This window comes from Electrophorus electricus, chromosome 3 (genome assembly GCF_013358815.1).
Source record: "Electrophorus electricus isolate fEleEle1 chromosome 3, fEleEle1.pri, whole genome shotgun sequence".
Classification (NCBI taxonomy): domain Eukaryota; kingdom Metazoa; phylum Chordata; class Actinopteri; order Gymnotiformes; family Gymnotidae; genus Electrophorus; species Electrophorus electricus.
The window spans coordinates 20430781-20574559 of record NC_049537.1 but is presented as its reverse complement, the minus strand read 5'-3'; the positions used below and the strand labels follow the sequence as shown (position 1 = coordinate 20574559).

The 143779-nt window shown below is 41.0% G+C and overlaps 8 protein-coding genes and 1 long non-coding RNA gene across 16 annotated transcripts in view; 2 read left to right on the top strand and 7 right to left on the bottom strand.

Annotated features, from left to right (window-relative positions):
- The window catches only part of slc35f1 (solute carrier family 35 member F1), a 53465-nt gene extending 34400 nt beyond the window's left edge, over nucleotides 1–19065 (bottom strand). Inside the window, exon 1 of the mRNA XM_027001639.2 lies at nucleotides 18652–19065. Coding sequence (XP_026857440.1) covers nucleotides 18652–18761 — 110 coding nt within the window. The 5' untranslated portion in view covers nucleotides 18762–19065. The remainder of the gene's footprint in view (nucleotides 1–18651) is intronic.
- Nucleotides 19066–25727: 6662 nt separating this feature from the next.
- Nucleotides 25728–32877, bottom strand: nus1 (NUS1 dehydrodolichyl diphosphate synthase subunit). Its single transcript, XM_027001697.2, has 5 exons — nucleotides 32352–32877; nucleotides 31163–31291; nucleotides 30609–30761; nucleotides 28372–28471; nucleotides 25728–27672 (listed from the first exon to the last, which is right to left on the bottom strand). Exons 1-5 carry the CDS (start codon nucleotides 32716–32718, stop codon nucleotides 27582–27584), a joined length of 840 nt encoding a protein of 279 aa, XP_026857498.2. The 5' UTR covers nucleotides 32719–32877; the 3' UTR covers nucleotides 25728–27581.
- Nucleotides 32878–33779: 902 nt separating this feature from the next.
- Nucleotides 33780–36002, bottom strand: LOC113572283 (nephrocan-like). Its single transcript, XM_027001701.2, has 3 exons — nucleotides 35800–36002; nucleotides 34642–35543; nucleotides 33780–34342 (listed from the first exon to the last, which is right to left on the bottom strand). Exons 1-3 carry the CDS (start codon nucleotides 35995–35997, stop codon nucleotides 33937–33939), a joined length of 1506 nt encoding a protein of 501 aa, XP_026857502.2. The 5' UTR covers nucleotides 35998–36002; the 3' UTR covers nucleotides 33780–33936.
- A 1280-nt stretch (nucleotides 36003–37282) lies between these two features.
- gopc (golgi-associated PDZ and coiled-coil motif containing) lies at nucleotides 37283–46894 on the top strand. Of its 3 annotated transcripts, none has more exons than XM_027001668.2 (9): nucleotides 37283–37831; nucleotides 40440–40604; nucleotides 41065–41088; nucleotides 41661–41836; nucleotides 41957–42122; nucleotides 43439–43534; nucleotides 43700–43864; nucleotides 44418–44592; nucleotides 44964–46894. In XM_027001668.2, the coding sequence occupies exons 1-9, from the start codon at nucleotides 37559–37561 to the stop codon at nucleotides 45080–45082; spliced, it is 1359 nt and encodes a 452-aa protein (XP_026857469.2). In that variant the 5' UTR covers nucleotides 37283–37558; the 3' UTR covers nucleotides 45083–46894. The 3 variants fall into 3 exon arrangements, with proteins under 3 accessions (XP_026857469.2, XP_026857468.2, XP_035380174.1); XM_027001667.2 differs by having other exon boundaries at nucleotides 44961–46894; XM_035524281.1 differs by lacking the exon at nucleotides 41065–41088 and having other exon boundaries at nucleotides 44961–46894.
- On the bottom strand, nucleotides 43972–68175 carry dcbld1 (discoidin, CUB and LCCL domain containing 1). Of its 4 annotated transcripts, none has more exons than XR_003410090.2 (16): nucleotides 67975–68175; nucleotides 65365–65571; nucleotides 62986–63150; nucleotides 62233–62284; nucleotides 61865–61940; nucleotides 58569–58702; nucleotides 56409–56449; nucleotides 54869–55060; nucleotides 52473–52588; nucleotides 52237–52393; nucleotides 52017–52121; nucleotides 51790–51874; nucleotides 51326–51375; nucleotides 50517–50636; nucleotides 47944–49948; nucleotides 43972–44044 (listed from the first exon to the last, which is right to left on the bottom strand). XR_003410090.2 is itself a non-coding variant. In XM_027001665.2 (15 exons), exons 1-15 carry the CDS (start codon nucleotides 68051–68053, stop codon nucleotides 49386–49388), a joined length of 2142 nt encoding a protein of 713 aa, XP_026857466.2. In that variant the 5' UTR covers nucleotides 68054–68175; the 3' UTR covers nucleotides 47681–49385. The 4 variants fall into 4 exon arrangements, 2 of the variants coding, with proteins under 2 accessions (XP_026857466.2, XP_026857467.2); XR_003410091.2 differs by lacking the exon at nucleotides 43972–44044 and having other exon boundaries at nucleotides 47681–48102; nucleotides 48741–49948; XM_027001665.2 differs by lacking the exon at nucleotides 43972–44044 and having other exon boundaries at nucleotides 47681–49948.
- A 9198-nt stretch (nucleotides 68176–77373) lies between these two features.
- LOC113572243 lies at nucleotides 77374–78835 on the bottom strand. The gene is made up of 3 exons (XR_003410089.1): nucleotides 78825–78835; nucleotides 78409–78492; nucleotides 77374–77422 (listed from the first exon to the last, which is right to left on the bottom strand). It is a non-coding gene; the product is annotated as an uncharacterized LOC113572243 (long non-coding RNA).
- A 3601-nt stretch (nucleotides 78836–82436) lies between these two features.
- vgll2a (vestigial-like family member 2a) lies at nucleotides 82437–87088 on the bottom strand. 3 transcript variants are annotated; one of them, XM_035523970.1, is made up of 4 exons: nucleotides 86838–87088; nucleotides 85555–85843; nucleotides 84615–85103; nucleotides 82437–84153 (listed from the first exon to the last, which is right to left on the bottom strand). In XM_035523970.1, the coding sequence occupies exons 1-4, from the start codon at nucleotides 86916–86918 to the stop codon at nucleotides 84110–84112; spliced, it is 903 nt and encodes a 300-aa protein (XP_035379863.1). In that variant the 5' UTR covers nucleotides 86919–87088; the 3' UTR covers nucleotides 82437–84109. The 3 variants fall into 3 exon arrangements, with proteins under 3 accessions (XP_035379863.1, XP_035379865.1, XP_035379864.1); XM_035523972.1 differs by having other exon boundaries at nucleotides 82437–84056; XM_035523971.1 differs by having other exon boundaries at nucleotides 82437–84012.
- Nucleotides 87089–114733: 27645 nt separating this feature from the next.
- Nucleotides 114734–121914, bottom strand: rfx6 (regulatory factor X, 6). Its single transcript, XM_027001676.2, has 19 exons — nucleotides 121722–121914; nucleotides 121318–121471; nucleotides 121024–121147; nucleotides 120841–120902; nucleotides 120637–120714; nucleotides 120462–120489; nucleotides 120139–120246; nucleotides 119967–120044; nucleotides 119764–119877; nucleotides 119635–119684; nucleotides 119315–119474; nucleotides 119069–119207; nucleotides 118867–118976; nucleotides 118661–118778; nucleotides 117685–117807; nucleotides 117385–117591; nucleotides 116725–117237; nucleotides 116258–116467; nucleotides 114734–114918 (listed from the first exon to the last, which is right to left on the bottom strand). The coding sequence occupies exons 1-19, from the start codon at nucleotides 121912–121914 to the stop codon at nucleotides 114734–114736; spliced, it is 2754 nt and encodes a 917-aa protein (XP_026857477.2).
- Nucleotides 121915–123524: 1610 nt separating this feature from the next.
- On the top strand, nucleotides 123525–132151 carry tdrd15 (tudor domain containing 15). The gene is made up of 5 exons (XM_035524615.1): nucleotides 123525–123603; nucleotides 124585–129114; nucleotides 129184–130208; nucleotides 130474–130499; nucleotides 131615–132151. The coding sequence occupies exons 1-4, from the start codon at nucleotides 123581–123583 to the stop codon at nucleotides 130485–130487; spliced, it is 5592 nt and encodes a 1863-aa protein (XP_035380508.1). The 5' UTR covers nucleotides 123525–123580; the 3' UTR covers nucleotides 130488–130499; nucleotides 131615–132151.
- Nucleotides 132152–143779: the final 11628 nt, after the last annotated feature.

The following is a 143779-nucleotide window of genomic DNA, read 5'->3' as shown; positions in this document are numbered from 1 at the left end:
ATTTAGCTGACATATACAACGACATGCAATGAAATAGGATTTGATACTGATTACATGGTGAAGGCAGGTTGCTAGAGTATTGCAGAAGTACAGATTGGTTAGATAACTAAATCTTAATATATTTGATCTACAAACCTGAATTCCGAAACTGTTGGGAAAAGTATGTGAAATGCAAATGAAGACAGAAAGCAGGGAGTGGGGTTATCCTCTTTGACCTGTATTTAAATGAAAGCAGTACAAAACAATATTTTAAATGTTCTGCTCTATTCACTTAACTGCTTTTGTAAATATGTGCTCATTCTAAAATGGCCTGCAACACATTCCAAAATACAGGGGTAATTAGTGTTCACACTGCAAAAGCATCATAATCCAGTATACTGAAAAGAGCTCGCATGCTATCAAACGGGCAGGAAATAGTAGTGCTCTAGATGACACGTGTCATTCTGTTTCAGGCCCATCATATGGGAAAGAAGAGTTGGCCAAAAATGACTACCCCTCCCCCCAATAGCAAATGCTCTTACATCAGCTATGTCTACATGCTACAAATACAAAAAAAACAGGTCCTCATATTTACATATTTTTTACATAAGTATCAGTTCAGTTCAAACAAGCTAGTCTGGTTAGTTCATATTTGAAGGGTGCCAGCTAACATTGGCAAGGTTAGCCAACAGCTTAGCTGTCATATGAGCGCACGATGTCCTTTAAATGGATTTCAAGGGTATGGAATTTAAGCACATAGTTCATAGTGGCATTCCTAAATCGCTTATACTTCAGAGATCAGTGAGGATTATATTTTCTGATAGACAGAGCATAGAACATGACTTCAGGGACAGCAGAAGTCCATTATGAGCGAGAATGGATTTAGGCTCACCACTTTGTCCCCCAAAAAAAAGCATTAGTAAATAATCCAGCAGTATAAGAACATTGTTCCTCAAGGAGCAATTGCAGAGGTGTTAGGTAATTAACTGTGCATAATATCTTCAGAACATTCAGGGAATCTGGAGAGACCTCCATAAAGGTCAAGGCTGAAAAACCTCAGTGACTGCCTGTGACCTCTGTAATGGAACTGTGTTAGAAACCAGCATGTTTCTGTGTTTGATGTCTCCACCAGGGCTTCCAAGTACTTTTGCAAATTACTTATTGTTGCCTCCACAAATGCGAGCTAAAACTGCACTAGCACACGCTATAAATCAAAATGTCCTGAGATGCTGCCCACTTCTCTAGGCTTGAGCTCACCTGAAATTAATTCATTCCCAGTGGAAATGTCTACTGTGGCCTGGGTGAACTTTTCAGATTGTTCTTGAAAATACTGGACATCCATGATCTCTGGGCAAAAGACGAAAAGGACCGTTCACATTGTTACCAGCATGAGGTTCAGCGTGTCATGGCATGGTACAATGCCCTGGGTGTGGGTAGCTTTCTCAGCTGTGAGGCCAACATTACTTCACAAAGATAGATTACATGCAAATTTGGAGCAACACCAGCCGGGCACCCATGCCTATTCCAACATGACATGGCCAAGCCGCATTCTGGACATTTTACCACGGCAGGCTGTCACAGATTGTGGGTGCAGGACTGGCTCACCCACACTCCAGATCTGTCTCCTATTTTAAAAAGGGTGACACAATATGAAGATCAAAATATGACAATGAAGTCCTGTGTAATGGTGCAGCTGAAGACTTGCATAACAAAAGAATGGCAAGAATGTTGCTTTCTAAACTGGATCAACTGATATCTTCAGTCCCCAAACAAATCAGAGTTGTTAAAAAGGAAGTGATGCCACATAATGGTAAACATGCCCCTGTGCCAATCTAACTTTTCTGGAACATTCTGCAGGTTTGAAATTGGAAATGGGCAGCTATTTACAGAAAAACAAAAGTTTAATAAAGTAAAACGTTAAGTTTTTGCTGGGAGATTTGTATGAAGGAACATTTGCATTTCCAATGTCCAAAAATCCATTCATGGAACTAAGATGAATTTATGAAATATTAAGGAGAGAGGAACGCATACTTTCAAATGTCTTCTGTCCATGGCTCAGACTGGAGAACAAATTATGCTGCCTCTGAAATGTGACTGGAATTCATTTCAGTGTTTTGTGTGGTCATCATTAACCTTTTAAACCAGCCGATGAGTCAGATCTCTGTCTCTGAGTAAGAGCCCTGCTGCTTCTTCCTGCTAAGAAACATACATGCAGGACCAGCATATACTGAAGCGTCGCCCCTCACCTCATATGACACGTTAATTTTCCAGCATTTCAGTGATCGTAAATTAACGAGTTAATCTGACATTATCAGCAATTTGCAGGTTTTTGGAAGAGATGTTAATTGTCAACACATTTTTAATCAGTGCAATTTAGGTTTCAACTCAATTTCAAGTAACAACATTAATGAGACTTGAATGCACAGATTTGTCATACAAACTGTGAAGAACACTTTTGAGTTGCACGCATGAGGATGATGGTATGTTCCGCTGTTGCCCCACGCAAATTGTGCTTGTACAGTGGGAGTCGTATAGCCCTGTTTGGAAAACAAAAGCTTTGAAGGTAATTTTTCCATTATTACTCTTTGCAGCTCATTGTTATGAAGTGGATTATATGCATGCTAAATCCATTATGCTTTCTTATGAATTTCTGAAATGCAATAAAACCTTTGCTGACTGACATAAAATGCATTAATTGGTTTTGTTATTTTCTAAGATATTAGCCTTGTCAGTTAATGGTTAATCACAAATTAATGAGGGTCAGTTAACAGTCAAGAAATCTGTCATAATTCGGCTCCCCATGTCTCTCTTCTCGGTTAGAATGAGAGAGGAGAAGAGCAGGGTTCTAAAAACAAAATCACTATTCCGAAAGAAACAACTGGGACAAACACATCAAGGTCAGTTCTTCAAAGGATGTGTTCCTGCATTAATCCACACTGACGGTCCTTTCCTTGAGAGAGTGAAGTGAAAGTACATGGAGCTTAATTACAGAGCTGCAGAGGCCTCCTGGGATAACAACTGAATGTGGTGTGTGGGTGTGTGTGTGTGTGTGTGTGTGTGTGTGTGTGTGTGTGTGTGATGGGGCAGGGATGGGGGTGGTTGTAACACTGGGAGAAAAGACAATGTTTACAAGGATTGATTTTTTCATTCACTCCCATCCCTAGGTGCCCCCTTACCAGGTCTAGGTGCTTCATGCTGAGCCTGACAGCCCAAAAGCAAACATCATTTTCTCCCAAATTACTCCTGTCCAGATCAGTACAGATCAGTGGGGTGACCTACGTGGACTCCTCTGATGGAGTGAATATGAGTGGCATCTCAGGCTAATTTCGTTCCTTTTCAAAGCAGGTTCCAAACATGACGCCTCCTCCCTGAAGGTTTGGAGGAGGTTTCTGAGAGTTAGAAGGTGGGAGAGACAGAGAGAGGGAGGACAAGCCATGTAGGCTAGGACGGAGAAGGAACTCTATATTCAAAATCATATTGACGTTATTTGTGGGAAATCAAGGGGGGGGGGGGGTATCACAAATTCAGTAATGAACTGAAGTAATCTATATGCAACCCACAGCAAAGGTGGAAGGAGACAGTCCCTGCGTGAGGGGAGGTACTATAGGCCTGCTCCACCTGTCTCCATTGACCATCTCCCATGGAGCTGTGAGATGCCAACTGCCCTTGTTGGCCAGGCTTAGCAGCATGTGCCCACACACACACACACACATAACCAGGGATCCTATGGGGCTAAATAGACAACAGTTTATGAGAAGTGGGTCACCTCCCACCAGAGCTTGTCGGCTTACCCCATTCCCAATTGCACAGATAAATGTTTCTCAGAATAAAAGGCACGCTCGCTGGGCTTGCATAATAGATGAGGATCTTCCGTAAAGCAGGGATTATGTTTGGGAGGCTGGCTGTGATGGTGGACTGCACGGGGTGTGGTCCAGGCAGAGCTGCTGCACTAGGTCCCACTGTGCCATCTGTGTTCCCTGTCACCAGCACCACCTGGGCCAGAGGTGATGCTGCTCCAATGCATAATCCCCCATATAAACGCCCTCTAATGGGGTTCGTCAGGCCTGCGCACTCACCTGAGAGCACACACACACAGAGCTGATAGATTAATTATATACTCGTAGATTAAAAATCCCACTCCACTGTTTTTTTCTCATTGGCTACATTCCACTGTTGACTGCTCATTATGCACCATCCAGGCACATTGTTCATATATTCTCTCTCTGTCTCTCTCTCTCTCTCTCTCTCTCTCTGGCATATGCACACATTGCACAATGCTCTAGCAGTTTCAAGAAACCATTATTCACTATTATTCACTCAGTATAACAGCGCATAATACAAACAAATTCGAAGAAACCCTAACATGCAGTACATGGACTACATGTTACAGAGGACTTCGCTCCTTCAGCACGAGATGTGAAAGTGGTCCATTCTCCGTGTGGGGTCCCCAAAACCCTGGCCCAACCGCAGCCCCGCCATACGCTTCCCACAGAGCGTGCTTCATTTGGCTAATTCACTAAAGGATTACGAGAACACAAGGTGAATTTTCTCTGGCGGAGAAAAGAGTCTTTAATCAGCACTTTGTGCAGTCCTGCTGTTTAAAACACCAGGGCAAGGGAGCCCACTGACTGCCTCTGAAATGCGTAGAAGGGCATTTTATGGTTGACTTGGGCAATGTGGTCAACTAATCAGAGCACCATTAGAAATACTACAAAGAAAATTCCACTTCACACTGCAAGATCAGCAGGAGCGACTGTCTCTTCTCCACAGTTACACAATACACCTACAATTCTTTACTACAACTGACATCAAATTATTGTGCTTTTTTTCTGAACTAGACAGCTGCTCCAACTAATTATAAACTTGCATTACAAACTCAGACACATATGAAGACAAACTGAAGATAGGGCCTTTTAATTATATGCTAGTAAGCAACTTATTTTTAACTCCACTGACACATAGTAATTACCCTTACGAGGGCTTTAGAGGTTAAGGTCTTAATTGCTCTTTAAAATTCAGTGGGGATGGAGCCATATACAGCTCCATTTGATCAGGGCCATGAAGTGGTGGGATGTCGTGCTGCAGGTAGAAGTCTTTTCACAGCGGGGGTGGATGTCATTTCTCTTAGGAGAGCCCTGAAGTCCATTCTTCCACGTCCAACCCTGGTAGTTACCCGAGAGAACAACAACGCAGCTTATGTTCCGTATGCACGCCGGCGAACTGTTGCACTATTGTGGAGTGCGGCTGCGTAGCCAGTGAATTACTCACTCCACTCTAGACGGAGCAGAACATAAAGTGCCAAATTCATTCACTATTCGCATATGCAGTAACAGCACACATGGAAGCTTTCTCCCTGAAAATGCAACGTGTCACTCTCGGATAGATAGTGTCTTAGGAGTATGACTGCCTCTAAGTCTATTTTCACGATCCACCACACTGGAGATCTCAGTCAAATGCCTATCAGGCTCGAGATAAATCGAGCATTCGCTATTACCTTTAATCAGCCAGTGTTCCCATTTACTGCTGCAACGAGTCAGGCAGCGGCACAGAATCTTGAGGAGAAAGTTCATTCTCAATAACTTTGTCAACGTGACGGCTAAGGACCGGGTCTCTGAAAAGGAGCGGGTGCTTTTGCGAAGTGCAAGGGACACGTGACCGTCCACACGACACCTCACGCCAGGAGACAACAGCCCTGCTTCAAGACTTCACTGCACATGCGAGAGCATGACTTGCGCTTTTGCAGCAGGGAAAACAAGAACAAGCTAATTACCCCCTACCTGCTGTTCCATCCATCCACCAAAAAGTAGCAAACAATATTTTTGAAAGTGATTGTTTATTTTTTTGCTATAGTGCAGCTCACATGAAATTACTCATCAAACTGCTTTGGAGCCCTCAAATTGACCATCTTATGCTCCATAGATTGGGTCCCCCACATGGAGGTGACTATGTTTAAAATAGATTCAGTACAGAATCTCTGAAATCTCCCAGCCTCTAGATGTCAACATAATGGCTGTTTTGTAATGCGGAGAAGAATAATTGGAAAAATGACTCCTTGGTGAGTCTTTAAAGACTCAGCAGTCTATAAATTCACTGAATTCAAGTCTATATGTGTAACACACAACCAAGAGTCCTGGTTGATAAGGTGTCATATCCTTGAATAACATCCAGGCTTTCTGTTCTTATTGTTTAAATGATTCTTTCCAGTCACTTCAATGCAGGTTACATTAATACCCTTTAAATATACAACTGATTACTCACATTTACACTGCAATCTGTGGGGAAGGACATTGTGGATGTATTTTTTGTACTGCATTTATATTTTGCATTACATTTAAATTCACAGCAGTTGCTCACATACTCTCATCCACAGTGACTAACAGGGGTGCTCAGAAAACTCTTGTGAGTTTAAGACTGGTCTGGAGTACAGGGATGCCAACGAGCCAGAGCTCAGGAGTCAATAATAGATATGTAAACATATCTTTGATATAGAACATATCTTCTGATATATTCAATGTGATATTTGTTATTGTCAAATTGTGAAAAGGAGAAAAGACAGATATGACATTTCTGTGAAATATTGTCATCCTAAATGTCTGTCCTAATTTTTTTTCCAAGTTGTTGTTTTGACAGACTGCCTAGCAGGGCAGCCTAGAAGAGGCTTTTTGTTTGTTTTTTAATGATAACTACTACGGCATCAATGCAGCTCGGTGGCAATTTTCACGTATGACCACACTGTGTGTTTGCTATCCATTTTTTTATTCCTCTATTTTAGGAGAGAAAGAAAGCCATCTATTCAAAATGCCTTCAGAGGGAGGCAATTCTCATATCACTGTCACAACGTGATTTAGAATATTTTGTTTTCTTCAGCAGGTTAAACGCAAAGTTACTTGAAATTCTCCAGTTTTGCGAAATCAAAGAATGGGCTTGATGAATCACTGGGGAAATGTAATGCTTGTTTAATCGTTGTAATCTCCTACACCGACTCCTCTACTTCTCCAACCTCCGTTGGACAATTGCTCTCACTCATTAGTATTATTTTCACTATCATATTTTTTCTCATATCCAGTTGTCTGTGTCATATTTGCACAGTAGTGATGTTCCAGTCTGCACACTTGTATATTGCATCTGCATTTCAGCACATCTTATTTTATCTTATCTATCCTATCTTATCTTATGCTTCTTCATTTTGGTTCAGGCATTTCACTATTTAGGACTACATTTATTCTGATGATGATTCAGATAATACCAGACACCATCATCATATACTACTAGGCACCATTGTATCCTGTTCCATTGCCCCCAGCAGCACAGTCTCCGCACCCACTCCAATGCACTCCTTCAGTCAACACGGCCTGGATGTGCCTCTGATGCATGTGGAACATTTACCTGAATCAGCAGGGTGTCGGAGGCTCAGATCCCGGAGCAGCACCCAGGTGCGAGACGGCAGCATTTGGCCCCGTTTGGGTTAATGGCACGAAGGAACCACACTCTGACCTTGCTACCTTCTCATGAGCCAGTCAAGTGCATAGAGGACAGCAGGGCAGAAGAGACTCCTCTATGTATGAAACATTTAACTCACTTATCGTATTACTTTGTCAAATCAGTGTCACTGGTCTTTGTAATCAGGTGAACAAGAGACAGTGTAATTATTATATCAATTATGCATTCAGTAGCTATGAAACACTTCATTAAACATTCAGTAAGCATTGTGACGTGAAACATTTATCAGATCACAATCAGCCCCCAACAGAACACTCTGTGAGAGGTTATGACATAACTTCTAGTGAAAAAAACCATGTAATTTTAAGTTAATAAGAAACCTACATAAATACATATTCATTGAAAAGTTGATGATGGTCCATCCAAATAAAGTGGTGTGTTGACAGGTACATTGCTACTTTTGGCAGGATCAAGCCTGTTAACTAAAGTTTCATTGTATTTGCGTAGCTTTTTACTGCAAGTGTTGTCACAAAGCTTTGCATAAATCTCAGCCTAGACTCCAAAGCAAGCCAAAGATGACAAGGTGAAACTGGTATGGAAAAACTCTTGAAGCTGCCAGAAGGTAGATAAGCCAAACTCAAAAGGGGACCCATCCTTTGGCTGATACCACACAGTGGATTATTAAGTCCATACATGAATTACATTCTAAAGGCAGTTGGCTCACAGGTTTACAGAGGACATATACACTGTACATAGTGTTATACTGTATCATAGAAGTCCCCACCCAGACACACCAGTTAGTTCATTCTCCTAGAGTGCCACCCTCCTCTTACAAAAATAGTCGCAGACCTCAAAGTATAAAAGCAATGTGTCCAACAGACAGGTCTACATCTTCAGAGGCTAGAGTACCTGAGGTATAACACATGTTGAGGTGTGATTGCTTTGAACCCATATGATCTTCTGGGCTTGCTAAAAATGACTTGCTCCCTACAGTCAAGATGACTGATAGCCTATATTATATTTCTCTCATTTGAGTTTTTCATCCCCAGAAATCAGGAATGTTTTTTCAGTGGTTTCTAGACATAATCCAATGCCTCTTTTTCATGAATAATTCATCCACTAACAAAAGGGTAATGAAGAGTTACTCGAGCATATTCCTTCCATGAATAATTCAAATCAACAAAACTTCACTTCTAAAAGCACAAGGTAGACTGATTGTCTAGTTATCGAAACTGAAATCTTGGCTAATTATTGCAGCCATGCTATGTGCACCAGAGTTGGGGAAACTGAAGAAGAGGTTTGTTTTGCATGAGAACATTTATAATGTGTCATAATGTTGGTGCAATAACAAGCAGGATGATGGCTGCTGAGGTTATTGACAGGCAAACACAGCCTATTCCACTCTTTTATTCCAGTCCATTCCCTGCTCACTCTTCTGACAAACACACCCATCAGCAAGGGTCACACACACACACACACACACACACACACACACACACACACACACACACACACACACACACACACACACACACACATGCAGATGGAGAAAGAAAATGCAACAGTATGGGCCTGATCATCTGTGATACCTGTACAACAGTAACGACAGAGGCGCAAAGACAACAGTAGCATAAGTCAATACATCGGTCCAGAAGTGAACAGGCAGAACCCCACAAGACAAGCCTGCATCCCTCGAGAGTATTCTGTTCTCTGTACCCTCTGGAATCTCTACCGGATTTAAGTAAACGAGCAAAGACGCTTCGGGCTGGACTGTCTTTTATTAAAAAAAAATGATTTAAATGCAAATAAAAAGTAGAAACATAGCACCCAGGGGAGCTGAGCTTATAAAGAAAGTGCGGCTACAAAGGTGCTGTCTCAGTATTTCTGTTTTAACAATCACTGTTGTATAACCCCTGACTGTCTACTTGTGCAGTAAATGCAGCTTCCAGTTGAATCAACTCCCCAACTCTGCTTACCCACAGAATGCCTGCAGCCTCAGCCAAATGGCTGGAGAAGCTGCATTATTTATCAAAAGGACGTTCAAAACACAAGCCCTGCAAGAGGCTCCAAGAGATCCAACGACAGTGGCATATATGGGAATTAAATGCCTGTAGGTCAGCCAGGACTCTGCCGATAATCATTTCTCATGAATACTGGGCTAGCCTGTGAAATGAACTCTTCTTACAACTCCTAGACACTAGAGAGCATGAGGTTACAAAGATGAAAAATAAAGAACTTTTTTTCTAGCCAAGCCAAGCATTTTTGCTCTGGGGTCAAACAAACACAAAACTTGAAGCATGCTTAAAAAATACCCATCCTCATTTATACATGGAGCAAGAAACATAATACAGAAATGCTAGAAATGCAAAAAAAACAAAAAAAGCAAACAAACAAACAATTTTTTGTTTTAATATATATATTTTCTTTCTCTTTAAGCAAAATAATCTGTCCCTGTTTATTGCAAGCGATGTGGCAGATGCTCACACAAGCTGTTCCACTGAGCAAGAAAGGCAACTCTCCCACAGTCTGCTCAGTCAGACAAACAGATCTGGAAACGTCTCGCACGCGCGGCATGCGTCTCGACGGGTCCGCACCCAACGAACACCTCTGTCCCGCCCTTGCTCGGCCTAGCGGAAGCTGCCCGGCTCGGCGTGAGGGCACGGAAAGGCAGCCAATTGGAGGCAACCTCCGAGAACCACAGAGCCTGTCAGACCCGGGGGTTATGAGCACTGCTGACCAAGAGATGCCGACTGGCAGGACGGCTGCAGTGGGAGAGCCCTTCATCCTTCAACCTGCCTGAGAACATGCATATTTAATAAACACACTGGCAGCCCCTTTCAGCTTCTGTAATACATCACTGCTCAGGCAAGGCAGCCCTATGGCTTCTAGCTGTTTTCTGTAAATCTCTGTAGAGCATAGCAAGGCAATGCTAGAAAAAGACACTCAAACCTTGAATGGTGTGCAATTTGTTTGTTTTCATACAGTATATTTCAAAGGTTGCACATGCGTCAAGCCTTATTCCCATGAAATAAATGTCCAAGAAGCACTGTTACAATACTTTATAATTTATTGTTTCAGAATCTCTGTCAACAGCTAAACAGGGGCTTGTGGTGAGGCAATTAATCTCTAGCTTTATAGTAATAGAAAAAACACAGTCAGTCTGTATGTACAAAGTGAAAAGGTCTGTTGAAATTTTGGGAGACAATCTTACTAATGATGTTAATTTCACACCCAGAAATAACGGCATAACAACTGACCATGTCACACAAAATCGTGTCCATGCTATCAGTCCTCTTTTGTCTATCATCCATGGTCATTTAAGAGTATTTATTTATTTACTTTACTGGCTATATTAATTAACTGTTAGCAAGATTACCTAGATGTTGTTAGCAAGGTTACAAAAAAGCTACATGGTACTGCGATGTGAGCACAAGAATATTAATTAAACCTTGTGTACCTAAACTCAATTTTACCTAACCCCAGGACTTAAAATCGTAATGGCTTTTTTCAATTAAATTCTTTCGGAAAGTGGAAAGTTGGCTGGTGATACATATGCACTGGCATTTAACTTGTACTGACCCCTGCAACCTCAGCCTCTCTACTGTTCTTCAGCCTGTAACGCACAGAACAAGTGTGTGTTATGTGTGATTTCATCCCCTCTCTCACAAAATCCCTTTGTTCTTCTGTTCCGGCACTCATGACCCCATGGGGAGAGGACTGGAATTTTGGAGAATCACTGCCTCACAAATACAGCCATTCATTAACTGTGTGCAGAGTATATCCGTAAGTCCTTCCTAAGCCTGAGCCATTGGCTTGTATTATGCTTACTCCGTCTTTAGTCCATTCCTTCCCTCTTTCTCGCCTTATCTCATTTCTGTCTCTTTATTTGGCTATTTCCTGCTCTCTCTTCTCCCTTTTTGCACTTGATTGCGTTTTCTGCCTTGTATCTAGTGGAGCCATTCCCACCATGGCCCCTCGCACATGCCAATGCCATGCCTTAATGGACTGTTTCCTGCTTGATACCTGGGAGCAGGTGAGAGGCCTTGACCCTGCTTTCACAGGCCTTACTAAATACAGTCCGAGCTTCATTAGCCGCTTCTGGAGGCGTGCAGGGGCATTCCGTCAGGGGCACGGACGTGAGAGTAAATCGGCTGAGAATAACTGTGCGGTTTAAGCCTACTCCACCAGGCTAATTAGATCCCGGCAGTCAAAGATCCTGCCCACACTTCCTCATTCAGCGGTTCATGCCATGCGCGTGGCCCAGCCGAGCTCAGCTTGCTCGTCTGCTGGGGAAGCGGCTAGCATCATCTCGAGGGCTCGTTGTGCATGTCAAAATGTCCCGGCTCAGCGCATCCTGGGAAATGCGCTCAGGATCAGCCATGTCATTAGTAAGGTTTAAATAGCTGTTTAAATACCAGTTAGCCTACACTTGATCCCATGGCACAATGAAGTTCAGTCCAAGCAGCGAAGGATTAGTGCCATTCGGTTGGCTCTGTGATGTAGAGTGTGGGCTGTGTGTGGCAAGGATGTACAGGATGACATATGGGCTATACCAAGGAGCAGCTCTTAACAAGTCTGTCTCGGATCACTTCCTAATACAGCAATCTGTCACTGTATGAAAAGTACAAATGCTCTGTTACTAAAGGGACTGAGGGAGAGGTCTACTGTCTGTGTGTTCTGAATAACCCTTGGAAAGCTTCAAACAGCCCCTCTCACATCAATGCCTTGATTATGTGTGGCTGCTCCTTGCCTTACATCAGTGTTTGGCAGTCATGGAGACACTGCTAGGGGAAACTAGTGGTGGAATATTGGCATGGTGCCATCCCCACACAAGGACCTTTACCACTCTCGCTGACATTATACTCCAGTCTCGGTATTCCCCTGAAGACAGGGTTTGCCATACTGAGACTTGCTCAGAACATACCCATATCTGCAACTCACAAATTTTAAGATTAACATTAAGATTACTTCAGCATGTTAGCTCAGTTTTGATTTTGTAGATGCCCTGAATCACATTGATCCTGGGCTACTTGGCAAGCTCTGCAGTTATGTGTGGCATATATTGGCTAATTGGGCTGAAATCACATCGACATCCTCCTTTCTTGAGAAGCTGGAGGGTGAGGACAGAGTGGTGGGGTTAGCATGGGGAAGTGCTCGTGCTGTGGGTGGCGCACCCCTGAATGTCGCGTGGTGCTACTCCTGGTAAAGCTAGCGCTCTTAATTAACCAGCGAGCTGAGAGGAACTGCTCCCTTTCCATTTCCTTCTATCCTCGCTCTCGAATCTCTCGTAGCTGCGCTTTTTTGTTAACACGTTCAGCTGATAGCAGAGATGAAAAACATAAAACATCTCTTGATACACGATTCTTTTTCGTATTTTTCACAGTGCGTAGAAACTGTCTTGCTCTGACATCCCCTTCCACAGAATGCACAATCAAAGCCCAATATTTACCTGTTTTTTTCCCCCTTGTATTTTTATGACAAACATGAAAGCTCCACAAGGAACAGCCGGAGCTCAAGACAGACATAGCAACGGAATATCCATTAAATTGTGTCTGGAAAGGGAAGCTCGGGCATCACTACGACTAAAACAACTATTCCCACTGTCACTTTCAGTGCTTGAAATTGCCAGTCCGTTCGATACCGCGTGCCACAGACGCACATCCTGTAAGGCAAGCAGACACATGCCGAGTGCGATGGACCTGTGTGGCAGGTCAAGAGGCCCTAGCAGGCCCGGCAGACTTGCATTGCGAGTTGACTTACTTACACTCCTTTTTTTTTTAATGCTCAAGTCGCGATGATAAAAGCGAGCTGTCAGCGGGGAATCGGACAAGCCAGAGCGCTGGTGGAACTAATGCTGTTCTTTCGTTCAAAGCTCGAGATAATGCAGGGGTGACAGTCAGGGACTTCTGGAACATACATCAAAATGTCCCTTCTTTCTGGGTTTTGTGGTGCTTCCTCTAATGTGTCCCTGGCATATATGCAGAGACAAATTGAATCCAGGGTGTCCTTCATTCTTCGGAAGACTGACATATTGACGCATCACTCTTCACTTCGATTAATCATTTTGCGCTTGAAGGAATTCCACATCAAGTGAACGATGATATTTGACTTTGCAGAAGTGCATAAGTGTGATAATTAATGGAAGGGAGCAGACATTCTGAAGGGGTGTGTATGTATTATTGGCTAGTTTGGTTGAAAGACAGCTTCCTCGCACACACTGTACAGCATAATCACCGCAAATAAATGGCAGGAAAGAGCTTTGCCCCTCCTCATTCGAAAGGCCCAGGGGCATGAACAGCTCACCCACACAGCGAACATGGCCAGGTCTCCTCCCGCCTCAAACATCTTAGCAAGTTGCCCAAACGGACCCTAAAGTCATTTTTACAGTCTGTCTTATACAGTGCTGGACTCAACAGCTGCTGCAGTGTCATCCTTTGACCCAGAGACTCAGTGCACACTCATGTTATTCTGACCTGAATAATCTCAGAAAGGTCTTGATAATTACCTGATAATTACCCGGCTATAAAGGAAAACCCCACGGCTGCGCACAGGGCGGGTGTGGAAGCACCACTGTCTCAAGCAACTGGGAATCAGGACAGAAAATATTTTTGTCCATTGAAGGAAAAGAAATGGTGTCCCGCTGAAATGCTGCTGGTTAAGGTACTTGCATGAGACTGCTCAGGAATCTTCCGTGAAGTTTGTCAAGGCAAATGCACATTAAACTGTAAACAAAACCGCGAGGCTCATTAAGGGCTGGGGAATTTCACAATGGAGACCGAGAACCAACTTAATTGTAGCTTGGCCCCTGCTGAGACAAGCTGCGCAAACCCTTCTGACCTGACTGAATTTTTAATCGCAGCGATTAAACAGCCAGTTGCATCACAGAGGAACGTTCTAGACTATTCATTCTTGAGCAGAAACACGTCTCAGAATGGTTTAATTACTACTGTGCCTGGGTCTTCTTCTAGTTCTTGATAATGTCAACCAATCAGTCCACCCAATTAATAAAACTTGACTTTTGCTTTCAAAACACTTCTCGAGTTTTCTTGACTTTTAACTTGCTTTCTATAAAATCTAACACCTTAGTGGACTTCAATAAATGAGTCTGCACAATTTGAAATTAGACTCCTGCAGTGTCCAGAGACTCCAGAGGTCCAAAGCTGGAAATGATAACATGATTTTGCAGCATCACATTGTGCTTTGTCAAGAAAAAAAAAAAAAAAAAAAAAAGTTCCAGTCTCTGCAGCTCTTTGTCCTAAGGGAACAGATGCAATGTTCCACTACATATCCCCAAACACCTCAGCTGTTCCCAGCACAGACATGTGTCTGCATCCGGAGGCCTTAGGACTTCCCAACAGGACGTACGAGAGGCACAGATGCCTCCATACAACTCCCTCAGCTCGTCTTTCCCTCAATGAACCAAAGGCATTCCGTGTATTATCTGCCAGGTTGCCAGGCAAACAAGCTGCTTTCTTTGGGCAATAAAATTACTTTGAACCGGTGGCAACAACAATCTTTTTGTTGTGAGCAGCTGTGAGTCTGCTCATATACAGCTGGAAAGCACTACTCATTGTACATGTTGGATATTATTATTACACTTTATTTTCTTGAGAAGCTTATGATCAACATGTAGCTCTGTTATAAACCTAAGGTAATCGGCATTTACTTCTAAAACTTGATCTGTTACATTTATGCACTGTACGTAAGTATGATTTTGCATAAAGGAGAATGCGTTAAAATTACCCTAAGCACACTTTAACAGAGCACATTTTACAAAGCATACTTAAACAGTAGAAATAGCACACATTACAGGCCAAGGCGTCTTTTCTCCAAAGAGAGAGCATGGATTGTCCTTCTCATTTATCTACTTAGTGAAAAAAAATGCATTCCCTGACTGGCGTTTTATTGATCACTTCCTGCACCGCTGCAATTACAGAGATCGTTCTGTTTCATCACTGCACAACAGAGCAGCCATACATCTTATTATGAGCAGAACAGAAAACTCAGCCGAGTCTATAATGGAAACAAAAGAGCTCTGCTGAATGGTACGGCACCACTGTACCTTACCGTATGCCATAATCCCCTTGTTGCCATCAAACCCAACTTTACCCAGGAGGCAGCCGTGAAAATAATGGATTTAGAGGACAAGACCTTCTCCCTTCAGCTCTTTACTATCCATGCAGTGGGTTACTACAGACTGTTACACCTCACATTTGGGCTCATATTTTATAAACCTGCCATTCTGTGTCAAAACGTCTGAGGAGATGAGCTTCTGACACCACCTGTCACAGATTTTGAAGCTTTAGAGAACCTATGGCTGTCAAAGGAACTGTCTAACCTTTTTTCTGAAAATACTGAAATATCTTCATGGAAACAAATAACAGTGCTTTTGTCATGAATGGTTGGACATGACTGAGAAAATTTGTCCAAGGTTTTGCCAAATACTTCAGTAATAGGAAAATTACTGTATATTGTATGTTTGTAAATTATAGTCCAAAGTCACCATTATTTTTTATTCCTTTGGATTTTTAACATTGCATATATAAAGTTAAGAGCAAACCTATTCATGCTATCAAAAAGTTATAAATACGGCCTTGAAACCTTATAGTTTAGTTTTAATTAGTAACAAAAATGTATGAGAAGTGACTTAGTGTTAGTAAAATAATAAAAGAGCGACACAAGTTAAGTTGAAAACATAAAACTAGAGAAATGGCAGCTTCTAACCTGGGGAGGATCAGCAGTATAAAGCAATCCCCTCTTTATTAGCCAAGAGATTTCCTTTTTTCCCTTTAAACAAGCATTCTGTCAACGTCCTTCACAGTATATTATAGAAGCTAATTCCCTCTTCAGTCCTTTGGGTTTAGTGGAGCTAAATAAATGTCACCTGGCTATTGATGGTCTTCTCCACAGCAGGAGCTGAGGGGGTCCGCTAGCCGCTCCACTGACTGGCCCCTAGCGAGTCACATTACAGCCCTTCTGAGAGACATTTCAGAATCACGTCTGTCATCTGCACAGCGAGCTCAGCCTGGGCCAGGGCTGAGGCGTGAACTGAGGTTCTCCTGCCACCACGGTTCTTCTGCCACCTGCCACGATTAGCAAGGGCACCGGACATCATGTGCCTAGCGCCAACATTATCACTGATATCCCAAGGTCATGCTAATAAATCTAGGCATTTTCTGAGTCACTGTGACTTCTGTTAAACACAGGCCCAGTCCTCAATGTTGACAATGAACTTTTTCAGCAATGCACCATAGTTGGATGTGTTACAATATTTGGATGTGCAGCAATAATTCACAGAAAATATCTATTACAAGCAATGTCAGTTTGTAATTATAATTTCATTGCCAAAATAAATAAAAATAGAATCAATACTGAATTGAATTTGGATCCTGTGATTCAAAATAAAATTGAATCAGATCATTGCCAGGCTGTAGCCATACTGATGCCAATAATGCATTCAGTACAGCAGTCCTCTAAGGAAACACAACTCCTGCGAAGAATCCAACAAAATCTACACTCTGAGGAAGTCTACACATATGAATTAAGCCTAGTCTCTGGAAGGTCATCATTGTTTCCGCACTGTTTAAGTCTAGGTTTACACTTAATCTGGCTCTGGGAATCCAGTCCTATATCTATTTCATTCTGTAATGAACATTCCTCACTTAAATATAAAGAAACTCAGGGCTGCCTGTCTATATTACGGCAAGCAGAGCAGACACTGGTCAACAAAGCAAGTGTACGTGAAAACAACAGTCTCGTTCACACAGCAGTGGCTGCCAGGATAAACGATCCCACTCAACTATGTGTGAGCCCTCAGGGACGGCAAGCCTCCCGTTCCCTTCAAGTGTGGATTCCTCTCTGGACTGAGTGATACAATGGGCCCAGGAGGGGGCAGTGGGCAGCCCAATCCAGACGCCCAGATCCCACCCCACGGGCCATTGTTTAGGAGATAAAGGCGAGAGCTGGGCTGAAAAGGACCAGCAGATGGCAAAGACAGGGAGCGTGAGCGGACCGACTCAGGACCACCAGCTGTCACCTTCTATACACACACACACAAAACACGTAGCTGGAATTAGACACCTCAAGACTACCACCAAATCTAACACCGCCTCACTCTCTTATAAACACGCAAACACACACACACACACACACACACACACACACACACACACACACATACAAAACACTTATCTGAGTAAGGTAGTTACTTCACCCCCTGCTGATATATTGTAATGGGCTGAATGCTGTGCAGATATGCTGATATGTTATGTAATTTACCCCTGAACCCAGACTCCATGCTGAAACCTAGACTCCATGCCCAAATATGTACAAAGCCAAGCTACTGATAGTTCTCAACTTAGGATGCCTTTCAGTGCTCGGGTAATGGCTTAATAGGACCTAGTCATTTTTGTTTGATTTGAGCACACAACAGGTCCGAGCGGGGGTGGGGGGGTGGCGGGGGGCGGTTGAATAGGTTTCTCTGAGAGATCCTCCTGGTGCCAGTGTGTAGCTCATGAGTGATGAGGATGCACACCGCAAGACAAAAGAGGAGTGCTGTGCAGCGCTCTGCAAAGCCTTTCTGCCCCTGAGATGTTAGAGTAGAGCTACGGCTTTTCACAAAAATCAAATCGGTGACACTGGAAACAAAGTAAGGAATCCTGAGACGCACTCACTGGCTGTATGTTACTAAGTTGCCTATTTATGAGCTATTGTTTGAATGCAGATTTTTTGCAAAATAACATTAAAGGCGATTAACCATAATACTTACGGATCCTGATCACTTGTTCTGAAAACCGAGAGAGGTATATTACGAAGCAACCTTGTTTGACAGTTCATTTCTCAGGGTTGTGGTGGCATAGTGGACGTGATGCATTTGAATTTGTAGATTCTGAGAAAACGTCTAGAAACGAAACATTTTATCTCCTATAAAAAGGCTAATTTGGCCGTTCACGGGGCCGCTTAACACAAAAAAGTATTTTAATGACATGTCCGATTAAAGGTTCGGCTGAACTCAAAATATGAGGTCAGAAATGACTTCAGACTGAATAAACCCAAACACTCCTGTATGCTACCATTTCAGTTGACCGATGACGTTTTGATAAACGTGCACAGCATTACAAAGTTCTGGTCAATGACAGAACAAAAACGACTGGCAAAACCGCACAATGTCCCGCATTCTAAAATCAGCCCTGGTTTTATATATCTTCCCAAAGTCGTATTGAAGTCTCTTACCTATTAAAGACTTTCCTCATCCGCTGAAACAGTGTCGGGGATGTTGTGACAGTCTCTGATGGAATGGTTTCAATAGTCGTAACAACATGATTCTGGTGTTCGGGAATCATCGCTAGGCTGAAAATCGGAAACAATCAGAAACCAGAGGGCATTCTGCTCCGCGGGAGCACGTAAGGCTTGGGTTCAACCGCGGGAGACAAAAGCAGATTCTCCGGGCTTGCAGCCGACAACCTTAGCCTTCCATAATTCAGACAGAATTAGCAGGTATATCTCCAGCGTAAGGGAGCGAGGAAGACGCGCTATAGGCTTATGCGCGATGCACCTGCTTCTCAGTATGGTATTTGCAAAGGTTCCCCGGTATCTCAGTGTGCATTTTCTGAATGCCAACGCTGGACTGTCTCGACTTGATGGAAGGCGTTGGGATTTCGATTACAACACACGATACAACCACTAGGGGGTGTGGGTATTTCTTGTAGGAAGACCAACTGAATGTGTGTAAGTCGACAGTGTTGCAGATCCATGCACAAATCCACTTGGGCACAGTGGAGATTTTAATAGACAAACATTTTTTTTTATTGTCTAATGCTAAAAACGATGATAAAAGAACACAGCTTTAACCATATTATATAGTTATATGTAAAGGACGATTAGTCAACATTAGCGTTTGAAGCAAACGTCATAATATCAAATCTATAATATATAATATTTTATCGTATTTCGCATAAAGCAAGATATTGCGACAAGTATTTTTGCTTGAACATTTGCTGTTTAGTCTATTAACAGTAAAATGTCGCACTCACTGCTGGGTTTCATCGCAATAGTAAATTACAGCGTCAGAATCATATTTTTAAAGAAATTGCTAGAAGCGGCTAATCTTAGTTGGGCTGTTAGATCTCTGGTATGTGTCAACGATCTTGTTTTTTGCGTAGGTTACTTCTACAAAATAAAAACCTGCGCTCTGGCGCTCAAGAATAAAGTTAGTTTTTTGGGGTTGATTGTTTTTGGGTTGTTGTTTTTTTTATTAACATAAGTAGGCTTGAAAGAGCAAGTTTCTCCCTTTTTATCTAGCTAACACAAGGTGTCATTACTTAGATTTTAGATGCCAATGGTCCACCTGAAGCTTCTTCCTTTTTCTTTAAACTTATTTTCTGTTGCTTGCCTCGTTTGTACTTTTTGCTTGTTTTTGAGTAGTTCCCCTAACACTAGCAAAACTTAATTACTGTGTGATCTTCCCGGGTATAGAGCGAGCTGTGGTGCTGAACAGAATTATATGAATTTAATTTTAGCTGGCCACCTCACCCCCTTTTATGACCCATTGATATAAAAGACTTTATACAGTGTCTAAATTTTAATTTTGGAAGACAGGGAGTCCACATCTTAATTTCACGTTAAGATCTATAACAGGATCAGCCCCTAAATTTAATCCCCGATTAATTCCTATCTTGTAATATCCCTATAGTAGGCTACTTACTGCTGAGATTCATTATATTTATTAAACTAAAGACTTGAAAGTAGTTTCTGTCTAGATTTAAGTTGAGGATCAGCCTTGCCCTTTGGAATTGATGTGGGACAAAAAAGATATTGCCCAGATCTTATCCTTAACCTCTATGAGATGAACCAAAGAACTGTTCGCAGTCAAGTAAAGAGCACTAACCATCACTCACAATGATCTTTAAATTGTCTCAACAAGTCCTCTCTTCAGAAGCTCTGCAATCATGTCTCAACAGGATTCCAAATCTGTCCATTTTACATCTCTGTGATTTTTAGTTTCACCAGAAGAAAATGACTGACTATTCCTTGGACTGCATGTCCCTTCTCACAAATTCCAATTGTCCAAGCAATACTGCCACCTGTAAATAGAGGTTTCAGACTTGTTCTCACTAGTTGCAGAACTCTGTTCTAAAACATCCAAGGTCTCTGAAAAGGACTGTGTCGAAATCCATAACACCAGAGCTTTTGTGTTACAAAAATGGCAGTATTCAAGTAGAAGAGTAAATTGAATGCCATCAACAACAAGGGCTCTAGAAGCTTAAAAAGCACCAAGTATTGGAGTAACATAAATCAGCATGTAATGACCAATAGCAAAATGATTTTTTTTCCTCTTTATTTTTCTTGTCATGAAACACTGACCAACACTTTGAGCTTATCCTGCACCTGTCAGTCAAATTGCTCAAGAGTTGTGAGTTCAAAGATATCAGGCTTTTCTGGGAAATATATTTAATGAACTGTGTTTTCTGGGAAGGAATGTTGTCTAAAGGTGTTGCATGAAGGAGCTGCATGAAGGAGCTGTCATATTAATACACCCTTTTCAGTCTGGTGATTGTAAACATTGGCACCTTACCACTGGTTATAAGCCCATTACAACTGCCCAGACACGTACCATTGGCCATAGCTTGGGGTCTAGTATGAATTACAGTAACCTTGGTGAATTGTGAAACTAATTCACTAAACCTGTGGTATCATTTCTCATTAGCAGGATTTTTTTTTAGTCATGATGTACTGGCTTGATCAGTGAAGTTGCATTAGCTTTTTTTTTTTTTTTTTTTGCAAGCGTTTTTCTTACATATGGTTATTGCATACAATGCATTCAGCAAAGTACATTCCAAGAAAGTACAGCAGTACAACAAAGGTGCACTGGTCAGGACATTTTGTTCATTGAAAAGACACCTGCCTCACAATGATGTTAATCCCGTGAGTTGTGGCCACATTTTCATTTTGATAGATTGATATTGGACAGGTGGGGGTGTCTATGGCTGTCAGTGCTGGGGGAGGTATGCAATCACTTAGTCAGGTGATAGCTATTCACGCCCTATGTGACAATTTGTCCACCACCTAAGTGCAATTATTTGCAACCTTACTTGTATCAGCATTAAAGATCTATAAACTGGGCTTTAGTTGAATTAATGCAAGCAATTCATTATTGTGCACAGATATGATATGATTAGACAATTGGAGGTTGGCACTTTGGTCAAAGCAGTTTTCATGGTCTGAGGCAGGAAAGGAGAAGACGGAGTGCAGCTGTTCAGGTTAAGGGATGCTGATAAGCTGAGGTGGACCCTAAATGCTGCCAAAGAGAAAAATGACTTTGCTTTTCACTCAGAGATCTGGAATCCACTCAGAAATGAAGAAAAACAAAGCCATAAGTTCAAAGAAATTTCAATTTTCTGTATGCTGCCATTTTTAACTTTTATGAATTTACTTTTAAGAGGCAAGTCCCTGGTCAAAGTTCTTATGGGCACCACACTGAGTTTAATATAATAAATTAGCATGAGTCTAAACCCGAATCCTTAACCAGGCCTTTTCTGCTCCTCATAAATTGCACCAATGTGCAAAAAAAACCAAAAAACAACCCAACAACAACAACAACAACAACAAAACCCACCATGAAGACATTGGTGGGGGCTAGCTACTAGACGGGACATAAAACAGGACATAGTGGGTATAACATCTGTTCTGTTACAGGATATAGTAGGTAGAATGTCTGTTCTATTACAGGTCATAGTGGGTGGAGCGTCTGTTCTGTTACAGGACAAAGTAGGTATAATGTATGTTCTATTGCCAAGATCACATCTTCTCACTACCCTGAAAATTCCCAATATGTAATTTTTGACATGGATCAATAACAATATTTAACTGTCAAGTTTTCCTGTTCCTTCCCTTCTTTTTCATAAAGGTCCAAAGTGGGTCCAAGTTTTGTTTTTATCAGTTAACGAATATAATTCAACTACGCACGAAATAATCGCATTCATCCAAGATTAATCATTACAATACGTTACTGATTTATTTTGAGCAAAATCTTGGAGTCACGCCTGGCCTTCGGGGATAAGACTGGGCACTGGTGCTGAGACAGTAGCCACCGCGACTAGTTTGGCTGCGGCAAGGGGCCGCGCATCTAGCTAAATTTAGCTAAATTTAGCAGCTCGTTAGCGTAGCAGCCGACAGACTTTGTTACCGCTGTGGGAAGAGTCGCTAAATCGATCGCCAGCACTCTCGACACATTCCATTTAATGAGGCTGACGATTGGCACTGCGTCTCAGATTGTGTTATTCTCTGTCTTTAGGGCGTCTCAGTTCATTATTGGGTCCAGATTGCTCAGTATGCGTTACCATATTGGAATAGTTCGTGTAGGACTTCGCGTTAAGACTCGTTCCACAACATCGCATTCTGTTTTTATTTATATCTCGGAGCCTCAAGCAGGAATATCTTAAAGTTATTGCTCCAGGACTCTCTCTGAACTGTACACGTTGTAAATTTTAGGAGGGCTGCTTTGGTTTTTCTAAACCCTTCGTTGTTTCAGTAGCGGAATCTGGCCTGTAATTTGCAGCCCCTGACAGGGGCTTTAACTGCAGGTCATGCGTAGGTTACAAAGGTTGTTTCCACACTCAGGCCTCAGCCCCTCGCTGCCTCTCTGTTGTCATGGAAACGTACGTGTGGATAACAGCGTTTTGACTCCTGCTGGGTTCATTACGTCTGCCTGAGCTGGAGGGGGGGGGGGGGGGGGGGGGTGAGGCAGCAGCTACCCGCATATCCCCGAGGTGAGGCACACACACTCACTGTTCTTCTGTACCAGTGTGAAGGGGCTGAGCATTATGTTGACCATGTCCTTGTGTTCCAAAATGGTCTGATATCTCTTGTCTTTGGACATCGATGCATAGCGGTTAGATCTCAATTTTAAATTTAGCAAGCACATTGAGCATGTAGGCCCGCTGCTTCTAGTATATTCTCATCTGGTTTCCGTGCTTGAGTTGCCACCTCGGATATGGCAAAGGAAACAACTGAGGATAGACAGCCATCTTAGTGGGTGTGTGATAACCATGCTGCTAACTAAAATGCTACTATTAATCACCAAAACTCATTTTTAGCTTTGTACCATGGTACAACAGGAAAAAGGATCATCTTCCAAGCTGAGAGGACCCCGTTAAAGGAGGACAATTACTTAGCTGGCTTTGTCTGCCAAGACAAAGACCCCCTGATAACCAAACAAACCTCATAGTACTTACACTATAAATAGCTCTCAAGATAATAAAACAGAGCATACTGGGAGGATTAGAAAAGCAAGTGCTTATGGTTATTTATGTCTACACTAATGGGATCCTGGCTGGACTGTTTGCTATAACAACTCAATAATTCAGGCTTGGGCCAATCAGCTGGGAAAACGTGTATGCTGTAAATTGCTCTGTATATTCTGTCCTGTAATTGTGCTTTATTTACACAAAGCAATAACAGCACAGTTCAATTAGCTCTTTCAGTCAATTGATCTGTTACTATACAAGGGGCTTTGTGTGATGTATTATGTATCTAGTTGGCGGAGGGGGGTTTCTGGTGCTAACTTCCTGTCAATGGACTTCACTATGAGAGGAGCCCTCTATGCTGGCCGTTTATGGCATCGGCAGGAGCCTGAGGAAAAACGGTTTGTGTTTTCCACTTAACTTGCCAGTTTCAGACAGCTGAAATGTTTCACAAAGATGTCTTCTTTTTTTTCACTTCTTCTTAGGCTGCCCTGCCAGTAGACCCCAAAACTCAAAGAGAAGATGAGGGGTTTATCCTGTTCCACAACTGTTCACCATTATCAGTTCAAACATGTCCTCAGGTTCAAACAGCTAGCAAATGGGATGCTGTAATTTAGGATGCTGTGCTTCACAGTCAGGCTATTTCTTTCGCTTCTTTTTCCATACTGTGTGTTGTTCTCCCATGGTTTTCGTCTGACTAATATAGCTCTACAAAGTCAGTCATCACCAATTTTGATTTGATATACTGTGCCATGGTGACGGTATTTGCTTTAATGTAACCTATATAGACAATAATCATTTACTATCCTGCAAAAAAAACAAACAAGGTATACATATCATGCATGCACACACAGGCATTCAAATTACAGGGTTCTGAGAGATAAAGACAGTAATCGGAACACCTGGTTATGGCGTCACTGTGGATTTACAAGAATTCGGCTTTTCTGAGCATGGTCATCTAGTTCATGGCCCTGAACAGAAGGGAAACAATTCAAACATGGCTACTCAAATTGCTTTTTTTTCCTGACACCATCCAGAGCCCTTGACTCAGATCCAGGGAGAGTTGAGAGCTTTTTCACTGGAACACACATATGGAGAAGCAGGTCTCACATTTGTCTACCACACACACACGAAAAGTGAAAACACCACATTTAACAATTTGAGCTGGTCAACAAGGCCAAGATTTATTCTCCATCTAGACTAAAAAGGACTTTCAGTGATTATTCAGCTATGTTTAATCTGTCACCAAGAAGCCTGACTTTTGTGTTTGCATTGCCCTCATCTTCCTGAAGCAGGAGGGAGACAAGCAGGTGAAAGATAAGAATGAAATAAAAGACTACAATAAATTGTTCTGAAGCTTTGTAATGTCAGATGTTTTGATCAGATTACAGAGCCCCTGACTTTTAAAATCATCAAATTTAGAATCAGTTCTTCAATTACATGGAATAAATTAAACAGTTAATACAGTGTAACTACTACATTGAAAACCCTTTAAAGTGCATAATTAAATCTGCCAGGGAACACCAAAAGAAAAGAAAGAGAAGTGTAGTAACAAAACCTAAAACCACATTGTCTAACATTTCCTTCAATGAGGCACTGAATGCTGCAGAGTGCTCACTACAAAGTGACAGCTCCTTTGAGCCACTGTGATCTGTATTCAAGTTCAGCCAGCCAACATGGAAGGGCTGACAGAAAAATAAACACGCCATTTTCTCTCTACAGAGACACAAAATGCACAGAGCCAACGCATTTTCCAAAGCTGGGAAAGAACCCTCTCTCGCAACCATTCTCTACCAAAAAACACAAGACTTTGTTCTGAACAGGAAGAAAGGTTGGGAGTAAAGAAATGTTTAAAGCATGACAAACTACACGTTAAATATGAGAGAAGAAATATTCACCTAACCAGTCTTAAATTAGAGAGGTATGGTGAACTAAATATTTGACATTATTAATTATGTATTGTGTTCTTTAGGAGCATTCAATTAGCATGGTTCATTTCGAGGCACACTTAAAATTACACCATGTTCTCAGCATCAGTTTAGCAATAAATGTGAGAGAAACCAAAAGAACACTGACAAAAAGGGTGCCACTTTTATTAGAATCCTAACAAGCTTCAAGTGAAACCCAACTTTGGGTATATTAGGGTATATTAAGTACTTTTTTACTGCAAAAACCTTCAAAACACAGGCTAATGTAAACAAGTATAAGCACCAAATCAGTATAAAGCTTGTTGCAACTTTTGCTGTACCTCCTGTGTTGAGCAACATGAACATTAGACAAGTCACAATTATGTAGGACTAGATATAGAGACATACTCTCATGACTATACAAAAAAATAAGAAAATGAGCTTTCTACCAAAACACTCACATTTTAATTATGTATACACTTCTGTTGTCATTTCTTGTCTTTTCTGACAGGCACGGTTGATACAGGAGACACTAATTTCATATACGCAGAATAGAATGACTCTTGTACTTTGGCAAATACCTTATTTTCATTAATAATGGTGGCATATAAAGAAAATATCTGAACAATTCTGATAGTCTGTCACTTGACAATAAAAAAAATAAAAAGAAGGCAAAGAGACGACCTAATTGGAAGGGTTGTATTGGTGATTGGTTTTAATCGTCAGGAGACGGGTGAGGAATGAGTTTTAACAACTGGCTATTTAATTGTAGCAGAAGTGAGGTCAGACTTGGCTTGTTTGGGGTTTCAGTAACATTTATTGGGCATTCACACTGGACACTGTTATATCAACTCTCCTATATGGTAAGTCACTACTAACAAACTGTCATTAAGACTAGTGACAAATAAAACCAGCTGGCTTCTGTGGTTAGCAGTATGGTGTAAAAGTCGATGTAGTGCTTCCGTGAGAAATCTGGTATGAATCAGATTATTGACATCTGTTGACTTTCCAGGTTTGACCAAACATTTTTCAGCAAGTCTTAATTATGCTACTGGATGGAACAATAAAGATCACAAAATGTGGCATACAAAAAAAAAAAAAAAAAGAATTGATGAAAAAATGATCAACACAAAATTTTGCTGACAAACCAGGCTATCAAACTGTAAATCAACATGACATTTTGTACAATCATTAGTGGCTTGCACGCACGGACACACACTCACGCACGCGCACACGCACACGCACACAACGTTTCAATGAAAGCTCACTTTTACATTTAAAACATTTCACATGCAGAATTATACACATGTGGGCTCTTTCTCACACACACACATACTGTTCCGAAAGCAGTTGCTAGACTTGAAGCCCAGTTCATTGAGAATGTAGCAGATTACTTGGAAGCATCCTTACCGATCAGGCACAGAGTCTGGAGAGCTGCTGACTGTGTCCCCATCATAACATTCAGTGCACATGGCTGGCTTAGTCAGTGTCTCACACCGCAGTGTTTCAACACACAGCCCGCTTCAGGCCTACAGCAGAGGACAGCAAGAGCCAGGAGATTTACACCATATTGCTAACCGTGTCCCTGGCGGTCGGGGGGCTTCTCTCTGAGACGGACTGGCAGACGTGCTTGCTTGCATGGGGCAGTGGTGGATATCCTTCAGGTGAGAGAATGTTCTGCTCCATGCACAGTTACCTTGGCAGGGTAAATACAGCACATTGCACCCAGCAGCAGGTGAGATAAACTCTCGCGCTCTCTCTCGCTCACATGCACCCATACACATTCTCACTCACTCACGCTTGCAAACACACACACACAAACGCACAACCATCTGTTGCTCATGAGTGTGAGTGTGTGTGTGTGTGTGTGAGGTCAGGATGTCACATCCACACGCTGATGCTCAGCTGTTTCCACTGTAAACACGGACAGAGGGTCAAACCACTCCTCCCCTCCCATTCTTCCTCTCTCCTTCACCAGCTTGCTCATTTAGCTCCGCCCAGCGGGTCGTGCTGCTCACTTGCCCAGCCGCTGCTCACAGGCTGCGTAGTGCCGCAGGGCACTGAGGAAGTCCTCGTACGAGACGTCTTTGTGAGAAGGCAAAGAGCTGGAGGAGACAAGGACAGACCCAGCATTAAGACACTGGAAGCCATTAGCCAGGATGCCTGGACTGTTAACAGTGAGCAGGCTGCGAGAATGCTGTTCCAGGGCAGAGCGAAAGGACCGTGAGCAAGCCTTTCCTCCTGCTTCCTGTCCACCAGTCAAGCTTAGTACGGCTGAGTGGATCCTGGACAGAGGTGATGTAGCGCCATCAAGTGGTGAGATGGGGAAAGGGCCCAGAAGAATGCACTTTAGCAATGATGCACTGTGCCATCTGTGTGTGTAAGAAATAATTTCTCCAGACTCACCAATAGGATAAGAAAAAAGATGGTGAATTGGCGATTTTACACTTTTGAAAAGTTCTCATTTTTAGACACTTAGTTTTGGGCCCAGATCTATATTGTTGCAGGTTTATGAATTCTAGATAATTCTGCACTGCTACACAAAAGCAAGAATTGATTACTGATTATTTCAGGAAACATCAACCATAGTTCCAGGACGTGCACCAGTACATCATATCATTGTATGAGAAAGCACCAACTCCTATCGACTGAATGACAGACTTGGCTCAGTTCAGCCAAGTGACTACTGCTCAAAGGCTAGTTGGCTCATGGTTTATCGTGATAATCAGAGACATAGGAATAAGCACGTCTACCAGTGTGTCCAGAACATACACAGGCATGCATAGACACAGCACGACACTCACATGAACTCTGTAAGTCTGATGTGCCATGGCAGGAAGCCCAATGTGCTGTCCACTGGGCCGAACTTCATCACCAGGTCTGGGTCTGGTATGTCTTTCGATTCTGTAAACACGAATAAAACAAACGGATACAGTAAGGGGAAGGGTGAAAGACAGAGAGACTTACCGATGGGCACCACAAGTTCTCACAGACCCAGGAAACCCAAATCTGTTTTCCTTCTAACTGGGTTAATTTCACTCTTCTGGACAGACAATGTGCATAAACACACCGTGCCCCACAAAAACCGTTCCAAAGTTCAGTACATGACTAATACATTTAATCAAATCCTGTGCCATTCTGATGTAAAATGGATGAACCTTATGTCATGTAAAGTTTATGTAAGCTTTTCTCTCAGTAGCCAGAAAGCCGATACCAGTCCCACACTTTCTATTCCTTTTTCACAAGGTAAATCTAACCATCAAAGCAGAGGCGTTAAATCTAAACAAGAAGGTGTTAGATCAGGACACACTGACACTACAAGAAATCTGGGAGGTAATCAGTGCTTGGCTATGGTATTTTGTAGTAAAGTCTTGTAGTAAATGTTGCCATTCTGTCCATGATGCTAGCCGAGTGTGTCTAAGCCCACAGTTTTAAATAAAAACCCAATCTCCCGTGAGCGCGGTTTATCTGCTACCTGAAATTACTTGCATTGGTATCCTCATCAGTAGGTTTGCTCATGTACGCTTGACTAGTAACACAGCAGGCTGTGCCTCTATGACAGCAGGCTGTCAATCAAACATGCTCCATTGGATATCAGGACTACTCCCAGAGTGTTCTCAGCTAGGGTGGACGATTCAGTGTTTATCAACAGTATTATCATATTTCTGTTCTGGATTTGTTTATTTTTGTGGGTATTTTTTTTTATTTACTCCATGACAACACTAATTTAGTATCACACAAATATTTTCAATATTTTTTATATGAGCTCTGGGTCTTTAAGATGCTTACAGAGTCTCTTTTAACATGCTGGCTGGACAGCTGCAGAGTCATAGCACAGCTGCAATGGGACTTCGTACAAGGGACTGTCTCATAACTCACTCCCCTTTCTTTCTCCCTTACACACACACACACACACACACACACACACACACACACACACACACACACACACACACACACACACACACACACACACACACACACACACACACACACACACGAGGAAAAACAGCTACAGTCCTGTTTAGGATTCCTATTACAGAAGCCCACATTTGCCTGACAAGTTTCCAGATTGGTTCATATTTCAGAGAGATACAGTGTGATAAGCAAAAAGCAAAATGTGCTCATCACTTACAGAATATTACTAAACTCACTCCTAGCTCTATGTATATCTGTAAAAAGGGCATCTGTTTAAAAACTGCCCTCTTAATTCAATTACTTTTACATGAACTTAATACTACTGTATTAAAACATAAAAACACACACCACTTTAATTTAATAATAATTTAAGAGTCAGCAGGGTTTGAACTTCTTTTTTTCTCTCATTTTAATTGCATTTTGAACTGTATGTTTCACCATAGTCAATACTGGAAAACCATACCTGTTCTACTTAGTGACATGTGATTAAAAACTTATCAAAAAAGAAGACCTCAACACACTAAGACAAACTCAGTGCAAACCCAGAGCTGTACGATCAGGCAATACCGTCTGAAACCATGCAGAGGGTGTTATAGTGCAAGGGTACTAAAGCGCACTTTGCCCACGAACCAACAGGTCAGTCATACATTCAATCATACACTTGCACTCCAGATCACCAAGACTCTTCATCAGTTCCTGTGTTCACCTACAGGTCCAGCATCATGTTATCTACACCAGGTGGGCAGATGGAAACACTACAACTTTTCCACAATAAAATTAACCCATGACAATTTAACTTACTGAAGTTACGTCTATAGTGGCACTGTTGAACACTATACGAACACTAGACCTCAAAGCACACTAAAGGCTTGTTAAGACCAGGTTTGAACTAAGATACACGACACATTTGGCCTTGACTACTACTTCACTACTCATGCTAGTCACAAAGTGAACCGAGGCAGGTCCCATTCGGTGTTTGAGGCATGTCTGATTCACCCACTCTGAAGTGCAGTGTGAGGCACGCGCTCACCATCCCCATTGACAACCCAAATCCCCTAATAGTGAGGAAGGTTATGCGGTTCCCCATACTGCTGACTGGCAGGCAGGCAGGCAGGCTACTCACCCCGCAGCAAGGAGTCCAGCAGTGGGACGCTGATGTCTGTGGATGTCCTCTCCTTCTGTTCCACAGACTTGCACAGCTGCTGAGCTGCACGCACGATACTCAACTTCCCATCATCTGGAGACAACACCTTCACCACTGTCTGACATGACAACACTGCACACCCAGGTGCACACACAGAAACAGGCATGCCCATACATACACACACTTTATAAGGAAATCACTAAGTAACAAAACTCCTATATTTAAGACTAGAGAATTCCCTTTAGGTACTCTAGTTTTTTTCCATCCTAAAGAGTAAACAAGCAATACAGTATCTCGACTACAGACAGGACAATCATCCACAATTCTTGTTTCGTCTCACACTGACTCATGTTTAAGCCCAGCATAGACCAGTTTTGAAACAACATACAAGTACAGTTTTTGTTTAAAAGAAAACACTTCAGCCATATTACACAAGTGAAAAGATCCACAACAAGCCATCCAAGTAAGCCTTTTCTGGCGTAACCTGTTCGTGCACAAGCACCTTCTTCTGAGGGACTGGGTACAGGACTCACCTGGTTCCTGCTGCTCTGAGGAGTGGCTGATTAGCTCCAGCGACGTCCTGCGCTTCTCCGGGTCCAGGAGCTCCCGCTGCTGCTTCATAATCTCCTCCATCAGCCTGGAATTGTTCCTCCTGAAGACCCCTGTAGAAACAACCAGCCGGAAGCTAAGGCAGGAGGTAAAGCCTTCCAGCAGCAGAAGGGACGAGGTACAAATGTTGATGACACAAATAGCTCGGCTAGGAAGCTTTCAGTTTTAGCATCTGAGCATCTGGTGACATCAGTAACTGAGACATCGGCAAGATCGCACAACTGACAATTTTAGATGTTCCACATGGCAATGGCTCTCATGTGGAATACAATGAGGAAGCTGCCACAGACACTTAAAATGAATATTAACTTATGAGTCACACACATGAAGAATATTACAACAGTCCTTTTCATGATATTCCTTAGGAGGGACATAGTCCAGAAGAGGACTGACACACTCAGACCGTGACATCAATATGTGCTTTCTGAGTTGCGTAATCTTGGTTAAAGGTAATTCAATAAGCAATCCTATCCACACAGTCCCACTCACACATATCAGAAGACAGGAACTGTCACATTTTATATTACAGATGTTGCCACTTATGCCAAGCCAATAATTTCCTTTTAGTAAAAAAAAAATGCACATAGTATATAATTAACACACATTATCACATAGTATATAACTTACTTTATATGTCTTTCACCTGATTAAGACCACCAACAGTGAATGAAGCAGTGACAGACTCTCTCCAGGGATATTTTAGCACAACACAGCACAGCAATATAGCCTTTAAAGTGAGGCAGTATTCAAGATTCTTGTCTATGCAATATGAAACTTTTTTCGTGTCTGTATTTTTATTTGTTTTTTGGATGGGTAGTTTCCAGAAACAGTTTCTAAGCAATGTGGCTAATTCAACTGATAGAAAAGATAGTGGCTCAACCCACAGGCACAGGTGTAATGCGGTTGCTTAGGAACAGTGTTTACTGCTAGCTTCCATTTATAAGAAAACATATGAATGTTGCAAGTCTGCCGATGACAAATCATTTAATACCTTCTGGGAAACACATTCAAGTCTTGTGGTACCTCACGTGACCGCCTAAGTTAGCTAGCCAGTCTTTCGGTTGCTGAGCTTATTCTTAAATATATATCCAGGCAAATTAAAAGAGGTCTTACCTGCATTATCGTATACACTGACATATGAAATGCCTACTGCCATACACCAGACGACGAGATTCGCTATGTCTGTGTACTGGTGATCATCTTCGACTATTAGCAAGCCAACATGAAGAGGCAGCTTCTCTAAAGCCTTTCCGTCGGTTCCCAAACGAACGCGGCGACTAACACGTTTGGCAGTTTGCGTTCCGATCTTTTTATGGCTTGGAAATCCGAGCGCTAAGGAAACCAATAGTGCTGCTGTAGCTCGCTTCCAAAGCCTGCCGCTCCATTTCCAAACGTGGACTCGCAACCAAGTGATAATCGTTCGCTGGAGCTGCAAAAGGGCATGCAAAACTCGCCATACAAACTCGTACACCAACGCCATGATAGAAGTGTTTAAAACTGCGTTTCCTGCTTCGGAATCAGTCAGGGATTCAAACAACTTCGCATGCTAAACAGTATTTAATTTAGCGAACATTACATTAGACAGTAACAAGCCATTTTGCTTACTGCCAACACCTCAAGCTGCCGGCTGCCATTTTCATCAACCTTTACACTTTGAACTGAAGTGTTGCATGGAACTCGGTGATTGGACAGTTGAATCTAGTCATTCTAGCTCTTGATTGTAAAGGAAGGCAAGATGGTTTACCGTGTTCTGACTTCCTGTTTCAGGTTATTTGCAAATAACCACTTTTTCAATCGGGTTTACTGTAAAGATTGCATTTAATTGAACATACATTTAGTTATTCATTGCGTAATATTGACAGAAAAACTATTGGACATATGTTAATTGAATGACCTTCATGTATATCTTTTTGGCACGAGGTTAAAAATTAAGTACAAATAGCAATTACTTTAAACAAAGAGTAAGATTTTGGAAAGGTCACCCAAATAAAATAAAATGAAGTGTAATAAATGAAATATAAGCAAGCAAACAAACAAATTAATCCCTGAAGTATTTTTTCCAATTTAGAGAAATGTTTAGGATAGATTACATTTTGAATTTGTATAATACGATTTTAAAAGACGTTTTAATGACAAAAGGTGTTCATTTAGCTTTCTTTTCAAACTTATCATTTTAAAATGTATAGTATACCAAAGGCCTCTGAATGAGAATAGGAAAAATTAGTGTAATTAGTGTGTAGCATAAAAAAAAATAAAATAAAATAAAATAAGTTAATGCCAGTAATATATATATATATATATATATATATATATATATATATATATATATATATATATATATATATATATATATATATATATATATATGATCATTAATGCAGAATTACAATTGAGGAATTTTGTTTTTTTCAGAGTTAAACGAAATAATGATCTTCTATTTCAGAACTTTTCAGATTCAAAATTTTGATAAAATAAAGCAAGGTGTTCTTTGTGACACACAATAATTGAAAAGAAGAAATCTATTTGAGGTAGTTACAGTCCTAAGAAAGAAAGCTTTGTAACACACTATTAGCAGCAACCATCCATGATATCTGGTGGCACACAGAAAACTTTATATACGTATTAACAGTGAGATAAACTGCAAACTGCAACTCACAACCAGAGGAATTTGACTAATGATGCTGCATTTCTTTTCATATTAGAAATCATCATCATAGTATTCCTCATTTTCTGTATGTTCCATTTGGCTCAACAGTAACGAATCCCTAGTCTGATCCTCACATTTTTCCTGTGCATTTACATATGCTTGCCAAATGTCCACGGATTTATAGACATGCTCAGTGCAAAATTCTAAGCTAATATCTATATCCCTAGCTAGCAAGGCCCTCTTGATGGTGAGGAGCTCACAGCTGCAGTTCCATGGGTTTCCCTCCAGGTAAAGTGTCTGGAGGTTGGGAAGCAGAATATTCATGGAGGGCAGTGATGAGAGTCGGTTGTTACGTAGATTCAGAACTTGGAGCCTCTTGAGAGACGTCAGTTCATGTTCCTGTATTATGGTGATGTGGTTGCCTTTCAAATCCAAGCGAACTAGTGTTTCAGGGAGCCTAGGATGCCAACACAGAAGAATGGTCAGTGTCTAAAGAAGTACAATATGAGTAAGGTGTGTTAGATTTGGAATTCTCCATGAAGAAAGAATCCTGGAAATCTATATAAATCTATATAAAATGACCAGTGATTATTACATCTTATCAATTTTAATGTAGCTTTCACATATGAACTTCTAAATGATGACTTTATCTGCATTTTAAAATGTAAAATTTGAATAGTTTAATCAAAAAATGCTTATTCATACATTTTTTTCAGAGAACATTAGTGTTACCAAAATCTACATGCAAAACTGTACCCATATGGAATGGTAGGGAGGAGATTCTGCTCTAGAGCCAGGTTGGTTAGATGAAGACAGTTTCTCAGAGCGTTGGTTTCAAAGTGCCGGATGGTGTTGTTCTCCAGAAAGAGATGTCTGAGTTGTCTCATTCCCGAGAGATGTTGATAGGTCACTTCCTGTATATGATTCTGCCCACAGTCCAGCTTCTCTAATTTAGGTGAAAGCCTACTAGGTATGACCTGCAGCTGGTTACCTGCCAACTCTAAGGTAGTCAAGCTGGGCAGACGAAGACCACCATCCACAGATACAACTCGGTTGTAGCAGACAGACAAGGTGGTGAGATTACAAAGTTGGGCCATGTCACGACTCTTCAGTGTCCTAATCTGGTTCCTGTCCATGTTCAGATGAATCAAAGACTGTGGGAGGTCATGAGGGACCCGTGTCAGGAGGTTTGAGGACAAGTCAAGCGTTTTCAGAAGCTGCAGTGATGAGAAGAAAGCTGAAGGCAGTGACAGGACCTTATTATTTGCTATGCTAAGTCGATTTAGCACCGGTAGCCTGAGGAGGCCCTGTACCATTGCAATTTTATTACCTTCCAGATAAAGACCCTCCAGCTTCACGAGACCTGAGAGGGTGCTGGGCCGCAGCGTGGTAATCAGGTTATTCTGGAGGTTCAACATACGAAGCCTCTTCAAACCCTGCAGAGCAGACTCCTGCACAGTTTGGATCCTGTTGTGGCCCATGTGCAGGTTCTCCAGGCTGGGGGGCAGGCCACGGGGGACATGACGTAACCGGTTTTTCTGGAGGTCCAGAGTCCTTAAAGTCCTCTGCGCCCTGAGTGCATTGGCTTCAAGCTGCTCGACTCTACATGACAACAGGATCACTTCCTCAAGGCCAGACAAACCAGAGAAATCTCTACCCTAAAAATAAATGAAAACAATAAGAAAGCATTTACTGTAAACCTGGAAAATAAAAGCATCTCAATGCATCTATAAACATTTTTTTTTTCATCAAAAATTATATTTGCTTGCAGATACTCAAACCAAGATAATACAATTGGAAGAAATGACTAAAAAGAGTAGAAGAAAGAACAGAGAATTTGCTTAAGTAAATGTGAGGATGACAATCACAGGCGCAGCTGGCATTCGTAATTAACAAGCAATAAATAAACATTACCTTTATCTCCTTAATATGGTTGTATCCTAAGTTAAGTTTCCTCACGTCTCTTGGGATGCCTGTAGGTATAGACTGAACCCTAAAACACTGCACTGATGCCATTGGTTCACAAACACATTTCTCTGGACATGCATGGCTGCTTAAGAAGCTAAGAGTACAGACCAAAGTGTAAAAGAGAAAGTGGAGTACCCACATCATGCATTCATTACTCAGAGTACCCCAATGTCGAAAGCATTTTGAGAAACCAAGGCTTAAATAGCTCAGCAAATCATATGTCGGTGAGAGTAGGGCTTCTGTGATCCATTTGAAACAATGGGTGAGATCATTATCTCGGTTTGAAAAAACACAGACAAGGAACTGGCATAGCAGTCACAGATTGTTCTGTTTGTTTGCAGACGTGAGAAACTTGCTGATAACCTGTTTACAGCCTATTATGTTTAGCAAATGCAATTTCCTTTGCTCAAATACTTTTGCCAAATACCTTCTGTTTACCCCTCTTCTTGAATACGTTTTCTTTTAAGAGATGTTTCTGTATGCGTAAAAAAAAAATAAATTAAAAAAGAATTTTGATGATTTTTTTTATGAAAACATAGATAACTGACATTATCTTGTAGTTTTATTAATTTTCATGTTAACTTCAGTTCCCATTAGTTAAAGAAGGATTTTTTTTGTAGCAATTATGTTCGATATGTAAAAGAAAAAGATGAATAATTTTTGTATGCAGCAATGCTGAAATCCATCTGAACATAAATGAGGTCTAGAAGAGTTAAGTCAACACTTTATACCATAGTTTTCATACAGCTTCTTAATTAAACACTGGGGATTTGACTGTGTGGAATGTCTGGTTTATTTTGATAAATGTTGGCAAATAATAGTTCTCAGGGGGGTTGTGAATTTCAGTTTTAAAAGGTTTAGAGAAAAAAACTGCACCATCAGCATAAAGAACAAGAAAAAATAAGGAGCAAGGAACAATCAGGAAAGACGAACAAAGTCTACATGCTTCACCCATCCTGTAGGGACAATATGGTGATGAATAATTCACAAAGGCAACCGAAACATTTTATGCAATTGCAAGGAAATGAAAAAGTAAAAACAAACCTATTGCAAACGGTATTGTGAGAGAATCTAAACATGCTTTAGAAAAAAAAAATCTTTATGCCCTCTGTATGTTGGAAGATGGTGTAAATGGTTTAGTCACTTGATTAAAAAACATTTATTATTTTGACATTTCTTTAATGAATAGAGTTGTAAACACTGCCGAGCATTCTGGAAAATAGCATAGAGGGATCTCAATTAGTTCTGGAGTTTCTGTCATAATAGCATAATAAAACTAAGGGATCAGTGGGTTTAGTGGGGGGAGGGATGAGCCTTCATCATCCATATGACATATGTCGTGGTAAAATTACAGATGTCTGTGATAAATGTCTGTGCTCTGATCGATTAGATCGGTTTTCTTCTGCTTTTTTTTCCTGTGTGGGCGCCTACTCGTGTGGCAGACTAGTGTAATCGGTTCATTTCGATGATATATCTTCGTTTTCGACATCCTGATCAGATGAGAAGACGGAGTAGATCAAAACGACATAATTATTTTTACTCCTGTTGTCGAATTAAGTGGAGTATAGCTGAAAGGACTGGAGGGGTGCTTGGTTAGGTCTCTGAGAAACATAAGCGTTGTCTTGTTTCGTTAAGATATAAAGCTGGTAGCGACGACGTAGCGAGATTGTGGAAGCTAGCTTGCTAGCCAGTGTGCTATTTGGAAATGTCTGCGTGTGCCGCCGGTGTTTCTCCTGCTTCGCAGGGCTCGGCCCTCGCTGGTCCCGGGTCGGGGATGTCGATGTTCCGGTGGCTGGAGGTTCTAGAGAAGGAGTTTGACAAGGCGTTTGTAGACGTCGATTTATTGCTAGGAGAAATCGACCCTGACCAAGCTGACATCACGTACGAAGGCCGTCAAAAGATGACAAGTCTCAGTTCTTGCTTTGCGCAGCTTTGCCACAAGGCACAGACCATCTTTCAGCTAAACCACAAACTTGAGGTAAGGAACCGTTGTTTAAACATTACGGAGAATGATAACGTTTTCAAAGAGAGGAGTTGTAAAATTGTCACAATGTCTTGTTTATGAAGATCGACAAGTCTTTGGTTTGCCTGCACACCTAACTAGTCTCACGTAATATAAACCATAAACTATACAAACTAGCTTTGTCATTGATTGCGTGTTCGCATTTTTCTGTGTATTTGGTGGCTGTACTCCTACTTCGCCGCAGTAACTTACTACCTTCTGGTTGGTCGAGTAAACAAGTTTTTCAAGCCCCATATCCGCCCCTGTGGCTAGAAAATATCGTCCATTTCGTCATTTTATTCGACTAATCAACATCTCCCCGATTTTATTATTCTGCTAATGTTTTTTAAAGCCCAGTATTTCTCTTTAGGTTGTTACATTGCACAGTGAACATCAGGCGCCGTTGTCCAGGTCTTACAATTTCACTATTGGCACAGTTTTCGATTACATTTAACACAAAAGTCATGCGTAGCCTATATTTAACAATGCTGTTTAGTGAAGGAATATTGTTATCCTTTAGTATAACACAACTCTTTTGTACACATGTTATCCATGACAACATTTATTGCTCAAATCCCCAGATAAGATGATTTTTGACTTTTTGGATTTGAGAAACGCAAGGTTCATGGGTAAAAATAAAGTGAGCCTGATTAGGTGGGTTCCCTTTGCATACCTCTTTGCTCTTTGTTAAATATGTGAACTAAAAGCCCCAGTCAAATGCACACACATTGGTGTGAGGTGAGCCATGTTGTCTATCTGGTGGCATCAGCCAACAATAGAAATGTGAGATGAGCTTCAAGGAAAGAAATGGGGAAAGAATGTCCTGTTCTCTCCCATCTATTCATGGTCTCTGGGCATTGCTAAACAAAAAGAAAATGGATAATGGATAGCTTGGCAGACATATTCAGTGGCCATATAACCATAGTTCTGTTTTTTTGTAGACAGCATCTTCAGTGTCATGAAAACACAGGCTGATGACACTGAGAATTTAAATTAACCATATAAAATGGAAAATGGCCCAGGTTTCTGGTGTTTGAATTCCAGAGGTTCTTATTTTGACCTTATATATAATAAACATCAGAATGGACCTTGTTGGCCACCATTAGGGCCAACACCTTTCAAACAAGATGTTAAGACATACAGGTCCAGGGCAGTATCTCTGCAGAACCTGCTGAGCCAGTAGCATCACATTTTGGTGAACAATTAGGGTCAAATATAGCCTAAGAATCCACAGTGAACTGAAGCACTTTTTATTGGAAAATCTGTTTCCTGCCTGGGATTTCCACCAGAGTTCTGCTGCCTGGAAGTTACCATCTTGTTTCTGATAGAAATCTGCACAATATGCACAACACAGTGCCTGGTGAAAGTGTCTGGCAGGAAAAGAAAGGCAGTGTATGTGAATGTTCTCTGCTGAAATACTGGCAGTATCCCAATTGCTTTTTCCTATCAGTAATCCTTTGGTACTCCGTGAGGTATGTTGGTTTGGAGTGTTGCTGCTAGAGGCATGTCTGCACGCCTGTTGTATACACCTGTCCTGCCTCTTTTTCCACCGTGCGGTCCCGCCTCCCTAGGTGTTGTCTGTAGCATTCACCCCTTGTGTATTCCCACAAAAGCTTCTTCTGTTTGTTGCGTGCTGCCACGTCATGGGTTACCGCGTCCTCGTGCGGTAGGAAGCATCTGCTCCTCGGGGGGGGGCGCGCCTGGTGGAATGGAGACGTGTCGTACACTGCCGTTGCTTGATGCAGGGCTAGGTGTGGGACAGGCCCCAGAGGAAGCGGCTCTCTCCGTACCTTGGTTGTACACCCATATCACCTGGACAGTTGCTTCTTTCCTCCTGGCCTGCCTCACTACTTCCGTTAGCCAGAGCTGCCATGTTCATTAGTGCACGAAAACATGAAATTACTCTGCAGCATCCAAGCTCAGGATGTGGCGTCCATTAACTAGAAAGCATATCCGGGCTGCTTACAAAATGCCCCATGTAACATTGGGTCATACTGCGTTATTAGGGTTAGACAGTGACACGATTGATGCAGCTGAGCTGACCTGCATACACACTGGGCTGTGATGCTGAGATGTAGCTTTAGGGGTAGGCAAGGTAAGGTGTGTATAGCAAGTATTCCGTTTCCAGCTTCCCGGGTGGCTGCCTCGGGAGAAATGAGCATTGCGACAGGTATCGTGACGACACCCCTGTCACCCCCCCCCACCCCACTGGAGACTCGCTCAATGCTCACTCATTAGCTCACTCAATGAATTCAAACGGAAGATTAGTAGAAATTAGATGACTAGAATGACTGGCTCATTGGTATTTTTAAAAATCCTTGGTGTTTATCTTTGCTGTTTCATGACTGCTCTTCCTGGACTGGACTGTTTTTCACAGACTAACATAGTTTGTGTCCATGTTTTTAAAGGGGAATTTGCCATAAAGACATTATGTGGATCATTGCATATATGCAAAGCATGTATTTTATCATGCACAAAACTAATCTCTCATGTAATAAGGCCTTATTACAAATATATAGTGCACTAATACAGTTTTCCATTTTGTGTGTGTGTGTGTGTATGCGCACGCGCGCACACTCCACAGGCCCAGCTGGTGGACCTGAAGTCAGAGCTGACGGATGTGCAGGCGGAGAAGGTCGTGGTGGAGAAGGAGGTGCATGAGCAGCTGCTTCAGCTCCACACCCTGCAGCTGCAGCTCCACGCCAAGGCTGGCCAAGCTGTGGACTCCGGCTCCATCAAAGACAGGCTGGTGGGCACCACCCTACGCCCTCCCTGCGCCACTGGCCTTGCCCATGCAGGCTCAGCGAGTTCAGCCTTGCTTGCGCTGAAACTGTAGTGCTTCAGATTTTTACTTTACTCATTGGTATTGTAATTTACCCATAAAGAAACAACCGTTTTTGATCAGATCTTTTCATCTCTATGTGGGTTTGCATAAGATGATGATGATGAATCCTTTTTTTTTCTTTGACATTATTGTGTTTTCTAGTGATTGATCCTGTGTAATTATTAATCCAACTGTGTGCGCACAGTGATTTGTTTAAGCCTCTTTGGATGGTTGCATCCCTCTTCTCTGTCCTCAGCCCCAATAGGGGCTGGTGGTCTCGGTCTCAGTGATGACATACAATGCTTCTTTTAACTCTATGCTTCTTTGACCCTAACACCGCCTTTCTAACTTTTGACCTCTCTGTGTTTCTCTCCTTGGCCCTAAGCCTGTTCCCTCCATGGAAGAGATGGTAAGTGTGTCAGCATGCGTGTGTGTGTGTGTGCGTGTTGTGTGCTGCGCGTCTTCCTGCTGACCACTTCCTGTTGTGTTGTCAGTGTCACTGTTTTTTTTTGGGGTTTTTTTAAATTATGTATTTTGTAGAAATGTAGCTTAACCCTGGTGGTCTAAGTCTAACCAATGACTAACCCATGTGCTCTATAGCAAAGTGAATAGTCACGGCTTGTGTGGGGTTTAGATGTTTGTGTTATGGTTAAGACACTTTTACTAAATCACTGAATTTAGCTACAGTGTTAGTGCTTCCATATTTGAATTTCTCTGTCATTTTCTGCTGTGCTGTTATAGGCTTGACCAAGCGAGTGTGAGTGTAAGTGTGGGTGTGTATGAGTGGGAGTGTGGCCAAGGATTGTTCATTGAATTCCTCCCCGGTAGCCTGCATTTCTAGAGACTGAATGTAACTTGAATGGGAGGTGACCGTGTCTGTCCCAGATGTTCACACTGCCTCCGGGGTTGTGTGGACTCTGTCAAGCCACTCGACTTTCCACTGTTTCTGAAGGCTTCCCTCTGTGCATGTGTGTGCAACAGGAAAAGGAACTCGAAGCCAGTAAGAAAGAAAAGGTGAAGGAGGTGAAGTTGGAGGCTGAGGTGAGGATGCTTAAAAAAGAGAGCGAGGCCCTCCGCAGGCACATTGCAGTACTACAAGCAGAGGTGTATGGCGCCAGACTGGCAGCCAAGTACCTGGACAAAGAGCTTGCGGGCAGGTAACAAACACACAAAGATTCTGTTGTGAACATTGGAAGTGGGAAGTTTCTAGAAACGGAACCCTGAGCTTGTCCATTGGGAAGGATTCAGAGCACTGAGCTGGTCATTGTATTCCGCAGGGTTCAGCAGATTCAGCTGTTAGGCCGGGACATGAAGGGACCAGCTCACGATAAACTGTGGAACCAGCTGGAGGCGGAGATCCATCTCCACCGCCATAAGACAGTCATCCGAGCCTGCAGAGGGCGCAATGACCCAAAGAAGCCCTTGCCTTCCCCGGCTGGACATGTAAGAACTACAGCTAATGTGGCCTTCAGAAGGGCTATAGTTACTTGACACTTGGGAGACTGCCACTATAAAGCTCAAAAGGTTCAGAAAAAATGAGTCGAAGCAACTTTGTCATCCCATTCCTTTAAAGGTATACAATGGGACAAAATAGCAGTGCTGTAAAGGGGGCGACAATATTGCCAGTCGCATCATAGCGCATATGGTGATATATGTTGTACTTCCGGGTGTGCCGCTGCATAGTCAAAAACCACAGGATGGGTAATTCTAACGTGACCTTGTAAAAACCATATATTTATCGGAACTAAGTCATGCACAGTTTTTGGTCATTTTCATTTCTGCTTTCGCTTGCATTATAGATAATTGTTTTATTTCCGTGGAATCATGCATTGCATTTTCAAGAGTCAGTCTGAATAGATCTGATACATGAACAGTCAAACAGCTGTTTTATTGCATTAAACATGTTTTAGATTGAACAACAGAATTAAATCAACAGTAGCAACATTTTTTACTCAGTGAGTGCTCAGAAATGTAATGTAATTCTTTTTACAGGGGTTAAATTTACAGTTATATCTATATCTGGTTTATGTAGACATTATGCTTTTTTTTCTTTTTTTTTTGTAGCCTGTCTCAAGGCTTTCTCAGTTGTGTTGTACCCACATTTTAAAAATTCAAGTTCTGCCCACTCGTCCACCATCTTCCATGTGCTTGTAAACAAAACACTATGATTTCGTAAGCATTTTTTTTCTTTTTTTTTTCTGTTGCGACATGCCCTTCATCCTGCACGCAGTACAAGGGTGCCACCCTTAAATAAGTATTGCCAAGTACTGAGAGAGGTCTGACATGGAAAATTTGCTGGGCACTGCATGTGTGCAACTCCGGACAATGTCCTGACCTGGAAGAATATAGAGTGATGCCTCACGTTTCCGCGGTAACGTGCTTATGGCCACAGCTATGGTTCTGAGATGCTGTTTCTCTGTTCTGAGATTTAACGTAGCCTTTTTTGGTCATCTTGAGCCAGTCTGGCCCACTGACCTCTCAGCTAAATGTATCAACGTCTAACCTCTGAATACAGAGAATTGAGTGGAAGAAGATTGGTAGCCAGCGGTTACAGCAGTATTGTAGGTATAACTAATAAACTGGCAACTCTGTGTAGATAGATACCAGTACAAGCGCAGTGTACATAACAGTGCCTCATGAGGGTTCTTCCCGTTTGCTCTGTGGGTGTCCTCCCTATTCCATTTCTACATAGTTATCGTAACTGTATCCAAAATGCTGTTTGTGGTTTGTCACGGACTTGTTCTGACTTCGTTCTCCAGGACCCAGACTCTCTGAAGAAGACCCAGGGAGTCGGCCCCATACGCAAGGTGGCTCTGTCCAAAGAGGATCATGAAGGTCTCGGGATCTCAATCACGGTCAGTCCATGCTGGGTTTTATACCTTAGACAGTGTGTACTTTATAGCTACAAGAGCTTGAGATTTCAAATTCACTGTTAACGGTGTGCTGTAAGACCTGTGAGTTAGCGGGGATTCGCCTGCCCGTTCCGATCTGATTTGGTCATGTGCGTGATCTCTGCTCAGGGAGGTAAAGAACATGGCGTTCCCATTCTGATCTCGGAGATCCACCCGGCCCAGCCAGCGGAGCGATGCGGCGGCCTGCACGTGGGCGATGCCATCTTAGCCGTCAACAACATCAACCTGAGGGACGCCAAGCACAAGGAGGCGGTTACTATCCTCTCCCAGCAGGTGGCGACCTCTTGCACATTACATACTACGAATTCCCCCAGTGAAAGAAGCCAATAGCGTGTGTTTAGGTAATGTGCTTGTTAAACTGGACTTTGCAGTATACTTACATTTTTTTTACAATTTTGTCCATGTTGAGAAGAGTTTTACTTTGGTGAACAGGTGTTCATACTGTCAGCAAAGCTGCAAACATCAAATGAGAATTGTGGCAGTTTCAAAAGTTCAGTGGTACACATTAGTCTTTTTGTTGAGACCTATTTTTGGAATAATACTTTAATTAGGAGTGAGAAATGGCACCGGTACTTTTGGTTGGAACACCATATATGACTTGTTAGTGAAGTTTCAAAGTTGGAAATTGCACTCACATTCCGAGAGTTGCATTGGCTTAGAGAGCCGGAATTGGCAGAAAGGCCTTCAGACACAGCGCTGTGCAGTAGTGGGAGGAATGGTGTTCGACAGTGCTCACAGTGGGTTAAATTTGGCCGTGCTAACAGTCTGGGTTGTCACTGCAATGCTGCACGCCTGCTGATACCGCCATCACTTGTGTGTCTTCCAGAGGGGGGAGATCGAGTTCGAGGTGGTGTACGTGGCACCGGAGGTGGACTCTGACGACGAGAATGTGGAGTATGAAGACGACAGCGGCCATCGCTACCGACTCTACCTGGACGAGCTGGAGGAGGGCTCGGGCGTCAGCCACGGCAACGGCAACACCGAGGGTGCCACGCTGCAGGGCAAGTGCCTCAATCCCACCCCACCCAATACAGTCGCTTCGGTGGGCAATCCTCAACACCCACCTCAGTGCACCAAAACAATGACCATGTTTGCTCAGCTACACATCTTGTTTGTAAACCTACACCTTCTCTCACCCATAGTGTGTATTGAGCTACGTTTCATTCACACTCTTTTCACGCTACGAGTTAACCAGCTGCCTCAGAATTGCATCTGTGCAAAGCAACACTTCCATTATATCCTAACGTCATCACCAATATCAAAAATCCTCATAAACAAAAACCAAGGTTTAAATCAAGCAGGTTGCTCGTCGTGATGTTAAAGTGTGTGGAAGTAACGTTTGATTGGCTGACATTTCTCCACCATCCAGCAGTGGAGAAGCACCCGATGGCCGATGGCGGGGAGAACGGAGACACGGGCATCTCCAGCGAGAGCCCTTCGGAGGAGACACCCTCTAAGACCGCCGAGTCCCGGGAGAGCAGCTCCTCCTGAGGAGCTTGCAGGGATGGGAGAGCGGATCCTCACCTCGCACCTCGTCTCCAGGGAGGAGGAGTGAGGAGCAAGGAGGAGGGAGATGTAAAGACCCTGTCCGTGTACGATATGTAACATGCGTGATGCGTTTTGTACTACACAAAGAAGAAACCATTTCAGAGTCCGCAGGAGATCGCTTGGGGACCTAGAGTGAAAATGGAGCACGTACAAATTCATGTCGCCACCTTCGGTTGGGTGAGAAGCACACGAGGAAAAGGCAGAGTGTAAATCCGAACTGGCTGAGCTCAAAGCAGGAATTCGGCTGTAAGGTCTGATATTGTGTAAGGGACAGGAAATGATGGCTGTTTTTCTTACTTGGTGTGCAGTTCCATTCCAGGTAAACTCGGCCTATGCGCTGCCCCTCTACTTGGGTATCTCTAGAATCTAGAATCCTTGCACTGCTATTATATATGTCAATTAAATGGATATAGTAACAACTTAATGTCAACCTACAACATATAATCATTACCATGCAAACTTTTGTTTTTGATTTGCTATTTGAGCCTAGTGTGTTATTAGCTCTCAGTTGTGTTCAAAAAAGGTGATGGACATTATATCATGGGGGGGGGGAGAGAGAAATGTTATGCCCCAACTTTGTAACACTATTCACTACCTAACATTTTTCACATCACTGTTGTGTCATCCTGATTCTGCAGTACCTTTGGCTGTATCTGCAGTAACAGATTTGTAGTGCTTTTTTTGATTTGATTTGATTTAAAGGGTGGTTTCCTTAGCAAAGTATAATGGTATTAAGAAAATAGCCTCTGTTAGGGTGAGTATTCTAAATGAAAATGTATGAGCCGTGCCAGTTTTATGCACAGTATGTAAGATTTTTGAATGCTTCCAAGTCCACAATGCAACTCTGATGAATTAGATGGTTATTGTGATGGGATAGGCTACTGGCTAAGGAGGCAATAATGAAAGTATTTATTATTCAGTGGCTACTTGCTTGGCCATGGGAAATGAGGTAAAAGTGTCTGGTCCATAGAGATCCAGCAGTTCTTCTAACTCTAACTCATGATCTCATCTGCTGTGATGCCTCCACTGAACATGTGCAATATATTTGTTAGTTCATAAAAACCCTCCCCAGGTCTTGGAGTTATCCTTTGTTGCTCTTGCCCATCACATATATTTTAGAGCCATGGCTTATGACCACTCTCGCACTAGTCTTCTAGGATAAACCCAAGACATGTGACCTGTAGACTACAGCGATGTCTGCAAGAAAGGATTTTTGGATTAAAAACCCTACGAGAACATCTATCTGTACATCAGAGATGCAAACCTAAATAACTGTTCCACTGACTGCTGCATATTTAATTTATAGAATTTATATCAAACAAATATAAAGTAAAAAGTCTACCAGTATTTCATCTACGTGTTGGTCTTGGAGCATTCACAGAGATGTAATTTACCCTGTATTCTTAGCTAGGGTGTATGTATAGCAGCTCTGACCCCAGTTCAGTTTCCCTCAGCTTCTCTACTCTTCAGAGCCCCTGGAAAGTTGAACAGCGTTTCAGTCGGCTCACGGCCATATCTGACGGATGCAACAGGAGTGTTTTGGGTAACACGTGCCAAGGACAGGGACATCTGACGCCAACAGGCTCAATGTAGCCTGGAGGTGGTACTGCTCTCTCTTGGAGTTCTTACTATCATTACCCTCTATGGTTATCACATTTTCCCTCTGTTCTGTGTTCCTGCAGCCTGAGAGATTTGGTATGAACATCTTATATCTGTAGTTACTGTATAACTATTTGAATAAAATTTATTTGCCTATTTGTTTTCTCTCTGAGGAAGTGTTTACCATTAGCTGAAAACCTTGAGACATTGCACACATGGAATATCAACTTAAGAGTACAATTTTTACCATTAGGTTTACATTTTGCATTATATTGTCAACACTAGGGGGCAATGTGATCCTGACGTCTTGCACATATGCCCTAATATACAAACTTATATCTTAGGTTTTGACAAAACAAGGGCACTATGTAATAGTTCTGAATTATGAAGAGAGACACACAATGAACTTTATTCTCTTCATTTTGTGTCTTGTTCCTGCATAACCATATTTCTACATTTTCATATTTGCAAGGTATGTCCAGGCAGCACAGAGACCACCCCTGCTGTTGGAGGCCTGCGTGAGTGGACAGGTATGGAATTTTGGATGAAGCGGGAAAACCGGAGTCCTGGAGACAGGTGAAACGTTCCGTTGCTTTCATCATGCCCTGGTGCAGGGGGAGGTGTTGACACGTGCATGCAAGCAGACAGCCGGGAGACGGGACAAGAGGAGGGTGGCAGTGTGGAGAGGAGTCAGCACCCTGGCGTGAACAGTCCAGTCACACACACAACTACTCATCACAGACCTTAGAAAGGGAGGGACTGCCGGTCAGCTGGATTCTGCTTTCTGGATCAACTCTGTGCTTCTGACTTATGACTCACTCACTTGAATGTTACCATGCTTCTTTCTTATTCTGATAATGGATGTTTAGTAATAAAGTCTACCCCAAATTTAAATTATATTAAATATATAAGGACTCATTTTCTGACAGTTCATAATGTGATTTTTATTTAAAATTGGAAACCCAATGTACCTGGGAAAACAACCATTACTGTATAAACTAGGTACATGCTTCAGATGTTGTATACGAGGCCTGACAGCAGGTTGGAACAATGGCGTTAGTGGGAATCAGCTGCTGTCCACGACTGACACTTCACTGCCACATTCCAACACACACGCTTCAGGATCAGTATTCCTTTCCCCCCCTGCTGTGTGTATGGAGGGCGCGTGGAATGCATGATTGGGTCACGGCAGGTCCCGCGCTTACCAGTCCAGGCAGCGGCTGCTGCTGAGGTGGTCACATTCTCCCCAACCCGGTCACAACCAAGCCAGCTGGGGGGTGGAGTGGGGGCAGGGGAACACTCAGGACTTAGCTGGCAAGTAGGAGGACCACGGTGGGAACATCAGAGCCCAGTGCTTCACAGGCCTGCTGGCACAGAAGGATCCTCTCAGCAATGCTAGACATCCACAAGGACTGCCATTCCAAACATCTTCCAGAAACCAAACCAATGCCAACGAAGACCCAAGACTCCACAATTCAGTAGCAACACCAAGCACGTAGGTGCTTCCAAATCACCACCAGAAGCTAAGGGTTTTGTTTGTTCCATTTTACTTTTTCCAACATTACAATATACATTTCAAAACTACAAAAACTGGACTGAGTCCTACTGAACAAGGCTCTCTACTGCTTTCTGAAGTCTGTTCTCCAATGGCCTGTTCAAAAATAGAGTGAAATGTAGGAATTTGTCTCTGTGAAAACATTAATAATTTTAACAAACTCAAAAACATTTCCCACACGAGGGAACAGAAAGTGTCAGTGCTGTTGACAAACATCCCCCTACTGAACTGTTAACTGCAGCAGAATTCCACAATTATTCCCAACAATTATTCCCAACAATTATTCCCCAGTTTGAAATACAGCAGTCACTCATTTACAAAGCCACAGACACTTTGTGGATTGGGTCAGTCACTGAGGCAGAGCAGGGCTGAGTGCAGAAACATCATTGCTGATAAACACATCCATGAACCTGGAAATGGTAGTAGAAATGGCCCATGAGCACTGACCTGAGACCAGCTATTTTGGGCCAGGATCGAGCCGACTAGTTGATCAGCTCTGTAGAGGCTCTACAAAGGAATGGGCTCCCAAGCCTGGGAAAGGTGATGTCTTGTTGCTGTGGCGTCTCCTGCCCGTCTGTCTCAAGGTACCACCGAACTAAAGCAAACTTGTGCTTCAAGTTTAGAATATCAATTCCCAACAGCAGCTCAGAAAAGATGTGTCACATTATAGAAGCACTGAGACTGTCTCCCACATACCTCATTTATATTCCAACCATTCAAGTAATCCAAGTACAGTAAGGGAAGAATTTCTTCCATACTCTGCAAACTGTACTTTAACACGTTTCTCTGCTCCTGGCAGAGTATTAGATTAAAAACAAACCCTGCCCCTTAAAAAACAATAACAGTAAAACTCTCCATGTCAGTAAGACAAGCAATATCAAACTTGTCTGACAGGAGAACAAAAATGATGTGTCCAAGCAGCCATTAATTTGGACAGCTATTCTTCCCTGCCATACACATGCACAAACATACAAAAGTGCTGCTCTCATATGCAGAAATAAGTTATGAGTCTGGAGAATAGTGTGAGGTCATATTAAGCAGGAACCACATCACAGTGCATACGAGTCTGCCCGGGTCCCACCCAGGTCACATTCAAGTCCCACCCAGGCTACTGCCCTCTGGGTCTGGTCTGTGGGGGACAGCTGGCTCAGGCCAGACACAGTCCCGTGGTCGCGAGTAACTCTCATGCACTGGGCCTTTCCCTTGGGGCTTCTGGTAGTCCGAGCAGGCCCCATTCTCCACCACAGCTGGCCTGCTGACCTTAGGGCTGTCGTAAATGCCCTCGGAACAGTTCGCTCTGTCCGATTTGACCTGTGGCGTCTGGTAGCCGCCAGAGAGGTCTCCAGCCTGCTTTCGGTAGTTGGTGCTATCCCGGGCCTTAAAGGAGGGGCTCTTGCTAAGGACAACTCCGGGCACGCTGTAGCTGGCATCTGGCAGGAAGCCGTCCTTGCGGAACGTGTGACGCTCTATGATGGGTGTGGCATACTCAGGCTCCTGATTGGTCAGTGGCAGGGCATACTGATTGGCTGTGTGCAGGTAGTCGTAATGGGAGGTGGCCTCGTTAGCATCGTTCTTGGCGTCTGTGTCCATGGGTCTGAAGGTGGAGCCCTTCCTGGACACTGTGCCTGCCCCCAGCATCAGTGGCTGCTGGTAGTCTGTAGAAGGAGAGTTGACAGCAGCTCAACTGGTTGGAAGCACAGAACATGTACAATCACAGTGGCCAAACCAGGTGAAGGGTTTCTTGTGCGCCATCTCTAGTGATAGATCCACTATACAGTTAACATTTAAATCACTACATTTACTTCAAAACAAATGAAGAATGTGTTCTGCCAGGAACCTTGTGATATGCTAACTCTCAAGTGAGAGCACACGTGCCCGTGACCTTTACTAAGTACCGCTCAGGAGGTGAAGCAGGAGCCGCAGGGCATCCTGACCCGTCACATCCACCACAGGGGTGCCAGACACCTCACCACTTCAGCGGTGGAGCAGGAAAAAGGCTGTCTGGCCGTCCCCCTGCTGCGCTAAAGAGACCAGTCAGCTCCTCACACGCGCACACAGGCTCCTTAACATTACAAACTGATGAAGGGGCCTGTCATATCCAGGCTCAACTAAACTCAGCTTTGCAGCTCACGCTGTACAAAAGCAACCATGAAGTCCTGAGTGACTGCGGCGAGAACAAAAGGGATGTGGTTTCAGACCGTTGGAGCAGCCCGGACATCTGACCTGCCATGGTGCTGGTGACCAGGTCCATTTTGGGCAGGGGGTCTTTCTCCGAGCTGTAGCTGAAGGTGAACTCAGTGGACAGGTGTCTAGCAGACGGCTGCTTCACCTGTTTCCAGCAACCTTGACATGACAAAGTTAACCAGTCAGGCAGTGTTTAATGAAAGGATGGGCCTTCCACTAGCAGAACCCCCAAGCTGTAAATCATGTATGTTGGGGGTGGTGTGTGAGAACGTGTCAGGAGAGTGCGCAAGAGGGGAAGAGGGGGTGCTGGGGGTGTCTGGAACAGTGATAAGCAAACAGGCAAAGGCAGGAACAGGATAGACGGGAGAGCAAAAATGGTAGCAGGAATGTAGCAAAATGTGGGAAAGGGCACAGAATCTCTCATCATACTTATCTTATAATCACTTCAACCCCCAAAGATTCTCTCATTCACTTGCCAAACATTTTATGCAAATCTTATATACTTTTGTTGAACATTTGCCCAAAACGCATATGCAGTCAAGTACAGACAACTCTTTAGGGGGCCCAACTAGGAATTCTAACAACTGCAAACTAGGTACTGCAACAAACAGTGCCTTGTCCACACTACAGCTGCTGTCCCCCCCCGCCCCATATAAAATACAACAATCTAATATAGTTCATATAGTTCCTTCTCTTACTGTTTGGGCTGCTGGACAACTGCAGTGTTAGTGCTTTGCCAGCTTCTCTTTGCATCGTGAAATGTTGGGAGCTTTTAAAGCGTGTCTAAAGCGCTGACTGAAGAAGAGTGAAGTGTCTAGTGCTGTCCCAGCTGCTGCCTGTGCACTGACCTGTCTGTGGCTTATCAGCAGAGTCATACCCATTCTCCTTGTTTTTCTTCCTGTGGGGGGGAGAGAGAGATCTCAGTGAAAGCAGCAGAGCTGGTGCCCCTGTAGTTGAGGTCTTCTTGTAGCCCTGCAGTCTTCTTATATCTTTTCTTCCATAACCCTCCAGCCCCAGCCTTCATCCACAGGGCCAAATCTCCTGATGCTGCCCTTTACACCTCCCTCCTTCCTCTTTCTGAACAGCCCCGCCCCTCCCCCATCCACAACAAGGACGAGCAGTTCAGGTCTCACTGCAGATCCTGGTTACAGGAGGCTTGTTTCGACTCCCTGTTGCTCTGGTGGCCATAGCGAAGAGGCCCACAAAACGGGGCTTCACCGCAAATGCAGATTGCCATACAGCGGCACACAGACCGATCTACAGATGGACACAGACATGCTCACTCACAGCTATGCAATGTAGGTGCACTTACTTGTGAAATACCTTGAAGAGGCAGATCGCAGTCATGAGTAGAATAACTGACACGAGGATGGGCACCCCTATGATGACCATGTTAACTGCGGAGACAGAGGGCCAGCAGGCAGGGCGTTAAGCAGTACAGTGCAGGACACTGGTAGGCCCATTATGTACAGGACATTGCAGAAGTGAGAACAGACTGGTTTGTCAAGGGCAGGGCAGGGCAGGGCAGTGAAGCTGTACCGAGATCTGGGTGAGAAGGAACAGGCTCGCTGAGGTCAGCCTCGCCCGGAAGGGGCTTTGGGTGAGTTGCCAACGGGACCAGAGAGGACACGTTCACCTGCACACCTGCTTCCCCAGCATCAGCAAAGGAAAGGATTAGAAGAAGCTGTTGGATTACCCATTATTTACATGCATTCCCCACCATCCAAACACCACCACCACCACCACCACACATACGTACTTGGAAAGTTTTGCACTATAGGGCAGCCCAGTAGCTCCGCCATCAGGCCGATCCCCTGGTGCCACTGGAGAGGGACCACACGGACATAGCGGGCAATAATGGCTGGACGGAAAGTGTTTCGAGCCTGGTAGAGGCTGTCCACGTTTCCTTCAAATATCTACACACAAAATTAACCATCATTACATCCACACCAGTTATTTAATGTGAAGTGAATGAGTGCGCGTGGAGAGTCTCACCATGTCTTCAGAACAGTTATATTGGGTGTAAGTCTGCCAATGACTCTTCTCCTTGTACAAAATTTTGTAGCTTTTCACATAGTGATCAGACGAAGACACACCACTGGTCAAAATCCCTGAAAGTAACAAATTTAGATGAGGGTAGTTTAGAGTAGTTTTAAACACCAGTGTGTATTTAGTGAATTTTGGGAGGAACAGATGAAATGCATTTGTTCATGTGAAGCTCCACAACAAGCCTTCATTTCCAGCATGGCATGACTCAATTACAGATTACAATTACAGATTAGACACTTCAGTGATCATTCACAGACTCAACTCTCAGATTTCAATCCTCAAGTGTCTCTTTAAGTGGCTCAATTTTCTCCCATTAGAGTGGAATGATGTCAGTGCAAAGCAGCCAACTCAAGAACGTACCAGAACATGGGAGGGAGATTGCCTGCCCTAACCCAGCTCCCACAGGTAACACTGGTGGCCCAGGGCAGAATGCAGCCAATTGAAGGCTGACTGGAATTCTGTGCAAGACTCCCTGCTGGCATTAGGAACATACTCTCCTCAAATGATGCTGAAAAGGTAGTCCATACATTTATCACTTCAGGATTGGACTACTGGCTGTACCACCAAGTACCTAAACAAGCTCCAGCTAGTTCAAAATGCAGCAGCCAGAGTTTTTACTAGAACAAGAGAATTTGATCACACCACTATCTTAGATACTTTACATTGGCTCCCAGTAAAATTTCATATTGATTATAAAATCAGGCATTTTATTAACTACTTCCCATCTTAGTTAAAAGTGTACATCTGGGGGTCCATGGGGCATTGAGAGTTAAGGTAAACTGGGATGTTATGATGCTGTCACTTTACCTCTCTTTTATCACTGATGTTTGTTGACTGAGAGCGGCAGGGTGCCCATGTTCCAGGGTGCCCTCATGCCTGTGTTTCTTTCTGGCTCCATCCTTTTAGCTGCCATAGCTAGATCTGCTGGAGTCCATCTTTGCACATTATAGTTCCCTAATTTACACACCTCATACCTGGACATGCCTAAAAATCTATTCCCTCTTTCTGCCAAGGTACACATACCCCTGATATCATGATGTTACTCAGCCTCAACCCATCTCAGCTGCCATGGCTACTCCCACCACCCCCTGATGCCCCCCTGCTGTAGCCCCCCACATCCCCACCCCCAAACTATCCACAAGAGTACCTAATGTGTGTGCTGACTTAAAGGTGATGTACAAGAAACCCACTATTTAGATGATTAGACAGTTCAAAAAGATTCAAAGGCAAAGACTAAGTGTTGAGATGCTTTTGAAGAAGAAATCAAAATGTTCTTTAAGAGGAAAAGCACTGGTAACATTCCATTCTCACAGCTGAGGAAGACCCACCAGAGTGGGACGGACAATATGGAAGTGGCACACTGTAGCAAGCGCACAGAACCGTTAAGATAACAGAGCCTCCACTCTTTGGGGTGCTGAGTCCAGTAAGGGCAGGCATATCTATACGCCAGGCTTCCATACGGGAGACAAAGTGGGTATTCTCTGGGTCTGTGTGCACAGAGACTCCTTCAGAAGCATAAAATTGGCCTGGTCATGCTGACTACACACAACATGCTCAAAAATAAACGCCACATCCGGCCTACTCCTATATTTAAATGTGCCTTTGTGAAAAGGCGTGTATATTTGCAAGGGAATGACACAGAAGGTCTTTCAATTCTTTTATGCAATACCAGGAATTGGTAAAAAGATGCAACCATCAGCTGGGTGCTGGGTGAGTGTGGAGGGGGCAGGCCTTCTCATTGCTCTGGGCTTATAACATTGGATACACCCTCGACAGTCACAGGAATGCCCCTTTGTAAGGATAATTACCCCTTAGAACAGGCCCTGGACCCAGGCCTATCCTGATCCCTTCTCTTCTCTGTCAGACAGATGTTTACATGCAGGGACCTAATCCTATTAACCTTTACAGCAGCAGTGAGAGGAAAAGGCTGAAAACTGACAAAGAACCCACCCACCTAAGAGAGCATACTCTAAGGAAAGCAGAAATCTAAAGAGAGCATTTCCACTCAGCCACTGATCATTCAGATCTTGGTGAATCGGTCTTTACATTTCTGCATCTTAGATTTCGCAATGCTGCAAAGCAGAGCAGAAATTCACTGCGCTGGTGTAGAGATGATCCACACCAGAGCATTGCCGCTTCCACTCAGCCTGTATGGTGCTTTGTTGCTGGAATGGAACGGACAAACACACGACAAGCACTTGTACAAGGTACAAGTTGCATAAGTTGACTGGGTGAGAGACCGAGTCAAGCATGGCATGGGTCAACACACAAAGGAAACACTATTCCAAGACTGCACAGGAGAAGAAGCCAGCAGAATCATGAGTATGCTTGTGGTAACGAACCTGTGATCCTCTTCTTCTCTCCGAGGTCCAGCTCCAGCCACTGTCTGCCCTTGGCCTCAGTGGCCCAGATGCCTGTAGCAGAGACTAGGTGGGTGGTATTGGGTGACCAGTCTACTTCAGACCCCACCGGTCCATCACTTAGCCACGAGGAGCTAGCAGATACTGGCTGAAGAACGGTCTGCCTCGTGCAGTCTGTGGTGGGAGATGGTGGAAGAGGAGGAGAGAGACGTGAGGGATGGATTACTTGTCACTTAAAATAGTCAAAGGAGATGAAGACTCGGAGTAAACAGTGTCAGTGTTGCATGCTCTGAAGTATATGCAAACAGACACACACATCGGTTTTCATTTTGCCTAGTTAAAATGGACATGAAAGCCATGAACTTCAAGAAAACAACAAAGAGCTTGCTGGTTTTCTTGTTGTGCCTTGAGATTGTTTGCTATAATAAAATCCACATGGAGCAATATCCCATTCATGATGTACACTGCCTCAACAGGTACAGTAGGCCTCAAACAAAGCCACCGTATGTATATTTAAAGAGGCACATGTGCTGGGAACATGGAAATGAGAAAATGAAAAGAAATCTGACACCAGTCTTTTTTTCCCCACACCTTCACACTTTCTTGCTTGGAGCTGACAAAATTTTAAAAGTACAGTGTAGAGCAGAACTGAGTAAGCCACTACCCACTAGTCCATCTAGCTGGAAGATGCAGGACTTCATGACTCCACAACTCCACAAAGCACGGGAGGGGGAAGCACCATGGGGGGGCCAGTGAAGAGGGCCCGATTGAAGCGGCTTGGGGTAGATTGACAGTAATGGGGGGGGGGGCATTTGTCACAATCAAGCACGCACTGTGGTGGTCCAAGGAAATTCCACAATGGAGCTCATCGATCGCTGGCTGCTTATCTACTTCACCCACAGGGTGCGCTTGTCATTCAGCCATCCTACCCCAATAAAACGTTATTGATCAGCCAGGTTTTAGAACAACTCTGCTATAGACTAACTGGTTTAAGAACCTGCTAGTGGTGTCACACACACACACACACACACACACACACACACACACACACACACACACACACACACACACACAAAAAGCTGGGTTGAAGAACAGGTGTGAGGAGTGGCCGTTAAGGCAGCGTGTTGGCAGCTAGCCAGTTGTTTAGCCCATCTCTGTTGCGCTTGGCTTTCTGGGAGCTCGGAGAGACATCTGAGGCCTGCCAGCACAGGTAGTGCGGCTCTGCTGAAAACGGCTCGTGGTGCCAGACTCAGTCAGGCAAAAACAAAGCAAGTCAGACAAGAAGTTCCCACGCTTGCCAAACCAACCTGCTAAACCATGAGCAGGTGTTGCACTCATCAGCAAAACAAGAAACTAGCAAATCCAGTGCCGCTCCACTGTCTTGTTTTGTGTCAGTGTGTAAATAAAATGTAGCACATAATGGGAGGATGGACAAGGCAGAAAATTCACTCAAAATAGAGACCATAATCATAATCAGACATCATAATCATAAATGGATAAATATGTAAAAAAAGACACTTACCGCTTGTGACAAATGTGAAGAGTGATTCAGACAAAGAGCCACTGAGAGAGAGAGAGAGAGAGAGAGAGAGAGAGAGAGAGAGAGAGAGAGAGAGAGAGAGAGAGAGAGCACAGTGATTACAATTACAGTGAAAAGGTTGGGGGGGGGGCTGCCATGTGAGAGAAACGCCCAGTCAGGGAGTGTAGAGAACACCTCCCACTGAACACGCCCACCTACTGTCCCCTCGAAAGCCTCTGATCCCTCCACGGCATGGAAGGCTGAGGCAAAGCTAGGCTGCTCACCAGAGCCATGTGGGGGTAATTGACCGGGGCCATGGCAGGGAAATTGCATCTCTCTCGGTTATTACTTAAGAGTGGGTCGTTTTCACAGGCTGGACTTCCTGGCTGGGTTTACTTTATCACTCTTATCCACACCAAGCTATTGAAACTAGAATTTTTTATAAATAAATCAACTGGCCACTGAATTACTGGCTACTCTAGGAGGAGCGAAAAGCGATTATTGAAACCTATTGATCCTTCAGTAAGACTGAAGTTGTCCTGTGGGACTTTGAACCTCAAGTACGGCTCATCTTAAAATATTGCGCTTCAAGTCTCATGGAAAACAAGCATGAGACTACTCTGTCCTGGCTCCCAGGCGGTGGAATGAACATCCATTGGGTGTCTGGACAGCAGAGTCCTTTGCAGTCTTCAAATGCAGACTGAAGACCCATTTATTTGTGGAATATTTAAATGACCACTGATCCTACACCTATGTTGAGTAACTGAAACTCATCTTGAACTCTAACCTACTGGCTAGGATCCATTCTATGAGTAAATGACAAAGCACTTTTGTAAGTTGCTCTGGATAAGAGTGTCTGCCAAATGCCGTAAATGTAAATATTACATCATCATCAGCATAATCCTTCATAGCCGATATACTTCCTAATCAATGCCTAGAATACTTCTTCAGTGCTGGGCAGGGTGCTACAGAGAAGTCAATGTGAACTTGTCTGGACATGTTTAAGAGCTCACGTCTTCTGTCTAAATACCAAACGTCATGTCGGCATCAGGTTCTAACTATGCAGCTATACATTCCAATTGATGACATGACTAGAAATTAGCGATTTGTGCTGAAGTGAAACTTCTTAGAGGTCAGTCATATTTCCCTGTCAAGTACAGCACTGTCCTAGGTTTCAGTCAACACCACTGTAGTTTATTAAAGATGATTGTTGTTTCACTTTTGAATTAGAAATAGTGTTTTTTTTTGCTATAATTACCACCATAAACCTTTTTTTTCTTCAATGTGATAAACAATATAAACAATAAGCCCTGACAGATGTTTATGTGGTGATTTAGAAGTAGTGGCTCCATACACCCTGAGGGTAAATCAATACAAAAGTCATTTGTGGTGATGGCCAAGTGACACTTCAAATAACTGTCTGCTCTCATCACTACAGGCAGGCTTAAGGATGGCACTGCATATCAGCATTACAGATAGGCATTTTTTAAGCCACCCCAGACTTTGACTAAGGCAGCAGTTTCAAGGTGTGGTCGACAAGCGCTTTGCGTCCTGTTGGGGACGAAACATGTCAGGAAAGAATGACTGTGATGATTACCGCTCCAACAGCCTGCTAGGTATCTTAATGTGACTCCAGTGCTTTATGTCTCCACAGGTGCCTACATCACCAAGCAGGATTATGCACTTTGACAAAAGTGTGGACGAGACCTGGCCCCCACAAAGCGTCAGGCAGTGCTGGACCCTTCCACTGAGATATAACCGCAGGAATCATCTTTAACTCACAGCGATAAATTATGCACAGGCTTGGAGATAAAAGGAGATCAAGGGCAGGAGAAAAAGAACAAAACATGTTGAGACTTGTCCAGGACAGGGCATGTATGGAACACGCTCTGGGGATACTCTGTTATAAAATTGCTTTCATCAACCAAGCAAACGACATTAAAGGGTGGTTACTTGGCTGGATTTAGGTGAGACATGGATTAGGTGCATTTCATTTGCACTGTAATTGAATCAGTGGAAGAGTTTTTACATTTTGCATCTTACAGTGCAGGAAGGGGAAGGTGACAGGGCCACGTTACAGAAAGGTTCAGTGAGAAGCTAGAAGCAACGCCTGTTGTGATGAGAGTGAATAAGAGAAGGCCAGGAGCTTAAGCAAAGCCATACCTTTTTGACAGGATGCCATTAGCTTGGACTGGCTCGTAGTGCCATAGCCCCCGGTGCTCCTCCACTGTGATTGGTCCACCGAACTGATCCAGAATGACGCCGGCATGGACAGCAGATTTACACAGCACTGACGTCTGAAATGAGAGAGAGAAAACTCTGAGAACAAGGAATTTGAGAGAACACCATAGGATGGTTCTTTCTGTGAGCCTCAACAATCCCGGCCTCAAAGCACAATGCATGCAAATATTTTTTGAGCATTAAGTAAAAGGCCACCACCCAGATGAAAGTGCTCGGTAAATGGAATTAATTTGACATGCATAAAAAAATTTATACAAAATAAAAATACTGAACAGATATCCAGAATGCCTCAGTCAGATTCCATTCTTCTACTTTTCTAGGATTTGCGTCAACAAGCAAGACCCTGCGAGACATTTTAACAGAGTGATGTTATGACGCCTGCCTTAGTTACAGAAATTCGTCCTTGTAATCTGGGCCAACAAGGGCATTTCAATTCAATTTACAGAGACATTTTAAGAATGCTCAGGCTGGCTGTGGCTGTGCACAAGCCACTCATCCTCTTGGAGCGTGTGGCCCTGCTCCAGCACAAATCAGAATGAAAGGCACATTGTAATTTAATTGAGGCAGGACAATTACCGTAATTGCACCATCCTGAAGGAATGCGAAACACCCCTCTTTTAGTGCCTACCGGAAAACTGTATTTAGTCCTACAAAATATCTTCAGAATGATTACCTCTCAGACACCGCTTTATTTAGCAGGCTAGACCAGGTAAGGGAGGCACAAAAGAGAAGTCTAAACAAACAAACACTGTCAAATCACTGCAGTAAATAACATCACAGCTATGTACAATGCAGGGGTTGGGGGATGGTCTCTGTACTCTTGATCGTGAGGCTTTCATTATAATTTGTGTGGGCAAGTGAATCTTCCTTTCCTACTCCCCCTTTACTCCACCTGTCTAGCTCCTATCGCAAAATGGCGCTGCATGAATGGCAAGCACACATTCTAGGCTGGTTGGCCACAGTGCGATGCGGCAACAGACCCTTATCTGGGGCCTCATCTGTCCCCCTCATTACTCTGATCACCTATCCGGTGGCAGGGGCCATAAACACATCTGGTTGGAGCGTTCCTCTCTCTCTCCATCTCCGCTCCTCCATCACAGGCTCACCCGCACACTGCGGGAGTCTAGTGTGGTGTTGACCACTGGAGTTATGACTTCTGGGGTGGGATTACGGAGCTCAGCGCTACTGCTGTCGACTTAAGCCTCCTCCTATTTAAGACAGCACCTGAACTGTTCCAGTGCGTCCGATTTCAGAGCATTACTTAAAGTGATGGGACAAGGCCCACTGTAAAGTAAGAGTTACAATACCAGGTCAAGCAAATGCTGAGTGACTGAGCAGAGAGAGAGTGGTGCGTTCACGGTTGAACCATGGGCGACCCATAGACCACAGCCTAAGGTGAAGGGGTTCTTACATTGTGAATAGATGACCTTTACAACAGAATAACTGCTCACACATAACTAAAACAGGTGACAGTACATGTTCTGTTCTGTTCTATTGTCTGGAAACAAATCCAACCTATTCAGGCAGTTTCCTATTTGGAAGGCCTTTCAGAATGAACACTGCAATAGGCTACAGTCTTTTACCTTATTAAAAATTCCATTCACAGTGACAGCACCTTGAAAGCTTTACAACCCCTTCACGCGGAGCAGTCAGAAGAACACTGCGGCTAAGGGGACTTTGATCAGTTGTGTTTACACAAAAGGCACCCTACTCTTGTTGTGTAAATGAGTTTCATTTGGACAGTGAATGAAGGCATTAGGAAACACAGAGGTGGGATTAAATGGGCCATGTGAAGCTAAATGCTGTTTGTGTGTGTGTGTGTGTGTGTACGGAATGGATAGATTTGGCAATGCACTCATGTTCTGGGGCATCGTGTGATGTACCTGCTTCCTACCCCTCCTCACAGAGGCTAGTGTAAGCTAATCAGTCACACTGCCTTCATCTCAGGAAGAGAGTACACTTACCTGACAAAAGCTGCCTACAGCAGAACAGGAGGGGCTCATGGTGGCCCCTAACCTGCGACCACCATCAGGCATCCATCTGCTGGAACATTCATCCACATGTGTTGATTTGGATGAGGATTTAGGATCTTAAAAAAGGGAGCCCCTCATAACTACCCTGGCTAGACCCTCAAGCACAATGCATATTGTTGGGAGACAGTGAACACTCCGACTGCACTGGCAGAATTTCCCAACATGAGCACAACACAACACAAGTGACTAGCACCCAGCAGTGCCAGTCTGAAGGGGACTGTGTAACTGATTTTAGAAAGAAAACCCCCTAACAGAGTACCACCAAAGGTCAGAGCTACACAAATTTCCACGCATTGCATTGCGCATTGCAATGCGCATTGCACATAGAAAATGATACTGAGGGAAGCTGAAACCACGTGCTCACAACATAACAGTTCACCCAAGAAATTGTGTTACTGCTGCTCCAATCTGCCAATTTGCTCAAGCCAGCAATTTGAATTAATTACTCATGTCACAACTATATTTCATACCTGACCCTCTACCATCACTGAGGAAAGTGGGAGAAGCAGAAAGACAACTACAGAGTGACACAAAGTGGCCGGTCATGTCGGTCATGACAAACAGGAAGAGAAGCGCTCCCCATGCCAAGTTTAAAGAGTGGATTCCCAAAGTCTAAAGTGCTTGTGGGGGAGCTCAAAAGCCTAACCACATGAGTTGAATCAAGTCTCTCTGCCTCTCTCAAACAGGGCTAGAATAATCTGAATAAACTGCTGTGGCTTGATGGACCTCAGATTACAACCCAAACTTCAAACCAACTATGAGAGGTGAGACCTGTACAAACTGTCTTTCAACATGACACAGTCGGACAGATACTCAGACCGACACTTTCCCATGCTCTGTCAGATACTCAGCACTATACCATCACAAAAAAAAAGTCTGACAGAAAATGAGACAGGTGGTTAGTGCTTGCCTTTCCCAGCCTTTAGGTCACAGTAAAGATCTCCTGTTGAGAAGAGCTTCTGCCAAGCCATGGTTCTTCCAGCCCACAGAGCACTGATCATAAACAACATTGTGCTTGGGGAAGTACAGTAAACCACCCCACAAAGTGGTCATGTCTCGCATATAACCCCCCAAACATGGAGGAGGTGACTGGTCCTGAGGGATAGGTGTTGGGGACATTTCCTCTCTCCTCTGTGACAAGGTGCAGAACGTAATACCGGGACAGAACAATGAGGCCGCACTCACGTGTCTGTAGCCATGCGAGACGTCCCCGGCTACCTCAGCCGCCATCTCCGCACCACATCCGGCCGGACAGTACTTCCTGCACAGGGAGACAATGTAGCAGCCGCTCATGCTCTGGCTAATTACAGCACTCACACAGCAGGTCAATGAGACCTACAGGGCTGCTCAAAGCAGAAAGATGAAAAAGAAAAGTAACAGAAAGATTCAGACCTGCAAAGAGGTCACAATTGATTGTTGTAAATCCTTGGAGTTTAGAAGCTCACCATTGTGGTAGAAATGCATGAACTGGTAGACTTTATGAATAAATAGCAGAGAGAGCTACACCTTGCACATTTTGCAGTGGAATGTGTTTATATAAGCAAATCGCATACCTGTACTGTGAAAGAGAGAAATGGATGCCTTTGTTGGAGCATGTGAGCATGTCTGAAGAGGAAAACAGAAGAGGATACACAATGAGGGACAATAATGGAAGAGCCAAGACAGATATCCTTAGCGGACGTGACACTTAACACAGCAAAGCATGATTGACATGTGTGTGTCTCACACACACACACACACACACACACGGCTGAAACCCCCCGCCCAATTATGAACACACACACAAAAGCAGAAGAGTGCATATGCTCAGGCATAGACAGCAAATCTGTGCTGGCATAATGTGTCAGGACATGCTAGGTGAGGAGACTCGTGCACAGGACCTGAGCACAGACAGAGCAGTGGAGTCAAGCCAGGACACGGCTTGCCCAGGAGAGAGGTGCTGTTCATTGGGCGGAGGAGAGACCAAAGAGCATTCTACCAGGATAAGCAGACCAAAGAAAATGCTGAAAAGGGGACCATGAGAAGGAAAGTGGCAGCCAGCCGTGATCCTGGAGGTCTACCTTCCTGCCGTTCATTTCCAGCATGTAACACCTGATCCAGCCGGGCAGGGCTTGGACGGGGTGTTGTCGAGCGCCTTGGTTGGCAGGAAGAGGCGTGCTGACAGAGCTGGTGCCAAAACTCAGCAGGAAGGCAGGTCTCTGGAAGCAGGTGCTGGTGATCACTGGCCAAGAGCTTCCTCCCACATCCCTGCGACTGTACGCAAAGAGCTGTGCTCAGGGTGAGAGGAAGTAAGACGTCTGGCCTACCTCTGTGGTCTACGGTGGAGTAGGAGAGCTGGAAGCTACTGCCAGGAGTGTGGCGGCTGGCACGGAAGCTCACGGTGAGCTCACTCTCGTCAGTGTAGAGTGGCTGGCTGGGCCCTGGGTATGGCCCAGGAAGGGACTGCACCCCCCCACAGTGCTGCCAGTACACTAACACAGAAGGGCAGAGACCCATATATCAAAGAAAAGAAAATACCCAAACTAAAAACAGAACTGAAGCCAAATACTGCTATAGATGTTTATGATGGACACACCTGAGCTATGATTAGATAGAGAGACAGAGAGAGAGAGATAGAGAGATAGAGAGATAGAGAGATAGAGAGATAGATAGATAGATAGATAGATAGATAGATAGATAGATAGATAGATAGATAGATAGATAGATAGATAGAGAGAGAGATCATTTTGCCTTGAGTCCATAATCTAAAATTAGTTTACATAGAAAATATTAGCCTCATTGAAGGTTACAAGAAAAGGTACATTAATAAATAATATAACTAAAAATTCTAAAAGAACAATATATTTAAACAATGAAACCAAATACAATACCCAATAAACTGCATAAACTTTGAGAGCGAGAGAGAGAAAGATAGATTGCATTTCTTAATCTCTGGCTGGAACGCTGAAATTTCAGGGTTTAATAACTATATAAGAGAAACATCTTCCCAAATGATCCTAGGGATTACCAGTAGCTAGCCAAAGTGGTCCGGGTGGGCTATAATGCTTCAAGAGATCAGCAAGAGATGTTAAAAGCAAGGCCATTAAGGGCTTTAAATGTCAAAAGCAGGACTTTGTTATGTGCAATTTAATAGGCTACTAGTATATATGACCATGTTGCTGCTGGTGGCTCTTGAGCAGCCCTTAGTTTCCAGCCTGATAAAGCCCTGGCACACAGCACACTGTCATCTGAAGCCTCTCTTCCTTCCTGCCTTTCAGACAGCATAGGAAAGAAGGATGGAAAAAAGGTTCCCCCTTTGTGAGGAGCAGGAGCCTGACTGGAAATAGGTGACGGGGGCGAGACAATAGGGCGGTATGGGGTGGGCGGGAGGAGCGGTGAGGCCTCTCCGCCCGGGAGTCGGTGACGGGCCGTGACTGAATAGCGAGGAGCTGTTCCACCTGACACGGTGGTAAAGTGATATTCTCCCAGCCCAGCGCTCTGACAGGCTGCAGCCTCTAGCGAGAGATTACTTGACAGCAAGAGATTACTTGACGCTCTTCCCCAGGCCTTCTCTTGCTCCTGCTCTCCCGTACAGAGTGAAAACTTTCCGACATGTAGTACTCGCCTCCCTTTTCAAAAACTCAGTGAAACTTTCTGGCTTGTAAAGTAGGGAAACTGAGGAAGATGGACTAAACTTCTATGTGCAATTCACCCTAATTAGAACGCTGCAGGCACATTTAGAAATACCATTCTTGAACTGAGTGTTCTATATCAAACGTGTGCAAGTTATGACGGTCAAGCAATTTAGTAACACTGTTCCTCTTGAGGTCATTAGAACATGTTGTGAAACCACTTGTGAGCAGAACACAATATCCTTTAGAAAACAGCAAACACGTGCTGGTCCACTATTCTCCCCTCTTATCAGTCTGTGCCTCTATAAACCAGCTCATACTCATCATAGTGTGTGTGTGTGGGGGGGATTAAGACAGAAACACAGACTGAGACACAGAAAAGGAATGACAATAGCTGGGCTATTGGAGAATCTCCTTCTGACGCTACTAGCTGTGCAACAGTAAGCAGTACTTGCTGTTGGTGTGACCGATGCTATGTGACAGCTAGCGCCATAAACACAGGCCTGCGCTGTGCAAGGTGATGCATGATAAAATAGCTTCACTGGGTTTCACCAACAGCCTAGCAAGAACTGTTCACTGCTGCCAAATTAACAAGCTTTTTCCCTCCTGAATGACTGCACCTTCTCTTCCACCACACCTGGTGAAATTCTCACTCTGTTCTTAAAATAGAAGCACAATGTCTTAACATGTGCTAATCCCATCTGCACAGGAGACATCTGGGCCTTGAACAATAGGACTGTTCACCTCCCTGACAAAATCAAAAGAAGCATGTCCTTTAAAAACCAAGTTCCAACCCCCCCCCCCCCCCCCCCCAAGAAAAAACAAAACCACCACACAGAAGTGTTTGTGTGTTAGTTTCAACTAAACATTGATATTAAATCATGTTCCAAATCTGTATTTCAAAAAAGTCAACATAGAATATAAAGTGTTATCCAATCATCCCAAGGATCAGATTTGGATTTATTGGCATCTTCATATGTGAATCCCTATCTGTTGCATCTGGGAAACTAATATGTATAACTGCAAAGCATTTAAAAAAGGAAACGTGTGACATATGAAACATCAACTGCTCACCATGCTTTGACTCTTTCAGGACCTTCAGATAGTCAGTTCTGCAGTCTTCCCCTTCAATGGACAGATCTTCGAAGGTGAGAACAATGCGAAGGCTGCTCGAGACGCGTATATTCCACTCACACGAGTTGTTTGGGTACAGGCCTAGGTAGTTCTTAGAGGACAGGTGACCACTCTGTGGACCCAGGACAGAGTGCCCGCAACCATCATCTGAGGAGAACAAAGTCAGACAAACTCCTTCAGATGATGGTGTAATGACTGATCCAAGCTGAAGAATAAATCCTTATATGGACATTCCACCATTCTTACACGGACATTTGTTGCAGTACATGCAACTTCCGAGGTACACTAGAAAGTTCTGCATGTGCCTGTGGGAATTTCCCATAGAAAGTAAACCTAAAACTACAGCAACTAAAGCTAAAGCTAAAATGCAAGACAGCGCAAGAAAAAAGGATGACTGAATATTGCATCATGCTTTCAAATAAGACAACAGCAAAAAAAAACAAACACAGCATGAATCAAACACAATGTTCCCAGACAACCAACCAAGAGCAAGCTTACATACATCACGCTGTTTCAACAGCTGCATGCCACGTCCAAGCATGGCAAGTGGTGGCACAATGCGAGATAGCCTTGACGTGTATCCCAAGCTCAGGCTGAGGCAACAAGTGGCAGGGAGCATGAGAACCAGGCCTGGCGGCAAAATGAGGAATGCCATTACTCTTGACTATTCAGACAAGGATAGTAGAGTCGGCAGGCTGGTCGGGGTAGTCAGCTGCAGGGACCAGGAGGACAAGCGAAGGAGGTGGGACAAATTCTCGAGGGGGGAGGGCAGGAGGCAGAGGGTGAGAGTGAGTGTACGTCACATTTATCCCTCAACTTTCAGGTAGGTGAGGCACAGACATGTGCAGCTCCAGTACTACTTCCCTCTTCCATGAGCTGTACTTGTAGACACAAGTGAAAGACTCGATTCAGAGAATATGGAGACATTCTTAAAAGATAGTGGACACAGAAGAACTAGGAGCACTGGAGAACACATTGAAGGTAGGACACCACATTAAGCAGCCTATAAAAATAGCCGCCATTAGTCAGCGTTACATTCACACTGAGGACCAGTGAACATCCTTTGTGGCTGAACCGAGCCCAGATGCACTGGCGGGCTCGTGAGAGAGGGCGCAGTGAAAGGAAAAACAAAAAAACAGACTGGAAAAACACACCTGCCATGCACTAGCCATGGCCACACGCAGGCCCTGAAACCACTGAGGACATAGCACAGCTCATTGACTGGCCTACGTAGGGAAAACCAGCTGAAATCACCCTTAATGTTCGCCACCTGTAACAGGCTGGCCAAATGATAAAAAGCCACACACTGCCGTTATTGTGAATTAAAGGGTAAAGTGTGGGTTGAAAACCTTGTAGCGTTGGAGGCCTTTATGTTGCCCATTTAAAATACACAGAAGAGAAACCTGCCCTGTACCTGGACACCTGGAAAAGCTATGCATTTCTGCAAAGGAAGACAGCAAGTCATGTCTGATGATTTATTGGGCTAAATTTCAGCAAAATAAGACATGGGTACTCTATGAAGCCAATTTACCCTTTAAAAGGCCCCTTTGAGGAAAAATACATGTGAAAAAGTGTCAGTGAATAACAAAGAAACTAGTGGAAAATATTCTCTTTGCATTTTGTGCGTGCTCCATCACTGTGTATCACTGCGCATGACTCTGCACATGCAGCCTGGCTTTAAAGATGAAAAACTTGTGATAAGATACATCCCCCATGCCAAAACACAACATAACAGAACACTGACAAGAGGGTGGTCCTCTGCAATTCCAAAAGCTAAAAGGATCAACAAGGATATGGGAACCTCGAAGTAAACACGCACCTCCAACAGATTATCGCAGTCGTTAGAAGAATGAAGCTTTTGATTAGGAAATTAGAACATGTTAGAGTCATTCCTCTCCGTTTAGATGTGTTGGTAATGTGCGCTATTGACAGGACCTTCGCACCTCCACAAGTTAGTTAACCAAATTCTGGCTCCTGACTTTAAGCTATTCGATAACCTACACGAGTGTAGCAAGTGTAGAGAGAACAATAATGAGTACAGATAACTACTAAGTTGCACTCAACTGACTAGCTACAAGTTTCCCATTTCTTGAACTTGACTAGCTAAAACGTATAGGGAACATGAACGACCCGGTATTAACAAAGAACTACTCATGATATAATCAGGTAGGATAGCTAACTAGCCAGTTAGCTAGGTTACTTTTTAAAACAACTGCAACGCGGGAATGTAGCTATATAAATGGGCGATAGTTAACTTGTTAAGTATATCTTATGTAACGATAGTTAGCACCAGTTAGTATACTAACGTTACTGAAAGAGAAATGTCCCACACATCTTCGAACAAGTAGTGTAGTCACATGTAAGCAGGGTCATTCTTCAACCTTCAGTTAGCCTACTTTAAAAGACACGGTTTACAGTTTTACGGACCAAACGTTCTGCGTTTAAATTAATTGGGTTTTTTTCCGACAAAAGCTAGACTACAACTTTCCTTCCAATTATTTTGTTACATCGCTATCTGGATAGCCTGTTGTGTTAGCTTTGCCCACTTACCCGGTTTCTCTGCGAGTACAAGCAGGTTAATTGTCGAACAAACGAAAATCAATCCATGTAATATTCCGTTCGCGGACATCGCAACTACAAGCCACTGTAAATCATCAATAAGCAGCCAACGCGAACCGAACTGGTTTCACGGCACCATTTCGCTGGGGAGCGCGCTGTCCGTTTGCGTCGGCAGTTTCTCGAGACGCGCTCTCGTGCTTTAGCGTTCACCCGCGTTCAAACTGCCAAAACTCGCTGAATGAACTCTTCCGCGTTTAATTCCCACAGCCGGCACCCAGTGCTCACAACACCCGTTTGGCCTCTTTTGCCCGTGTTTCGCTAACATGTATGCAATTATTTAGCAATCGGACATCTAAAATATCATCTAAAAAAACTGTTCGAGGAAAGCTTACAACGTAAACCTTTTCATTTTTATGCATACATTAAACACATAGTTAGATATACATCTATAAATTAATTGTTCTTCTGGTAAAGGTGTTGTAGAGTTTCGAAGTTTATTACCACAAAGGCACAACATTAATCTGATAGTTCATAATGCGTAGGTGATATAAATGTAGGTGATGACGAATGGTTTTCTTCAAAGAAACACATATCTCAGTTATATCCTGCATCTTACATTGTCATAATAATTGATGTTCATAATAATAACTGCTGTACATTATTAAACTGACACAATAGTAAATAGGCTTTAAACCCACATAGGCATTAGACTCATAAAACGGTCAGTTAACATGTTCTAATCACAGAGCCATGTTTTTGCTCTATCCTAGCCCCTAGTGCACTTGTCCCAGGTACTCTGTTAATGACTTGGACCGTCTGCACTGGAGATAGAATAGTACAAAAATATAAAGTGTCTGTTGGGCCCCGAGAATAGGGTTCAGAAGCACTGGCCAAGGTGCTTATTATTCTGTCAGGTCATAAACAAACAGAAGAGGGTTTTGGATCTTAACGCTGAAGTCCGGGGGATTTTGTCTTAAACCATTGCTCCCTCTAGAGGGTGATAATGGAACCAACCTAACATGCCATATGCAATCATTCACTTAAGGCTTAGGAAAATGGTACCATATCATAAATGTGTTCTTGTGCCAAAGGTTATTACTCACATTAAATCTAGTAGTGTATGTAGACGTTATGTACTTCACATTTTCCTCTACTCAAATTGTTCTGGTTTAGCTGATCAGATAATTGTCAAGCCCTTCATGAGCTTTGTCATTTGTGTTTGAAGAAGCAAATGAATATTTACTTCACGAGTTTTCTTGCACAAGCACTGAATGTTTTCTTGTAAGTAGTAAATGAAGAGAAATGACTCATATATATGAAGAGAAATAACTCATATATATATATATATATATATATATATATATATATATATATATATATATATATATATATATATATATATATATATATATTCCACATCTTAAAAAACAGGGAAATGACAAATCAAACCAATGAAATAACACATATTGTCTATCTCTGATTTTAGATTCTTCAAAGTGACTATCCTGTACTTTGATGATGGCTTTTGGTGTTCTCTTTACCAGCTTCATGAGGCAGGCACCTATGATGTTTTTCCATCAGTCTTAAAGACATTCTCTTATATGCAGGACACTTATAGGGTGAGGAACTAAAATTCTGAAAGAAAACTTTACTGAGGGTGCATGTAAAATTGTGTGTGTTTTGAAAATGAATTCTTATATAGCCTAACACATTTCCCAAAATTATCATTGTTTTAGAAACAAACGAGCATAATCCATTAGATTAATATGCCTTTATTACTATTAAATACATACATTCAGTCAGGTGTGTCCAAACATTTGACTAGTCATCTATATAGATAGATAGATAGGTATCCAGATATAAGTAAAGCATCGTGTGTGTGAAGCTGGTTCCCAAATCAATGTTCTGCATAATTTAACTGCTTAATTACTTTTTGCAATAAATGTAAATCAACTTAGTTAACTGTACACAAGAAGAAAAAAGCAATTAAAATCTGTTCATGTGCGCTGCATGCCCAGACGATAAGGAAATAAAAACACAAACAGGGTTTCGCTAATGTCCTGATGGAACATAGGGCTCAGTAGTGTACCATCAGAGATCTGAGATACTGAGATAATTAATAATAAAAAAAATCTGAACATAAACTTAATATATTTTTAAACGTCTTCATGTAATCAATGAGTTAAAGAGCAGCAAACTCAAATATAACCTAAGATGTAAAATACCATGTCGAGAAATTAACAAAGGTAACAAGAAAAAATATTCTTGAGCTCCAGGATCTAAAGTTCTCTACATGACACTATGAGTCCTCAGAAGTAGTGAACAGAAAGCAAATTTTTAATTATACTTCCTTTTCATGTCTTAGTTCCTATTGCAAAAGTAAAGTTTTGGAATCCAAAAATATGAAACTTCTTACTTTTATTGTGAAGAAATCATAAATAAAAAATAAATAAATTGATTATATTCTAAAATAAATATATTCTAAAATACTGCATTAACAGATAATTTGCACAATGTTACATTTGACTGCTCAGTAGAAATCCACCAATACAGTTACTTGTTTCCGAAAGCAGATTTTAAAAAAAGTAAATTGCAAGCTAGGTAAAACGTGCATGTAGGTTCAAGTCAGGGTGATGATTACCTGCTTCATGGAGATGATACTGTAATGCTATCTTTTTCCTTCCTTCTTTCACTGACTGTATGGTTGTGGCTGCCATGGTCTCAAAGACTCTGTTTGCTTTCACATATTAAGTAAATCTATCATGTTCACTGATTGTGAATGTAATTCAAGTTTCGAAATTTTGCAAACTATTGAGTCCAATGATTCTTCCAAAGAACTTAACTTCAAAAATAACTGTACTTTATATTGTAGTCCAAGAGCATTGTTGATGCTATCTGCTAAAAATCTCTGCAGTGTAAAAATCTATTAATGTGCAAATGCAGCTAATGACAAGATTAATTTTTGACACATTGTACAAATACAATATACTAATAATTTGTTATTAAATGCTAATATTTTTGCATCATTCATTGCTTTAGCAAGAAAAACTCAATCATCATAAAAACATAATTTAAAAACTTTTAAAGATATAGCTAGAGGAAGTTTCATCAGTTCTAGTATAGCATTTTACAATTTTATTCACCTTCCATTTCAGGAGTTCTTACAGACATAGCATGTTAACAGAATGCTTGTTCTGAGTAATCTTGCACTCTGTGCAAAACATCAAAGCGATGTACTTTGACTTACACATAAACCTACCCATCTAAGCATCTTTAATCTGTCTTCCAGATACCACTATTAATAGAAATGTTTATTTGCTTTTAAAGTGCAGAGTCACATACATTTTTCTTTAATTAAAAAACGGATTACTAGCATAGCTTAGAAGGTTTTTCTCTAGACTGCAAAGGAAGAATGTTGCTGAGTCCTTGGGAGTCCTTTCTAACATGAAGGTCAGCTATTGACAAGTCTTTTAAAATGATGTCTTTTTCACTTTTGTTTTCAAGATCGTCAGTGTGGACTAAGTGAAATACAGATTAAACAAATTCACCTGAGGGATAGCAAGGCCAGACTCCTTGTATAAACCCTGCAGGGTTCTTTGCATTTTGATACAAACTCCTTTTGCATGCACTTTGGTTCATTTAAGGAATATTTTGTTGAAAAATCAAATTAGCTGTTTTTCTCTCACCCCAAAAGTGTTAAATAAAGTCAAGACATGTTTAAAGTCAAACTTTCTGTCATTTTGTCTTCAAGCTATTTCACCAATGAGCATCAGACCATCAGGCAAACTGCATACCCAAACATCACACACTTCAACTGAATAAGGTATTTAAGAAATCTTATATAGAATTATGTGGTTCCTGGTCAGTTTAGAGTGGTGATTCTGTGTGAAGCTCTAAGCTTATTTGTTGGTTAGGTTAGCCTTATAGCTCCAATCTTTTGGGGTGAGCGAAAAATGTATTTTTTTTTTCTCACCAAACTATGCCTTTGAGAGACTCAACCACTAACTATAGTTTTCATCATCCTGTTTTTTTTTGTTTGTTTTTTTAAATTATTTTTAAATTAAACCCTGTCCACCAGGTGGCGATGTACTTCAGTCCTACTATGTAGTCATATGTATTTTTTCAACATCTTTGCTGAATAAGCAAATGCCGACAATTTTGGTTGTCCTGTAAGTGCATTTTATCTCTGAGTAACAGAAACACATGCTTATACTTTTGGAAAAAAGTAACTTACTCACAGGGTTCTGTAGTATAACTATTTCAACTTTATGTACCTGACAAAAGTTTAGTAATTAATTTGTTAATTTAAGTATGCAGCTAGGTGTCTTGAAAGTCTGTAGAATCCTGCCAAAATAAAATTGACTTGATTTAACTGTAGTGGTAATATAATGGCAAAGAACCATTGTCTTTCCGACGAGATGACCCAATCAACAATCTGTAACGTAATCTGTGCAGTGCTGTGCTGAATGTCTCTTGCGGAAAAAAAACAATTACTGTGATGGCTTTATAAAGGCAAATTATATAAAAGAGACAGATTTGTATATATTGAAAACATCGTGAAGACTAGATGCGTCTGAACGTGGGTGAATGGATACAGTCATGTGAATGCCCATGCTACGAAATCTATCTTATACTGTACGTTTGAAAATCTCTATACCACGGTATGGATCAAGGCTAACAAGATAAAAGTTGATGCATTTATATAAAGTTGCTCAGGTTACTTCAGTTTTGCTAGAAAAACATGTTATATGGTAGGATATTACTTGTAATCAATGGAAAATTAATCTGTAGTTTTTCACTCAGTTTTGTATTTGTTTATCGAGAGTATAGTTTTTTTTTCTTCTTCTGTGAAGGGCAACTAATTTAAATAATTCGTTATGGACTAATAGCGTATAGCAACTACAAGGGGAAGTTAGTACGATATTTAGGCCTGCTTCGTTATTACGTTATGTGCAAGTATTACATCGACACATGATTTTAAGTTCAGTTTAATTGTTGTTTGTAGCCTTATTTATTTGTGTTAACAGTTTTGTTTTCTGCTATGAGGAAATCTTGTCAAATAGCTGCCGAAGAACAGCTGGAAGAGGTTGAGTGTTACACGATCGTTTGGACCATACATTAGACCTGATGAAAGGGTTTATAAATCTGAGCAGGCATTTTGGTCTTAGCTCCCACAAAACAGTAGCGCTGTGGTGTGATTTAGAAAAGCTCTTTTGCTGGGTGGGAACTGAAAGATTTAACATTTAGTCTAAATATGGAGAAAACTCACGAATGACCGTTACAGTATGCTGAAGATATCCAAAAATATATACCTACGTGTTCTTTCCCTTATTATATATGTATATATTTGTCCACTTTGTGTGTCTTTGAGGACCAATTCACAACACTAACAAAAGGTCGGGTATTTTTTACTGGCTAAAATTTAGTCCAGGAATACTGGAATGTCTCTGCACTTTCCAAATATATTCTTAATATAAAAAGGACCTACATAACCAAAATACTGTACCCTCATGCTATTTTATCTCCAAGATTTTGTGTAGGACTTCTGGACCGGACGAACATGCTTGCTTTTTGGTGATTGTAAACGAGGCCTTAAAGGTGTTTTTCAATCAAGTCAGCCGGATACACCTGCATGGAGGAGAATCCTCGGTTAACAGTGGTCTCTGGGAGGCTTTGAATTGATTCATCATGGAATTTTATTGCAACTTACAAAATTATTTAATCAATTATTTTTTTTTATAATATGTTGGGATTTAATATATTGTGCTGCACCGAATCACAAATCTTTGTTGGATGGACATTCAACAATGGATAACATATTTTCACTGATTACCAAGTGTTACGCTTCTCTCTCCAAAAGATCATTTTTTGGGAATGTAAGAAACCGCTCATGTGACACTGAAGTAAACACAATGTCCAAATATTTCGAGAAAAAGCCTATGTTTTTCTCCACCCTTTCAATTCATGCTTTGAAAAATCATTAGGAAACGTTTCGGTTTTGTTCACACATCCACTTCACCTAGAAAGGTCATTTTCCTTTACACACACACACACACACACACACACACGCACACACACACACCGAGAGAGAGAGAGAGAGAGAGAGAGAGAGAGAGAGAGAGAGAGAGAGAGAGAGAGAGAGAGAGAGAGAGAGAGAGAGAGAGAGAGAGAGAGAGAGTGAGAGAGAGAGAGGTTTAGCTATAGCAAAAATAAATAAATAAAATAAATAAATAAACACACATTCATACATACATACACACATATGATTTTTTGGATCATGCAAGCTTGTCTCACAAAAAGCGGCAAAAATCCTATCACATTAAATTCCCATTCGCAATCATTTGTGGGACACGGGCTGGTTAATGACTAACTGGACATGTTAAAAGTACACAAAAAGGATTAAGAAACAGGTCTGGGCTTCAAATAAAGCCAGCTAACAAAGTATTTTAGCTTGATATTATTTTGAACACTCTTCGGGGTTTTTTAAGGTTTAACTGTACCCGTTGTTGTAAAAGACAACACATATCCTCAGAACGACGCGCAGCTGTCTGCGCGGTAAGAGAACACCCGGCCGCGCCATAACCCAGTGCATCAATCTCCTACCGACTGACAGGCGCTATGTCCACCTGTTACCGAGCGCCTCTTGCCCGGTTACATCTCGGCCAACCCCGGGTCTATGTGTGTGACAAGCAGTAGCTAAACGTCTCCGCCAGTGTTTTCACGCACTATGCGTGTGCAATTTCAGCACCGTCACACTACAGTGTCAGAGCACTGTTGAAATGTTACTGTCATACTCAGTGGATATCTCTTCCAGTGACACTTTGTGAACCACATTTAAAGGTAGCTTCGAAATAAATTTGAGGAGACTCTTTTCATGTACCCGTTTGTTCTAAACCGTCGGTGCTCGGTTCACATTAAGGACTCACAATTTGCCTTAGACAGCAGTATCACACTAAATTACAACTGGTATAGCCCTTTTGCCAGACACTGCTAAAACAGTGTCAAACTCGTTCAAACTCAAACTCGTTTTACAATAGGCAGATCTGGTGACAGTTTTGCTAAGGAAACGGTCAGAATGGACATAGCACAACTGGCAGCATTAATAATCCATTAATCACAATTAGTATGGACAACGTGCTAGACATGCATAGGAAAGATCTATTAAAAATACCGCATTAAATCAGTAGTCATGACCAACCAGGAGAACTAATGCGTTTCGTCTTTATGCAATAAAGCCTTTTGATATATAACAGTGCACAGGAGAGGAACATTAACAATGGACTATGTGCAATAAAACCTATTCACATGAATTTGCCTTGTTACCCTAAAACAATCCATGAGTACCTAAGAATGTAAAACGCTTTAATAATAATAATAATATTGATAATAATTATTAAGAGCTCAAAAATGGCACACAAAGACTGTTTTTATTATTAGTGTGAAATACAGTAACCTCAAACAATATATTCAGACAAGGAATTAAACAGATAACAACCTAACTTTACCTGACAGTAGATTTATATATATATATATATATATATATATATATATATATATATATATATATATATAAAGAGTTAAACATTTAAACATTTCCGATGCTGATGAAAGATCTGAAGACATAATAAGAGAAAACCTTCCGATTTTCAGAGAAAAGTGAGCAGTCTTACACAATTTCTGTGTATGCATTTAAAGATTGTGAACATTAAAAATGTAAACATTTATAAAGTGTAAACGTTGTGGTAGAAAATGGTGTAAATACACCAGAAATTTAAACAATAAAGGCTTTAAAAATTTGTTACCACGTCTACAATGCTATAAATGGTAAACTAACTTTTATTTATTGGTATACATTGTTTACAAGCTAGCAATTTATCATTATTCAGCATTTAGCTGTTCTTATGATTTTTTTCAACAGTATTTTTGACAAGGGCTAAAAGTACAACCACAGCTGTATGAACACAAAACCTTACTAAACATCCCATTCAGTTAAGATTAAAAACCATATAATCTGATGCCTTCACTATCAGATATAATAAATAAGAAGAAACCAATCTGTATTCAGAGTATATTGTGTTGAAAGCCAGAATCCGTTTCAGAGTGGCTGGCTTTCAGAGCCATTTGTTTTCACCTTTTAACTGTGCTGTGCATCATCCAGACGGGCTGGTGCACTCCCCTGCACTCATCTTCACACCTCAGCTGTCACCTCTCATCCTGCATCTCTCTGGCCCCCCTCCATTTTTTTTTTCTGCAGGTTTCCCTTCTTTTGCTGTTCAGCTGCAAAAGAAGGTTAATGCAGTCGAGCTCCATTAGGAACCTTGAGCACCTCCCTCCCTGCACCCCACCGCCACCCTCATTCAACTGGGCTCCAGAACCCTGGGGCACAGTCCTAATGGCAGGGGTGGTTGAAGCTGGGCTCTTAGTGGCTCTGCAGCAGGAAGTGGGAGGGTGTCAGGTTACCTGAGCAGGTAAGACGATGTTTGTTTGCTATTACCACCGCGGGTCCAGAGGTCACAGGACATAAAAAAGTGCCCCGGTGTTTGAAGGGAGAGGAGTGTTGACATAGCGGATGGCTGATACTTAATCCTCACATTGTGTGAGAGTTGGCGCTAAAGCTGCACAGCACACATTCCTACTTCTCGCCAGGCGATGGAGAAAGATGCAACCGAATAGAGTCTCTGCCTAATGCACTGCACCCTGCACAGATTAGCACAATTTATGTGTCTTAATTAACCCACCACCTAATTACTAGGACAGTATGTCTCCAGCCCGAACATCGTTACTGGCTATTAAACTGCATAACACAGCTATGGGTAAACTACTTGTCTGACACCAGGATAGGTTTAGCTTGTTTTAGGCTGTGCTGATCACATGACTGATCCCTACCCTATCCACCCACTACCCTATGCTATCTCTGAATATTGTCATCTCTCTGTAACCATTGCTCTGAAAACTATCAACATAGTTTCACAGTCAGGAATGTGTGCTTTTATCTCTCGCTGCTCCTTGCTGGCTCTTTTAAAGCACTGGTTGTTTTTACACTGTTCGGCCTCAGCAGTGGTAAGACTAATGCTGTTTGAGAATTAGCATGTAGTGGTTGCAACATCAAGCAATAAATGCACACACATACCACACCAAAGAAATTTATGTGTGGGGAGGCACTGGTATAAGGCGGGGTTCACTGCTTTTAAAGAGAGGATATGCCACTCACAACAAACCACACGCTCTCAAGTACCTGGAGGCCATCCAGGGACTGAGTCCATCCCTTAAAAATAGTGAGAGCAAGCTGAAGGACAAATGTATCCTACAGATCTGGCTTGACATCGCAGCAGTAGCAGACAGTGCCCATCTGGAAGACTTTCACCGTTGCTGAAGGGATTCCTGTGCAGCAGGGCTTTCAACCACCTAGCTTTCCCGAGATAGTCCTAGCAGGCCATTCCTGTAAATCAAATCAGTGGTAGCAAGACATGAATATCTCATATCCACCAAGCTCAGTTCAACTAAAATGTGATAGTTAACATTTCTTCACTTCTCTATGTAACCCCCTTTAAAGTATTAACTCTGGTTAGTTCTCTGAAGAAGGTCTTATAACCTATAAGAAGAGGCTAATTAGTACAGCACAGTTGTATTTACACAGTACAGGTCCTGAATGTAGGAGTATTGTGCCAACATGAGCACACTGCAGCTCATATGAGTATAATTTGGTTTTCCATTCCTTAATACTCAGGAATGCAGAGCTCTTTTAATCTATGCACTCAGTGTATGGAAACCCACTTCAAATGCCGCATCAGTTTAACTTCACTTTATATTCTACATGACATTCCTGGGTGACAGTTGAATAAATGAAACATTTACATTTCTGCATGACGTGAATGAAAGACCTGTCCATAACATCCATATCTGGAACTGACAAAAGTAAAGCAAACGTTTTTTAAATTTATTAGTATGCAAGTAATTCTTACTCCATAGGCAAAAAATGAAATTTTAGGCTTGCAGAACTTTTACAGTGCTGAGGATGACAGCACAATGAAGTTCCCAGGGGAACCTTAAAGAAAAATGAGTATGAGTCTCTCTCCTGCAAGTTCTGTGCAGCTTTTGTATTCTGTAACAGTCGAGAGACATAGAGAGCCTGACTGATAAACGTAACAGCTGTTTTTACCGACCCCTCCTTCCGTAAGTCCCGCATTTTGTTCAGTAATTGTAGGAATGATATAACAGACACATTCTGTGATTTGTTAATTTGGTTGTCAGTCACTAGATTGATGATTATATTTCAAGAGTATGATCCAAATACATGAAAATGTCCAATGTTTATGTGTGTGATCATATTCATTTACAGCTCAGCAGACTCCACACACATGGGGGATCTCGTGTGTGCCAGCAGCAACGAAGGGAATAATGGGAACTCTAAACATAGTGGAATACCGTGTGGAAGAAACCGGACGCACTCTTGGTTTCTCCGCAGGTGAAATGCCAGTCAAACACTGGCTCAGCTTCAGCTTTCAAACTCTGTAAAGCATAACGATCCCATTACCCTGTTTTAAAGAAGCCATGTGCCACCCAATTCACCTTAAAGACACATGTCAACATTTTGGCAAGAAAACCTGTTTAAATTCTTACCCATGGGCAAACAAGCTCACAGATATTATATTTCCCCAAAACCACACACACACACACACACACACACACACACATACACACACAAAGTAGCTGATTTAAAAAAAAATTTAAGATTGAAAATGGGCATAATACTCTAAATTTGTTCATATTTACTTGTGCAATTCATGCAATAAAATATTTTTTTAGGCTATTTTGACATTTGAAACCACAAACTGTCAGACCTGTAGCGAAGTGCCTAGTTATGTCAGGAATTCCCAGGACAAGACCTCTGGATTCATCTCTTTTGTAAGACACGTTCAGCTCCAGTTGACATGTAAATAATATATAATCCAGTGAAACATGACACACCAGTTTAACAATTAACACTCCAAAAGTGGCCCAAAGACTGGATGCTTAAAAGTTAAAAAAACCCAAAACAAAACTGCATCATTATCTCTATAGCTATATAACTACAGCCCACTAAAACTCTTATTAAGACAACATATATGCCACCTATGGTCATGCAGATTACCAAGACAACTGCTGACTATGACACATTGCTTAAATTAATGTTCTTAATAATGTGCTGTAATACTCAAACAGCAAGCTGTTACAGAGGATGTAAATGTGATCAAGAGCTGAGACTGTGTAGCCATAAAAAACCCTTCTTTATGCTTAAGGTGACTCTGAACCATCTGTGTGCAATAAACCAGTAAGACACCAGAGCTGCCTGCTCTGTCTGACCAGGCTGGGCACAGAGACAATGTGTGGAGCAGCTGTTTGTGCATTGTACTGACGGGGCAGGACACCTCCAGACTTCACTGCGGCCTCCTGGGCTAGAGGTTTAATAAACCTGTTCAGATGCTATGGAGGATAAGCACCATTCTTTGGTGGCACTCTGACTTTAAAAGCGACATTACGCCTATTAGCTAATGCTCAACGTTGATTCTCAGCATAGACAGGATTGTTTCTGATTGTTTGTTTTCTCTGTAAAATGAGGTGCCGTTCAGAGAATAACAAGAAAATTAAATGTTAAAAATGTCTTGGAGTGAGCGGTCGGAGGGAGGCTTGCATAGAAGCCTGGCCTTGCTGCCACACACTACCACTGAGCTCCAAATCCACGTTCATGCTGCTTAGGTTGACTAATGTGAAAAATGCCAGTAGTGATGGTGTGAGAATCGCCAGCCATGTGACACTTGTGGATAGACTGAATATCATATAGAGCTGTTTTACAGCTTAGGCATTAGCAGTGTTCACATACCACGGCCACCAGCATGAGACGGTATTGCACAAACTCCAGCAATCTGCCCCTTCTGCTCACTACAGTGAGACCCTGAGGGCCAGCAAGATGCATGCTTCCTCACAACCCATAACCCCTCATCCACTTGTGCAGAGGACTGCTATAAGTTGATGACAAGCCAGTGATAACATGCTGAATTGGAAGTCATGGGGGCATACCTATAAACTGAATGAATTACACACAAGATCTATATCCAGGGTGGTCCATTTAAGTGGTACCATACCGCCTGAATAGTATACACTTCATGATTTCAATAAACCCGTCCTCAAGCCCAAGCTCGGATGCAGGACTGTCATGAGGGTCAGGGGCTTTGATTACTGCTGATCAGAGTGTCGTTTTGTATCCAAAGGTATGTATTTAATTAAGGGCTCCACATTTGTACAGCTTAGGGAGTGAAAGCACACTGTATTTAATTCATCAGCCAAATAATAACACGGTTCCCGTTGCTATTTCCCTTGCACGTGTTTATAATTCCATATCGACTCTAAGAAGCAACTCACGAAAACGCTTAAATATAGACTATATCTAATATAAAGTTACATTTCTTTAGACAGGTCACACTGATTAGACAGGGCCCCATTTCTTAAAATTATCTCAGTGTTAAGATCATCTTGAATGAGACAGAGAGTGTTCAGTATAATATTCGCACTACCATTTAAAGATGGTCTTTATTTTACGACGCCAAGGTCATAGCAAAAATGCTGACCTCAATACCTCAATACGAAAGTAATGACATAACTAATGATAGAACATATACAATAAATCTTGATAAAATCTGCAAGTAATATAATTTCATATAATGCATAAGCCGAAACATCTGCATTATATGTATTTACACGTTCATTGTTAAGAACTATAAATAAGCATGTCGTTAATAATATTCTGGTAAATTTGTACGGTATAACGTTGATCATCTTTCACTTAAATGTAACATTTACATCACGGTTGTTTAATTTCATTGCTTGGCTGGTAGAAAGCACAAGATACATGCTGATTAAAATTCTTTCGGACCGCTTAGCGGGCAGTCGCGCTGACTTGCTGAGAGACTGTTGAGTCTGAAGGGTACGCATAGTGACAACTGGCCCCGGATCCCCCAGTGCCGCTCCTCAAAAGTACTTAAGAATGTGTTTTGAAGATAATGATTGACATCTCGCCTCTCACCTCTTCCATTTAGCGTCCGACAATTTATGAGGCGCCATTTTGAGACTATGCGTTAACTTCACAAATGTTCCAGCTACAAAAACGGCAACATATCGGGTGTCGTTCTCGTCAGGCTTGGGGCTCGCGGCTACGCTTCAAGCAGGGCGCGCTGTCCTATGCACAGCCATAACAACATGCAGAATGTGCTCCCGAGGTAAACGCCACTCCAAATAGCACAGCCCACTTCAGTCATGCTAAAAGTGGCATTGGGGTTATCGTGTACCTGAAAAGGACAAATTTATTAACTTTGTCTCATAATGTGTCCAAAAATACAGAAAAGAAAATTAAGTTCATACGAATGATTCAAAGTCCCTTGAATAATTATAGCCCACACTACGTCTGTATTTAACACATCTAATAAGCTTAATTACGTACTTACCTTCAGACGTTTTCCTTATCATCTTGTCTTCTTTACAAAAAATGTTGTGTGTCCTCTTGACTTTCCCAAATCAATACTATGATAACAGATTTTTGTTTTATCCCGTCTTCAATTAAAAAGCTCTGTCCGCCCACGGCTTGTATGTAATTGATCACTTTAGTCGTAAACTGATATTAATATATTCTATGTAAAGCGGCCCAGTACTAAACTACAACAAAAAATACCATCTGTAAAAACAGAACACATAGCAGTATTGTAACATTCACTTGACAGATTATTAGCCTCCCCAAATGTTTTATCAAATACAAACTCAAGAGACACGACAGATAATGACGAATGTCTGCAAGAACGTTAACTCTGCTCCTTTTCCGTTTCACCTCTAAATTATGGAGCGAGGTAAAAAATATGATTTCTTAAGCCAAAACCATTGCTTTCATTGCTAAAGAGGAGTATCTCTCGGCCAGTGTAGTGTGTGTTGAAATAGTATGCTGCCATTCATGCTCTGAAAGGTCAGCATAACCTTGAACATTTGTTGCGTCAAGCAACAGTAATCGCTAGATTTTTGAGCTAGCCTGATGGAAAACAGATCTTTTCTAAATATTTATGTAAAAAAGCGGCTGCTACACAATCGGAAACGGTTATATGTATGTTCTTAAAATTTTCGGTACTTTGTCGTTACTTTGCGCCGTAGTTGCGCAGCTGCTTACCATTTTAATAATGTTTGTATTATATGCTGACTGTACACTGTATATTGATCACACAGCATGCCCTCTTTGCATCAATTGTTCGTGACCGGAGGAACATTTGTGAAAGGGAAATCCAAAGTGTTGTTAAACCTGAATGTATATGTAAAGCAGAAAAATATGGGAAAAGTAGAAAAAATGTAGCAACCGCAGTATTTACTGATGCAAGAACATATGTGCGTGAAAGCAATAAACACAAGCAGTAGTTATATAGACTCTGACAATAACTTGGTAAAGGCGAAGGGTAATTATTTACTTGAGGAGCTCCTTCAAGGAGTGGAAGGCTGGAATCACTGAGCCATATTTACGTATGCACACAAAGACTGCTGCGCTACAATACTGACATCTTGGAACTGGCGTTTTGGAAAGTACGTGGAGAGAACGCCGAATAAAGTAAAATACGGTTGTTTTTTTTATGACACAATTTTTGAGTCAGTGTAACAACATGTAACAAGTAACACTAATTAATAATCACACCCAAATCCTTTTGCACATAGCGCGTATGGATTCGATTGCGCTTATATAGATATTTGGATATGTGTTCATGTCCTTGCCACACGTAGAGGCGACTGTGTACAGACGAATATACGTCCAACTCTGTCAGAGCAGGTGCTTGATTCACGTTCTTTAAGTGCTATCAGTATATGAAAATAACATACGAGATGAATTCACTATGAAAAGCGTCAAGATTCTCAATTCTATTCAGATGCTGAAGGAAGGCCTTTGTAAATGCAAGATATTGAAAGGCTTCAGCATAATTACGTGTACTTGCAGATTTAATCACACTGTTCCATTCCTTTAGGATGAAGAAACATAGCACAGATAAAACATATAACACTTAACTTTCCTTAATGCAGTACCAAGGAAAAAATACTTTACAAGGCAATATATTAATGTATTCAAATAAAACTTTAGAATCCATCACACTGAACAAGTGGTGATTGAAAGTCAACAAGAACCTACATTAAAAGATCATGACCTTCATGGCCATGTGTTCACAGTTACTCATAATGAATGAGCTGACTTATCGCACTAGTCACATTTGGACACAGTCAGTATATACAGAGACACATTCGGTTGAAATGGGTGGTGTGTGTCCATCTGCTGGCACGTCCTCCCATCCCCCCCATTCTCAAATCAGAAAAACTGAACCAGTTGTTCCCTGTGTGAGTGGGGGTTTGGATTTGACAAAATACTCCTTTTATGAAATCCCTTGCTTGGTCAAACAGTGGACAGCGGCACTGCCATTGTGTGTGTGTGTGTCTGCTGAGTTGCAAAACAGTTGTCGATGACAGCTGTCGAGAGCAATATAGAGTCAAGTGGCTTCAAATAGCCTCTGGTCTCTTCTGTCAGGATAGGGGAATGCTGCTCTCTCATCAGTCTCTAATTTCTAATAAAAAAGAAACCTGCAATAATACTGATTCCGCTCTCACTCATGGTTCCTCTTGTGAAGGACATCCACTCACTTCTGTAGTTTGGCGCTCATGCGTCCTCAAAAGAAGTGCTTGTTCATTTTGTTTCCTTTTGGACATGAGTTTGCTCAGGAGGGGCTGAGAGCTTTGAGGCTGGTGTGAAGGAGAGAGAGACTGAGAGACAGCGAGTGAGTGAGAGAACAGCTGCCGGTCACACCACCGTGTATTTCTGGATGGCTGTTCCACTAGTGTCACTGGGCCCTGTTTCCCCTCCGCGTTAGCTTAGAGGGTCTTGGTACAGGACTCTCTGGGGGCCTGCGGGGTAGGGGGGGCAGTTATCCACGGCAGGACGATTTCAACTCAGGATGCTCCCACTGCAGAGTGCGTAGCGCCGAGCTGCAAGTGAGATCAGAATCTGTTACGGAAAAGCCTGCGGCCGCCTACAAGGCAGAGAGAGACAGAGGTCAGCGGAGGGTGGAGAGGCAGTGGGCCTCTAAAACCAGTATAAGTCCTTGCTCTTATCCTGGCTCTGCAGACCTGAGAGCAAGACAGAGCAAGAGAGGGAGAGAACAGGAAGACAAGAAAAGAAGAAAGGTAAGGGGAACCGAAGAGGAGGGGAATAAAGCTCTCAGATGTGGGAAGCTCCATAGCAAGTGAAGATGAATGCACAGGTGATGAAAGTGAAGGTCGAAAGAACAGTTTGGTCGAAAGAAGTCTGCAGTGTACTTGGTAATATAACAGCACACTGGCCTTGGTTTTAAAGGAACAGGAAAAATGTCAGTGATAACACTCATAAGTGTTTCAAAAACAACTAAAATGAATTAACAGGAAAATGATAACCCCTTAAATGAGGACTGTTTAGGCTAATATTTAAAGAATTTATTGGATTTTTTACTTTTTGCTATAAGACATATAGCTAAATGTTTAGTAATGTTGCTATAGGACAGGATATTTTTGATTTTTTGTAAAGCGATTGAATAGGATGACATGGTTCTCACCTGCGTCTACGTTCAGGCCGAGGCCCTGGCCCATATCGGAGCCTGTCCCTGGGAAGGCTCCAGTCCAGGAAGAGCTGGCTGGCTCACTCTTGCCAATGTCACAGGGCGAGGGTCCAGGAACGGGCACTGTGGTGGGGGGAAGCCTGTGTGGCCGCACTGAGGGTACCAGCAGGGATCCATAGCGTGGGTCAAAGTGTGTCCCATACATGTCGTGCACGGAGGGCCGGGGGTAAGTGGAACCCTGCGTGCCAATGGCACCCCCGAGCGAGTACGGAGGGTGGTGATGGGGGTGGGTTGGGTGCCAGGGCTCCGTTGTGGCCTGGTGGAGATGGCCGTGCAGAGAGGCTGTGGAATAGGGGTCGGCTGGGAAAGGAAGCTCGGCATGAGATGCCCCGAGAGCGCTGCTCAGAGACGCAGTGACTGATGGCTGATATGCACTGTTCCAGAATGAGGGAGGAAAGCTTCGCTGACTCATTGGGAATGATCCATCTGAAGCGGGAGCAAGAGACAGAGAAACAGAGATAATTAAAAATTATTTCCATATGCATCAAAACATGAAACACTATAAACATTATTTAAAATCATGCGCCAATGCATCCTACTTGTAACGAAGATACACATGTATAATGCGCAAGAGAATAATGTTGGCACATGATAATTCATAAGTATTCACATATCACAAACACAAAGAAAATAATAATGAAAAAGCCAGGCACTCATGTTTCTCATAGCCAACTAATGCCAAATATTTAATTAACATTCATTTGTTGGAAAACTCTTTCAGTTAAGAGCAGAATTGCATGTATTTTGCACATTTGCAGAAAGTATACTTGTTTTTGTTTTTTTTTTGTTTTTTTACTTTTTTCTAAATTAGTCATGAAATGATCATACCTAAACGCTACAGAATAATAGCCCTAGAACGCGATAGCATCATCCTCACCTTTCCAGGAAGATGCACTTCGTGCAGACTTGTTGCTGGCAGGACTAGGCGCGTAGTTGCTGGCTTGGCTCAGAGCCCGACTGAAATGTTCGTCCACTACCGAACTGATGTCTCCCTGAAAGTAGGTGAAGAGAACACATCTCGAGTTGATGTATTCGGCCTCGGGCGGATGGTCTTTCTCCCGCGCACAGTCTTCTTCCTTTATTGTTGGCGCGGACAGGTTGGAGAACGAACTGCCTGCGCTGATAGTTTCTTGCGCTTCTTGCATTTTTGAATAAAATGCCAATTTCTGAAAAAAACAAAACAAAACAAAACAAATATTACCACCATGAAATATTTATTTATTGACTTACTTACGTACCTAGTTGCTTATCTTTTAATTTTTTTTAAAAAAAATTTGGGTTATTATAATTGCATTTCAATATAGGCTTATGCTTATGTTGTAGGCTTTGTGAAAGGTCTCCCCTAAAAACAGCAGGGCTAGGCCTGCTCATGTATTCTGGAATCTAATATCGGCTTGAACCAAATAGTCTGGGATCATGACATAAAAATTATTATGAAGTAATGGTACAACTATTATACTAATTAAAATAAACAATCATGCTATTTGTCTCAGAGCCAAACGAAACCAAATAACATTTCTGTTGTGTAAGTACTCCGTATTTTGAGAGATTTTCGCACTATTTGAAATATGAAAACCGCCTCTCTGTCCAAACATGCATATACATCTGTATGTTTGCTGTGAGAGGTTTAAAGAAAGTGCCAAAACTTTAAAGAGGGCTTAGTCATCGTGCATGTCTAGCGGCAGTGACCCATATCAATGCTAGATTTCACAACGGCATCCCCACTCTGTTTTCAGTTTTAATGGCCCTTCATAACAGTAAAACGATGAACGATGAAATTTACACAAATTCTATTGAGTGCCAATTTGCTTGGTTCACAAACTATTTTTTTAAAATTATGTTTCTAAGTAATTTAACATGCAGTAAACGCTTATGATTAGTACGATGTATTTAGATCACAATATTTATATAATTTGAGTACTGAATAGAAATAGTACAGTACTTGTTTATAGGGGTGGCTAAGTTTCTAAAAAAACAACCAGTTTGTTCGTCTGTGCTAAAATTATTAAGGGCTCAGTGGATTACGAAAGACATAAAACATACTCAGAGTTGAACAGATTTGCACATAGGTCAGTGCGTTTATACTGCTCTTTCAGAAAAAAATGATTACGAGTACCATTTTAATATCCGTTGTAAAAAAAAAAGCGTGTTCACACGTACCTGATGATACGGGCTGTAAGTTGCGGCGAAGTACGACTGAGGTGGAGGGTACACTTGATACATTACATCCAAGCAGCTCATGGCGAAAGCAAGCTGTAGCTGAGCCTATATCACGTATAATAACACAATTAAAGGATGCTTCATTTGAGATAAAAGCGCCAGTTCTTGTGGGAAAGAAAAGAAAGCTTGCACTGCGCAGATAAAAGTCACTATCCGAGCGTCACTTTGAGTGTATGTCCGGTTCCCTCAAACGTTACCACGCGAGTGAGGAGAGCTGGAACGAACCATGAATTACTCAGTTGTTTTGACGTCTCATTGCACGAGCGCTCAGGCGACCAATCTTAGAGAGCGCGTTCATGCACCTCGTTGTGCTACGCTTTCCTACCAATTGCCCTAGAGAATGACAAATGCATACAACAACTTCTCTTAGAGTAGTGTAAGTAATGATTAATTTGAATGAAAATGTTACTTCCCATAGATTTTATATATATATATATATATATATATATATATATATATATATATATATATATATATATATATATATATATATATATATAAATTACTCATAGATACGCACCTTGAGCTTTTACTATTTTTTTTTACTAATAATTTTATGTGTGCGTATGTAGGCTAAATAGCTATTTCACCTATGTGTTATGTTGTAAATCTCTCTCTCTCTCTCTCTCTCTCTCTCTCTCTCTCTCTCTCTCTCTCTCTCTCTATATATATATATATATATATACATATATATATATATATATATATATATATATATATATATATATATATATATATATATATATATATAAAAGCACAACGCACCTTCAAAAACCAAAAACATGTCAGTCAAGTCAGTCTTTATTGTTTATTGAAATTAGATGTTTTTTCCACTTCATGGTGCAGTCCAACAGGCAGTGCAGGCAGCACTACCTAAGTGCCACAGTCTCTCCACAGACAGAACCAGCACTTTACATTCCTGTGTCAGAGGTCAACTAGTCTCATCACAATTGGTGCCGGGGTCAAAGAACATAATATATCATTAAGACATTTAAAATCAACATTATAGCATGACTGACCAAGCACCAGTATTCTGCTCACTTGAAGCAATGCTGCTCATATTGTCAGAACCATTTGCTGTTTGCTGGAGCAGCTGTAACAGACATGGTTAAGGCTCACTAAGATTTAATCAGGAATTTGACAGGAATGTTTGGTATTCTGACACCCTAGAGCCTCATCATGAAGTCTCTGACACATTATGCCAATGTAGCGCTGTCCAGAGTGCTGGAGTTGAATATATTTCTAATTTTTCATCAAATAAAAATGTCCATGTGAGAGTAAGATAGTTTTACTCAAATAGAAGTACTTTTGTTACGTGATTGAATGTTCTAACATTTCATAAAAGGCTTTTTATTTCTTACACATCACTTAGGGCCTATAGCATTTATTTCAAAGCAAATCTCTTTTGAATAATTTTACACTGTGATGTGTGAGCATGATGTGTAAGATGATATCCAATCAATACATGCATGTTCTCACACGACATCATCTTTAAAACTGTCTTCCATTTCACATTTGGCTGCTTGCAATGAAGAATTCCCTGCCCATCATCCTCTTATTACTGTTCAGTGAACAGTGATCTTTTCATAGGGTCACTTTCATGTATAGTTAACATATCTTGTGCTGGCAAAGGGCTCCCACAGCTGAGGAGGAAGTAAGACTAGAAGTAATTCTGCTTGCATACCAGGGGCATTGTCTTCAAAATACTCCAAGGAAGTGTATGGGACTCAAAAATGACACGTTGTGACAGTACCTATAATATCAGTAAAGGCTGAAGATTGAAGAGATCCATGATGACTTCTCAAGCAGTGTTTCATACTGTAATGCGGCATTAGTACAGCTAAGCCGAAGCTCAAACAATGAGCACTAAGCATATCCCATACTAATCCTAGCCCATACGTCTTCCTAACACCAATTCTGCCTTAATAAGGTTTATATTTTCTGTTAAAGAAAAATCTGTAAATGTTGTGGTGAATTGTTTTGACTTGTGTTACTGGCATCGTCACTCACTTGAGCTGAAAGTGAGTTTATTTATTTGTACATATCATAATGCATTATTATTCAAATGACCATGTAAGACACTCATGGCATAAAAGTGTAAATGAAAGAATGTAAAATCTCTGTGAATACATGGTAATGATTTGTTTATTTAAAGATCTTGTATTAAAAGGATGAACAACTGTGTACTTATAATACCACTTCGTACGTATTGTTCTCACATCGAACTTGGCAGGGCCACACCTGTTAGCAGATAGAGTTACGGCTTGCAATAACTCTCCATTTCTGATGTGACAGCTCCGAAACAATGGGGGTTTTAGACTTTGTAACCTGACAGGGTTTCTATTTCTACCCAAACAGCTTAAGGACAAGGAATCGTTGAGTGCTAACACCCGGCTAATAGGACCTAACTCGCACAGACAACGGCGCATTCAACACATTTGACAGAAGGGTAGAAAAGAGCTTCTCATCTGCAGCTTTTACTCCCTGCTTGTTTTCAGAATGGTCTTTCTGCTCTAGACTAAACTGAGAGAGTTGGGGACCCAACTTGTCTTTGTGTCCCCGCCGCAGACAGCATGGACCCTTGGCCTTAGCCACCCATTTTGAAGTAATCTGCCTGGCTCTCTTCAAGGCAGGGTGAGGCAGCGGGGAGCAAGGGACGGAGAAGACGAAAGGACCAGCATACAAATACATCGTCAAGGAAAGTTTGGATGGAAGGAGGAATGCAAACATGCACTTCAGTAAAGGGTGTGAAATATTACAACTAAAATGATGGCAACATACATAGTCTGCACGGTGGCCGGTTTGAAGACTGGATCTACTCTGCCTCTATCACAGTGACATTAGAAAATGAACTGAAAATGACAAAAGTGCTATCGAAAACTGTACCAGAGGATGGTTGAAGCCTACGTTTTACTGAAGAGATGCAGTTGGATTGTGGGATTGTGGTAGTGTGACATCAACATGAACCCCTGCACTTGGTGTGGCCACAGCAACTGTCAGGGAATGTGGGGGGTTCCAGTGTGAAACGTGAAACAAGGAGTGTCTGTTTAAGGGAAGATGAGTGTGACACCTGTCCTGGCTATACAGAGCCCAACGTATGGGCACACTGTTTAAGAGCACTGAAAAGCTACTCAGTGTATGGGGATGCCAGAACTGGGACAAGTGCTGACATTTCACTGCTTACACAGTGCCAGAAGGGCAAGAACTGTGGGAAGTGATTGTGGGTGGTCCCATGCCTTGTGAACTTTTGATCCATATCTTAGATTTATGAGAATCTGCAGTGCAACAAATCTAAGCTTTCTTTACTGTGCAGTGAGGTTTAAATGCTGACAGATTATTGCCAGAAATGTGAAGTCACGAATTTACCTGCGCTATTCATGAGTTAAGTGGTGGAAAAATCAATATGTAGCACTAAACACCCCTGAGCAGCATCCTGGCTTTCCCTCTCCTGCTGACGACGGCAAGAAAAGGGAGACGAGAAATGTGTGAGGCAATAAGTGAAGGATTTGTTAAAAGATTGTGCAGTGTGTTGACACCAGCCGTGATAGGAGCTGGCCTGGCCACAGGGGTCATGTGAGAGCATGACCCACCTGTCGCTGCTGTTGGGCAGTGATGAAGCACTGACCTGGGAGGAGGGAGAAATGTGGAAATCCATGCACACATCGGATCAACTCTTCACCCAGGGTCAACACAGTGTCAGCTGTGACTTTGGCTGCTACTGCGCTTCGACAGACGCAACGTGTGTGCGGGCACACACACACACACACACACACACACACACACACACACACTGTCTCCATTCATCCTCTTCACACCACGCTTTAGACACACTCAATACAGGGCTCAGCAATTCAGCATACCCCCCTCACACCAACACACCCAAATGTATACATTTACGACTGTTGGGAAGTTTGGAGAATCTTCTCTCCTATTCATACAGATTTGTGTGGCTTACCTTTTTCTGGGCTGATTAAAGCCAGCTGTCATTTGTGGAATGTGACTATTTGTTGGAGAGTGTTGGGTCGGTCTTTCATGGACTTCAGGTCTAAGAAACAGTCCATCCACTGTGAATTACATATACATTATTCTGCTTATATACTTTCTCACTGCAGATTCCATAGTGTTTCCATTTGCTGTTTGCATCAGAAATCTTCTGGTCTACTCATGTTTCTCTCTTTCACAATGAGGTAACATACAATACTTCATTAACAACATCAAAATAAATGTTTTAATACAGATGTAAGGTCACATTTCATTGAACAGCAACCCTGCTGAAGTTGTGCTTAACAGCTTCATCTGCCCTGTATCCATAAGGTACAGGCCACACGTCTGCTAGGTGCTGGTGGCGGTGCAAAAGTAGCTTTATACACCCAAAACCTTCGCCCTGAGAAATATTTCAATGATGCATTACACAAACAGCCTCTTGTTCAACCAGGGTGACAGAGGAGAAAGTGGAAGCTTATTGAAATGGGATGCCCTTGAGACAGGCACATACACATTTTTGTTTTTGCTAAAGAGAAAACTTCAGCCTGATCTTAGCTTTGAAGTTCACATACTCCACTGTCAACCCCTCTGCACACTTAAAGAGGCAGTCTTAATAGAGGCTTTACAAAAGCAAGGCTAGTAGCTACCAAGGTTAACCCATTTCTACCCTTCTGTCAGAAGTCTTATCAGACATTACTGAAGTGTACTGTAGAGGTGTCTGAAGTCCTAAATATTTTCTATGCTCCTTTTACTGAGGAGTCAGTTGTGAAGTGAATGGGGCCATCCAGTTATATTAACTTTTTCATTAACTACCTGTTATTACAAAATTCAGGGCCAAATTTTGATTTACTGCCCAGATTTAAATGCTACTGGTTTAAAATAGACATTTTCAAACCAGTCTTCTGAAACCCTCAGCCAGCCCACATATTTACTTACTATCAGCTACCAGCACACCTTAACCAGGTAACGAAAAGCTCTACATCTCTTAATAAAGAGGTAATGAAGAGTACTGCAGCTCTTAAAGAAGAATTAATGAAGAGCTCTGCAATCCTTCAGATATATGAGGGCCTGAAACCAAACAGAAATATGAAATAGCTGTAGAAGGTCACCAGATCCGGGTGCAGGATGTGGCTGGTTGGCACTCAGCATCTCTCTTCAGGACCATCACCCTCCTAATCCACAAGCTACTAGAACTGACCTTGACACCTCCTGGAGTCCAAGAGAGTCCTCACCATGTAAGCAGGTCCTCAGGGGTGTAAGCAGGTAAGCAGGGCTGGCAGAGCTGGCGTGACACAGATGAACTTCAGAGGACCTGTGATTACAGGCTTTAGAGTAGACACATGGAAGGTCAACAATCCCTGACTGCTGACAAGGCAAGTAAACCAAGTTAGTAACATCATTGAGTTGTTGGATGGTATAGCGCCTATGTACCTGGGTTGCAACTTATTGGTGACTCCCAGCTTGCCATCCCTGGCCACCCACATTTGTAGATATCCCTGGCCACACACTCCTGACTTGTAGACAGGTATCTCTCCTTGCCTCTGGTCTGCCTTCCCTTTGAACGCCACTTTGAGTGCTCAGTATGTTTCTTCTCAGACCTGGTCACTCTTCTTCCACCAGGTCTGGACTGTGGCATGACTGGAGTCCAGAGAATTCCTTGAGTATACAGGCAGCAGGAACACCAGGATGCACATGGGGTTGTGAGGTTGTGGGTTTGCCCTGGCAATCTCATGGTCTATATCCCATCTGACAGCTCCCAAGAAAAAGTTGGAGAGGAAGAACAGCTCCTGGCAGGTGGTTCTAGTCTTGTTGCTGAATTGGCAGGAGAAATTGTTGACCTTCGTGTTCTTTGACCTTGGCCTCTAGGAGATAGAGAGATAAAAATGAAAAAGAACACAGACTAGCGTACTTGCCTGGAATTCATTCTCTAAGCACTTTGCAGATGGAGATTTTTATGATCTGTTCCAACTGTGAGGGGGTGCTCGACCCCTTTGAGCCAGTGCCTCCACTCCTCAAAGGCTGCCTTCAATGTCAGCAGCACTCTCACCCCATGGTTGGGTTCCCTGTAGTTGTGCTGGGTAAGCTTATTGGGGAAAAAAAAATACTGGCTTTGAAAAGGCCTCAACAGGTGTGGATGCTGCAGCACAGGTGTTTCGTTCTTCAGGAAGGGAAATGCCTGCTCAGCTACTGGAAAACATCCCAACCTAGAAGAGCCTCCCTTAACATGATTGATGAGAGGCCTAGCCAGGAAGCAGAAAGACCTTATAAATCTGCAAAAAAAGGTAGCCAGCACCAGGAACCACTGCAGTTTGTGGCACATCTCGGTCAGGGTCAGTAACCCTGTAGTAACCACCTCCAGCTTGCCAGGTTACATTTGTATGCAGGCCTCCTTGATCATGTAACCAAGAAGATTCACCACCTCGAGGTAAAATTCACACTTCTCCAACTTTCAAAAGAGACCATTGCATAGAAGGTACCAAATACCTGGCTAGAGGGGACTAGATCAGGATGTCATTGATGTAAGAAAGATCTACCCAGGACATCAATGATGAATGCCTGAAACACAGAAGGTGTCATGCAGTGGCCATAAGGAAAAATTTGGTATTCATAGTGGCCAGAGTCATACTGAAGGTGGTTTTCCATTTGGTGCCCTCCTTAATGCTTATGAGATTATAGGCGCTGTGTAGATCAAGATTTGTAAATTATTTAGCCCTTTGTAGCTGCTCTAAAGCTGCAGGAACAAGGGGCACAGTATAGGGTTACTTCAAAAGCAAGGCAATTAGGTTTCGATAATCTATGCATGGCTTCAGTCTGCCATTCTTCTTATTGTCACTTCCGGAAGGCAGTTCTTCTGGCAGAGGGGTGACCAGCTGGTGATCTGATTTCCAGCCTAGGGGATGTAGAGTCAGGTGAGTGGAGTGGAGATGCAGAGTGAGCCCCAGTAATAGCTGGACATACTGGACATATGAGGTAGTTCTTGCCCACAAGGTTCCCATAGAGTGCTCATACCACCAAAGGCGTGGTAGTGGTAGCCCTTTGGATGTTGAAGATTTCTTGCGAGGCCTCTGGTTCATGACATTGCTTGTCGAGTTTACCAAGACCAAAACAACAAAGGAGTGACCCTTGTGTGTGTCTTTGACAGAGAGGTGAATCATAGCGAACTATAAGTTGCTTTGAATGATGAATCCCTTACAGCCTTCCGGGTTCCCATCGTAATCCTTCAGAGTGGCGATGCTATAGTCAAAATCATCTGCTTTTTTGCCAGCCTCAGTAGTCTGACTCACAAAGAGAACCTCCATGCAGTTGACAAGATGGAGGTCAACCGTAGACAGGAGCTCGCTGAGTTCATGCTGCTACCTGCCAGTGGCACCACCTTGCAGCATAAGTGATTCAGAGAACGTAGGAGTACTTTTCTGCACTCCCATTGCCAGGCGTTGCATTCTATGACATGAGTAAAGAGCACAGGAGTGTGAGTGCAAATGAACGTCCTTATTATGCCCAGGGAAAGCACAAAAAGGCAAACGTTCAGAAAACTAGAGAGATGAGCAGTCCCTCCCAGCTTCTAGAGGCTTGGTAGGCTCAATGCGAAGCACTGGAGAGGTGAACCTGTGGGCTGACATAATGGCATCAAAGAACAGAATAAACAAGGAACAGGTGAGCATGATAATGACTATTAAACAAGAATCTGAGAGCGGGGGAGGGGTTGTGAATGGGCTTGGCATGCACACGTGTGTAAGTGTAAGTGTAAATGTGTGTAAGTGTGTGTGTGTGTGTGTGGGGGGGGGGGTGTCCCTCTGGCCAGGTGCTGCCAGAGTTGTGACATTAATTTATTACAATAAACTTAAAAATGATTCAATTGTTAATTTTAGTATTATTTATTAAATAAATGTAATAACCACTAGACATATACATGGATTTTTATTTTGCCTCTATACTGCAGAGTAGTGTATACATATGCAGGCTAATTAATTTGACAGTGTGATTAAAATCATTCAAAATAAACTCAGAGGGAAGACTGTTGTTGGGTGGAGATACCATAAGACAAAAGCCCATAGCTCATACATTGAAAAATCACATTTTTTCCTGACCTCCAACTTGAATAAAAATGATTGGCCCTCAGTGTTAACTTTGATATCAGAAATGTGCCAAAAATGAGATTCAGATAAGTCTTAATCAGTGTTCTATTCACACCTAGCGTTTAATTATAGAAACTCTATCTCTCCTGTTATTCCGTATGGGTGATGTTAATTTTTTTAAAACATTCCCTCCCAGACATTCAAATGTCAAAGTCAACAGACTGTAAGAGTGTCATTCTGTCTGGTTAAATGCAATTTTCATTCATTTTTGAAGTTATTCTTAAAGCGGACAATAGCAAGGCCAGCCATTTAAATTGATATTTGAATAACCATACGCTATAGCAGAGTTGTTTTGATATCTCGGGTGCTCTGAAAGCACTTTCACAGTTTGCGTTGGGGAAGGACCTTGAAAGTTGGGAGACTGGTGCGCCACTGGTAATGCCCTTATTCTAGTTCAGGTGTTCATGAAGCATTAATGCGCTCATGTTAGAAAGTGGCCTTAAGTCCTGATGAATGTTCTCAACCCTGGATCATCACACTGAGTCTTTCAGTGAGCCATACTTTGTTTGTCTCTGAGAAGGTAAAAACTGAGGATCCAGACAGATTTTCTCAACATAGACAGTAAAGTATTTTTTGTTTCATTTGTGCTTTCTTAGTTTGATTTCTATTTCTTGCTGGTAATGGAAACACCTTGCTTATTTATCTACTTATTTATAGCTTTCTCCTCTGCTTTTACCCATAGTCATTCCAAGTTATTTAAATATTACAGCACATAGACTTCTGCATGATACAATTTTGCACATTTCTTTTGGTAAATTTCGCCTGTGGTGTTTTGTTTTAAGAAGGGGATTTTTTTGTCATGTACCAGTGATGTGTCAGGCAAGAATGTAGCTTTGCGAACCCCTTAAATATCTCAGATGTTCTCCGCTCTCCAAAGCTGCCTTTCAGATATGTCACGAACAAAACTGCCAAATAATGTCAATCTGGTCAACAGGTCAATTGCCAATGTATCTATTTTGCAGAAGCATACCAAGCAGGTTTGGGTTTGGTGACAAGCACGGTTGCCACACAATAGTGAACCAATGTCAACCATCATGCATCACCTTATATGTGATATCCTCGGAGGTCATATCTTCCTGTATGCGCTCTTATGGAGAGGATGCATGTATAACTTGGGATGGGAAAGATTATAGGTGTGAGCTGCACAGGTTGCGAGGGGCAAATAGGATACAGAAGTGCAAAAATCATGGAGGCACATTTTCACAGCAGCAAGAAATTCCACCCAGCTCAAATGTGTTTTTGAATGGAGGCCTAGTTCCTTGTCCAATAAACTACTGTCAGTCAGGGGCCTATATCTGGCAGGGACCCGGTCCATGCAAGACTGAGCCCATTAGCTGTTAAAATTAGGGTGGCCTGCTTGTAACAACACATGTTCCAACAAAGGCGTGCATGCTGGGGGTGGGGGTGGGGCTGGGTCGGGGGGGGGGGGGGGGGCGTGTCATGGTCATGTGCCATCCATCACTAGCCTGAGCTGTGATCTGGGAGACAGCTGTGGGGGAGGGGGCAGGAAAATTACCTTTTGAGAGGATTGTGGAAGTAATGGAGGGGCAGAGAGAATGGGGGCAGGTCAGGTCACCTTTTCACGGAAATGTGCAAGCTTGTTAAATAAAGGTGAAGATTTGCTAATTGCAGAACCAAATCCTAATACTGATCCTATTACATTATTGATCATGAGACTGTTGACCTAAAATTATATTTCTGCACAGTTCTAGGCAGACTGATGTAACTACCAATGGGATAACATGCTGGGTAAACCTAAAAGTTATTAACATAACCCAAAACTTTCTGTATAAATGCAACTCTGTGTCTATGTACTTAATAATATGGGCATGCAACGTAAGGTGTAGTATTTTGCAAAAGTTTTAATAAGAAGCTACAAAATAAGGGATAGCTTTCAAAATCTCTCACTTTTTTAATGAATATATTTTTAACAGCTAAAACCTTACAAATATCATATGTATTCCATTGGCTACATCAGCTAAAATCATTATAACAAAGAACAGTTCATCTGTCTATATACCTATTATCTTTAGTGAGAGGGTTATGATGTAGAATAGACAATGCACTGCAAAATAAAGGTGATTTGATTGTACAAGTCTATACAGTCCAAATAGGTAGGCACGTCCTTGCTCTCTGAACCACCCATTGAGATTTTCGTTTCAACACCTCTTTTATGCAGAACCATTATAGCTCTGAAATGGCACATCTCCCCTAAGAAGGAACCTGGGTCCAGCCATAAACTCACAGGACTGTCATTCAGTGTTAGCATGAAAGCACATCAACTCACCAAGCTGTGGCTCAAAGCACTATTTGACAAACTGTCACTATTTGACAAACTGTCCGCTATTTGACAAACAGTCAGGCTTTTAACAGAGGAAGTGTTACAGCATGAAAAAGCCTAGTGTATTTTCACCATATAAATAACTCAATAAATCAGTAAATACAGATGATTGATTTTATACTATTCCAAAGGCAGCAAAATGTGGCATTTTGAACAAGTATGTAACCATTTGAAAGGAAGTCTAATAGCGTGCCAAGGCTGGAATGCTGGTTGTTCTCGGTCCTCCAGTCACACTGGTGGTGTATTTATAGGGGTCAGTGTGGACAGATGTGGTAAATCGACTGCTGTGCATTCTCTGCATGTCCGCATGACTTAGTATCCGCTATGGCTAGCTGAATGTGAAAAGACATTTGGCTAAAGTGGAGGCACCTCCTGAGCATTGTTCCTCTGACAAACATCTCACCTTACACGCTCAAGAGTCTCAGTGTTCCCTAAGAATTATGCAGCAAGATAACTGATGAGCACCAATGTCTTTTCACGCCTGCTAGGGTGACTAAGACTAAGATGTCTTAGCGGAACTCGTGTGTAGACTGTGTAGTAGTGTGGGTGCTGTAAGCACAGACAGAGAGAATGTATAAATATTAAAGACCACCAAGTATATGGAAGTGGGCTTTGGAGGAGACAGAGTGGTCATCTCCCTGCCACCCAACACTGGTGGTGACAGAGACAGCTGTCTCAATTTTTTTGCCCTTCTATGACAGCCATTAATTTCTCACAAAAGCCCCCAGTGACAGCACCACCATAGTGACCATACTTGGAAACAAGGTGCATGACAGACATGGGGAGAATGGGATACACAAGTGGGTGCAAAACATTATGTGCTTGACATCAGGCAACGTCTGTCAGCATGGCCTGGAAAATAACAGATATAGAAAACAAGACATATGTTATAAAGTGCTTTTTGTTTGCATGTCAATATATATTTAAAGAAACGGACTTTGCTAAGGGGGCCATCTTGGAATGCACTCAGCTTCTTTTATGGGGCAATCAGTCAAGGCACCTGTCATTGAACAACTTCCATGCATACATGGTATGATCACATTTGCATGTCGACTTTCCCAGATAAAGCTCTTTGAGAATTCAGTTTTTAAGTCTGAAGCTAATCCTCCTAATAGACTCTTCATTATGATTACAACAGAAAAATAAACCTATCACTTCAATAATTTGCAAAATTCATTATGTTATTCATTTGAATGAATTCTCAAAATTTTTTTAATTTGAATATGGTATGAAATGTATTAACCTATGCATGCAATAATAGTAAATACTATCCCACAAAAGTGTAATACACAAAAACGTATATATGCTATCACAGTTTCAAAATATATTAAGAACATATTGCAATCATTGTTTTTCTATGGGATAACAACACAGTTTAGGAGAATTATGAGAATTAAGTCACAAAGATATAATGTATATCTCCTACTGCTTCTAAGATAATTCTCAAGTGACCTTCCTTTAATTGGTTTGTGGCACTAAAATTTCCTCTCTGCTATGTAAATGAGCTAAGTTAATGAGTGGTGTCTTTCATCCCAAGGAGTGTGACACAACTATTCTATCTATGTCTACCTAGGCTTCTGTTTATGATGAGAGGGTGCCAAGCATGCAGAGTAAATGAAAATATACACTAGAGGAACCATCCCAAGCATCTTCCATAACAAGCTGCAGAAACTCTTCAAAGCACTGCAGCAATGTTGTGGGGAATCTTGAGAATCTTAAGCTTAAACCACTATGCCCTCAAGCCTTCAGCAAGACTTCAGGGGTGAGCAAGCATGTGTGTGTGCACGCGTGCGTGTGTGTGTGTGTGTGTGTGTGTGTGTGTGTGTGTGTGTGGGTGGATATGGAGAGACTGAGAGGGTATCATGACAGTTAGCTCTCATGATTAAATTTTCCAAGATGTAGGCCACGGTCATTTATGTCACTGGCAGTCAGAGGGTAATTCAGTGTCCTGTGACTAAACTGAATGAGCAATGCCCACTGCCTTTCATGGTCTCCGCCCCTCTCCCCATTTCACTTAACTATTCCCATATGGCTCCTGGTGGCTTAGCTGATGACAAAAAGTGAAAAGCCATAAAGACTGTGTGAATATCGAGGACTAAACTGAGTAGCAAACTTAAATTTGCCCCTTAGGAAGTAGCACCTCGGGGAGCGGGTCCCAAGAGTAATAGGTTTGTTCCGCTGAGAAATATGTTGATAGCAGTTTGCAATGGCTATTAAAAAATGCTAGATGTGCTATAGCCGGATAAATCCCTGCATGGCAGGAATTCCTGAGTGCAATGGTCTCAGTAAAACTGGACACAGCCAATAGACTGCAGAATTAAAACTGAAAATGTACTGTACTGTAGGTTCATGACACCAGCTGGATAAATTTGTCATATTTATAGCAGTAATACAATTATTATCAGAATATTTGGTTTGATTTCATGTTCTTAACTATAAATTGCAATACACTCACTGCATATAAACACCAAATGAAATTACCTGCATTTTGACATTTGATTTCCAGAAGGCTGATGCTGTTATTCAGAAAACAAGGCCTTAGAAAATGCACCTTACCAGTCACACACTTATGACCCTTTATAAGAGTCCAGTATGGTTTCTGCTTGGACTTGATCAGGTTTCATTTCAGTACCTAGCAAAGCCCTTTTATGTCAGTACCTTGGGTCCTGTGACCGGCAGGCCGTCATCTTGCAGTATTTCAGGATGAGGTCAGAATCTTTTTCTTTACTCAGGCGCCTGTCCAGTTTCTCGACACCTGCCCTGAAAATGACAGCTCTATGGGTGTCCCCATGAATCATCAGTCATGTGGCCGAGTCCCTATGCTGCCGGACGAGCACCAAGTTAGAAACGGCCCTGTAACTCTAGTAGGACAGCTGAAAAAGAGAACGGAGAGGCTAAACGGCCTGAGAGCACGAGAGGGCAGAAAAGAAGAGCATGTGTGTGTGTGATAGAGAGAGAGTGAGACAGAGAGAGACAGAGAGACAGAGAGCCAGCTAGAGAGAGAGTGAGAGACAGAGAGAGAGAGAGAGTGTGTGTGTGTGATAGAGAGAGAGTGAGACAGAGAGAGACAGAGAGACAGAGAGCCAGCTAGAGAGATAGTGAGAGACAGAGAGAGAGAGAGAGAGAGAGTGTGTGTGTGTGTGTGTGTTTGTGTGTGTGTGTGTTTGTTTGTTTTAGTGAGGTCAGCCAAAGGTTCTTCTGGCTGGTGTTAAAATGTAATCTTTGGGTCAGCCATTATTTAAAAGAGATAAGGGCTACTTCCTTGAAATCCACTACAGTAAGAAAGTAGCCCATGAGATCACCTGTTACTATGTAATTCTCCAAAACATAAATCATTAGCACAGGGATGTATGCAAATTGATTAAAACCATCTGAAAACTTAATTACGATCTTATTATGAACGGAATTTACATTAATTAACTTATCTGGATCATTATGGCCCAAATCATTCATGAGTACTTTGATATTGTGATGGAAATGAAAGAGAAATTCCACACAGTTAGGCTCAGCAGCCTGTGAAGATGCATAGCAGTTACTGAGACACTGCCCAGGTATTCAGCAGCTACAAGTCACACCTGTCATTCATTCTGCTGCTCTAAAAGCTGTAATTATGCAGGCTTAAATACACCATTTGAAAAACATTTCTCACATTTTAGCTTTACTCCTTTCGCGGATAACCTGAGTGTTTGTTAACCAATGCCTCGGATATCGTTATCCCCAGCATCTCCTTCATTAAACTCTAAACATATCTCCTAATTAAGAATCATTTCAAGGCCTCTCAATGCCCCACAGAAGAATGGGACTGTTTTCCTTCACACTCTCCTCCCAACATTTTTGCCGTCTCCAAAGACTTTAATTGAATGCTCACATAATACTATCTCCTTTAGGTGAGGTGAGTAGCACAAAAGGCAGGGCTGGCTACAGGATGAAAGGGAGCACCGTCCGGAGGAGGCATTCTACGCACGGGCTCATTAGCGAAAGAAAAATCAGCACGCGCCATGTTCCTCCCGCTCGCGCCGCAACAGGTGCAAATAAAAAAACGATCGCATCTCCGTGGTGCTGGCTTCATCCGCCGTTTATTCGGGTAGCGAGGCTACACTGGGCCATTTAGACGAACTTTTTTCTCTCTTTCTTTAATATGTTCTTTTCCCTCGCTATTTATTTATTTATTTTAAAAATGTGCTTATAAGTGAGTTGAGGTCGGATCTCTCATGGCTAAACGCACATTTGTGCTGGTCCTGTATTTATGTAATATTATTTAAGTAAGACATGTAATAACCAAGAAGAAAGGGCGTGAAGGGGAATAATTTAAAAAGAAGTGTGAGCTGAGGTGGTGACACGGCAACAGGAAGATGCTAGTGGGATGGTTTCGTACAATGAAATCAGGGGGCACGCTGCTATTGCGTTGTCTGTGCAAGGGGAGATGGAGTCCTGACAAAAAACAACATGAAAGCCAAGCGATACAAAGGCTTGGATGAAGCATCTCAGTCTTTTCTCTAGGGTTTCTAAGCAACTTATAATAGAAGGTCAAGCCAGACAAGGTGGAGTAGGAAGTCAATAGGAAGTCAATACATGGAGTAAAATAAGAACATGGAAAGCAGGTGGATGCAAAGGAAATAAATAATAAAAAAAAAAACCTTAAATTGGGGGGGGGGGGGGGGGGGGGGGGGGGGTGGTTCAGTGGAATCACTTCCTCTCAATAAGAGCCAACAGGTTCAGCCCAAAATCTAACTGATATGTAAATGAAAATTTAATAGAGAAATCGAAAGGATTTCCTGTCAATCAGTTTCATTCAACACTACTATTTTCTGTTAAGCTCAAAGAATATCATAATTTTAATATGGGTGTATCCTTGAAAAAGTGTGTGTGTGTGTGTGTGTGGGGGGGGGGGGGGATTGTTCACTGCAGTTTAGGGGCACAGTGACTATAAGCTTCTGAGTTAAGGGCTTCAGCAACTGTCTAACTAACCTTTCTATAAAACATTTCTAACCTCTGGGTTCAAACAGCCTTCATCCAAAAAGCTACAGTTATTATATTCCTGTATACTAAGCAGTTAAACTGCAGTTGTCTGCAGAGCAGTAATCTGAACAATATCTAAAGCAACATATTTTGCATGGGGAAATTTGCTGTTCATCTAAAAGGTGGGAGGAGGCTATATGGTTTAAAGGGTTTATTTGGCTTCCTGAAGAGAAACACAAGTCCAGATGTTTTCAGAAACAGCAATTTATAACTCAATAGTCTATATTTCTAACCTGTACTTCTTCAGGGTCGACTTCAGGGTCTGCATTGTCTTTACCATGTCACAAGGTTTTTTGTTTGCTTTTTTTGTAAGAAGTAGTTTACAAAAGGCAGCACTGTCAAATTTTAAGAGGCTAATAATGTGAAATTTCTCTGTCCAGTTCTGTCCAGTCCAGACTTGTCCTGTCCTGTCCTGTCTCTATTTTCCAGATTCTGGATTTTTATTAAGGCAGTTCTATCTTTGATATATGCTGTGATAAATTTTCCCACTGTGGATTAAATATTTCCTGCTTATAAAGCATCCAACTATTTATCCTCTGTGATAGTCTGTTGGATGACTGATATTTGTTTAGAAATTCAAAAAAATGTTTTTGAATATGTCTTATAGAATTTTTGCATGAGTGCAAAGGTTAAAAAAAGCAATGTATATTGCTTTTTAATTAAGATCTAGTCACATGAAAATATTATTACTTTTCCATTTTGAGTTTTGACTACCGTTGTATAAAGCTACACAAACCATTGTTTGTTCAAGGCTGAATAATGAAAAAGGAACCCAGGAGGACCCTGACAGATACCAAGATAAAGACAGTGTTTTCTGTATGGATAGTGTTGGATTTTATTCACCCCATTCTCAACTAAGCCATTAATGATGAAACCTTGTGAATAGATTGAATTCTGCTGTAACTACATGGAACAAAGGCACCAGTATCACCAAGACCACACAGCACTGCATCTTATCTGCAACACAAATGTAAAACTGGAAACTTGCATTAAGGATTTGACTTTAATGCTAAAAACGCATAGATTTTGAGAAGTGTTTCAATTCAAAAGAGATAAAATATCATTTGTGTAACATATATGATAATTGTTCATATATCAATTACTTGTGAGAGAATTAGTCAGCATCTAAGTACACAACATGCCCATTCAACAGCAGCTCCAATACACCTGGCCATCTCTCCAGACATCACATGTCCCACCTCCACTAAAGCTCATCTAGGCTGCCATAGAGACTGAAGCATCAGCACAAAAGACACTCAATGCAATAGATCAGTCAGGCTCAGGGAACATAACAAAAAAGGAAAAAAGAAGCAAGGGCTTCATTTGACTGCAGTGTGTCCTCACAACACAGTACATGACAAATACAGCAAGCACATAGAAAGAAGAACCTGTTCCGGTAAAGGCAAGAACCTCAGACTTAGGCCTAGCTAAGAACAATGTCAAAACGCCGTGATGCAGTCAAGAGCAACTTAGCATGCTACTTTTGTGCACCCTTTAAATGAGATCACACAGTGTTTTTAATTTCCAGTTAGGATGCCGCATGTCTGTTGAAATTGGACTAACGGTGAGGAAAATCGCCCTCTGAACTGGGATGCTTTCATGTGGCTTACATCAAGTGTTCTTCAATGGACAATTCACCTCCCACTCTGGTTAAAATGAAGATGGTGAATAGGCCCCTTTCACTCCTCCCCGCTAATGGACCAGTGTCCAAAATTCATTCTGCAATAAAGCCTGTCAAACAGAGATTATACAGCAACAGAGGCTAGAAAAGAACCAGCTGGAAGAGTACTCTGTGTTTGTGTAAAACAGAAAAAAAAGGATTTATTTATTTGGGTGCTATTATGAAATCTGCAATAGGTCAGTGTGATTCACTTGCAATTATTTGTGTTTCCAAAATTTGTTATGGGCAAAAAGTATTTTATTTTATTTTTTTTAGATCAGAGCAGCAGTTAGACTAGCACACTTTAAATTAGCCTTTAAAAAAGAATACACTCATGGCATATCCTCCAAGACCAATATGATAACCACAGTTCAGTTTTAGTCATTTTTAGCTTTAGGTTTTAACTTGTGCATATTCTTACACCTAGATTGGAATATTAAAACCCTGTGTGAAGCTAGTCATGTGTTTGAGGTGTGTTTGTGTGAGGGGCTTCTTGGCAGAACAACCCCGAAACCCAAAAGCAGGGTATGAAGCTTTGACCAGCCGAAGGCAAGAGTGTACAGAATCAAGGTCAGTCATGTCCTATTCAAAATGCAGGGAGTGTGAAAGACTTTTTTCTGGTCTGAAAACAGGAAAGATCCATTGTGATCCCTCCCATTTGACTGCATCTCACGGCACCTCGAAATGATTTTCCTTGACCAATAAGTCCTCGATTTAAGAGATGTTTCAATTTTGCTTCAGTGGATACATTTTCAGTGGAATACATTTACATTTATATTTTTGCCATTTAGAAGATACTCTCAGCCATAGCAACTTAAAAAAGTGCTTTTTCCTCTACTCATAGAATGTATACAAAGTAAGTTAGAGTCAAAGATACCGCTGAACTAGAATACTGCTAACTACAGGAATCAGTGCTCATACTTTGAAGAAATGCAAAATAAGCATAAGTACTATATCAAACAAGGATACATGCAATACCAAACAATATCAAACAATAAACACTAGAAGTGTTCAGTTAATCAGTAGTAGTACAATATTTCTATAGGTGCAGGATTAGTGATCAATTAAATACTCCACAAATAGATAAGACTTCAGCCTGCATTTGAAGACTGCTGTTTGGACAGCCAGTGGAAGTTTGTTCCATCTGGGAGCATACAAACTTTATAGCTACAATGAACAATAACAATATGAAATGTTCAAAACACACAGTTCTTAAAAATGCTTTTTATGTGAAAGAAATGTTTTTAATGATCATTTTATAAAAAAAAACCCTAAACTGTGCAATGTTGTAGCCCCCCAGAAGAATACAGTGCACACTACTACTTAATACACTAATACTAATACAAATACAGCTAGGAGGCTTACTACTACTACTCAAGCTAAGTATGTAACTTTAGTATCTAAGTATGTTAACCATATACTAAGTGTTGAAAAAACAAGCAAAATTACCCTATGGTACCTCATATCACTGGACTGCACCACAAAAGCTTCCATAATAACACAACCCTTCAGAAAAAAACTTTGCATCTGCATCACCTACAAATAAAGTTTTTGAAGGAAAAAGGACATCCAAGTCACATCTTTAGAACAGCATGGATGTTAACAGTACACTACATGCCAGAGAAACCAGAGAAGGATGTCCTTTGAGATACAGATAAAGTAAAAAAGACAGGACAATACTGTACAATAAACCAGGTAAGAAGATGGTACCCAGGTAAGAGTAGGTGTCCTTGTCACACTTCACAAGGACAAGAAAGGATTCAAATGCAAGGTGTAATTTAATGCATAGCAGAGGCATGGATAAAAACACAGCACCAAAAAACGAAAACAGAAAACAGGCAAAAGTTAAAAAACCAGGTGATCTGAACAATGGGCAACAAAATCATGCTACAAAAACGGAAGCAAGGTCAGTGAGAAGAAGACAGAAAATAGACAGAAGGAAACGCTCAGTAAGATGACAAATAGCACACGATCCTTCGCAAAGAGAGTGAGAAGGGGAGGTGAATATAAGATGAAGTCCTAGATGGGAACAGGTATAAATCGTTAGTACTCAGGTTTGGTGTTCTATGTGGGCCTGGTTGCCCGGTCAGAGAGGGCTGGATGATCTGGAGTGGTGAGGGTGAATATGACAGAAAGAGAATGAGGAAATGGCACAACATATCCATGAACAATAGCACGCCTAGAATTTATATAGCTGAGCTGGATGATAACAGTGGTGGATTAGAAGGCCAAGTACTTATATTTATTCTTGGGCAAAAGTGGGATAGTAAATCCTCCCCAGAGGAAGGATAACCCTGACAAGGGGCCAGTCCCCTTGATGAGGACCACTCTGCTCCGTGTTGAGGGACATTTGCAATAGCTATAAACAGCGTTCTGTAAGCATTGAAATAAAATAGAAAAATCCTTAAATTGAGGGCTTGCCAAACAGGAAAAGTCATTTTAAGATGCTGTGAAACACAGTATCAGGTGAGCAGTCCTCTGAATGGTCCATTGGATAGGGACATGAGTGGCTTCCCTGCTGTGGAACCAATCATTCATAGGAGTTTCAATTTGACTCGAACTCTATGGAAGCTAGAAAGACTGACCCTGTAGCACATATTCAAATGAAGTGAGCCCGGGAGAATGGTTACATTGAAATTTCTGCACATATTCTGCCCAAGGGCACTCATATTGCTTTTCATGACAGCACCTATGCAAAAGTCTCATTGAAAAAATTAATATGAGTAGTCAATACTTTAAGAAACATGTCTTCTTGATCTAGCCCTTTAAAATGACTTTGGTATAATGTAATGTAGACAGGTTTATCCAAAAACAACCCAACACACTTTAGTTTGAGCATTTTTTATTCCATATAAGTATTCCAGTTACCAATTGGATTAAGGATGGAGTCAGGATAAGACGCTAATGTTGCCGTTTGACAGTCTATGACTGAATGAAAGCTAGGAGCAACATAAGTTTGAGAACTTGTCCACAGCATCCGGAATGGTCTGTCTGGCAAGAATACGTCTATTAGAAAACCAGTGGAAAGATGGGACCAGTCACATTGTGTTATTGGGAAATGATCCTTATTTACTGTTGAGAAGCCATCATATTTTCTCCAAACCAGGACACTCACAGTACAGTCATTTATATCTTGTGTATGTGTATGCTCTGCCCATTCAGAATGTTTTGAGTAAAACTAATATCACATTTAATCTTTGGAACTACCACTGTACAGCCCAAAAATTTGTCAATGTCTGACTTCTACAATTAGATGTTAGTAGGTTATGTCTAACATCTAATATTACTATTAGTAGGTTAACAGCTATTAGTCTAACGTCTAACAGCTGTTAGTAGGTCACATCTCATATAAATAACCTCTCATGGAAAAGAATGTGGGAGCACAACTTCTAGTTTCTAGGACTAATGAAGCCAAGTCAATAAACCCTGATAGAATGCACTGCTTGTGACATTTTTGATTTGTTAGAACATGCAAAGATGCACAGTTTCCCCATTTACAGTTATGAGTTTTTAAAATGTTTATATGACCATTGTGAAAGAAAAGAGATGTGTACATCTCTCAGTATTAATGGCATTGACCATATGGCACAGCGCATGATTACAAAGGATAGAAAACAACATTTCTAATACGGATTGAATTGGAAAACAGCAAAGCTATTTGGTTATTCAAATAATAATCAGATGCAATGGTAAAGAAAATACTATTTTAAATATCCTGTCAGATAAGCTATATTGTAAAACAGCATATGTAAGCAGGCCCTCAGACATTTGGACATTAAACAGTACCATTAACATCCAAACAGGACACCTTGGAGTAAAGAAAGTGGATATAACTGACATCTGTTTCAGTGACACAGTCCACTGTGAATGTTATTATCTTCTTGTACAACATTCAACATTCAATATCTCCTTTGAACTATAGTATAGACAGAGAAAGCACAATTTTCTATTAGCTCATGGAGAATATAATAATGTTTTCCTTTATTTTCCTGAAGACTCAAGAAAGACTCATGCCCCGTTAGTATAAGCTGTCACAAAACCTTACATTTCTATTCTAATTAAAATTTCAGTTCTATTCCACTTTGCTTTATTGAGAATTGAATTAATTTATTTACCTGCCAACGATGCATTAAAGAAGATTAATAATCTAAGCAGAGGTACAGCATGGTGTGGTGATTTGCTTACTTAAACATGTCTGATTCAACTAATCAGTTACTTAGCAGGGTTATTGGGAGTATTAGAGCAGGGAAACCTGGGAGTATTAGAGCAAGGAAACCTGGGAGTATTAGAGCAGGGAAACCACCAAACTGGGCTAAACTTTGACCATTCAGGACTGGAGTGGTGCACCCCTGTGCCATTGCACGCATAGCTCAATGATAATTATCTACACAGGAACGTCTTTTTGAGCACCAGTGAACTGTATTAATAAAATTCATATACTGACTGTGAAAACTTTCTCTTCCAGATTCATTCATTATTTTTGACTTAATTTTCAACTAGCATTTTAGTTTTTGTTCCCTTTATATATATTTATTTGTTTAATCTTTGGTTTCTGGTCCGTTGTAATGGTTCAAACATTGGAGAACACTCTATAAAGAAAGTTTTATTGTTATTATTAATTGTTATTATTGTTATTGTTCTGTGAGTGGAGATGCCTGCCTTTCCCTTTTGTGCAGTGATTAGGATTGTCTCTGGCAGGGGACGTGAAGAGATTCCCCCAGATATTTACCACCAATGAGAGAAATGCCTACGATGTCTGTTTCTGCTCTCCAAATACAGTTACACTGGGCTGCTGCTCGCTTGGGGTCAGACACATGCAGTTGTGGAATTCTTGGGCTTCACGCTAGTCAAAACCTATAAACTGATAGACAACCTTTGGCTTCTGTATGGTACAAGGGTCTGTGGCTAACCATTCATTATTTTTAAATCATGATAGTTCTTCTTCTACACATATTTCTTTCACACATTTGTTCCTTAAAAAGAATTATTACATTGTGTTGCCCCTTGTTTCGTACATTTTTTTAAATAGATGTTGCATTGTTATCTGGTGCACAAACAAGAATCTAATTACCTATATTTAACCCACTGTGTCAGGTAAGTTTATTTTCTGAGGACAATACAGAGATTACCGCTGCACAAGGCTCATTTGAAGGAGAGCATAGACCAAAGGTTGCTTTCTCTTTGTTATTGCATGAAATGAAAGTAAGACTCACAAAGAGGAAAAGCTCAAGATGACATGCAGGACCAGAGGTGAAATCCCAGGTTTAATTTCACTGTGACCTTGTTCTGAGTGAATCTGAAGCTGGTTTCTTTGTCTTTTTTTGTGTTTTCCATATAGACTCAAATCCTTTGGTGAATTTTACACATTTATTATTACTATTTACTAATCATTGAAAAACAAAATTGTGTGACTATATTTAACACATCCAATACATAAAACAGGTTTTAAAAGTAAACCCACTATATTATTTATGTAATACTATGGAAATGCTATTTACTACTACTTTCGTTTTCAGTCAAATACAAAATTAATCAAATTGCAAGATATCTTGGCAATGGTATGAATCAATTATACAGACCTTTTGACAACAATTTGGGCCACGTTTTCCAAAAGCATTGTAGGTTTAAGATTATGTTAACTGATAAATAGAGTATTCCATGTGCTGTCGCGCAGCCATTTAACAATGATCTTTGTGCTGGGCAGCTTCTGGGAAACCGGTCGGTCCCTGGTCAATTTCTGGCACTACACTGCCCTCGTGTGGAATAAGTCAAAACAGTGTTGTTTAGATTATTCTATGGTTTAGCAGATAAACCTAGTCTTAGACTAGCCCTAAACTGTTAAGATGCTGTTTAATGGAAATGCCCGTCTTTTAATCTCCTTAGTGGAACCTTTAATATAACAATACTCTACAACTTTTATGAGGGAAAAATGGAAATTTGAGAGACATCTGTAAAATTAACAATGCTGTTGTGGGATGGCAAATATTTAGACTGGATTAATTAGCCACCATCCGATGAGGTAAAACTGCACTGGAAAGTCATTGTCAGTAAATCAACAAAACATTATAGCTAATAATAATAATAAAAATAAAAAATAAATCAAGCAGACACTAAAGTAATATTCATGATCTCTATGTCAATGCTATCTGATGTACTGGGAGGCTCATAGTCATACCTGGCTGTCTGGTCTATGTTATTTTACTGTGTACAAAAATGACCAGAGCATTAATGAATCTGAAAGAGTTGGATCAACCAAATCTTTGAAAAGCCTCTTTAGAAGCAATATCAGGCCCTCATGGCTACAGATGTCACGTGGTTTTAATCCAGGTGGTTAAACAAATAAATAAACAAGTAAACTGTTACACTGCACTGAACAACAAACAAAGGTCTAAAAAGATGATTAAGAAAATAATTTGCATAAACAGTTAGCCCAATGTATACCGGGAAACACACAAAAAGGTAAGAAATATATAACTGTCAGCATAAACAAACGTAATATTCCATTACAGCCTCAAAAGGGAATTATAAGGGGAAAAAAATAATTTTCTACCATCCCCACTAGAGACTTTAACGATCACACATTATGACAGGCATTGCTGATAGCCTGCTCTGTATACACCAAATTCATAACATTCAAGTGTTGCTACGGATGACAACCTGCTTTTCCTTTCAACCGCGCCATCTCAAGTGGACTGGAAACATTCTGCTCAGCATTATTGATGCAGTGATACATTCACTAATACTTCCCTTCAGAAAGTCATCTAGGAGCTTGTGAATACTCCTTTATTGCCAGTTGTTCTGTCTCTCGGCTGGAGAGAACCATGAAAGCAGACATCACCGTAGCTAACGTTACCAACCAGAGAGGAGGATGCACACACTGTTGACAGTCAAGACTGGATTAGGCACTTAGGCTATAAAAACATTTGCGACTCCTTAAAATTAAGATTTTATATACAAAAAAAAAAAGACAGCATAATGGATAAGTCGGTAAGTAACAATAAAATAGTATACACTAATTCTGATGCAACAGGGAAAATAAAACTAACAAAAAGAATAAATGCACAATCTGAACAGGACTATAGCCTAGCAAATGACCTCTAAAATGACTTGACCACTCCTGAAAAACATTAGGCATACATAGCCATGATTTTGCTGTATTAATAAATGATAAACAAAGTAGTTCCTAAACAAAAACCAGTAATATTTCAGTGCACTCTCTATCTTGCAAGGTGGCGAGAATATGGATGAAATAGGCTACATGCCACAAAAGTGGTTTAAACTTGTTGGGATTCTTTTTTAAGCCATTAACATGAGCCCCCAGGGATGGATCTTACATTTTCAGTAGGCTGTATGAATGCAAACCTAGATAAAGGCTACAGCAAGAACGGGGGTATGTGAATGTTTAAATGTTTATTTAATTTTGGTGTTCAACCAAAAATGTGTTTAACGCGATAACAACCACAACTTGGATTTAGGCTTATACTAATTGACTCTTGAAAATGCACTGCATGATTCCGTGGAAACCTTTAGTTTAACAAGAGCGGTGGGGTCTTTGGTAGCACCACGTTCACAGCCGTTTGTACTTTTAACGAGCTAAAGTACAAATGAAAATGACCAGAAATTGTGTATAGCCTATTTAGCAAACATAAAACGATAACTTGTGATTTTACAAATGCTGCTTTCTGGAGGCTTCTTTGCATAAACGGCCACGGGTGCACAACACCTACATCATCCATTACTCCGAAGCGAGGGCCGCTGTAGCCTACTTATGGGGGCCCTGCAGTCTAAAGCATATGGTTAATCCGGCCATGATCAAACCTTTTGGGAGCCAGTCAGGTTTTCTGTGAAGACTACCAGCCCCTACCACAACAGGCTACCCTCACAGTGGGTGAGAAATGCTCAGTTTTGCCAAATGCTTTCAACAGAAAGCAGCTAAAGCCAGCTCAGAAGTTGCTAAATGGTGCAAGATGACGTGATACACAAAGAACTCACTACGTTGTATGTGCATGCTGCAGTGTCAGTCCTTTACATCTGGTTCTCCTAATCTCTCAGCTGCTGTATTTTATTACATCTGAATTCAAAATGAAGATGCTCTCATTTACAATTTTACTGTTTCTGTTGTCAGACAACGGACAAGTACGAAATGGTGACTGAAACGTTAACCAACAGTCATTTCCAAGCGATTTTCAGACTGCAGCACTGCTAAAAGTCTGATTTATACTCTTGACGTCGACCGACAAAATCACCATACACATCATTTAAAAGACAAAGGCTGTGTTGTGATTTTGGTTATATTTACATGTAAAATGATCACTCAGAGAGAAAGAAGTGACAGAATATGCTGTTATTCTTTCTCTCACACATCTAATAGAGCGATAACGGTCAAAACGATCAACCTAATTTTCAAAAAGGAGGAGCGAACAATACAAATTTGCTATTGGTCAGTTAGCACATAAGAAGCTCAATCAGGAGCTTCCTGTGGAAATCAGGAGCTTTCTGTGGAAACTAGCTAGGTTTTGTCCAAAAGGTGGTTAGATGTATTGCTATATCATTTTTGAAAAAAGAAAGTTTTTTTGAAAGAAAGTTTCTGAAGCGTTCTGAAAAGTCGGTAACTATAGCGACAAAGCAACAATGCTCTACAGTGACATCTACTGTTGGCTGTGAGTGTAGCTCTCAATGCTATATTCATCCAAATCATCCAGATATGAAAAAGCAGTAAACAGGAAAAATTCAGAAACAGCGGGCTGAACTATTAATACAAAAATCATTTCTAATTTTGCTTTCATTCATGTAAACAAGTTAGGATCTAAGAAATAAATACATCAAAAATCAGTTTCCTCTCTGTCCTCTACTCAATGAATATTAGATCACTTAAGAATAATAACGCCCCCCCCCCCCCCCCCCCCCCCCCCCCCCAAAAAAAACCCTTGTGATTTGCCCGGAAACATACTTTCACCATTAATAAGTGAATATGTTCCTTTTAAATAAAAGGATTTACAAAATTTTCATTCTGTATTCCACAGTGTACAAAAAAGACCACTGATCTAATAATACCTTAATGCATCTACAAATGCACTGCATTAAATTGTAAACAGGTTTTACAATTATGGCTCTAACTAAGACTGTGACTCATTTTCTCCACACTGACGGTAGTGCTGACTAAATGTGACCATGACTGAGCACAGGGCCGCAGTATGGCACAAACCCCTCTGTCTCCCTCAGGTTGATGGTGAGAAGGTGCCACGTAATTGCACCGGATCTGTTGATCTTTGGTCTGGATGTGGTACATATGGAGGCTCTGTGCCTAATGCAAAGTTCTGGTTAAACATTGTCCCAAAGTTTGCGTTCCGCCTTCTGTTGTTTTTACACTACAGGCCTGCCAATTGTTGGGGGCATTATTGACTTTGCAATTAAACTATTTTAACGTCAGGATTTTGTAATCATTACATTTCAAGCCATCTGTTCCAGTCCAAGGGCTGAAATGGATTTTCCCCTTGAGTAGATAAAAGACAGCACAATGGGGACAATTTTATCATTAATTCTCAGTTCTTTATACACAGTATGGACAAATGCTGAAATCCTCATCTAACCCATGGCAAGCAAGTATCAGCTCAGTATATTCAAATACAGGGTACAGCTTTGAGGCGATATCATTTCTGTACACAAATGCAGTGCCAATCTAATGTTACTGATTATGGTTTTATTAGCTTCCATCTGCTGAAAGACTAACAAAGCTCAATTTGGAGAACACAGGGAAGGATAAAACGCCCCTTTCCCCTTCTGAGGGTCACAATGTATAAACAGCTTGTGGCCTTAAATGCTTCTATTGGTTCTGGTTTTGGTCAACAGTTTTATCAGGCCATATCTTAACCCACTGTACAATGGAGGAATCACCTAATCTCTTCCCAGTGCAGATAACGTCTGACTTTGATCCAAAGCTTCTTCACTTGTGTTTCCTGCTTGTAATCTCTAGCAGGACCACAGAGGGTCTGGTTTACCCATTAAAGCCTCATGTATTCACACAGCTTTGGCACATGGGTGTTATGTGAAAAGATAAGAACAGTTAAAGAGCACATAACAGTGTGTAATAGGTCTTAAAGGTTTCCTGCGTCCAAACCTCAGGTTATTTAACTCCTAGTACACTATTTTTTCCCCTCATCATCCAATGATCTTATTTTTCTGGAGGAAAGCTATATGTTGTTAGCACTCTCATTTGATTTGAAACACTTGTCTGTAATTAAAGATTAGGCAAATATATTGCATCAAAGATCACAATAATCCATGTTAATTATTTCCACACATTATTAAATGACATGAGTTAACCTTAAAAATACACAATAGAATAATTTATCTTATATGGCAATAACTAGGACAAATGTTAAGGGTGTTATGGATGCTAAATTTTTATATTGCCACTTGGGACAGTTATCTTATAAACAACTATAAACATCAGAAATAATGGACTTTAAGATAATATAAAAAATACAAGATGTGCTAACTGCATGGAATTCTATAGATTGTACTGCACTGAACAATTTCTCACATTAATGATGGCCACAGAAAAAAAGTGTTTTGAATAATACTTACACGATATTCGAAAAATACTCTAAAATAACTATTTATATCACAGACCTGCTGCCTCTCTTTTACTGAATCTAGCAGGAATGAAGAATGCCTGAACGTCTTTTGTTAACAGTCAGCATGGATCAGAGGTTGACCCCATAAACACTGTGTTGATGGGGGGCAGAGAGGACACCATATCCCGCACCTCGACTGTGCTCTGTTGAGGCAGCAATGCATCTTGGGAATGATGATAGTGTGTGGTAGTGCCATACATGCATGGAGACACAGAGCAGGGAATGGGAGGTGCTATTGAAGACCCTGCAACACACACAAAGACAAACAAAAATGTTAATAACAATTAAATAAACTATATGGCCAAGTAAAGTGTATGTGGACACCCCTCTTAATTTTTGAGCTCAGATTTTCAGTGACATTTTGCTATTACGTTTCTAAAATAAAGAACATAGCCATGCAAATATCAAATGCTGTAGAATGGACCGTACTGAAGAACTGAGTGACTTTATACGTGGCACTGTCATAGGATGCCACCTTTGCCACATTCTGGTTCATGAAATGTCTGCCCTGGTCAACTGGAACTGATATTTTGAAATGTTAGCATCTAGGAATAACAACAGCCCAGCCACGAAGTGGTAGATGATGTAACGTCACAGAGCAAGGTCACCGAGTGCTGATGGGCATATTGCCTATTCTGTTGCATCACTCACTACAGAATTTCAAACTGCCTCTGGGAGCAACATCACAATAACAAGAACAAGAGCTGTGTAACAGGAGCTTCATGAAGTGGGTTTTCATGGCCTTTACACAAATCCAAGCTTCAGCTGGAGCGGTATAAAGCATGCCAGCGCTGCACTCTGTAACAGTGGAAATGTGTTGTAGAATGATAAATCATGCTTCACCCTCTTGCCATGTGGTGGATGCACCCGTGTTAGGGGGATGCCAGGAGAATGCTACCTAACAAAATGCATAGTGCTAACAGTAAAATTTGGTTTAGAGGGAAAATGGTCTGGGCTGTACTGGGCTCTGCCTCTTAGTTCCAGTGAAGAACGATGTCTTTGCAAACTGTAGCATTAGCTACATCTTAGATAATGCTCCCAGCTTTCTGGCAACAATTTTTGGGAAATCCCTTCACTGTTCCAGTATAACTGTGTCCTAGTGCACAAAGCAAGGTCCATAAAGACTTAGTTTGATGAGTTTGTTGTATAGGAACTCCAGTGACCTTAATCCCACTGAACACATTTGGAACACAGACAGTAAGACAGGCTATCCCCTCCATCATCATTGCCTGACTTCACAAATGGGCACTGAATGGGCATAAATACCCTAAGACATACTCTACAGTCTTTTGGAAAGTATTCCCAGAAGAGCTGAGGCCCATGGGGCTGCAAGGAGAGGTTCAGGGTGGGGGATTCATATGAATGCCCATGGTTTTGGAATGGGATGTCCAACACATAGGTGTGATAGTCAGGTATCCACATAACCTACTTCTGACTTAATTTCAGCCAGCTCAGGAAATGCTAGGCATACATTAATAAAAGTTAAAAAAAATGCACTATGCTCTTATAGTGAGCTTTCATTTACATTTAATATATTCTTTAACAGAGAGCAAGTATTGCGAGTTTTGTGTGTTTCCTCTCACCTGCTGTGCGTGTAATTAAGGGAGGCTGTCCAGGGTAGTAGGAAGCCATTGCCTTCCTGCCTGTGTCGTTCAGGATGTTGAGAGGATCGTGGACGTCAGCATACCCAGGGGCAGAGCGAGTAGAGCTCACGCTGCTGATCACAGATACATGCTGGTCAATCAGTGGGCCCATCCTCTGAGTGTCCACATAGCCAGTATTCCCATAGTAACCTGGTGGTCAGGAAACAAAACATACTCACTCAAGACAAACTACAGGGAAATGAAATTAAGCTCTTTGTCCAAAAATATATGTTTACACATATTATACAAATTATTATTGCAAAGCCTATATGTTGAGTCATTGGCAGAACCAAATTAAGTAAACCTCTACTTTGAACTAAAAAGAAATTGTACACTGGTTACTTTGCACTAATCACCTAACCAGCATGGACACTAAACACAAAGTGCAACTATGTCATCTTTCTCACCACTGTGTCCTGTGCTGGTGTAAATTGGGCCCGAATAAGCCCCTCCACTGAGACTGCCCCCACCGAAGCTGTACCCTGCTGGGTCAAGTAGCTGCACATCCTGGGCATCGGCTGTGGGGTCTGAGGTGGACGTGTAGCTGGCAGACGAGATTCTGGAGCTGTATGGTACTGCGCTGCAGCTGCTACTAAAGCAGTCCTTTGGTATCTGCTGCCCACTGAAGGACATGTACCGACCACTCTCACTGCGAGCCTGGTAGGTTGATGTCGGGGTGAGTGGCAGGCTGGTGGGCTGGAACGTGGGGGAGCTAGAGTAGTAGCCGGGGCCGGAACTGGCTAGGCTCTGGCACATGCCTTCAGGGAAAGCCTGGCATGGAATGAGGGGCTGCATGGGGCAGCTGTTCTGGGATCTGACAGCCATGGGGCCCTGGTTGATCACGCTACCTCGGTTCGTCATCGCTGGGGAGATTGGAGGGGTGATCAGGGGTCCACTGCTTTGAGAATAGTCCAGTTGTCCTAGAATAACAACACAGAAAATGAGAATATAAGTAATTTTAGGTTGTTGTTACATTTTTTCCCCATCACTGTTCAATACGTTTCATAATTTGAGCTATGTATATAATGTATGTAATGTTTTTTTTATTATTTATATTGGGTGAATACCAGATAGAGTAAAGCTGTCTGGCTCTGTCCCTTGGTACACCACCACATTGGCTCCCAGCCCATGCTGTGCGCTCGGGACAGAAAAGTATGCGTACTCTGGATGGGTCTCATTCTTAACAGAAGAATCGTTGGACATAGTTCCTGTTTTAATACGGTTGGCCAGGAAGCATGAACTGGGCGAAGCTGTGAATGTCGCCTTACTGGCATCTAAAATGAGTCAAAGCATTATGGTTAACCTAGTATAAAGAACAGGTTTACAGTACTTATGGAAAATCATTTTAAATAAACCAAAAGATGTACCTGCATTTCTCATGTATTTGTCCAAGAGATTCTGGAGCTCTTGTTCTTTGTCATTACTGAACTGTGTTTCAATTGCCAGCAGGATGTATTCATCCAGCAGCATCCTAATGAGGTGAAAGGAGCCTGGAGAGAGCATTTTAATGCATTCATTACACTTTAGGTCACATTTATCAGAATTCTTAATACATACCAACACAATCAGAAAAGGTAATTATTGCAGAGTAGTGATGCTCTCAGTGGTTTTGTGCATTTCATATATCTACTGTTTTCACTGATCCTCATGCCCCTGTTGGGTTGGAATTGCATGAAGTGAAATGCTGATTATTATGGGTGCTAAACGGAATCAGCTGAGAGCACTAAAGAATTAGAGCAGTTTATGGATGATGGGGGGGGAGAGAGCCTTTCCCCACTCACTGGTCACATACTTCATCTTTCTTTTTAAAATGCCTCTTGCTTGCAATAAATGACTAAATCTGTGCAAAGAGAAGAAATCTACAGAGTAAGGATGTGTGGGAGGTTATAAATCTAACTTTCTGCTGGGCTTTTTTATACACTACCATCTTTCTAACAGTTCTCATCCCTGTCTGCTGTGTGTGACCAGTGAGGTCATGTGTTGGCCTCTCCAAGTGACACTGTTCGGTTTAGTGTGCGTCCGCACGACCATCAAAAGCTAACATGACTAGAACAGGGCTCTTCCTAATCAGAGCACACGTGTCCAAGAGATAAAGGTTTGTTTATTCAAGATGAGTCACTATATTTTACGGCACTCTGCGGTTTTGTAGCCAAACTGAAGTGAGGGTTTGTGCTGTGGGAAGTAAAATCTCAGACAAACTGCAACTAGTGCATTTAGAAGATACCTGAATACTGACAGACAACAGTCAGTGATTGCATATCAGAAACAGGAAAGCTGAGCTTGCTTGTGGCTGTCCATTAGACAAAGTTGGGCATTTTAAATAAAAACTTTGAGAGGGCTTACCAAAGCTAGTAGCATTGTTTAAGGTGAGGTTGTGCATCACACGAGCTCCAAAAAAACTCCATTTTAGCAGAAAATCCTGTGCTCGTTTTTTCACTGATCGGCCATTCTGTTTACTGGGCTGAACAAAAGGACAAAATAAAAGGTGCTCACTCTTACAGTCGCAGATACTCTGGGTCTGTTGATTGCAAGTCTTAGTGACAACAAACCTTAATGACTTTTTGTTCCACCACAGAGTCTAGCCACTCAATAAAAGACTCTACGGTGGCATTTTTCCTAAGAAGGTCCTTTAACTCTTGAAATACTGAAATGGAGTCATCTATGAAACAATAAAATAATCAGGCACAATAGGAAACCATATTTTTACATACTCCCAACAGCACAATGCAAGAGTGGTATGTGGTCACTCACATTCAGAGTAGAAATCCAAGTCCAGATCACTAGTGTTTGAAAGTAGTGCCTGGGAACCGATGCTGTTTAAATCTACTTTATCAATGTCATTCACCATGGAGGTCACAACATTTTGGTCAAAAAGGGCTGGTCTTGCAATCTACAGAAAAACACAACCATTGAAATTACTTCGGTGATCCACAGAAGACAAAAAGTATACCCATTATTCCCTTGTCAAATGCATATCATTGTTTGCGAAATGCTGACCTGCGCAAGGTGTAAGAAGGAGGTCTGGCGCTTTAAAGAGGACACAAAACGGCGAGCTATGGGCATCTTTTTTTCTGAGAGGATTTCTGGGAGATTTTCCAAGGAGGCCTCCATCCAGGGTTCCCAGTGTTTTGCAAAATTTCGAATATCTGCTAAAAGACTATTTCCATTGTCCTGAAATTACTGAAAAGCACTTAATATGGATTTAAAACATACTCAAAAGCAGATACATTTGATAAACTTGTAACAGAAGGATACTTGTGTTAAGCTTGAATAATTTTTATTTCTTTGCACACTGTATACATTTAGGGTAAACAAACCTTTCTGGCATATCCTGCATTGTAGCTGGAATGAGAACATCAGTCAGTACCTGGGAAAAGCAAAGAGTCTGTCATGAGTGCTTTCTCCAAATCATAACCTTATGCTGACACACAGACACAAACACGCACCTTGTAGAGTATGGAGTCACACACACAGAAGATGTCCACAATTACTTGATTCTCCAGCAAAGGCAAGAGATGGTCTGGCATACCTTGCCAGAAATGGAGCAAGAAGTTCTGAATCTGTAATACATTCGTGATTGAACCTTTGAGCTCTATTTTTTTGCAGATTAGGTAGAAATCGATTATTCTTTTAGATAGCAAAATGGTACCTCTTCAAAGTTGACACTGATGGCATTGTCAAGAATACACTGACAATGGGTTTTGTACATCATTATTAACGTGTCAACCTAAAAAAGAAGTGGGATACATATATAGATGTGAAATATGTAGGAAGGACCCAAACTAAATAATCAATTTTGTTAACTACAACTACAGACACACCTTTTCTTTTGAAGTAGAGTCTTGAAGTACCAAATGCTGTGCAGTTGGAAATTCTGGTAGCAATGTTCCTGTTTTAGAACTAAGCGAATATTTCCGTGTGAAACCTCCCTGTGAATAACAAACACAGACTTGTGGTCTTCACATTTCATTATGAATGTAATGCAGCAGCTATTTTACTTATTTTTAGTACTCATGACACAAATGTTCAGAATGTGTCCAGACACAAATGTTCTGCTATTTCTCATAGTGGCATAAGTGTCGTGTAGAGTATTTCCTACTTAATATAAAACATAACATTCAAATGTTAACATAAAAATGATAACCTCATTTTTGAGTTTGCTCCCAGAGAATCTGTTGTAAAACAAAAGAAATGTATTTTTTAAAAGTTAAATTTAACATTTTTTATTAAAATTAAATGTTATTAAAATTATAATAATATAAATTAAAACATTTCCATCATACAATTATTGTTTTCTCTACACTAATTCCTAATTTTACCTTGTCAGCCCTTTTCCTGAATACACTGAATGATAATAGGCACTGCTCTCCTTAATCCCTATGCCATAGTAATGATACCTGGAACACATGGACAACTGCTGATGAGGCCCAGCACTGGGAGGTCTTTAAACACAAGATAAAAGCTGTTTGTGGGTTTAATTCAGTATTAATTATTTAATTCTCTGCAGTCTATCTTTGTCTTACTTTGAATGGCCTCTCGTGCCAAGCCTCCGGGTTGAAAGGAGAGGGAATTTTTGCCTTATGGTCTACAGTTTTACAGAAAATATGCATTCAACAAATCACACTGGTTTTTGTTTGATGAACAAAATAACATTCCAATATGGTTACATGTTTTTACAGTGTATGAAGTCTCAGAATCTCACCTACCTTTCCAAATGTGGCTGCACATGCAGGATCTAATTTCTCCTTCCGACAGAAGTCTAGGTAGTGTGCATAAAGGATGCATCGTGGTAAGCATACTCCTTCACACACAATGTAATTCTCCTCAAGCCTAATTGCCAAAAACATCAAAACTTTAGTGCTGATGAAGCAACAACATTTTTAAATGCCCAAGGTTCATCTCACAGGGTGGTGTCTAAGTGGCAGACTAATGGCACATTGGCTAGATGAAATTGGTAAGCATTCACTGATGTGTGTATATACATATATATATATATATACCATTGCAGTGTTAGTTGAGTTTGTTTCTTTTTATCTTTAATAATTTGACTGATAGTTTTCTTTGTTGCAGTTTCCCTGAGAGTGAAATTCTTCGAGTATTCAGTGTGGTCAATTTCATCTTCGGAGGATATAGTTCCATTGCTCTCATCAGCCTCTGTCACATAAATTACACTCATTATAAACTTTTGTCTTATTCAAGATAAAATGTCACACAAAACACTGACAAAAGGCTTAGTGTGTTATTAGATTGGACTATGTTTTACAAAAATCCACTGACCCCTCAATGATACATTTTAAAATAATATTTATATGCAATTATGCAAAACAGAAATCAGTTTAAATGTTTGTGACTTTAAATGTTTGTCCCTACTCGATTTAATCAAACTTAAAATGTTTGTCCCTACCTGATTTAATCCCTGAGTCCTCCTCCTCCTCATCGAGCTTGTCTTTGAAAAACATGTTTTTTCCAAGTTCTTGTTGGTCACCAGTGTTAGATGGGTGCAATTCATCAGCAGTATTGTAAGTCCTCTTTAACTGTGGTGGTTGTAGCTGATGAAATGTGTTACTTTTTATAGGACTCCCACTATTCATTTTCATTGGCATATTACAGAGCTGGAACTTAACCTCTAAATATATAGTCACCTTCCCTCACCTAGAAATATTAACACGTAAAAAATGAATACACTGTCATCCAAAGCTGAAGCATAGATCCAGTTTTGTAATGATACACATCCCAGGTTCTATATGAATCTTCTTTTAAAACAACAACAAACACTGAAAAGACAATAAAATATGCAAACAAGTAGTTTCTTCTCTTTGCTCATTCAAACAAAATTTCTCAAAGAAACACGTTTTCCATGTCCTAACATGAATCCACTGAAACAGGTAATACCTTGCAGTCTTAATTAAAGCTGTGCTGTGTCTGAAATGGTACATCACAGGGGTGAGTGCCTTGGGGCATTTATCTTATTTACAGAAGACTGGCAGTAGATTCTGTGTATTAATGATTAACCCGAGGGCCATCATCTCCTTGAAGTCTGGTGCATGGGCCTTTTAGCTTGACCACAGCCCCATCCAGAGCCATCCCTTTGTAGTCTCAATTTTCTCCATAGGTTGTTATAACCATAATAGTGTATATCTTATTGCAATGGGATTTACAGAAAATGCTGTGTTTTATTTAACCTAAACATGGAAATTAACATAAACGTGATTATCCATTAGGTTTGTTGAGAGCCCATGTTACTGTGTCTAGTGACTTGCCTGTGGGCAGCCCTGCAGGTTAGATTACTGATGCTAGAGGACTGGAGAGCCTCCATGGTTACCCTGGTTAAATATTATGTTTGCTTGCTTTTTTCGGCATACGGTGGAGTATTTCATATTAATACAGTAGAAGACACTTATACGCTTTTTTTTCAAGCGATAAGAAGGGATTTTAAACATACAAAAAAGTGGGCGTTCTTTGACACGTACCCTTTTTCAAGCGATAAAACCGGATTAAACATAACAAAAAGTGGGCGTTCTTTGATTCACATTAATCAGTGCCGCAATTTACGGCACAAGCGTACATATGGCGAAAGTCTTGTTAAGGTATAAAATAAACAATGAAGCAATCTTGTATTAGAATATAACGCGGATGCTTTAAAAGACGAGCTGTTTGTCACAGTGCATTTGAAACAATATGGTGTAAAACCACGTGTCCTTTACACACTATCCGAAGTCCTCGATGTTTTGCTAAATGATGCTTCAATTAGCTTTTTGGCTGGTTAGCTAGCAGGTTAATTAGCTAGCTTAATTGACTAAGTTCGAATGCTTGCAAAAATAAACTAGCTCGCTAGCTACTTGTACTTTTGCTCCCAGCGCAACTGAGAACGCAAACATTCTTAAGAGTTATCTGTAAGGCACTCAAAAATACGGCACTTTAAGTTTGCTTGCTAGCTAGCTACGTAGACCAACTAACGCTAGCATAGCTAACTACGTTTTACGAACGCGTGCCAAGCAAGATGCTGGGATTCAGGATGCCTAGTTGTCGGCTTCATCCTTGTGTAACCTTAATGATATTTATTTGTCAGCATTAGTAAGATAGTAGCTACATGAGTTTAGTGTTCTCGGAAATGCATTATTCTGTATTTTGTTTGTCAGGTTACGAAGCGCGAGTGAGAGCCAAGGTAATGAAAGCTGTTGAAAGCAGTTTTGTGTGGTCATTTGCAGGAAGATGCTCTACAGAGCAGTGTCCGTAAGTAGCTAGTTGACTAGCTGGATTCAGATGGATCGGAGTCAAATGGAGAGGTGAGGGCCTGTTTCTGTGTAACCGTCAAGGTTCTCAAATTTGTTTACGATGTTTAAGGTTAGTACTGTACATCAAGCTCATTTTTTGTGAGCCTGTTAATATGAGTGTACGCAACTTGTTAGCTAGCTAGGAATATATGTTTGACTTACGTTTACCTTGAGAATGCTAAATAATCCTTATTTTTTTCAATTTAATAAAACCACCTTTCTCAAAATTTCAATCACGACTCATCTGACAGACAATTTATCTTAAATTGCCTGTAATGGAATTTGTTAAAGATGAAACCCAGAATCAAAAATGCTGGCGTCGTTCATGATTCGAACTTTCAAAGAAAGTGGACCGCCTACAGTGAAGCCTAATGTGCAATATTTTAATATTTACACTGTTAATTTTTTTGTGCACAGCTACTTATTCTGCATTTGCTAAGGTATGTTTGCATATAACTACAGAAATGCATAGCTATCAATATTTAACAGTTAATTCTCCGTAGATTTTGGGCTGTAAATATGTAAGTAATTTTGGAGAGGTTTGGTCAGCGACATTGCAGGTGTCTTAGCTGGACAATATAAAACGCGAGCTAGCTAGCTCTAGTTAGTAGAGTTGGTCGGTACCATCATCCTCATAGACATCACGATAGTGAACCAACTACCCTTAAATAATTGCATATCTAGAATTTAATTAGCGTTAAGTAGCAGTATGTTGCTAATATAGGCATAGATGAATATTTTATTACAGTGAGTGATTAGTCATTGATTACACTAATGAAAATGTTGTATAACCTATTTTGGCATGACATTTGTTCCTATTTATTTTTTTCATGCCACCTTTTATAAACTAAGTGCTAGATAAATGAGTCATTTTATTTTACTATAACGTTTAAAAAATTATTCCATTAACACGTTTTACACTGCTGCATACAAAAACATGTAGGCTATTCCTGTTTTAACTTAGTTTACTAAGGTAGTTAATTGTTCTTTTAGGTCAAAGGAAGCGACAAAGCATCTTGCTCCACATGCACTCTGGCCAGTGGACCTAAAGTTAATGCATGTTGACTGCAATCCTGGAGACACATTGGTACACTTTCAAGGTCAATATGTTACTGTCTGTGAATTGGACTACAACATTCTTCAAGTGGAAATTCAGAATGCCCAAAAAACAAAGGTGTCTTTGGAAGTTGGAGAATTCTGTCTGGTGGAAGACCTCCTGTCCAGTCGCTGGTACAGAGGAAGAGTTCAGAACAAACAGAGAGGTTTGTCAGATGTGTTCCTGCTCGATCATGGTAATATTCTTACTGTTGGCCCCAACCACTTAGCTGCAGTTTCTGAAGCCTTGCTCATGCTTCCTCCCAAGATCGTGTGTGGGTTTTTTGCAAATGTGCTGCCAATTCAGGAATGTTGGGACAAATTATCAGAAAAGTATTTCTTTTCTTTGATAGGCAGTCATATCAAAGGATATATTCATGCTCTTCTTCCATACAAAGTCTTCATACTTGAAGTACCAGAAATAACTAAAGATTTGCTAAGACTTAACTTGGGCAAACATGTGGATACAGACACATTTCTGTTACTGGTGGAAATGTTGATTGGAGTGCCTATTCAACAAAGCATTGCATCTGTCCCAGATTTGATCATTGAGAAGCAAATTGTACAAGAAATTTCCTTCAGACCCTCACGTTTACGGAGCTTTGAGAACATTCTTTCACTCACTGGTCCAAAGCTTATTGTTGGACAGAAGGAAAGAGCCAAAATAACAGCTGCAGTGAACAATGGGCTATTTCACTGTCAGCTTTCATCAGTAGCAAATGACCTGAGAGAAATGTCAGAAAAACTGGCACTTGCATGTGAGTTAAGGAGTAGTAGCTACAAGGATAAGCTAGTTGAAAATTTGGGCTTACTCTGTGCAATCAAGGGTAAAGATGAGAAGTGGCACAGAGGTTTTGTGCAGTGTCTGCCTGTCAACTCCCAAGTCAGAGTTGTGTTTGTTGACTATGGATATTGTGAATCTGTAAAAGTTGAAAACATTCTTCAACTACCATCGAATTTCCTGCAGACCCCCATCATGGCTTTTCCATGTTCACTTTCTTGCTTAAGTGATAAAGATGAAGAGACAAAGTGCCAGCAACTGCAGATCCTCAAAAATGGATTACTAGGCAAGGAGCTAGAAGTTACAGTTGATGACTTAAACAAAGAGGACAATGTTTATTTAGTCACTCTTAACAGTGTTGAGGGGTATGTACATATCAAAACACTGCAGTCCAAAGATATTGATGAACTGGAAAACTGTGGTATTCTTAAGAGTGAGCATATCTTGAGTCGCTTTATAAGGTGCGACACAAATGAAACAAAAAAAGTAGAAACTCCAAAAGATTCTATCCCCTTTGAAGACATTCAGCAAGGTTCTGTTTTTGAGGGTTATGTAGAGCATGTCCAGAGTCCAAATGATTTCTGGATTAGAACAGCAGAGCGCAATAACAATTTTGAGGAAATGATGAAAAAATTGTCTGATCACTTCAGTGGATTACAACTGAATCAGGAAATTCTTGAGGATCCAGTGCCTGGTGTATTTTGCTGTGCAATGTATGAAAAAGACATGCACTATTACAGAGCTCTTGTTGTGGACGTTTTTGAGAATGGTGCTGAGGTGTTTTTTATTGACTTTGGGAACACAGAAAAGGTGCCAAGCATGTTGATAAAGAAACTACCTAGGCAATTTGCTGTGGAACCAGAGTTTGCTTTCAATTGTTCTTTGGCTAATGTTACTCCATTGGAAGATGTCTGGCAAAAGGCAGCAACTGAGTTCTTTAAGAAAGCCACATTGAATAAAGCATTCCTGGTTCAAGTCATTCACAAATGGAAGGGCACTTTTGTTGTGGAGCTTTATGAGAGACAGACTGAAAAAAGTGAGAGCATTACAGCCCTTATGACCAGAGCAAATATGGCAGAATATTGGAGGGGCAATCTCACAATCTCATCTGCAAAATGGACAGAAAACAAAATGGACAGAAAGAAATGTGGACAAGGGCAGTTTGCTGAATATTCCCCTGAGGGGCTGTCACAAAAACACTCTGGCAAAGGAACAAAGAAAGAAGATTTGCATGCGCAGGAGACTGTCGTAACAAAGGGAGCCCACTTTGAGTCTCCAGAATCCACAACCAATGCTGCAGATCTTTTCAGACAGCCAAAACTTCAGCCTGGATTTGAAATAAGTGTTCAGTGCTCATATGTCAGTTCTCCTTCAGAGTTCTGGTGTCAGAACAAGAAACAAAAAGGTGACTTAGACAGATTAATGGAAAACATGCAAGCTTTTTACCAAACATGCAGCCCTAAGTTACAGCCACAAAGCAAATGTTGTGCTATCAAGTTTGAGCAGGACAATAGATGGTATAGGGGATGCACTCTTGGAGTAAAAAATGAAGAGGTTAAGGTGTTCTTAGTTGACTACGGCATGGTTGTGAAAGCAAGGCTACAACACCTTCGAGCACTAATGCCAAGCTTTCTTGAGCTTGAAGGGCAAGCATTCAGATGCAGCTTGTACAACCTAATTGAACCAGTTGGAGAAAGATTCTGGTCTGAAAAAGCATGTACATTATTGAAGCATTTTGTTTCTGGAGTTTCACCTAATCTCACATGCAAAGTCTATTCTCAGCTCTGTGTGGCAAATAAAGGCCTTTGCAATGTGGTTGACCTGTACACACCTAATCATCAAGCCTCTGTGCATCTTGTTGAACATGGTGTTGCTGTCAAAATCCAAAATCCAAGGCAACTGGTTCCATCTGCTTATCCTTGCTCTTTTGTTTATTCTTCATTCAACATTAGCATTGGAAGTGAAGAGTTGGTGTATTCTACTCACATTGTCAGTCCTTGGGAAATCTATTTCCAGTTGGACAGAAATAGTGAGGCCATTGAGGAGCTAATGGAAAGAGCTACTAAAGAAAGTGGAGAACTATTGAGTCAGACTTGTGAGGCAAACACAGGCACTGTTTGTTTAGCCAAATATTTTGTTGACAGTAATTGGTACAGGTCATATGTTCGGCCTGCACAGTCCAATTTACACTTGAATGTATTCTTTGTAGATTATGGAAACAAGCAGATTGCTGAAAAAAGAAATGTGTTACCCATCCCCAGAAAGGCTGCTGATTTACTGTTGACACCCATGCAAGCTTTAAAGTGTAGCCTGTCAAATATTCAAGAGGAGGAACATTTGCCAGAAGTTAATGCATGGCTTGAGAAGACCATTCTAAATAGGGCACTTCAGGCAAGGTTTGTAGGAAAAGACAACAGAGGACATTTCATTTGTGACATTTTTGATGGAAACATGCACATCAATGAGAAGGTCAAAGAACTTTTTGCACTTCATAAACAAAAGGAAAGAAATTATATCAGAAAACCTAGTGAATGCTGCAAACAAGTCACAAATGTGTCTTCAGCAGAAAACAAATCAAAGAACAAGGAGAAAGGTGACATGTGCAGACAAATTTACCAGACAAAACCTCCAAAATTAAAATTTGCATCTCACAGGCCAAACAGTACTGGCTCAAAACATGATGGCAAAGAAAAAAACAAACTGAAGTTCAGAGGACAAGTCAAAGGGATTGCGAAAGGTGCTAACCTTAGCACTCCATGCAGTTTCAATACACATACCCCTACGTTGTTGCCAAAAATTAGTGATCTGCCAAATACCAAAATAAGTCCAGGTTTTAGATGTGTGGGATTAATTTCACATAGTAACTCTGTTGATGGCTTCTTCATCCAAATGGAAAATGATGAACCCAGCATACTTAAAATGGGGGAAGAACTGAATAGCAAGCTGTTCAAAAAAAATATGAAAAGTATTACTTCAGAAGTTAATGTAGGTGATCTTGTTGCAGCAGAGTATGAAGCAGATCAGACTTTATACAGAGCCGTTGTCACTAATGTTTCTGCCAGTGATATCCTCACAGTTGAATTTGTTGATTATGGAAACACAGCAACTGTTGATAGGAAGAAAATTCATCCTCTAACAGGCAGGTTTCTGTCTCAGACTAGATTAAGCATCCTCTGCACATTGTCAAAATCTCAATCTTCTGAAGATGTTGAAACCTTTATCAAGGAAAGACATGGCACACCTCTGATGATTGAGTTTATACAAAATCTTGGCAATGCATGGGAGGTGAGTGTTGAAATTGTTGACACTTTGCATAAGTTAAGAAAAGCTGCAGATTGTGCAAAAGTTCACATTCCATGTTCAGGACAGGCCACGTCAAGCCAAGAGCTATATGCAGCTGTAACAGAAACTAAAGATGAGATGCATAGCCATATTCCCCTCTTGTCTATCTGTGAAAAGAATGAATCTAAATTAATTTTGAAAGAAGGGACTGAAGCAAACTCACAAGAATGTGCACTTGAAATTGGGATCAAAAAAAGCAAGGCGGATCTGCAGAAATCAATGGAAAAAGGGCAAGGAATGATATCCCCAACATGTATGCACATTTTAGAGAGACACAGAAAACTTGGGTATGCCTACAAAAGCCAGCATAGACAGAAACAAAATGACGCTAAGAGTGAACCAGAAAAGAACTCTGACCTACCAGGTAATATCAGGGATTTGGCAAAAAGATATCAGAGTATGTTATGCAATAGCTATGAAGAAGATGTCAGAGTAAGAGAATATCAGTCAGTTGTAGATCAGCCAGCCTTAGTATCCACTTACCTAGAGAAGCCCATAGACAAAGAGGATCTGGCACAGCATATGTTCTTTGCACCTGTTAAAGTGGATTTTGAATATTCAGGATTTGCAGCTGCAATCACCACACCTTTTGAGTTTTACGTTGTTCTTGAGGAGTTGCTTCTTCTCATGAATGCTGTGTCAAACCTCCTTGAGGAACCATCAGAAGTGTTCTCTCTGTTGCCAGAGACTCATCTGATTCCTGGCGCAAGTTGCTTGGTAAAGTCTAATGAGAAGAAAAAATGGTGCAGGGCAGAGATAGTCCAGTGTGATGACACAACAGTGATCATAAATCTGGTTGATTATGGTCATTATGCATGGTTTCTAAGGCAAGATATCCACAGGCTTAAAAGACTTCCTACAGACCTTGCAGGACTACCAAAGATCATTTACCCTTGCATGTTGAGGGGAATCAAGCCTGCTGGTGCTATGCAGTGGTCTGACAATGCAGTTGTTTTTTTCCAAGAACATATGTGTCAGAAAAATCTTCAAATACACTTCAGGCAGTATGTTTCAGAGACACACTGGGAGGTGGATGTTGACATAGAAGACAGCAGTATTGCCAAACAGTTGGTTGATGCTGGTCATGCGTGTTACATAGACAATGTGTTTGGAATCCCATTTCAACAAAGCCCAGATGGTAAAACACTATCTCAGCAAATCATGCATAATGTTTCTGAATCTGCGTCAGGCAAACATGAAGTACAGTCAAAAAGCATGAAGATGCAATATGGGACTTTGGAAGAAATGTTGTCAAGTGAGAATGCATTCAGGTCCACTGAAGAAAATTTTCAAGGCAGTAGCAGACAGAGAGAGGCTGAAGTCTTTTTCACTAAAAGTTGTGACTATCATGGACCTGGGCAGAAGACAAATTATGACCCAGTATCTGGCTTAAGACAGTGTAAGTTCCTTATAATCTAGCATTTCCTAATATGAGTAATATTACATTACCATATGTAACATTAATTTAATATAAATTTGAGATCAAGAAACCTTTGATATAGCACAGTTTACCAAACTATAACATACTCAAAACATTCATTTCATTTAAAGATTATATCAAACATAACTGGTGGTTTTATAATTCTCTGATTATTCTCAGATTTTTTTATGTTCCTACAGTTCTTACTGCTTGTCATAAATAGTTTACTCTGCTATTTTTGCAGGTGTGCTGATGTGAAAGATGTGGGTTGTGAGTATAAATATACATTTACTAATTTAATAAATGACTAAAACGTTCAATGTATAAAATTCCTCCACCTTCTGAAGTTCTTTGCAAATATTTGCCATTGTCAGTAATATTTTAATTACACACTAAGCTTTCAATGTGGGGCAATGAGTTGATAAAAGCAGATTCTTGTGCATAATTTAAAGTCAGTTGATCAAACAAACAAAACATACTTGATATCAAAATGTACTTCTCCAGTTTTGCACTGTAACTATGTAGTTATAGCTATACAATATAATTAACAAATAATGAAAGCTCATGATGGCCCATTGCAGTTATATAAAATTATTTAAACTGCATGTCAAAAAACATCACAAGCTTTAGAGTTTGTTGCAGAATAGTACTTAAGTTTGGAGTAATTTGGATGATAATAGTTCATATTTGATAAATATATGTAAAACTCTAAGTAAATACTTGTCCCATTTAATAATTCTTAATGAAGCAGCATTTGTTTTTATGAAATTGATTTCAGCTTTCAGTTTACTAAATGGTGACCATAAGCTTCTATTACTTGATGGCTCAGAGCTCTTAAGAATAAAAAATTAGATACCAAGCATGTCCTGGCTGGCTTATCAACTATATTTGAGTTAAGTGGAACATTTAGGTAACATGATTTTGCCTTTATCCTTTTTAAAGAAAAAAAAAAGTTTGTAATATATGTATTGTTTAAATCAATTTTTCAGATGGAGGAAGTATTGTTATTGAGCAAGTTGTAATCCTTAAAATTGTGTGCCTATTTGTCATAAGCTTTTCTATACTTGTATAGCCTGCAGTTGTTTCATTAGAGAATATTTTTTTCCTTTACTTAGTTAATTTGTAGCAGTCAGTTTAAAATATTTTTAAATATACTTCTAATTCTGTGTACTAGTAATTATGTTTTCAATCAGAAGGTTGCTGGTTCAAGCCCCAGCACTGCCAAGCTACCACTGTTGGGCCCTTGAGCAAAGCCCATGACCCTCAATTTCTCAAAGTGTACTCACTCGCACTTGTACGTTGCTTTGGATAAAAGTGTCTGGTAAATTCCAAAACATTGCTGCTGACAGTATTTAGCATTGATTCATGAATCTTATTTATTTCAGCACGTATTGACACAGTATCAGGGGAGTGGAAGCATCAGTGGAACGGAACTGTTTATCAAGTCCAAAACTGCTACTGAGTGACATTTTGATTTTGGTAATTCATTTCTTTTATTTTGGATATTAGTATTTGATGAATATGAAAATGTTTTTTTAAATACAGTCGTTGCAGTAAATAAATTGCAGCTGTGGTTTTGCTTTACAGATGATAATGAAAAAATAATTTTAAGCCTATAGAGTTGAGAGAAGTCAACAACAGTTAGAAAGAAACTAAATGACCTGATGGATTTGAATGTGTAGTAAAATTGCATCATTTTGTTATGTTGCATTGATATTTTTGTGATTTTCAAGTCATGCAGAAGAGATTTTATCTTCACTTTCTGGTATCATATAAGTACTCATTAGAGGTGTTAAATTGTTCCAAAACTGCATGTTTGAGCTAATTGAATTTGTGTGTTCAGTTCTGTTTCTTAATTTTTGTTCAAAGAAACTTTGGAATGAAAATATTTCAGAATAATATTATTTTAGAGTTACCATTTGCGTAAATTATTTATCCAGACAAATTTTAAGTTTATGTATGAAAGATGTATAATTGGGTAAATAAATATGTCCTGAGTGTGAGCTACTGTGTTTTATTTAGTAGTAAATCTTTTTTAAAGAAATATACAACAAACTGCTACTGAACGCCTACTTATATTGGATAAGAATTTAGTAACGGATATAAAACATTCCAACAAAAGACTAGTTATCTCCTTCCATATGAAACTAAAACCAAAAATGCATTTTATCTTTTTTTATTTGTAAATATGAGTAAGCTGGTGTTTTATAGGCCCATTCCACATGCATTACTATAGAATTCTGTTGTATTATTTTGTCAGTTTGGATTTAACACCGTCCTAATTCTTCTGTACTACTTTGAAAATGTCAGCAGTTATACTACACTAATGGGGTAATGCATTTCTTGAATGAGCTTGTCACTTTTATAAGTAAAATGTCACATTTTAATCACATCTACATAAACTTGTTAAACATTCTATTATGAAATCATGAGCATTAAATATGGAGTAGGCTTCCCCTTTGAAATCATAATTTTCCATAAAATTTTGCAATGTGTCTGTGGGGATTTGTGGCCACTCAGTGAAAAGATCATGTGTGAGGTTAGGCATGGATGTTGGGTGAAAGCCTGATTTACAATCGATGCTTCTATTCATCCCAAATGTGTTCAGTGGACAGGGCTGTGTCCTGGTCATGAAGCACTAATGTTGACAATGTTTTCTGGTAGGTGGTGTTCTGGCTTCCACTTAACCTGATTCATCCATCATTGCCAGATAGTGAAGAGTGATTTATCACCCTGGGGAACACATTTCCACTGCTTTAGAATCCAGTAGCAGCATGCTTTACTCCACTCTAGCTGACACACGGCATTGTGCTTAGTGAGCTTAGGTTTGTGTGCAGCTGCTTGGAAATTCATTGCAGGAAGCTCCTGACATGGTTCTTATACTGATTTTGCTTCCAGAGGCAGTTTGAAACGTAGTCAGTGATCCATTAGAGGATATGAAATTTTAACATGCTACATACTTCAGAACTCAGTATACCCCCGAATAGCAATGTTTGGAGCTTATTACCTAATGCAAGGTAAGAAATGAGATATAGTTGAGGATGATGTACAGTATAGGGTGCATAACAAAATACCAAAAGTTTGCAAGGCTTGTTAAGCACCAGTGGCATGTTAAGATGAACAGCGAATAAATAATTATGGAGAGACTGTAAATAAAGAATTGCATAAAAGAGTTGGTCATTGTCAGCCATTAGTTTAAGGATGCTTTTGAAAGATAATGCAAAAATATTCAACAATGAAAGTGATGCAATTTACATATTTAGTTTATGTGATGTAAATAATAATAGTTCATTTTATGTAGTGCCTTTCTCAAACTAAAGGTCTGCAGCGTAAAGCACAATAGAAACCATTATACACAAACTATATATAATGGAGATTAAGGTCATTACACTGGACCAGTACACCAAGAACAATCAGGGAGAGAAAAAAGTGAAATAAAAAATAGATACTGAAACAAGACACACACTCTGAGAGATTAAATACCCCGTGAGCACCTGAAGACCAGTCTTGAACGGGGCCCAAAGAGAACATCAGTACCACATAATTAAGTGTAAGGGTGAAGGACTTGGGTGATGTACCTGGGTGTAAAGGTGAAGGACTTGGGTGATGTACCTGGGTGTAAAGGTGAAGGACTTGGGTGATGTACCTGGGTGTAAGGGTGAAGGACTTGGGTGATGTACCTGGGTGTAAGGGTGAAGGACTTGGGTGATGTACCTGGGTGTAAGGGTGAAGGACTTGGGTGATGTACCTGGGTGTAAAGGTGAAGGACTTGGGTGATGTACCTGGGTGTAAAGGTGAAGGACTTGGGTGATGTACCTGGGTGCCAAACCATGAATGGCCTTGAAAATGATTAAAATAAACTTTTTTTGGATGTGAAGAAAGACCAGTAACTAGTGTAATTTGTAGAGAGTGGGTATAATGTGGGCTGTTTTTTTTTTTTTTTTTTTTTGGTGTGGATAAGGATGCTGGCTGCAGAGTTTTAAATATACTGTAATTTAGTCTGGAGTGTAGCAGGAAGGCCAGCAAAAGGGTCATTACAGTAGTCAAGCTGAGAACGAATTAACTTGTGTTTCAGCATCTTTGTCACTGAGTATACGAAGTTTAGCAGCAACAGTCGCTGAGCTGAACAACAACTGAGGTTTATTTAGGTTTCTCACTATTTTCCACATATAAATGCAAAGATTTTACGATCCTACTCAAGCCACTGTCAAATACACAGATGGCACTATCTGTATTGGGATGATGATTGGAATATGGGCATCATCTTTGTATTTTTAGGCTGATGCCAAAGCCAAATATTGGTCTGTCAATAAATTGGTCACCCACTGCCCAGCACACTACAAAACAAGTTACTTTCTTTCTTTGTTTTAATTTACTCTCAGTGCCCTTATGAACTGAAGGCCCATATTGTATACTTTATTGCAGATGACTTGCACAAGGTACCTCTTTTTGCATTATTCACCATATATTTAACAGTAGCACCACTGAAACAAAAACACCTATTTACATTTATCTGACACTTTTATCCGAAGCAACTTATAATTATGACTGAGTACAACTTGAGGGTAATAGGTCTTGCTCAGGGTCCCAGCAGTGGCCATGGTGGAGTTTGAAGCAGGAACATTCCAATTACAAGTCAAGTGCCATAACCACTGAGCTACCTCAGCCCCTATGAACTTAATAAGTCAGAAGTAAGTGAATTTCATGATTTCAGGGTATTATTTGATATTCTGAACGTTAAAGCAATATCTGTCTTAATGCCTTTTGTCTTAACACTACAATGCAATAATCTTTATTACTGAAATAAGACCTTGTATTAAGTCCAGATGGACTCATACACTAAGTGTTAATCCGGTGAAAGGGATTTTATTGTGTCATTTTATGGAACTTGTATTTTCCAAGACAAGATCAGGCAATGTTCATGTGGCAGTTTTAAAGTCAAACCTAATGCATTAGAAAGATTAATCCTGGCATTGACAGAATAACTGTTTAATTCATGCCATAAATACAAGTTACCTCCATTAATGGAGTGAATGTTTTCACAGACTTAAGTAACCAGGCTAGCTGTAGCATTAGCCAGTCCAAAGTGGGGATGTTTGGCACCTTCTAGCCATGCCTTATTAATGGCATAATCAACATTTGTTACAGTAAAGTAAAATATATCAAGGTTTAAAATGGATTACACTTACAATTTACAATTACACTCTCAATTGGTCCAGAGAGCTGCACTCTGTTACCAGTTCACTAGTGTGATGCACTACTGTCAGTAAATTTTTGTTCATTTCTAAGCAAAGGCTCTTTTTAAAAATATTTTTTTCATTATCTGTGAAGACTCACTCCAGGACATTGTGTAGTGATTATTTACCAGCAGTTCATCTTCCCTGTTTGTGGTTGGGCTGTTTGACAGAAGAGGACAACAAATTGATAGTTAAAAAATATTAAATATGAAAAATATTAAATATTAAAAATAACATTAAGGTGAAGGTCAAGGAAAATCTAGAGTTGTGAAATAACATTCAGGATTTGTACCACCTACCATAACCATGGTGGTCTGTCTCAATCCTGTGGACAGTATAAGCTCCCTGAAGCAGACCAGCACAGGAAGGCATGACAGATCTATAGCAGCTGGATTTGGCTCACCAGTCTGAATTGAAGTACATCCTCACTGCACTTGAAGTCATCACACATACTTGTATAAAAAAGTAATACTTGTCTATTTTCTTTCTGTGCCCATGGTATATGGTATATGTGACATCTGGGTTTTCCTGCTGCTGTGTGATTGAAGACTGGCCAACAGTTAAACACAGATGCTGGAATAGATTTGAAGAATGACTAAGTTGTGTCACCCCATTTCACCACAGAGTATGTGGAATGGCCACCCTTGGCCTCTCTAGATGGCCTCTGGATGAGGGTGAGAATAACCTTGACATTTGGAAATATTTTATTGTACTGCGCCAAAAAGTTAGTCTACTATTTCAATTAGACTACTGATCTTATCTTCACCAATCTGGCTACTTCTGCAGGAATAAGCAGAAAACAGGAAGACCTGTTTAAAGGCCTGGTTCATTAGGCAACCTGGCTTATCCATAAGGCACAAAGTTTGAGACCTCATGTGGCGACCTGGCATGGGAAGCACAACAGACGCTGATCTGCTCCATAGCATTTTTATGGAACACTGCTCAGTGAACACATTTGATCTGGATGTAGCTGATGTTGCTTTCATATGAAGAGGAAAATGAGATCTGCTCATGTCCCAGGGTCTGCCTGCACTGACAGATGGAGAGGTCAAGCGGCATTTGACCAAGGAGGCGCTATCTTTCTACCGACTCAGGAGGACCCATGGAGATGAGCCCGCTGCCCAGTTTATTGAGCAGCTGCTGCAAGAGTTCATCGCTAGCAGCTATAATGACTCCTTTGGTATTTCCCTCCTTGTCATCTGGAGTTTCGAGAAAAAGCATGTGTACTGCACCCAAGAAGCAGCAGGTGTTGCAATCTAAATTGATAGGGGAAGTGTCATGAATTTATGTATGTTTCTCTGAACCTGCCCATGTGCCATAGGCTGAACTTCTCTGCAGTATTTTAATTTATACCTCAACCTCTTCATTCTGCATTTGGGTTAGGTATATATATTGTCACATATTGTTTCGGTTACAAATGTTTGTGTACTAAATACTGCTGTACTTTCGTTATTATCAAATCAATATCTTTTTATAGCATCAAGCCTTAGTCATGTCTGTTCTATTGGTATGATCTTGAAAAGCTTGAAGACATTTATGTGCCAGTCCTTGATTGCTGAAGCTGTGTGTTGTGAGTGTTTTGTGTTGTCTTTTGTTTTCCATTTTATTTTATTTTCTGTTGTTATTTGGGATCTCTCTATCTTGTGTAAAGCACAATGGTGCAACATCAGTTGTTTTTAAATGTAGTATACCAATAAACTTTGCAGACTTATCTTAGAATCTGTAACGTAACAAATGGAAATGTATGGCATGCAAAACTACCTAAAGGCCAAGTTAAGCACTGTAGGTGATTAAATATTCTCCACTGTATCCTCCACTTCCTCTTTCACTGTTGGAGTCTAACAATACTTATCTTGCAAAGACCTCCTGTGGATTAGTATGTTACAGACTGCTCAGAGTGTGTAAGACAAGCTATAATATGATGTTTTAGGAAGTCACATTAAATGCAATAACCCTTACTCCAATAACATCTGCAAGATCAAGAATTAATCTCATGTTGTCATTATTTGCATAAATACTTTCTAATGTAGTACAAATGCAAAATATCATAATTATGGATTTTAATGAAGATTAATTTTTTTTAAATTAAAAAGGAAGTGATATCGTGAGAGCAGTTATTTCTAAAGCCCTCAAACTATTTGATGTGAATACCAGAATATCTCTGGAGGCCTCTTTCTTTTTAAAAACATTTAGCTTTTCCTTATGCTCTAAATCTCTAAATTATTCAATGACCAGCATACAGAAATGCAAGAATGGATGTAGAACCAGTTTCCCAGACATGCATTAAAGATAGTCTCGGATTATGTTCTGATGCTAGTGGTGAATGATCATTAGAAATTCTTTTTGGTCTAGGTTTAGGTTTAATCTGGATTTAGGAAACTGACTCATAATGCCTGAAAATCATGAGTTATGAGTCAGTGTATATATGCCATTCCACATGAATGTTCATGAATGATATGCATGTCCAACCTGAACTTTCCTCATTTTTGCTCTTACTGTAGAAGAATACGTGTGCCCCTGCTGTGATCATGAACTCCCACCATCATTTCTGGGCTCTGATCAACACACAATAAAAGGTAAGAACAGCCATGGGTATGGGACCAGCTGTTCTCCTTATAACTGTACTTGGTTTCAGAAACATTCTACAGTAAGGGTAAGCACTTTCATCTGGTCCAATGACTTAGCTCTGACCCTGCATAGCTTACTTATAGTTCTTTCATATCAATCTGGATGTCTATGCTTATTATGCATTAAACATGGTTTTAACTCAATCAGTTTGTGTCCTAATTACTGGCATTTAAAAAAAAATATTTGGAATTGATCCATATTGTCTCAGTACAGCTTTTGTAAGGCCTCTACTGAAGAAAATAAATCTTAATTAAATCTTAGCTAATATGATAAACACCAACTGTGTCTGTCCTAAGCACTTGATGTCTATAATGCTCTTGGCTTGTTGTTTTTCTCTGTGTAAATAAACAAATTGAAGGACAAGAATTATACCAAGAATCATGGACATTTTCTTTTTACATTTTTTTTACAGCATTGTGACACATTAATCACTTCCGCATGTGTTCTCTTTCCCTTCCCATGTAACACAGACATTTTCTCAGGTGCACTTAATTGCTGTGTTAACAACTAGACAATCAAATGACCAGCCAATCACACGTGCACACTTGTGAAAGCTAATCACCAAAGGACAATGATACTGACTCCACTCACATTCATTTGATGTCAGACTTCCTGAGAGGTTGCAGTCTGCAACTGGGAATCCTATCTGCAACTCAATAAACTCCCCCATTGCCTTAGTGTAGCAATGCCTTGGTTATAATAATATATACGGCACTTATATATATATATATATATATATATATATATATATATATATATATATATATATTATATATATATATATATATATATATACACACATACACATGCCTTTGTTTGTTTAGACTAACTGAAGCAAATGTGGTTTTTAGAAGTTACATACATAATATACATAACATAAATATACACCTACACACATCCATATCAGTTTAGAACTTTAATAAAGAACTAAATGGAATGTTACAGACAGTAATCTGCGTATCTAGATTCAGGCTAGCACTTTTTAGACACCCCCAAAAAAGTCCTTTACACTTAGATTTAAGAACCACACATTACTGTCTCTAATATCTAACATTCACTCTTCTGCTGACAGAACCTTAAACTTGTCCTGTTTCATATAGGCTAAGCACTGTCTATTAATGTGAAATTTATGAGTTTGGATAATGAGTTTGGAATACCACTTCCGTAGGTTATCCTATACACCAAGTGGGCAGAGTAATCCACAAACACTTGAATTCTCTACCTCAAAATGAGAGAACAACTGACACTGCTTCTGACTAGGTGTGTCTTAAGGCTGCAGCCAAGGCACTGATGTAAAAAAAAGATTCTCCTTGTTGCTCATTCATTCACAATTGAGTTCGTCTAAGTAGACTGTGTTGGCTTACTGAATCAAACAGCATGATGCATTTGAATCACAGACCTAACATTTTAAGCTTATTATTTTTATGAAACTTAGTATTAATTGTAGAGTTAGGAAGCAAATAATAACATGCATTTAAAATAATTAGTACTTGCAACTAAGTCAGAAATTGACTAGGTGAGTGAGTGAGTGAGCAGACTACCTAAGGGAGTACCACATGAAAATGACAGAATCTAAAATTGTTCATCTTGTAAAAAGCCATTCAGGATTTCCACACTTTTCAAGCAGCCAACACTGTATAAACCACTCAGCTCTTACAGAGAAAATTCTCTCTGAAACTCACCACGAAATCCAGCTTCACCAGTAACAGACAGTATTCACAATGCAGACAGCCTATGGGTATTCTACAGTAACACACAGTACTTGGTTATGCTTCCTCTCAGGATTCTAGGATGTTAGCATAATTGCTGCTGGCAATATTACACATGAGGTTAAGGTCCTTACTATGTGAAACACTGCAGATTTAAATGCCTGGGCTAGACATGGACAGTGCAAATCGTAAAATAGAGCCTGAAAGATACACATTTACAGCACTTACATATTTATCAATGTGGCAGAAGGGTGGTCCTATGGAATCCAACAGATAAAAATTCAGGTAAACTACAAGAGCACCTACTGGCCTGGGGTAATATAATTTAGAAATTAGAAGTGTTTATGACGGGCCATCTTAAAAGAAACATTCATTTAAATACAAATTTTAAGGATGGTTGTCTTTCCTTTTGATCTGGATTGGTTTCATTTAAAGACATTAAAGATAGAAGAGCAGAACATGATAATGACATCAGCAAATAAATCTTTAAAAACTGCTGGCTCACTTAGGTTCGGACCTTCGCTATTATTATTTGACTAACCTATTCATCCAGACTCAGTTATCATGGAATCAAAATGATTAGTCACACATTAGAATAGTCTTAACAATTAATCATACATTTGAAAAAGCCATGCCAACTAGTCACACATTTGAATGTGTGTAAGGAGAAGGGGGGATGGGGGAATTAGTTGTGCATTGGGGGATAGTAAAGAACTATTGGTCACAGATTGGAAGCAGTAAAAAAGTTATTATTCCCACATTAGAATCACAAAGTAAAGTGAAAGTTGCACTTTCAGAATTTATGACTACTGATACAGACTATCCTCATGGAACTTTAAGTTAGACAGTGAGAAAAACAAAGGAGTTATGCTGAGCCTGACACTTTAAGAACCAGGAAGAGATTTGTAATGACTGTTCTTGTTAAGGTACCTCTAAAGGTTTTGCATGGAAGGCATGCATTCTGGTATCAGTATAAGAAAGCCATTTCGACATCACACATAAGGATAGTTTAGATGATGTTGAAACTGAATACTGATTGCCAGTCCCCTAGTCTCCTGACTGCGAGTCTTCTGTAAGTCTATTGTAAAAGAATAAGAAATATTGTACTCATCTCGAGGGAAATTTGTGTGTCACAGCAGCAACAACTAGCACAGAACAAACACAACAATGGAATAAAATATAACAAGATAAAATAAAGTGAAATAAAAATAAAATAAAAATAAATAAAAACAGAGGTTGCTAGTCTCCTGTAAGTCTGTTGTAAGTCTCTATTCTTCTTGTTCTCATAAGGGAATGAGCTCAATGTGATTCTTTACTATGATGCTACTGTAGTCAAAGCCCCTTGTCGGAGTTTTCTGCAGGTGTATTATTTACCTCTACACAGCTTGCGTACAACCATCACTGGAAATAGATGTGAATGAAGGCTTAGAGCATGTAAAATGTATATCTGACTGCAAATGACAAATTACAAATTATGTTGGGAAGAGAACACTCTATTTTACAACCCAGCAAAGGATATCAGAAAATGCATTACAAACTTTATAAATTTCCTTATTGCTCTGTATATCAAAGAGTAAGCATTTATCTATCTTAATTTAGGGTTTTAACTTAGTAAAAATGTACTGCGGGGACCTGGTACTTTCACTACACAATTGGTTACACATTAAGATCATATAGATATTGAGAATATTCAAATGGAAAATACTACTGTATCTGAGTTATTATATTAATTGTTACCTGTGAAAGCTGCTAAGGCTATGGGCATGGGTGAAGGATGGATTGAATAAAGTCCATCCCCAAGATGAGAAGGCTATGTGTGCAGAATGGACTGAGTATAATCCAACCCTTTGTGGATGTTGTGAAGGCTATGGGCAATGGTGCAGGAATGATCAAATCCACCAAAAACCATGTGTCACATGCTTCACATTTATACCCTTTGAGCAGTAGAAACAAAACTCTCCTATACAACCAAGTTAACCAATGCAGACCAACACTTTTACTGCTATAAAGACAAAGACCAAATCAACTTTGGCTAAAATGTGCTCCATGGCTCATGAAATAAACGATTTCATTGTGCGTTCCTGCTGTTATGAGAAACTAGGCTGATGTAATACAACAGTCTTTCGGACAATTTATAATCCCTGAAAAATGTTACATTGCAATATTAATAATTTTTTTGACCAAATGTTAATGAAAGTAGATTTATTTCTAGTATTGCTAGTCCCAGGATAATTACATTTACATAAAAAGCACTTAGTTTCTATTTTGTGAAACATATTTGTGTGCAGTATAGTCAAGGTTTCTTCATGAACTCAAGTGTTTCTTAAAAATCTATGATACATGAGGGTTTATTTTTAATCCATGCTACATGAGGGATTAGTTTAATGTAGTTTAGTGTTTAAGGAGTGTCTGTTTTTAAATAATCATACCAGAGGGGAGGTATATTTTTTATGTATTTTGAGTTTTTACAATCCTGATTTACTGAATTCTTGCCACTTTTCCCCTAGAAGTGTTCACTATTACCTAAGGATTTCTGCTTATTATTTATGTTCTTTGCCCTGGTTACAGTCCTCTGGCTGGAATCTGTAAACCACTCCATGCAGTCTCATTACTGTGAGCCTCAGCACATGATTTTAACAGAGTAATGTTTAGAAAATGCAGTGGCCTGTAAGGAGTACCACACAACAGCAGGGGGAGGAAGTGAGCCAAGGATAGTTTAATTGTTCAAGGAGAAAGAGACGTATACAAAAAGGTAGAAAATTGAAACAGGTCTACATATGAGGTGCATGTCAAAGACAAAAACCAGAAACTTAAATCACGTCTTTCTCCTGTGACATGGGAGAAGCATCGCTGGTTCCTCTCATAATGCATAGAGTGACTGGATTTCCCTGTAGTAGCATTGACTGGACATGCTGCACCACCTTCCATATTCATGGAGAGCAAAACATGACTTGATTTATATGCCCTAATTAGTCAACTAGCCAAGGACGTATGTTCAAATGCAGCTGTGTTTAAGTGCTTGATTTTAAAAAGCTGCAAAAATGAATACAGTAAAATTGCCTTCTTGTTTGTTTGGTGTAGCTCAGTAAAATGACACCTCACAAGTCATGATGCATAGACCAATTCTGCATCATGAGTAAATAATAAAAGATGCATTTATGTGACTGATGCTGTAGATGGAACTATATTTGAGCAATGAAGATCCTTCTTCTGTGCCATTAAACATTTCCAATTCCACTCAAACCACAAATGAGGTTTGTTTTTTGGAAACTCTGCGAAAGCCAGTGGGCCACCTTGTGCATGTTAATGCCTGAACAGGAAAGCTGAGAAAAGCTGAGGCTGGGGAAGAAACTACCATGAAAGATCCTCACTGGGTGTAGCGGATTGATTTGACCCCCCTGAAACTGATCAGTCAGGGTTCATCAGCATGGCAGTTGTGTTGCATAGTTAGCACCACCACATAATACTCTCTTATGTGCCTCAGGGAGGCAAGAGGAAGGCAAGTTTGCTTGTTTAATACAAGCAAACCAAAAATGTTGATAATTCAGAAAGCAGAAATGTATGAGAGAACAGAAGCTGAAATCTATTTGCAAAAGAGTTATCATTGTAGGAAATGGTGCTTGCAACATGTGACTTACTTGGATTCAACTCTGCACACCTGTGGCAAGCTGACTTATTGGAACAAAACGATACTGCTGTTTGGAAGCAGATTGCAAAAGGACTTTCTGTTTTGTTCTTTCTAATTTTTACAGCTATTCTTGAGAAGATAATGTTCAATTAATTGTTTCATGCCCCTATCTAGGGCCCTAAAGGACAAATATTGTTTTATTGAGCTTCAAGGTGCAAAATATTAAAACTATATTGTAGCTGGGGTGCTTAAGAAACACTAGTTAAAATGTAAACGTACTACATTTTTTGATGGCACATAAATTACTTGCACCCCAAACCAGTTGAGCTATTTTACTCAGTACTGGAA

What these genes read in the sequence shown, in the direction of transcription:
- rfx6 (XM_027001676.2), bottom strand. Translation starts at nt 121,914, where the DNA reads ATGAAAATGAATAGTGGGAGTCCTATAAAAAGTAACACATTTCATCAG. An exon ending in CCTTCTTACACCTTGCGCAG is followed by an intron (nt 119,208 to 119,314) that starts GTCAGCATTTCG and finishes GTTTTTCTGTAG; the next exon opens with ATTGCAAGACCAGCCCTTTT. An exon ending in CTTAATTACACGCACAGCAG is followed by an intron (nt 114,919 to 116,257) that starts GTGAGAGGAAAC and finishes TGTGTGTTGCAG; the next exon opens with GGTCTTCAATAGCACCTCCC.
- LOC113572283 (XM_027001701.2), bottom strand. Translation starts at nt 35,997, where the DNA reads ATGATGTGGGTACTCCACTTTCTCTTTTACACTTTGGTCTGTACTCTT. An exon ending in ACCATATTAAGGAGATAAAG is followed by an intron (nt 35,544 to 35,799) that starts GTAATGTTTATT and finishes ATTTATTTTTAG; the next exon opens with GGTAGAGATTTCTCTGGTTT. An exon ending in CTCCCTACCATTCCATATGG is followed by an intron (nt 34,343 to 34,641) that starts GTACAGTTTTGC and finishes TTGGCATCCTAG; the next exon opens with GCTCCCTGAAACACTAGTTC.
- gopc (XM_027001667.2), top strand. Translation starts at nt 37,559, where the DNA reads ATGTCTGCGTGTGCCGCCGGTGTTTCTCCTGCTTCGCAGGGCTCGGCC. An exon ending in TGCCTTCCCCGGCTGGACAT is followed by an intron (nt 42,123 to 43,438) that starts GTAAGAACTACA and finishes TTCGTTCTCCAG; the next exon opens with GACCCAGACTCTCTGAAGAA. An exon ending in GTCTCGGGATCTCAATCACG is followed by an intron (nt 43,535 to 43,699) that starts GTCAGTCCATGC and finishes ATCTCTGCTCAG; the next exon opens with GGAGGTAAAGAACATGGCGT.
- dcbld1 (XM_027001665.2), bottom strand. Translation starts at nt 68,053, where the DNA reads ATGTCCGCGAACGGAATATTACATGGATTGATTTTCGTTTGTTCGACA. An exon ending in TGTACTCGCAGAGAAACCGG is followed by an intron (nt 65,572 to 67,974) that starts GTAAGTGGGCAA and finishes TGTTCTCCTCAG; the next exon opens with ATGATGGTTGCGGGCACTCT. An exon ending in TCTCGCATGGCTACAGACAC is followed by an intron (nt 58,703 to 61,864) that starts GTGAGTGCGGCC and finishes CTCTCATTTCAG; the next exon opens with ACGTCAGTGCTGTGTAAATC.
- vgll2a (XM_035523970.1), bottom strand. Translation starts at nt 86,918, where the DNA reads ATGAGCTGCTTGGATGTAATGTATCAAGTGTACCCTCCACCTCAGTCG. An exon ending in AAGTGCATCTTCCTGGAAAG is followed by an intron (nt 85,104 to 85,554) that starts GTGAGGATGATG and finishes CTCCCGCTTCAG; the next exon opens with ATGGATCATTCCCAATGAGT. An exon ending in CGGCCTGAACGTAGACGCAG is followed by an intron (nt 84,154 to 84,614) that starts GTGAGAACCATG and finishes TCTTGCTCTCAG; the next exon opens with GTCTGCAGAGCCAGGATAAG.
- nus1 (XM_027001697.2), bottom strand. Translation starts at nt 32,718, where the DNA reads ATGGCGTTGGTGTACGAGTTTGTATGGCGAGTTTTGCATGCCCTTTTG. An exon ending in GCTGGACTCCTTGCTGCGGG is followed by an intron (nt 28,472 to 30,608) that starts GTGAGTAGCCTG and finishes TCGTGTTTACAG; the next exon opens with AATCGAAAGACATACCAGAC. An exon ending in ATCAGACTTACAGAGTTCAT is followed by an intron (nt 27,673 to 28,371) that starts GTGAGTGTCGTG and finishes TGTCTCCTCCAG; the next exon opens with CTCTTTGCCTTCTCACAAAG.
- tdrd15 (XM_035524615.1), top strand. Translation starts at nt 123,581, where the DNA reads ATGGATCGGAGTCAAATGGAGAG. An exon ending in GATCGGAGTCAAATGGAGAG is followed by an intron (nt 123,604 to 124,584) that starts GTGAGGGCCTGT and finishes TTGTTCTTTTAG; the next exon opens with GTCAAAGGAAGCGACAAAGC. An exon ending in GGGTATGCCTACAAAAGCCA is followed by an intron (nt 129,115 to 129,183) that starts GCATAGACAGAA and finishes AGGTAATATCAG; the next exon opens with GGATTTGGCAAAAAGATATC.